The sequence below is a fragment of the Doryrhamphus excisus genome, linkage group LG4 (genome assembly GCF_037039965.1).
Source record: "Doryrhamphus excisus strain RoL-2023G ecotype Guam linkage group LG4, RoL_Dexc_Guam_v1.1, whole genome shotgun sequence".
Classification (NCBI taxonomy): Eukaryota; Metazoa; Chordata; class Actinopteri; order Syngnathiformes; family Syngnathidae; genus Doryrhamphus; species Doryrhamphus excisus.
In genome coordinates, this window is record NC_136360.1 from 19,340,108 (window position 1) to 19,484,286 (window position 144,179).

Genomic DNA, 144,179 nt, shown 5'->3' on the forward strand with positions numbered 1-144,179 from the left:
CTAGGTTGCTTGAAATACATTATCTCAGCGAGAGAAACACATTTTCTCATTTTAGCTGTAACTCCACAGCAATGCTTCTCAGCCAACTGAAACTGTTGCAGATAGAACGGGATGCGAAGCTGCGTCAGGCACACTTAGAATGAGCCTCCTGGCACCTTCCGCTGGCCCACAATGACACGCCGAATCATGCTTTGCGCACAATGTGTTTGAGAGCGAATAAGGTGCATTTTCGAACAATGGATGTGTGTGCCAAGCAATAAAGCACATCACACTAAATGTGTTCCATAAGTGCCAAAACGCTCTTCGGAGGCCTTCTCTGAGCGAGTGGAGTGCTTTTTTGGACGTGGCACACATGTGCCATATATGGAGAAAAATTTTACCACAAAGCCTATAGGTTGCTTGAAATGCTTTATCACAGCGAGAGAAACACATTTTCTCCTTTTAGCTGTAACTCCACAGCAATGCTTCTCAGCCACCTGAAAGTGTTGCAGATAGAACGGGATTGCGAGGCTGCGTCAGGCACACTTGGAATGAGCCTCCTGGCACCTTCCGCTGCCTCACAATGACATGCCGTATTATGCTTTGCTCAAAATGTGTTTGAGAGCAAATAAAGTGCATTTTCGAACAATGGATGTGTGTGCCAAGCAATAAAGCACATCACACTAAATGTGTTCCATAAGTGCCAAAACGCGCTTCGGAGGCCTTCTCTGAGCGAGTGGAGTGCTTTTTTGGACGTGGCACACATGTGCCATATATGGAGAAAAATTTTACCACAAAGCCTATAGGTTGCTTGAAATACATTATCACAGCGAGAGAAACACATTTTCTCATTTTAGCTGTAACTCCACAGCAATGCTTCTCAGCCACCTGAAACTGTTGCAGATAGAACGGGATGCGAAGCTGCATCTGGCACACTTAGAATGAGCCTCCTGGCACATTCCACTGGCCCACAATGACACGCCGAATCATGCTTTGCGCACAATGTGTTTGAGAGCGAATAAAGTGCATTTTCGAACAATGGATGTGTGTGCCAAGCAATAAAGCACAACACACTAAATGTGTTCCATAAGTGCCAAAACGCGCTTCGGAGATCTTCTCTGAGCGAGTGGAGTGCTTTTTTGGACGTGGCACACATGTGCCATATATGGAGAAAAATTTTACCACAAAGCCTATAGGCTGCTTGAAATACATTATCACAGCGAGAGAACCACATTTTCTCATTTTAGCTGTAACTCCACAGCAGTGCTTTTCAGCCACCTGAAACTCTTGCAGATAGAACGGGAGGCGATGCTGCGTCAGGCACACTTGGAATGAACCTCCTGGAACCTTCCGCTGCCTCACAATGACATGCCGTATTATGCTTTGCTCAAAATGTGTTTGAGAGCAAATAAAGTGCATTTTCGAACAATGGATGTGTGTGCCAAGCAATAAAGCACATCACACTAAATGTGTTCCATAAGTGCCAAAACGCGCTTCGGAGGCCTTCTCTGAGCGAGTGGAGTGCTTTTTTGGACGTGGCACACATGTGCCATATATGGAGAAAAATTTTACCACAAAGCCTATAGGTTGCTTGAAATACATTATCACAGCGAGAGAAACACATTTTCTCATTTTAGCTGTAACTCCACAGCAATGCTTCTCAGCCACCTGAAACTGTTGCAGATAGAACGGGATGCGAAGCTGCATCTGGCACACTTAGAATGAGCCTCCTGGCACCTTCCGCTGGCCCACAATGACACGCCGAATCATGCTTTGCGCACAATGTGTTTGAGAGCGAATAAGGTGCATTTTCGAACAATGGATGTGTGTGCCAAGCAATAAAGCACATCACACTAAATGTGTTCCATAAGTGCCAAAACGCGCTCCGGAGGCCTTCTCTGACCGAGTGGAGTGCTTTTTTGGACGTGGCACACATGTGCCATATATGGAGAAACATTTTACCACAAAGACTCTAGGTTGCTTGAAATACATTATCTCAGCGAGAGAAACACATTTTCTCATTTTAGCTGTAACTCCACAGCAATGCTTCTCAGCCAACTGAAACTGTTGCAGATAGAACGGGATGCGAAGCTGCGTCAGGCACACTTAGAATGAGCCTCCTGGCACCTTCTACTGGCCCACAATGACAAGCCGAATCATGCTTTGCGCACAATGTGTTTGAGAGCGAATAAAGTGCATTTTCGAACAATGGATGTGTGTGCTAGGCAATAAAGCACATCACACTAAATGTGTTCCATAAGTGCCAAAACGCACTTCGGAGGCCTTCTCTGAGCGAGTGGAGTGCTTTTTTGGACGTGGCACACATGTGCCATATATGGAGAAAAATTTTACCACAAAGACTTTAGGTTGCTTGAAATACATTATCACAGCGAGAGAAACACATTTTCTCATTTTAGCTGTAACTCCACAGCAATACTTCTCAGCCACCTGAAACTGTCGCAGATAGAACGGGATGCGAAGCTGCGTCAGGCACACTTGGAATGAACCTCCTGGAACCTTCCTCTGCCTCACAATGACATGCCGTATTATGCTTTGCTCAAAATGCGTGTGAGAGCGAATAAAGTGCATTTTGGAACAATGGTTGTGTGTGCCAAGCAATAAAGAACATCTAACTAAATGTGTTCCTTAAGTGCCAAAACCCTAACCCTAATCCTTAACCTAACCCAAACCCTAAACCTAACCCTAGCCCTAACCCTAACCCTAACCCTAACCCTAACACTAGCCCTAACCCTAACCATAACCCTAACCATAACCCTAACCCTAACCTAACCCTAACCCTAACCCGAGCCCTTCTTCTCTGAGCGAGTAAAGTGCTTTTTTGGACGTGTCACACATGTGCCATATATGCAGAAAAATTTTACCACAAAGCCTATAGGTTGCTTGAAATACATTATCACAGCGAGAGAAACACATTTTCTCATTTTAGCTGTAACTCCACAGCACTGCTTCTCAGCCACCTGAAACTGTTGCAGATAGAACGGGATGCGAAGCTGCGTCAGGCACACTTAGAATGAGCCTCCTGGCACCTTCTACTGGCCCACAATGACAAGCCGAATCATGCTTTGCGCACAATGTGTTTGAGAGCGAATAAAGTGCATTTTCGAACAATGGATGTGTGTGCTAGGCAATAAAGCACATCACACTAAATGTGTTCCATAAGTGCCAAAACCCTAACCCTAATCCTTAACCTAACCCAAACCCTAAACCTAACCCTAGCCCTAACCCTAACCCTAACCCTAACCCTAACCCTAACCCTAACCCTAACCCTAACCCTAACCCTAACCCTAACCCTAACCCTAACCCTAACCCTAACACTAGCCCTAACCCTAACCCTAACCCTAACCCTAACCCTAACCCTAACCCTAACCATAACCCTAACCCTAACCTAACCCTAACCCGAGCCCTTCTTCTCTGAGCGAGTAAAGTGCTTTTTTGGACATGGCACACATGTGCCATATATGGAGAAAATTTTTACCACAAAGCCTATAGGTTGCTTGAAATGCTTTATCACAGCGAGAGAAACACATTTTCTCATTTTAGCTGTAACTCCACAGCAGTGCTTTTCAGCCACCTGACACTCTTGCAGATAGAACGGGATGCGATGCTGCGTCAGGCACACTTGGAATGAGCCTCCTGGCACCTTCCGCTGCCTCACAATGACATGCCGTATTATGCTTTGCTCAAAATGTGTTTGAGAGCAAATAAAGTGCATTTTCGAACAATGGATGTGTGTGCCAAGCAATAAAGCACATCACACTAAATGTGTTCCATAAGTGCCAAAACGCGCTTCGGAGGCCTTCTCTGAGCGAGTGGAGTGCTTTTTTGGACGTGGCACACATGTGCCATATATGGAGAAAAATTTTACCACAAAGCCTATAGGTTGCTTGAAATACATTATCACAGCGAGAGAAACACATTTTCTCATTTTAGCTGTAACTCCACAGCAGTGCTTTTCAGCCACTTGAAACTGTTGCAGATGGAAGGGGATGCGAAGTTGCGTCAGGCACACTTGGAATGAGCCTCCTGGCAACTTCCGCTGCCTCACAATGACATGGCGTATTATGCTTTGCTCAAAATGTGTTTGAGAGCGAATAAAGTGCATTTTCGAACAATGGATGTGTGTGCCAAGCAATAAAGCACATCACACTAAATGAGTTCCATAAGTGCCAAAACGCGATTCGGAGGCCTTCTCTGAGTGAGTGGAGTGCTTTTTTGGACGTGGCACACATGTGCCATATATGGAGAAAATTTTTTAACACAAAGCCTATAGGTTGCTTGAAATACATTATCACAGCGAGAGAAACACATTTTCTCATTTTAGTTGTAACTTCACAACAGTGCTTTTCAGCAACCTGAAACTGTTGCAGATAGAACGGGATGCGAAGCTGCGTCAGGCACACTTAGAATGAGCCTCCTGGCACCTTGCACTGGCCCACAATGACACGCCGAATCATGCTTTGCGCACAATGTGTTTGAGAGCGAATAAGGTGCATTTTCGAACAATGGATGTGTGTGCCAAGCAATAAAGCACATCACACTAAATGTGTTCCATAAGTGCCAAAACGCTCTTCGGAGGCCTTCTCTGACCGAGTGGAGTGCTTTTTTGGACGTGGCACACATGTGCCATATATGGAGAAAAATTTTACCACAAAGCCTATAGGTTGCTTGAAATGCTTTATCACAGCGAGAGAAACACATTTTCTCATTTTAGCTGTAACTCCACAGCAATGCTTCTCAGCCACCTGAAAGTGTTGCAGATAGAACGGGATTGCGAGGCTGCGTCAGGCACACTTGGAATGAGCCTCCTGGCACATTCCACTGGCCCACAATGACACGCCGAATCATGCTTTGCGCACAATGTGTTTGAGAGCGAATAAAGTGCATTTTCGAACAATGGATGTGTGTGCCAAGCAATAAAGCACAACACACTAAATGTGTTCCATAAGTGCCAAAACGCGCTTCGGAGATCTTCTCTGAGCGAGTGGAGTGCTTTTTTGGACGTGGCACACATGTGCCATATATGGAGAAAAATTTTACCACAAAGCCTATAGGCTGCTTGAAATACATTATCACAGCGAGAGAACCACATTTTCTCATTTTAGCTGTAACTCCACAGCAGTGCTTTTCAGCCACCTGAAACTCTTGCAGATAGAACGGGAGGCGATGCTGCGTCAGGCACACTTGGAATGAACCTCCTGGAACCTTCCGCTGCCTCACAATGACATGCCGTATTATGCTTTGCTCAAAATGTGTTTGAGAGCAAATAAAGTGCATTTTCGAACAATGGATGTGTGTGCCAAGCAATAAAGCACATCACACTAAATGTGTTCCATAAGTGCCAAAACGCGCTTCGGAGGCCTTCTCTGAGCGAGTGGAGTGCTTTTTTGGACGTGGCACACATGTGCCATATATGGAGAAAAATGTTACCACAAAGCCTATAGGCTGCTTGAAATACATTATCACAGCGAGAGAAACACATTTTCTCATTTTAGCTGTAACTCCACAGCAGTGCTTTTCAGCCACTTGAAACTGTTGCAGATGGAAGGGGATGCGAAGCTGCGTCAGGCACACTTAGAATGAGCCTCCTGGCACCTTCTACTGGCCCACAATGACAAGCCGAATCATGCTTTGCGCACAATGTGTTTGAGAGCGAATAAAGTGCATTTTCGAACAATGGATGTGTGTGCTAGGCAATAAAGCACATCACACTAAATGTGTTCCATAAGTGCCAAAACGCACTTCGGAGGCCTTCTCTGAGCGAGTGGAGTGCTTTTTTGGACGTGGCACACATGTGCCATATATGGAGAAAAATTTTACCACAAAGACTTTAGGTTGCTTGAAATACATTATCACAGCGAGAGAAACACATTTTCTCATTTTAGCTGTAACTCCACAGCAATACTTCTCAGCCACCTGAAACTGTCGCAGATAGAACGGGATGCGAAGCTGCGTCAGGCACACTTGGAATGAACCTCCTGGAACCTTCCTCTGCCTCACAATGACATGCCGTATTATGCTTTGCTCAAAATGCGTGTGAGAGCGAATAAAGTGCATTTTGGAACAATGGTTGTGTGTGCCAAGCAATAAAGAACATCTAACTAAATGTGTTCCTTAAGTGCCAAAACCCTAACCCTAATCCTTAACCTAACCCAAACCCTAAACCTAACCCTAGCCCTAACCCTAACCCTAACCCTAACCCTAACCCTAACACTAGCCCTAACCCTAACCATAACCCTAACCCTAACCTAACCCTAACCCTAACCCGAGCCCTTCTTCTCTGAGCGAGTAAAGTGCTTTTTTGGACGTGTCACACATGTGCCATATATGCAGAAAAATTTTACCACAAAGCCTATAGGTTGCTTGAAATACATTATCACAGCGAGAGAAACACATTTTCTCATTTTAGCTGTAACTCCACAGCACTGCTTCTCAGCCACCTGAAACTGTTGCAGATAGAACGGGATGCGAAGCTGCGTCAGGCACACTTAGAATGAGCCTCCTGGCACCTTCTACTGGCCCACAATGACAAGCCGAATCATGCTTTGCGCACAATGTGTTTGAGAGCGAATAAAGTGCATTTTCGAACAATGGATGTGTGTGCTAGGCAATAAAGCACATCACACTAAATGTGTTCCATAAGTGCCAAAACGCACTTCGGAGGCCTTCTCTGAGCGAGTGGAGTGCTTTTTTGGACGTGGCACACATGTGCCATATATGGAGAAAAATTTTACCACAAAGACTTTAGGTTGCTTGAAATACATTATCACAGCGAGAGAAACACATTTTCTCATTTTAGCTGTAACTCCACAGCAATACTTCTCAGCCACCTGAAACTGTCGCAGATAGAACGGGATGCGAAGCTGCGTCAGGCACACTTGGAATGAACCTCCTGGAACCTTCCTCTGCCTCACAATGACATGCCGTATTATGCTTTGCTCAAAATGCGTGTGAGAGCGAATAAAGTGCATTTTGGAACAATGGTTGTGTGTGCCAAGCAATAAAGCACATCTAACTAAATGTGTTCCTTAAGTGCCAAAACCCTAACCCTAATCCTTAACCTAACCCAAACCCTAAACCTAACCCTAGCCCTAACCCTAACCCTAACCCTAACCCTAACACTAGCCCTAACCCTAGCCCTAACCCTAACCCTAACCCTAACCCTAACCCTAACCCTAACCATAACCCTAACCCTAACCTAACCCTAACCCGAGCCCTTCTTCTCTGAGCGAGTAAAGTGCTGTTTTGGACATGGCACACATGTGCCATATATGGAGAAATTTTTTACCACAAAGCCTATAGGTTGCTTGAAATGCTTTATCACAAGGAGAGAAACACATTTTCTCATTTTAGCTGTAACTCCACAGCAGTGCTTTTCAGCCACCTGAAACTCTTGCAGATAGAACGGGATGCGATGCTGCGTCAGGCACACTTGGAATGAACCTCCTGGAACCTTCCGCTGCCTCACAATGACATGCCGTATTATGCTTTGCTCGAAATGTGTGTGAGAGCGAATAAAGTGCATTTTGGAACAATGGTTGTTTGTGCCAAGCAATAAAGCACATCTAACTAAATGTGTTCCTTAAGTGCCAAAACCCTAACCCTAATCCTTAACCTAACCCAAACCCTAAACCTAACCGTAGCCCTAACCCTAACCCTAACCCTAACCCTAACCCTAACCCTAACCCTAACCCTAACCCTAACCCTAACCCTAACCCTAACCCTAACCCTAACCATAACCCCAACCCTAACCCTAACCATAACCCTAACCCTAACCTAACCCTAACCCGAGCCCTTCTTCTCTGAGCGAGTAAAGTGCTTTTTTGGACGTGGCACACATGTGCCATATATGCAGAAAAATTTTAGCACAAAGCCTATAGGTTGCTTGAAATACATTATCACAGCGAGAGAAACACATTTTCTCATTTTAGCTGTAACTCCACAGCACTGCTTATCAGCCACCTGAAACTGTTGCAGATAGAACGGGATGCGAAGCTGCGTCAGGCACACTTAGAATGAGCCTCCTGGCACCTTCCACTGGCCCACAATGACACGCCGAATCATGCTTTGTGCACAATGTGTTTGAGAGCGAATAAAGTGCATTTTCGAACAATGGATGTGTGTGCCAAGCAATAAAGCACAACGCACTAAATGTGTTCCATAAGTGCCAAAACGCGCTTCGGAGGCCTTCTCTGAGCGAGTGGAGTGCTTTTTTGGACGTGGCACACATGTGGCATATATGGAGAAAAATTTTACCACAAAGACTTTAGGTTGCTTGAAATACATTATCACAGCGAGAGAAACACATTTTCTCATTTTAGCTGTAACTCCACAGCAATGCTTCTCAGCCACCTGAAACTGTTGCAGATAGAACGGGATGCGAAGCTGCGTCAGGCACACTTGGAATGAACCTCCTGGAACCTTCCTCTGCCTCACAATGACATGCCGTATTAGGCTTTGCTCAAAATGCGTGTGAGAGCGAATAAAGTGCATTTTGGAACAATGGTTGTGTGTGCCAAGCAATAAAGCACATCTAACTAAATGTGTTCCTTAAGTGCCAAAACCCTAACCCTAATCCTTAACCTAACCCAAACCCTAAACCTAACCCTAGCCCTAACCCTAACCCTAACCCTAACCCTAACCCTAACCCTAACCCTAACCCTAACCCTAACCCTAACCCTAACCCTAACCCTAACCCTAACCATAACCCTAACCCTAACCCTAACCCTAACCATAACCCCAACCCTAACCCTAACCATAACCCTAACCCTAACCCTAACCTAACCCTAACCCGAGCCCTTCTTCTCTGAGCGAGTAAAGTGCTTTTTTGGACGTGGCACACATGTGCTATATATGCAGAAAAATTTTACCACAAAGCCTATAGGTTGCTTGAAATACATTATCACAGCGAGAGAAACACATTTTCTCATTTTAGCTGTAACTCCACAGCACTGCTTCTCAGCCACCTGAAACTGTTGCAGATAGAACGGGATGCGAAGCTGCGTCAGGCACACTTAGAATGAGCCTCCTGGCACCTTCTACTGGCCCACAATGACAAGCCGAATCATGCTTTGCGCACAATGTGTTTGAGAGCGAATAAAGTGCATTTTCGAACAATGGATGTGTGTGCCAAGCAATAAAGCACATCACACTAAATGTGTTCCATAAGTGCCAAAACGCGCTTCGGAGGCCTTCTCTGAGCGAGTGGAGTGCTTTTTTGGACGTGGCACACATGTGCCATATATGGAGAAAAATTTTACCACAAAGCCTATAGGCTGCTTGAAATACATTATCACAGCGAGAGAAACACATTTTCTCATTTTAGCTGTAACTCCACAGCAGTGCTTTTCAGCCACCTGAAACTCTTGCAGATAGAACGGGATGCGATGCTGCGTCAGGCACACTTGGAATGAACCTCCTGGAACCTTCCGCTGCCTCACAATGACATGCCGTATTATGCTTTGCTCAAAATGTGTGTGAGAGCGAATAAAGTGCATTTTGGAACAATGGTTGTGTGTGCCAAGCAATAAAGCACATCTAACTAAATGTGTTCCTTAAGTGCCAAAACCCTAACCCTAATCCTTAACCTAACCCAAACCGAAAACCTAACCCTAGCCCTAACCCTAACCCTAACCCTAACCCTAACCCTAACCCTAACCCTAACCCTAACCCTAACCATAACCATAACCCTAACCCTAACCTAACCCTAACCCGAGCCCTTCTTCTCTGAGCGAGTAAAGTGCTTTTTTGGACGTGGCACACATGTGCCATATATGCAGAAAAATTTTACCACAAAGCCTATAGGTTGCTTGAAATACATTATCACAGCGAGAGAAACACATTTTCTCATTTTAGCTGTAACTCCACAGCACTGCTTCTCAGCCACCTGAAACTGTTGCAGATAGAACGGGATGCGAAGCTGCGTCAGGCACACTTAGAATGAGCCTCCTGGCACCTTCTACTGGCCCACAATGACAAGCCGAATCATGCTTTGCGCACAATGTGTTTGAGAGCGAATAAAGTGCATTTTCGAACAATGGATGTGTGTGCCAAGCAATAAAGCACATCACACTAAATGTGTTCCATAAGTGCCAAAACGCGCTTCGGAGGCCTTCTCTGAGCGAGTGGAGTGCTTTTTTGGACGTGGCACACATGTGCCATATATGGAGAAAAATTTTACCACAAAGCCTATAGGCTGCTTGAAATACATTATCACAGCGAGAGAAACACATTTTCTCATTTTAGCTGTAACTCCACAGCAGTGCTTTTCAGCCACCTGAAACTCTTGCAGATAGAACGGGATGCGATGCTGCGTCAGGCACACTTGGAATGAACCTCCTGGAACCTTCCGCTGCCTCACAATGACATGCCGTATTATGCTTTGCTCAAAATGTGTGTGAGAGCGAATAAAGTGCATTTTGGAACAATGGTTGTGTGTGCCAAGCAATAAAGCACATCTAACTAAATGTGTTCCTTAAGTGCCAAAACCCTAACCCTAATCCTTAACCTAACCCAAACCCTAAACCTAACCCTAGCCCTAACCCTAACCCTAACCCTAACCCTAACCCTAACCCTAACCCTAACCCTAACCCTAACCCTAACCCTAACCCTAACCCTAACCCTAACCCTAACCATAACCCTAACCCTAACCTAACCCTAACCCGAGCCCTTCTTCTCTGAGCGAGTAAAGTGCTTTTTTGGACGTGGCACACATGTGCCATATATGCAGAAAAATGTTACCACAAAGCCTATAGGTTGCTTGAAATACATTATCACAGCGAGAGAAACACATTTTCTCATTTTAGCTGTAACTCCACAGCACTGCTTCTCAGCCACCTGAAACTGTTGCAGATAGAACGGGATGCGAAGCTGCGTCAGGCACACTTAGAATGAGCCTCCTGGCACCTTCTACTGGCCCACAATGACAAGCCGAATCATGCTTTGCGCACAATGTGTTTGAGAGCGAATAAAGTGCATTTTCGAACAATGGATGTGTGTGCCAAGCAATAAAGCACATCACACTAAATGTGTTCCATAAGTGCCAAAACGCGCTTCGGAGGCCTTCTCTGAGCGAGTGGAGTGCTTTTTTGGACGTGGCACACATGTGCCATATATGGAGAAAAATTTTACCACAAAGACTTTAGGTTGCTTGAAATACATTAACACAGCGAGAGAAACACATTTTCTCATTTTAGCTGTAACTCCACAGCAATGCTTCTCAGCCACCTGAAACTGTTGCAGATAGAACGGGATGCGAAGCTGCGTCAGGCACACTTGGAATGAACCTCCTGGAACCTTCCTCTGCCTCACAATGACATGCCGTATTATGCTTTGCTCAAAATGTGTGTGAGAGCGAATAAAGTGCATTTTGGAACAATGGTTGTGTGTGCCAAGCAATAAAGCACATCTAACTAAATGTGTTCCTTAAGTGCCAAAACCCTAACCCTAATCCTTAACCTAACCCAAACCCTAAACCTAACCCTAGCCCTAACCCTAACCCTAACCCTAACCCTAACCCAAACCCTAAACCTAACCCTAGCCCTAACCCTAACCCTAGCCCTAACCCTAACCCTAACCCTAACCCTAACCCTAACCATAACCCCAACCCTAACCATAACCCTAACCCTAACCTAACCCTAACCCGAGCCCTTCTTCTCTGAGCGAGTAAAGTGCTTTTTTGGACGTGGCACACATGTGCCATATATGCAGAAAAATTTTACCACAAAGCCTATAGGTTGCTTGAAATACATTATCACAGCGAGAGAAACACATTTTCTCATTTTAGCTGTAACTAAACACAGCAATGCTTCTCAGCCACCTGAAACTGTTGCAGATAGAACGGGATGCGAAGCTGCGTCAGGCACACTTAGAATGAGCCTCCTGGCACCTTCCACTGGCCCACAATGACACGCCGAATCATGCTTTGCGCACAATGTGTTTGAGAGCGAATAAAGTGCATTTTCGAACAATGGATGTGTGTGCCAAGCAATAAAGCACATCACACTAAATGTGTTCCATAAGTGCCAAAACGCGCTTCGGAGGCCTTCTCTGAGCGAGTGGAGTGCTTTTTTGGACGTGGCACACATGTGCCATATATGGAGAAAAATTTTACCACAAAGCCTATAGGCTGCTTGAAATACATTATCACAGCGAGAGAAACACATTTTCTCATTTTAGCTGTAACTCCACAGCAGTGCTTTTCAGCCACCTGAAACTGTTGCAGATAGAACGGGATGCGAAGCTGCGTCAGGCACACTTGGAATGAACCTCCTGGAACCTTCCTCTGCCTCACAATGACATGCCGTATTATGCTTTGCTCAAAATGTGTGTGAGAGCGAATAAAGTGCATTTTGGAACAATGGTTGTGTGTGCCAAGCAATAAAGCACATCTAACTAAATGTGTTCCTTAAGTGCCAAAACCCTAACCCTAATCCTTAACCTAACCCAAACCCTAAACCTAACCCTAGCCCTAACCCTAACCCTAACCCTAACCCTAACCCTAACCATAACCCCAACCCTAACCCTAACCATAACCCTAACCCTAACCTAACCCTAACCCGAGCCCTTCTTCTCTGAGCGAGTAAAGTGCTTTTTTGGACGTGGCACACATGTGCCATATATGCAGAAAAATTTTACCACAAAGCCTATAGGTTGCTTGAAATACATTATCACAGCGAGAGAAACACATTTTCTCATTTTAGCTGTAACTCCACAGCACTGCTTCTCAGCCACCTGAAACTGTTGCAGATAGAACGGGATGCGAAGCTGCGTCAGGCACACTTAGAATGAGCCTCCTGGCACCTTCCACTGGCCCACAATGACACGCCGAATCATGCTTTGCGCACAATGTGTTTGAGAGCGAATAAAGTGCATTTTCGAACAATGGATGTGTGTGCCAAGCAATAAAGCACAACACACTAAATGTGTTCCATAAGTGCCAAAACGCGCTTCGGAGGCCTTCTCTGAGCGAGTGGAGTGCTTTTTTGGACGTGGCACACATGTGCCATATATGGAGAAAAATTTTACCACAAAGCCTATAGGCTGCTAGAAATACATTATCACAGCGAGAGACACACATTTTCTCATTTTAGCTGTAACTCCACAGCAGTGCTTTTCAGCCACCTGAAACTCTTGCAGATAGAACGGGATGCGATGCTGCGTCAGGCACACTTGGAATGAACCTCCTGGAACCTTCCGCTGCCTCACAATGACACGCCGTATTATGCTTTGCTCAAAATGTGTGTGAGAGCGAATAAAGTGCATTTTGGAACAATGGTTGTGTGTGCCAAGCAATAAAGCACATCTAACTAAATGTGTTCCTTAAGTGCCAAAACCCTAACCCTAATCCTTAACCTAACCCAAACCCTAAACCTAACCCTAGCCCTAACCCTAACCCTAACGTTAACCCTAACCCTAACCCTAACCCTAACCCTAACCCTAACCCTAACCCTAACCCTAACCCTAACCATAACCCCAACCCTAACCCTAACCCTAACCCTAACCTAACCCTAACCCGAGCCCTTCTTCTCTGAGCGAGTAAAGTGCTTTTTTGGACGTGGCACACATGTGCCATATATGCAGAAAAATTTTACCACAAAGCCTATAGGTTGCTTGAAATACATTATCACAGCGAGAGAAACACATTTTCTCATTTTAGCTGTAACTCCACAGCACTGCTTCTCAGCCACCTGAAACTGTTGCGGATAGAACGGGATGCGAAGCTGCGTCAGGCACACTTAGAATGAGCCTCCTGGCACCTTCTACTGGCCCACAATGACAAGCCGAATCATGCTTTGCGCACAATGTGTTTGAGAGCGAATAAAGTGCATTTTCGAACAATGGATGTGTGTGCCAAGCAATAAAGCACATCACACTAAATGTGTTCCATAAGTGCCAAAACGCGCTTCGGAGGCCTTCTCTGAGCGAGTGGAGTGCTTTTTTGGACGTGGCACACATGTGCCATATATGGAGAAAAATTTTACCACAAAGCCTATAGGCTGCTTGAAATACATTATCACAGCGAGAGAAACACATTTTCTCATTTTAGCTGTAACTCCACAGCAGTGCTTTTCAGCCACCTGAAACTCTTGCAGATAGAACGGGATGCGATGCTGCGTCAGGCACACTTGGAATGAACCTCCTGGAACCTTCCGCTGCCTCACAATGACATGCCGTATTATGCTTTGCTCAAAATGTGTGTGAGAGCGAATAAAGTGCATTTTGGAACAATGGTTGTGTGTGCCAAGCAATAAAGCACATCTAACTAAATGTGTTCCTTAAGTGCCAAAACCCTAACCCTAATCCTTAACCTAACCCAAACCGAAAACCTAACCCTAGCCCTAACCCTAACCCTAACCCTAACCCTAACCCTAACCCTAACCCTAACCCTAACCCTAACCCTAACCCTAACCCTAACCCTAACCATAACCCTAACCCTAACCTAACCCTAACCCGAGCCCTTCTTCTCTGAGCGAGTAAAGTGCTTTTTTGGACGTGGCACACATGTGCTATATATGCAGAAAAATTTTACCACAAAGCCTATAGGTTGCTTGAAATACATTATCACAGCGAGAGAAACACATTTTCTCATTTTAGCTGTAACTCCACAGCACTGCTTCTCAGCCACCTGAAACTGTTGCAGATAGAACGGGATGCGAAGCTGCGTCAGGCACACTTAGAATGAGCCTCCTGGCACCTTCTACTGGCCCACAATGACAAGCCGAATCATGCTTTGCGCACAATGTGTTTGAGAGCGAATAAAGTGCATTTTCGAACAATGGATGTGTGTGCCAAGCAATAAAGCACATCACACTAAATGTGTTCCATAAGTGCCAAAACGCGCTTCGGAGGCCTTCTCTGAGCGAGTGGAGTGCTTTTTTGGACGTGGCACACATGTGCCATATATGGAGAAAAATTTTACCACAAAGCCTATAGGCTGCTTGAAATACATTATCACAGCGAGAGAAACACATTTTCTCATTTTAGCTGTAACTCCACAGCAGTGCTTTTCAGCCACCTGAAACTCTTGCAGATAGAACGGGATGCGATGCTGCGTCAGGCACACTTGGAATGAACCTCCTGGAACCTTCCGCTGCCTCACAATGACATGCCGTATTATGCTTTGCTCAAAATGTGTGTGAGAGCGAATAAAGTGCATTTTGGAACAATGGTTGTGTGTGCCAAGCAATAAAGCACATCTAACTAAATGTGTTCCTTAAGTGCCAAAACCCTAACCCTAATCCTTAACCTAACCCAAACCGAAAACCTAACCCTAGCCCTAACCCTAACCCTAACCCTAACCCTAACCCTAACCCTAACCCTAACCCTAACCCTAACCCTAACCCTAACCCTAACCCTAACCATAACCCTAACCCTAACCTAACCCTAACCCGAGCCCTTCTTCTCTGAGCGAGTAAAGTGCTTTTTTGGACGTGGCACACATGTGCCATATATGCAGAAAAATTTTACCACAAAGCCTATAGGTTGCTTGAAATACATTATCACAGCGAGAGAAACACATTTTCTCATTTTAGCTGTAACTCCACAGCACTGCTTCTCAGCCACCTGAAACTGTTGCAGATAGAACGGGATGCGAAGCTGCGTCAGGCACACTTAGAATGAGCCTCCTGGCACCTTCTACTGGCCCACAATGACAAGCCGAATCATGCTTTGCGCACAATGTGTTTGAGAGCGAATAAAGTGCATTTTCGAACAATGGATGTGTGTGCCAAGCAATAAAGCACATCACACTAAATGTGTTCCATAAGTGCCAAAACGCGCTTCGGAGGCCTTCTCTGAGCGAGTGGAGTGCTTTTTTGGACGTGGCACACATGTGCCATATATGGAGAAAAATTTTACCACAAAGCCTATAGGCTGCTTGAAATACATTATCACAGCGAGAGAAACACATTTTCTTATTTTAGCTGTAACTCCACAGCAGTGCTTTTCAGCCACCTGAAACTCTTGCAGATAGAACGGGATGCGATGCTGCGTCAGGCACACTTGGAATGAACCTCCTGGAACCTTCCGCTGCCTCACAATGACATGCCGTATTATGCTTTGCTCAAAATGTGTGTGAGAGCGAATAAAGTGCATTTTGGAACAATGGTTGTGTGTGCCAAGCAATAAAGCACATCTAACTAAATGTGTTCCTTAAGTGCCAAAACCCTAACCCTAATCCTTAACCTAACCCAAACCGAAAACCTAACCCTAGCCCTAACCCTAACCCTAACCCTAACCCTAACCCTAACCCTAACCCTAACCCTAACCCTAACCCTAACCCTAACCATAACCCTAACCCTAACCTAACCCTAACCCGAGCCCTTCTTCTCTGAGCGAGTAAAGTGCTTTTTTGGACGTGGCACACATGTGCCATATATGCAGAAAAATTTTACCACAAAGCCTATAGGTTGCTTGAAATACATTATCACAGCGAGAGAAACACATTTTCTCATTTTAGCTGTAACTCCACAGCACTGCTTCTCAGCCACCTGAAACTGTTGCAGATAGAACGGGATGCGAAGCTGCGTCAGGCACACTTAGAATGAGCCTCCTGGCACCTTCTACTGGCCCACAATGACAAGCCGAATCATGCTTTGCGCACAATGTGTTTGAGAGCGAATAAAGTGCATTTTCGAACAATGGATGTGTGTGCCAAGCAATAAAGCACATCACACTAAATGTGTTCCATAAGTGCCAAAACGCGCTTCGGAGGCCTTCTCTGAGCGAGTGGAGTGCTTTTTTGGACGTGGCACACATGTGCCATATATGGAGAAAAATTTTACCACAAAGCCTATAGGCTGCTTGAAATACATTATCACAGCGAGAGAAACACATTTTCTTATTTTAGCTGTAACTCCACAGCAGTGCTTTTCAGCCACCTGAAACTCTTGCAGATAGAACGGGATGCGATGCTGCGTCAGGCACACTTGGAATGAACCTCCTGGAACCTTCCGCTGCCTCACAATGACATGCCGTATTATGCTTTGCTCAAAATGTGTGTGAGAGCGAATAAAGTGCATTTTGGAACAATGGTTGTGTGTGCCAAGCAATAAAGCACATCTAACTAAATGTGTTCCTTAAGTGCCAAAACCCTAACCCTAATCCTTAACCTAACCCAAACCCTAAACCTAACCCTAGCCCTAACCCTAACCCTAACCCTAACCCTAACCCTAACCCTAACCCTAACCCTAACCCTAACCCTAACCCTAACCCTAACCCTAACCCTAACCATAACCCTAACCCTAACCTAACCCTAACCCGAGCCCTTCTTCTCTGAGCGAGTAAAGTGCTTTTTTGGACGTGGCACACATGTGCCATATATGCAGAAATATGTTACCACAAAGCCTATAGGTTGCTTGAAATACATTATCACAGCGAGAGAAACACATTTTCTCATTTTAGCTGTAACTCCACAGCACTGCTTCTCAGCCACCTGAAACTGTTGCAGATAGAACGGGATGCGAAGCTGCGTCAGGCACACTTAGAATGAGCCTCCTGGCACCTTCTACTGGCCCACAATGACAAGCCGAATCATGCTTTGCGCACAATGTGTTTGAGAGCGAATAAAGTGCATTTTCGAACAATGGATGTGTGTGCCAAGCAATAAAGCACATCACACTAAATGTGTTCCATAAGTGCCAAAACGCGCTTCGGAGGCCTTCTCTGAGCGAGTGGAGTGCTTTTTTGGACGTGGCACACATGTGCCATATATGGAGAAAAATTTTACCACAAAGACTTTAGGTTGCTTGAAATACATTAACACAGCGAGAGAAACACATTTTCTCATTTTAGCTGTAACTCCACAGCAATGCTTCTCAGCCACCTGAAACTGTTGCAGATAGAACGGGATGCGAAGCTGCGTCAGGCACACTTGGAATGAACCTCCTGGAACCTTCCTCTGCCTCACAATGACATGCCGTATTATGCTTTGCTCAAAATGTGTGTGAGAGCGAATAAAGTGCATTTTGGAACAATGGTTGTGTGTGCCAAGCAATAAAGCACATCTAACTAAATGTGTTCCTTAAGTGCCAAAACCCTAACCCTAATCCTTAACCTAACCCAAACCCTAACCCTAGCCCTAACCCTAACCCTAACCCTAACCCTAACCCAAACCCTAAACCTAACCCTAGCCCTAACCCTAACCCTAACCCTAACCCTAACCCTAACCCTAACCCTAACCCTAACCATAACCCAACCCTAACCCTAACCATAACCCTAACCCTAACCTAACCCTAACCCGAGCCCTTCTTCTCTGAGCGAATAAAGTGCTTTTTTGGACGTGGCACACATGTGCCATATATGCAGAAAAATTTTACCACAAAGCCTATAGGTTGTTTGAAATACATTATCACAGCGAGAGAAACACATTTTCTCATTTTAGCTGTAACTAAACACAGCAATGCTTCTCAGCCACCTGAAACTGTTGCAGATAGAACGGGATGCGAAGCTGCGTCAGGCACACTTAGAATGAGCCTCCTGGCACCTTCCACTGGCCCACAATGACACGCCGAATCATGCTTTGCGCACAATGTGTTTGAGAGCGAATAAAGTGCATTTTCGAACAATGGATGTGTGTGCCAAGCAATAAAGCACATCACACTAAATGTGTTCCATAAGTGCCAAAACGCGCTTCGGAGGCCTTCTCTGAGCGAGTGGAGTGCTTTTTTGGACGTGGCACACATGTGCCATATATGGAGAAAAATTTTACCACAAAGACTTTAGGTTGCTTGAAATACATTATCACAGCGAGAGAAACACATTTTCTCATTTTAGCTGTAACTCCACAGCACTGCTTCTCAGCCCCCTGAAACTGTTGCAGATAGAACGGGATGCGAGGCTGCGTCAGGCACACTTGGAATGAACCTCCTGGAACCTTCCTCTGCCTCACAATGACATGCCGTATTATGCTTTGCTCAAAATGTGTGTGAGAGCGAATAAAGTGCATTTTGGAACAATGGTTGTGTGTGCCAAGCAATAAAGCACATCTAACTAAATGTGTTCCTTAAGTGCCAAAACCCTAACCCCAATCCTTAACCTAACCCAAACCCTAAACCTAACCCTAGCCCTAACCCTAACCCTAACCCTAACCCTAACCCTAACCCTAACCCTAACCCTAACCCTAACCCTAACCCTAACCCTAACCCTAACCATAACCCCAACCCTAACCATAACCCTAACCCTAACCTAACCCTAACCCGAGCCCTTCTTCTCTGAGCGAGTAAAGTGCTTTTTTGGACGTGGCACACATGTGCCATATATGCAGAAAAATTTTACCACAAAGCCTATAGGTTGCTTGAAATACATTATCACAGCGAGAGAAACACATTTTCTCATTTTAGCTGTAACTAAACACAGCAATGCTTCTCAGCCACCTGAAACTGTTGCAGATAGAACGGGATGCGAAGCTGCGTCAGGCACACTTAGAATGAGCCTCCTGGCACCTTCCACTGGCCCACAATGACACGCCGAATCATGCTTTGCGCACAATGTGTTTGAGAGCGAATAAAGTGCATTTTCGAACAATGGATGTGTGTGCCAAGCAATAAAGCACATCACACTAAATGTGTTCCATAAGTGCCAAAACGCGCTTCGGAGGCCTTCTCTGAGCGAGTGGAGTGCTTTTTTGGACGTGGCACACATGTGCCATATATGGAGAAAAATTTTACCACAAAGCCTATAGGCTGCTTGAAATACATTATCACAGCGAGAGAAACACATTTTCTCATTTTAGCTGTAACTCCACAGCAGTGCTTTTCAGCCACCTGAAACTGTTGCAGATAGAACGGGATGCGAAGCTGCGTCAGGCACACTTGGAATGAACCTCCTGGAACCTTCCTCTGCCTCACAATGACATGCCGTATTATGCTTTGCTCAAAATGTGTGTGAGAGCGAATAAAGTGCATTTTGGAACAATGGTTGTGTGTGCCAAGCAATAAAGCACATCTAACTAAATGTGTTCCTTAAGTGCCAAAACCCTAACCCTAATCCTTAACCTAACCCAAACCCTAAACCTAACCCTAGCCCTAACCCTAACCCTAACCCTAACCCTAACCCTAACCATAACCCCAACCCTAACCCTAACCATAACCCTAACCCTAACCTAACCCTAACCCGAGCCCTTCTTCTCTGAGCGAGTAAAGTGCTTTTTTGGACGTGGCACACATGTGCCATATATGCAGAAAAATTTTACCACAAAGCCTATAGGTTGCTTGAAATACATTATCACAGCGAGAGAAACACATTTTCTCATTTTAGCTGTAACTCCACAGCACTGCTTCTCAGCCACCTGAAACTGTTGCAGATAGAACGGGATGCGAAGCTGCGTCAGGCACACTTAGAATGAGCCTCCTGGCACCTTCCACTGGCCCACAATGACACGCCGAATCATGCTTTGCGCACAATGTGTTTGAGAGCGAATAAAGTGCATTTTCGAACAATGGATGTGTGTGCCAAGCAATAAAGCACAACACACTAAATGTGTTCCATAAGTGCCAAAACGCGCTTCGGAGGCCTTCTCTGAGCGAGTGGAGTGCTTTTTTGGACGTGGCACACATGTGCCATATATGGAGAAAAATTTTACCACAAAGCCTATAGGCTGCTAGAAATACATTATCACAGCGAGAGACACACATTTTCTCATTTTAGCTGTAACTCCACAGCAGTGCTTTTCAGCCACCTGAAACTCTTGCAGATAGAACGGGATGCGATGCTGCGTCAGGCACACTTGGAATGAACCTCCTGGAACCTTCCGCTGCCTCACAATGACACGCCGTATTATGCTTTGCTCAAAATGTGTGTGAGAGCGAATAAAGTGCATTTTGGAACAATGGTTGTGTGTGCCAAGCAATAAAGCACATCTAACTAAATGTGTTCCTTAAGTGCCAAAACCCTAACCCTAATCCTTAACCTAACCCAAACCCTAAACCTAACCCTAGCCCTAACCCTAACCCTAACGTTGACCCTAACCCTAACCCTAACCCTAACCCTAACGTTAACCCTAACCCTAACCCTAACCCTAACCCTAACCCTAACCCTAACCCTAACCCTAACCATAACCCCAACCCTAACCCTAACCCTAACCCTAACCTAACCCTAACCCGAGCCCTTCTTCTCTGAGCGAGTAAAGTGCTTTTTTGGACGTGGCACACATGTGCCATATATGCAGAAAAATTTTACCACAAAGCCTATAGGTTGCTTGAAATACATTATCACAGCGAGAGAAACACATTTTCTCATTTTAGCTGTAACTCCACAGCACTGCTTCTCAGCCACCTGAAACTGTTGCGGATAGAACGGGATGCGAAGCTGCGTCAGGCACACTTAGAATGAGCCTCCTGGCACCTTCTACTGGCCCACAATGACAAGCCGAATCATGCTTTGCGCACAATGTGTTTGAGAGCGAATAAAGTGCATTTTCGAACAATGGATGTGTGTGCCAAGCAATAAAGCACATCACACTAAATGTGTTCCATAAGTGCCAAAACGCGCTTCGGAGGCCTTCTCTGAGCGAGTGGAGTGCTTTTTTGGACGTGGCACACATGTGCCATATATGGAGAAAAATTTTACCACAAAGCCTATAGGCTGCTTGAAATACATTATCACAGCGAGAGAAACACATTTTCTCATTTTAGCTGTAACTCCACAGCAGTGCTTTTCAGCCACCTGAAACTCTTGCAGATAGAACGGGATGCGATGCTGCGTCAGGCACACTTGGAATGAACCTCCTGGAACCTTCCGCTGCCTCACAATGACATGCCGTATTATGCTTTGCTCAAAATGTGTGTGAGAGCGAATAAAGTGCATTTTGGAACAATGGTTGTGTGTGCCAAGCAATAAAGCACATCTAACTAAATGTGTTCCTTAAGTGCCAAAACCCTAACCCTAATCCTTAACCTAACCCAAACCGAAAACCTAACCCTAGCCCTAACCCTAACCCTAACCCTAACCCTAACCCTAACCCTAACCCTAACCCTAACCCTAACCCTAACCCTAACCCTAACCCTAACCCTAACCCTAACCATAACCCTAACCCTAACCTAACCCTAACCCGAGCCCTTCTTCTCTGAGCGAGTAAAGTGCTTTTTTGGACGTGGCACACATGTGCTATATATGCAGAAAAATTTTACCACAAAGCCTATAGGTTGCTTGAAATACATTATCACAGCGAGAGAAACACATTTTCTCATTTTAGCTGTAACTCCACAGCACTGCTTCTCAGCCACCTGAAACTGTTGCAGATAGAACGGGATGCGAAGCTGCGTCAGGCACACTTAGAATGAGCCTCCTGGCACCTTCTACTGGCCCACAATGACAAGCCGAATCATGCTTTGCGCACAATGTGTTTGAGAGCGAATAAAGTGCATTTTCGAACAATGGATGTGTGTGCCAAGCAATAAAGCACATCACACTAAATGTGTTCCATAAGTGCCAAAACGCGCTTCGGAGGCCTTCTCTGAGCGAGTGGAGTGCTTTTTTGGACGTGGCACACATGTGCCATATATGGAGAAAAATTTTACCACAAAGCCTATAGGCTGCTTGAAATACATTATCACAGCGAGAGAAACACATTTTCTCATTTTAGCTGTAACTCCACAGCAGTGCTTTTCAGCCACCTGAAACTCTTGCAGATAGAACGGGATGCGATGCTGCGTCAGGCACACTTGGAATGAACCTCCTGGAACCTTCCGCTGCCTCACAATGACATGCCGTATTATGCTTTGCTCAAAATGTGTGTGAGAGCGAATAAAGTGCATTTTGGAACAATGGTTGTGTGTGCCAAGCAATAAAGCACATCTAACTAAATGTGTTCCTTAAGTGCCAAAACCCTAACCCCAATCCTTAACCTAACCCAAACCCTAACCCTAACCCTAGCCCTAACCCTAACCCTAACCCTAACCCTAACCCTAACCCTAACCCTAACCCTAACCCTAACCCTAACCCTAACCCTAACACTAACCCTAACCCTAACCCTAACCCTAACCCTAACCCTAACCATAACCCCAACCCTAACCCTAACCCTAACCCTAACCCTAACCCTAACCCTAACCCTAACCCTAACCCTAACCCTAACCCTAACCCTAACCATAACCCTAACCCTAACCTAACCCTAACCCGAGCCCTTCTTCTCTGAGCGAGTAAAGTGCTTTTTTGGACGTGGCACACATGTGCTATATATGCAGAAAAATTTTACCACAAAGCCTATAGGTTGCTTGAAATACATTATCACAGCGAGAGAAACACATTTTCTCATTTTAGCTGTAACTCCACAGCACTGCTTCTCAGCCACCTGAAACTGTTGCAGATAGAACGGGATGCGAAGCTGCGTCAGGCACACTTAGAATGAGCCTCCTGGCACCTTCTACTGGCCCACAATGACAAGCCGAATCATGCTTTGCGCACAATGTGTTTGAGAGCGAATAAAGTGCATTTTCGAACAATGGATGTGTGTGCCAAGCAATAAAGCACATCACACTAAATGTGTTCCATAAGTGCCAAAACGCGCTTCGGAGGCCTTCTCTGAGCGAGTGGAGTGCTTTTTTGGACGTGGCACACATGTGCCATATATGGAGAAAAATTTTACCACAAAGCCTATAGGCTGCTTGAAATACATTATCACAGCGAGAGAAACACATTTTCTCATTTTAGCTGTAACTCCACAGCAGTGCTTTTCAGCCACCTGAAACTCTTGCAGATAGAACGGGATGCGATGCTGCGTCAGGCACACTTGGAATGAACCTCCTGGAACCTTCCGCTGCCTCACAATGACATGCCGTATTATGCTTTGCTCAAAATGTGTGTGAGAGCGAATAAAGTGCATTTTGGAACAATGGTTGTGTGTGCCAAGCAATAAAGCACATCTAACTAAATGTGTTCCTTAAGTGCCAAAACCCTAACCCCAATCCTTAACCTAACCCAAACCCTAACCCTAACCCTAGCCCTAACCCTAACCCTAACCCTAACCCTAACCCTAACCCTAACCCTAACCCTAACCCTAACCCTAACCCTAACACTAACCCTAACCCTAACCCTAACCCTAACCCTAACCCTAACCCTAACCCTAACCATAACCCCAACCCTAACCATAACCCTAACCCTAACCTAACCCTAACCCGAGCCCTTCTTCTCTGAGCGAGTAAAGTGCTTTTTTGGACGTGGCACACATGTGCCATATATGCAGAAAAATTTTACCACAAAGCCTATAGGTTGCTTGAAATACATTATCACAGCGAGAGAAACACATTTTCTCATTTTAGCTGTAACTCCACAGCACTGCTTCTCAGCCACCTGAAACTGTTGCAGATAGAACGGGATGCGAAGCTGCGTCAGGCACACTTAGAATGAGCCTCCTGGCACCTTCTACTGGCCCACAATGACAAGCCGAATCATGCTTTGCGCACAATGTGTTTGAGAGCGAATAAAGTGCATTTTCGAACAATGGATGTGTGTGCCAAGCAATAAAGCACATCACACTAAATGTGTTCCATAAGTGCCAAAACGCGCTTCGGAGGCCTTCTCTGAGCGAGTGGAGTGCTTTTTTGGACGTGGCACACATGTGCCATATATGGAGAAAAATTTTACCACAAAGACTTTAGGTTGCTTGAAATACATTAACACAGCGAGAGAAACACATTTTCTCATTTTAGCTGTAACTCCACAGCAATGCTTCTCAGCCACCTGAAACTGTTGCAGATAGAACGGGATGCGAAGCTGCGTCAGGCACACTTGGAATGAACCTCCTGGAACCTTCCTCTGCCTCACAATGACATGCCGTATTATGCTTTGCTCAAAATGTGTGTGAGAGCGAATAAAGTGCATTTTGGAACAATGGTTGTGTGTGCCAAGCAATAAAGCACATCTAACTAAATGTGTTCCTTAAGTGCCAAAACCCTAACCCTAATCCTTAACCTAACCCAAACCCTAACCCTAGCCCTAACCCTAACCCTAACCCTAACCCTAACCCAAACCCTAAACCTAACCCTAGCCCTAACCCTAACCCTAACCCTAACCCTAACCCTAACCCTAACCCTAACCATAACCCAACCCTAACCCTAACCATAACCCTAACCCTAACCTAACCCTAACCCGAGCCCTTCTTCTCTGAGCGAGTAAAGTGCTTTTTTGGACGTGGCACACATGTGCCATATATGCAGAAAAATTTTACCACAAAGCCTATAGGTTGTTTGAAATACATTATCACAGCGAGAGAAACACATTTTCTCATTTTAGCTGTAACTAAACACAGCAATGCTTCTCAGCCACCTGAAACTGTTGCAGATAGAACGGGATGCGAAGCTGCGTCAGGCACACTTAGAATGAGCCTCCTGGCACCTTCCACTGGCCCACAATGACACGCCGAATCATGCTTTGCGCACAATGTGTTTGAGAGCGAATAAAGTGCATTTTCGAACAATGGATGTGTGTGCCAAGCAATAAAGCACATCACACTAAATGTGTTCCATAAGTGCCAAAACGCGCTTCGGAGGCCTTCTCTGAGCGAGTGGAGTGCTTTTTTGGACGTGGCACACATGTGCCATATATGGAGAAAAATTTTACCACAAAGACTTTAGGTTGCTTGAAATACATTATCACAGCGAGAGAAACACATTTTCTCATTTTAGCTGTAACTCCACAGCACTGCTTCTCAGCCCCCTGAAACTGTTGCAGATAGAACGGGATGCGAGGCTGCGTCAGGCACACTTGGAATGAACCTCCTGGAACCTTCCTCTGCCTCACAATGACATGCCGTATTATGCTTTGCTCAAAATGTGTGTGAGAGCGAATAAAGTGCATTTTGGAACAATGGTTGTGTGTGCCAAGCAATAAAGCACATCTAACTAAATGTGTTCCTTAAGTGCCAAAACCCTAACCCCAATCCTTAACCTAACCCAAACCCTAAACCTAACCCTAGCCCTAACCCTAACCCTAACCCTAACCCTAACCCTAACCCTAACCCTAACCCTAACCCTAACCCTAACCCTAACCCTAACCCTAACCATAACCCCAACCCTAACCATAACCCTAACCCTAACCTAACCCTAACCCGAGCCCTTCTTCTCTGAGCGAGTAAAGTGCTTTTTTGGACGTGGCACACATGTGCCATATATGCAGAAAAATTTTACCACAAAGCCTATAGGTTGCTTGAAATACATTATCACAGCGAGAGAAACACATTTTCTCATTTTAGCTGTAACTAAACACAGCAATGCTTCTCAGCCACCTGAAACTGTTGCAGATAGAACGGGATGCGAAGCTGCGTCAGGCACACTTAGAATGAGCCTCCTGGCACCTTCCACTGGCCCACAATGACACGCCGAATCATGCTTTGCGCACAATGTGTTTGAGAGCGAATAAAGTGCATTTTCGAACAATGGATGTGTGTGCCAAGCAATAAAGCACATCACACTAAATGTGTTCCATAAGTGCCAAAACGCGCTTCGGAGGCCTTCTCTGAGCGAGTGGAGTGCTTTTTTGGACGTGGCACACATGTGCCATATATGGAGAAAAATTTTACCACAAAGCCTATAGGCTGCTTGAAATACATTATCACAGCGAGAGAAACACATTTTCTCATTTTAGCTGTAACTCCACAGCAGTGCTTTTCAGCCACCTGAAACTGTTGCAGATAGAACGGGATGCGAAGCTGCGTCAGGCACACTTGGAATGAACCTCCTGGAACCTTCCTCTGCCTCACAATGACATGCCGTATTATGCTTTGCTCAAAATGTGTGTGAGAGCGAATAAAGTGCATTTTGGAACAATGGTTGTGTGTGCCAAGCAATAAAGCACATCTAACTAAATGTGTTCCTTAAGTGCCAAAACCCTAACCCTAATCCTTAACCTAACCCAAACCCTAAACCTAACCCTAGCCCTAACCCTAACCCTAACCCTAACCCTAACCCTAACCATAACCCCAACCCTAACCCTAACCATAACCCTAACCCTAACCTAACCCTAACCCGAGCCCTTCTTCTCTGAGCGAGTAAAGTGCTTTTTTGGACGTGGCACACATGTGCCATATATGCAGAAAAATTTTACCACAAAGCCTATAGGTTGCTTGAAATACATTATCACAGCGAGAGAAACACATTTTCTCATTTTAGCTGTAACTCCACAGCACTGCTTCTCAGCCACCTGAAACTGTTGCAGATAGAACGGGATGCGAAGCTGCGTCAGGCACACTTAGAATGAGCCTCCTGGCACCTTCCACTGGCCCACAATGACACGCCGAATCATGCTTTGCGCACAATGTGTTTGAGAGCGAATAAAGTGCATTTTCGAACAATGGATGTGTGTGCCAAGCAATAAAGCACAACACACTAAATGTGTTCCATAAGTGCCAAAACGCGCTTCGGAGGCCTTCTCTGAGCGAGTGGAGTGCTTTTTTGGACGTGGCACACATGTGCCATATATGGAGAAAAATTTTACCACAAAGCCTATAGGCTGCTAGAAATACATTATCACAGCGAGAGACACACATTTTCTCATTTTAGCTGTAACTCCACAGCAGTGCTTTTCAGCCACCTGAAACTCTTGCAGATAGAACGGGATGCGATGCTGCGTCAGGCACACTTGGAATGAACCTCCTGGAACCTTCCGCTGCCTCACAATGACACGCCGTATTATGCTTTGCTCAAAATGTGTGTGAGAGCGAATAAAGTGCATTTTGGAACAATGGTTGTGTGTGCCAAGCAATAAAGCACATCTAACTAAATGTGTTCCTTAAGTGCCAAAACCCTAACCCTAATCCTTAACCTAACCCAAACCCTAAACCTAACCCTAGCCCTAACCCTAACCCTAACGTTAACCCTAACCCTAACCCTAACCCTAACCCTAACGTTAACCCTAACCCTAACCCTAACCCTAACCCTAACCCTAACCCTAACCCTAACCCTAACCCTAACCATAACCCCAACCCTAACCCTAACCCTAACCCTAACCTAACCCTAACCCGAGCCCTTCTTCTCTGAGCGAGTAAAGTGCTTTTTTGGACGTGGCACACATGTGCCATATATGCAGAAAAATTTTACCACAAAGCCTATAGGTTGCTTGAAATACATTATCACAGCGAGAGAAACACATTTTCTCATTTTAGCTGTAACTCCACAGCACTGCTTCTCAGCCACCTGAAACTGTTGCGGATAGAACGGGATGCGAAGCTGCGTCAGGCACACTTAGAATGAGCCTCCTGGCACCTTCTACTGGCCCACAATGACAAGCCGAATCATGCTTTGCGCACAATGTGTTTGAGAGCGAATAAAGTGCATTTTCGAACAATGGATGTGTGTGCCAAGCAATAAAGCACATCACACTAAATGTGTTCCATAAGTGCCAAAACGCGCTTCGGAGGCCTTCTCTGAGCGAGTGGAGTGCTTTTTTGGACGTGGCACACATGTGCCATATATGGAGAAAAATTTTACCACAAAGCCTATAGGCTGCTTGAAATACATTATCACAGCGAGAGAAACACATTTTCTCATTTTAGCTGTAACTCCACAGCAGTGCTTTTCAGCCACCTGAAACTCTTGCAGATAGAACGGGATGCGATGCTGCGTCAGGCACACTTGGAATGAACCTCCTGGAACCTTCCGCTGCCTCACAATGACATGCCGTATTATGCTTTGCTCAAAATGTGTGTGAGAGCGAATAAAGTGCATTTTGGAACAATGGTTGTGTGTGCCAAGCAATAAAGCACATCTAACTAAATGTGTTCCTTAAGTGCCAAAACCCTAACCCTAATCCTTAACCTAACCCAAACCGAAAACCTAACCCTAGCCCTAACCCTAACCCTAACCCTAACCCTAACCCTAACCCTAACCCTAACCCTAACCCTAACCCTAACCCTAACCCTAACCCTAACCCTAACCCTAACCCTAACCCTAACCCTAACCCTAACCCTAACCATAACCCTAACCCTAACCTAACCCTAACCCGAGCCCTTCTTCTCTGAGCGAGTAAAGTGCTTTTTTGGACGTGGCACACATGTGCTATATATGCAGAAAAATTTTACCACAAAGCCTATAGGTTGCTTGAAATACATTATCACAGCGAGAGAAACACATTTTCTCATTTTAGCTGTAACTCCACAGCACTGCTTCTCAGCCACCTGAAACTGTTGCAGATAGAACGGGATGCGAAGCTGCGTCAGGCACACTTAGAATGAGCCTCCTGGCACCTTCTACTGGCCCACAATGACAAGCCGAATCATGCTTTGCGCACAATGTGTTTGAGAGCGAATAAAGTGCATTTTCGAACAATGGATGTGTGTGCCAAGCAATAAAGCACATCACACTAAATGTGTTCCATAAGTGCCAAAACGCGCTTCGGAGGCCTTCTCTGAGCGAGTGGAGTGCTTTTTTGGACGTGGCACACATGTGCCATATATGGAGAAAAATTTTACCACAAAGCCTATAGGCTGCTTGAAATACATTATCACAGCGAGAGAAACACATTTTCTCATTTTAGCTGTAACTCCACAGCAATGCTTTTCAGCCACCTGAAACTCTTGCAGATAGAACGGGATGCGATGCTGCGTCAGGCACACTTGGAATGAACCTCCTGGAACCTTCCGCTGCCTCACAATGACATGCCGTATTATGCTTTGCTCAAAATGTGTGTGAGAGCGAATAAAGTGCATTTTGGAACAATGGTTGTGTGTGCCAAGCAATAAAGCACATCTAACTAAATGTGTTCCTTAAGTGCCAAAACCCTAACCCTAATCCTTAACCTAACCCAAACCGAAAACCTAACCCTAGCCCTAACCCTAACCCTAACCCTAACCCTAACCCTAACCCTAACCCTAACCCTAACCCTAACCCTAACCCTAACCCTAACCCTAACCCTAACCCTAACCCTAACCATAACCCTAACCCTAACCTAACCCTAACCCGAGCCCTTCTTCTCTGAGCGAGTAAAGTGCTTTTTTGGACGTGGCACACATGTGCTATATATGCAGAAAAATTTTACCACAAAGCCTATAGGTTGCTTGAAATACATTATCACAGCGAGAGAAACACATTTTCTCATTTTAGCTGTAACTCCACAGCACTGCTTCTCAGCCACCTGAAACTGTTGCAGATAGAACGGGATGCGAAGCTGCGTCAGGCACACTTAGAATGAGCCTCCTGGCACCTTCTACTGGCCCACAATGACAAGCCGAATCATGCTTTGCGCACAATGTGTTTGAGAGCGAATAAAGTGCATTTTCGAACAATGGATGTGTGTGCCAAGCAATAAAGCACATCACACTAAATGTGTTCCATAAGTGCCAAAACGCGCTTCGGAGGCCTTCTCTGAGCGAGTGGAGTGCTTTTTTGGACGTGGCACACATGTGCCATATATGGAGAAAAATTTTACCACAAAGCCTATAGGCTGCTTGAAATACATTATCACAGCGAGAGAAACACATTTTCTCATTTTAGCTGTAACTCCACAGCAGTGCTTTTCAGCCACCTGAAACTCTTGCAGATAGAACGGGATGCGATGCTGCGTCAGGCACACTTGGAATGAACCTCCTGGAACCTTCCGCTGCCTCACAATGACATGCCGTATTATGCTTTGCTCAAAATGTGTGTGAGAGCGAATAAAGTGCATTTTGGAACAATGGTTGTGTGTGCCAAGCAATAAAGCACATCTAACTAAATGTGTTCCTTAAGTGCCAAAACCCTAACCCCAATCCTTAACCTAACCCAAACCCTAACCCTAACCCTAGCCCTAACCCTAACCCTAACCCTAACCCTAACCCTAACCCTAACCCTAACCCTAACCCTAACACTAACCCTAACCCTAACCCTAACCCTAGCCCTAACCCTAACCATAACCCCAACCCTAACCCTAACCCTAACCCTAACCCTAACCCTAACCCTAACCCTAACCCTAACCCTAACCCTAACCCTAACCATAACCCTAACCCTAACCTAACCCTAACCCGAGCCCTTCTTCTCTGAGCGAGTAAAGTGCTTTTTTGGACGTGGCACACATGTGCTATATATGCAGAAAAATTTTACCACAAAGCCTATAGGTTGCTTGAAATACATTATCACAGCGAGAGAAACACATTTTCTCATTTTAGCTGTAACTCCACAGCACTGCTTCTCAGCCACCTGAAACTGTTGCAGATAGAACGGGATGCGAAGCTGCGTCAGGCACACTTAGAATGAGCCTCCTGGCACCTTCTACTGGCCCACAATGACAAGCCGAATCATGCTTTGCGCACAATGTGTTTGAGAGCGAATAAAGTGCATTTTCGAACAATGGATGTGTGTGCCAAGCAATAAAGCCCATCACACTAAATGTGTTCCATAAGTGCCAAAACGCGCTTCGGAGGCCTTCTCTGAGCGAGTGGAGTGCTTTTTTGGACGTGGCACACATGTGCCATATATGGAGAAAAATTTTACCACAAAGCCTATAGGCTGCTTGAAATACATTATCACAGCGAGAGAAACACATTTTCTCATTTTAGCTGTAACTCCACAGCAGTGCTTTTCAGCCACCTGAAACTCTTGCAGATAGAACGGGATGCGATGCTGCGTCAGGCACACTTGGAATGAACCTCCTGGAACCTTCCGCTGCCTCACAATGACATGCCGTATTATGCTTTGCTCAAAATGTGTGTGAGAGCGAATAAAGTGCATTTTGGAACAATGGTTGTGTGTGCCAAGCAATAAAGCACATCTAACTAAATGTGTTCCTTAAGTGCCAAAACCCTAACCCCAATCCTTAACCTAACCCAAACCCTAACCCTAACCCTAGCCCTAACCCTAACCCTAACCCTAACCCTAACCCTAACCCTAACCCTAACCCTAACCCTAACCCTAACACTAACCCTAACCCTAACCCTAACCCTAACCCTAACCCTAACCCTAACCCTAACCATAACCCCAACCCTAACCATAACCCTAACCCTAACCTAACCCTAACCCGAGCCCTTCTTCTCTGAGCGAGTAAAGTGCTTTTTTGGACGTGGCACACATGTGCCATATATGCAGAAAAATTTTACCACAAAGCCTATAGGTTGCTTGAAATACATTATCACAGCGAGAGAAACACATTTTCTCATTTTAGCTGTAACTCCACAGCAGTGCTTTTCAGCCACCTGAAACTCTTGCAGATAGAACGGGATGCGATGCTGCGTCAGGCACACTTGGAATGAACCTCCTGGAACCTTCCGCTGCCTCACAATGACATGCCGTATTATGCTTTGCTCAAAATGTGTGTGAGAGCGAATAAAGTGCATTTTGGAACAATGGTTGTGTGTGCCAAGCAATAAAGCACATCTAACTAAATGTGTTCCTTAAGTGCCAAAACCCTAACCCTAATCCTTAACCTAACCCAAAACCCTAAACCTAACCCTAGCCCTAACCCTAACCCTAACCCTAACCCTAACCCTAACCCTAACCCTAACCCTAACCCTAACCCTAACCCTAACCCTAACCCTAACCCTAACCCTAACCCTAACCCTAATCATAACCGCAACCCTAACCCTAACCATAACCATAACCCTAACCCTAACCTAACCCTAACCCGAGCCCTTCTTCTCTGAGCGAGTAAAGTGCTTTTTTGGACGTGGCACACATGTGCCATATATGCAGAAAAATGTTACCACAAAGCCTATAGGTTGCTTGAAATACATTATCACAGCGAGAGAAACACATTTTCTCTTTTTAGCTGTAACTCCACAGCACTGCTTCTCAGCCACCTGAAAATGTTGCAGATAGAACGGGATGCGAAGCTGCGTCAGGCACACTTAGAATGAGCCTCCTGGCACCTTCCACTGGCCCACAATGACACGCCGAATCATGCTTTGCGCACAATGTGTTTGAGAGCGAATAAAGTGCATTTTCGAACAATGGATGTGTGTGCCAAGCAATAAAGCACAACACACTAAATGTGTTCCATAAGTGCCAAAACGCGCTTCGGAGGCCTTCTCTGAGCGAGTGGAGTGCATTTTTGGACGTGGCACACATGTGCCATATATGGAGAAAAATTTTACCACAAAGACTCTAGGTTGCTTGAAATACATTATCACAGTGAGAGAAACACATTTTCTCATTTTAGCTGTAACGCCACAGCAATGCTTCTCAGCCACCTGAAACTGTTGCAGATAGAACGGGATCCGAAGCTGCGTCAGGCACACTTAGAATGAGCCTCCTGGCACCTTCCACTGGCCCACAATGACACGCCGAATCATGCTTTGCGCACAATGTGTTTGAGAGCGAATAAAGTGCATTTTCGAACAATGGATGTGTGTGCCAAGCAATAAAGCACATCACACTAAATGTGTTCCATAAGTGCCAAAACGCGCTTCGGAGGCCTTCTCTGAGCGAGTGGAGTGCTTTTTTGGACGTGGCACACATGTGCCATATATGGAGAAAAATTTTACCACAAAGCCTATAGGTTGCTTGAAATACAGTATCACAGCGAGAGAAACACATTTTCTCATTTTAGCTGTAACTCCACAGCAATGCTTCTCAGCCACCTAAAACTGTTGCAGATAGAACGTGTTGCGAAGCTGCGTCAGGCACACTTAAAATGAGCCTCCTGGCACCTTCCACTAGCCCACAATGACACGCCGAATCATGCTTTGCGCACAATGTGTTTGAGAGCGAATAAAGTGCATTTTCGAACAATGGATGTGTGTGCCAAGCAATAAAGCACAACACACTAAATGTGTTCCATAAGTGCCAAAACGCGCTTCGGAGGCCTTCTCTGAGCGAGTGGAGTGCTTTTTTGGACGTGGCACACATGAGCCATATATGGAGAAAAATTTTACCACAAAGCCTATAGGCTGCTTGAAATACATTATCACAGCGAGAGAAACACATTTTCTCATTTTAGCTGTAACTCCACAGCAGTGCTTTTCAGCCACCTGAAACTCTTGCAGATAGAACGGGATGCGATGCTGCGTCAGGCACACTTGGAATGAACCTCCTGGAACCTTCCGCTGCCTCGCAATGACATGCCGTATTATGCTTTGCTCAAAATGTGTGTGAGAGCGAATAAAGTGCATTTTGGAACAATGGTTGTGTGTGCCAAGCAATAAAGCACATCTAACTAAATGTGTTCCTTAAGTGCCAAAACCCTAACCCTAATCCTTAACCTAACCCAAACCCTAAACCTAACCCTAGCCCTAACCCTAACCCTAACCCTAACCCTAACCCTAACCCTAACCATAACCCCAACCCTAACCCTAACCCTAACCCTAACCCTAACCCTAACCCTAACCCTAACCCTAACCATAACCCCAACCCTAACCATAACCCTAACCCTAACCTAACCCTAACCCGAGCCCTTCTTCTCTGAGCGAGTAGAGTGCTTTTTTGGACGTGGCACACATATGCCATATATGCAGAAAAATTTTACCAAAAAGCCTATAGGTTGCTTGAAATACATTATCACAGCGAGAGAAACACATTTTCTCATTTTAGCTGTAACTCCACAGCACTGCTTCTCAGCCACCTGAAACTGTTGCAGATAGAACGGGATGCGAAGCTGCGTCAGGCACATTTAGAATGAGCCTCCTGGCACCTTCCACTGGCCCACAATGACACGCCGAATCATGCTTTGCGCACAATGTGTTTGAGAGCGAATAAAGTGCATTTTCGAACAATGGATGTGTGTGCCAAGCAATAAAGCACATCACACTAAATGTGTTCCATAAGTGCCAAAACGCGCTTCGGAGGCCTTCTCTGAGCGAGTGGAGTGCTTTTTTGGACGTGGCACACATGTGCCATATATGGAGAAAAATTTTACCACAAAGACTTTAGGTTGCTTGAAATACATTATCACAGCGAGAGAAACACATTTTCTCATTTTAGCTGTAACTCCACAGCACTGCTTCTCAGCCACCTGAAACTGTTGCAGATAGAACGGGATGCGAAGCTGCGTCAGGCACACTTAGAATGAGCCTCCTGGCACCTTCCACTGGCCCACAATGACACGCCGAATCATGCTTTGCGCACAATGTGTTTGAGAGCGAATAAAGTGCATTTTCGAACAATGGATGTGTGTGCCAAGCAATAAAGCACATCACACTAAATGTGTTCCATAAGTGCCAAAACGCGCTTCGGAGGCCTTCTCTGAGCGAGTGGAGTGCTTTTTTGGACGTGGCACACATGTGCCATATATGGAGAAAAATTTTACCACAAAGCCTATAGGTTGCTTGAAATACATTATCACAGCGAGAGAAACACATTTTCTCATTTTAGCTGTAACTCCACAGCAATGCTTCTCAGCCACCTAAAACTGTTGCAGATAGAACGGGTTGCGAAGCTGCGTCAGGCACACTTAAAATGAGCCTCCTGGCACCTTCCACTAGCCCACAATGACACGCCGAATCATGCTTTGCGCACAATGTGTTTGAGAGCGAATAAAGTGCATTTTCGAACAATGGATGTGTGTGCCAAGCAATAAAGCACAACACACTAAATGTGTTCCATAAGTGCCAAAACGCGCTTCGGAGGCCTTCTCTGAGCGAGTGGAGTGCTTTTTTGGACGTGGCACACATGAGCCATATATGGAGAAAAATTTTACCACAAAGCCTATAGGCTGCTTGAAATACATTATCACAGCGAGAGAAACACATTTTCTCATTTTAGCTGTAACTCCGCAGCAGTGCTTTTCAGCCACCTGAAACTCTTGCAGATAGAACGGGATGCGATGCTGCGTCAGGCACACTTGGAATGAACCTCCTGGAACCTTCCGCTGCCTCACAATGACATGCCGTATTATGCTTTGCTCAAAATGTGTGTGAGAGCGAATAAAGTGCATTTTGGAACAATGGTTGTGTGTGCCAAGCAATAAAGCACATCTAACTAAATGTGTTCCTTAAGTGCCAAAACCCTAACCCTAATCCTTAACCTAACCCAAACCCTAAACCTAACCCTAGCCCTAACCCTAACCCTAACCCTAACCCTAACCCTAACCCTAACCCTAACCCTAACCCTAACCCTAACCCTAACCCTAACCCTAACCCTAACCCTAATCATAACCCCAACCCTAACCATAACCCTAACCCTAACCCGAGCCCTTCTTCTCTGAGCGAGTAAAGGGCTTTTTTGGACGTGGCACACATGTGCCATATATGCAGAAAAATTTTACCACAAAGCCTATAGGTTGCTTGAAATACATTATCACAGCGAGAGAAACACATTTTCTCATTTTAGCTGTAACTCCACAGCAGTGCTTTTCAGCCACCTGAAACTCTTGCAGATAGAACGGGATGCGATGCTGCGTCAGGCACACTTGGAATGAACCTCCTGGAACCTTCCGCTGCCTCACAATGACATGCCGTATTATGCTTTGCTCAAAATGTGTGTGAGAGCGAATAAAGTGCATTTTGGAACAATGGTTGTGTGTGCCAAGCAATAAAGCACATCTAACTAAATGTGTTCCTTAAGTGCCAAAACCCTAACCCTAATCCTTAACCTAACCCAAAACCCTAAACCTAACCCTAGCCCTAACCCTAACCCTAACCCTAACCCTAACCCTAACCCTAACCCTAACCCTAACCCTAATCATAACCGCAACCCTAACCATAACCATAACCCTAACCCTAACCTAACCCTAACCCGAGCCCTTCTTCTCTGAGCGAGTAAAGTGCTTTTTTGGACGTGGCACACATGTGCCATATATGCAGAAAAATGTTACCACAAAGCCTATAGGTTGCTTGAAATACATTATCACAGCGAGAGAAACACATTTTCTCTTTTTAGCTGTAACTCCACAGCACTGCTTCTCAGCCACCTGAAAATGTTGCAGATAGAACGGGATGCGAAGCTGCGTCAGGCACACTTAGAATGAGCCTCCTGGCACCTTCCACTGGCCCACAATGACACGCCGAATCATGCTTTGCGCACAATGTGTTTGAGAGCGAATAAAGTGCATTTTCGAACAATGGATGTGTGTGCCAAGCAATAAAGCACAACACACTAAATGTGTTCCATAAGTGCCAAAACGCGCTTCGGAGGCCTTCTCTGAGCGAGTGGAGTGCATTTTTGGACGTGGCACACATGTGCCATATATGGAGAAAAATTTTACCACAAAGACTCTAGGTTGCTTGAAATACATTATCACAGTGAGAGAAACACATTTTCTCATTTTAGCTGTAACGCCACAGCAATGCTTCTCAGCCACCTGAAACTGTTGCAGATAGAACGGGATCCGAAGCTGCGTCAGGCACACTTAGAATGAGCCTCCTGGCACCTTCCACTGGCCCACAATGACACGCCGAATCATGCTTTGCGCACAATGTGTTTGAGAGCGAATAAAGTGCATTTTCGAACAATAGATGTGTGTGCCAAGCAATAAAGCACATCACACTAAATGTGTTCCATAAGTGCCAAAACGCGCTTCGGAGGCCTTCTCTGAGCGAGTGGAGTGCTTTTTTGGACGTGGCACACATGTGCCATATATGGAGAAAAATTTTACCACAAAGCCTATAGGTTGCTTGAAATACAGTATCACAGCGAGAGAAACACATTTTCTCATTTTAGCTGTAACTCCACAGCAATGCTTCTCAGCCACCTAAAACTGTTGCAGATAGAACGGGTTGCGAAGCTGCGTCAGGCACACTTAAAATGAGCCTCCTGGCACCTTCCACTAGCCCACAATGACACGCCGAATCATGCTTTGCGCACAATGTGTTTGAGAGCGAATAAAGTGCATTTTCGAACAATGGATGTGTGTGCCAAGCAATAAAGCACAACACACTAAATGTGTTCCATAAGTGCCAAAACGCGCTTCGGAGGCCTTCTCTGAGCGAGTGGAGTGCTTTTTTGGACGTGGCACACATGAGCCATATATGGAGAAAAATTTTACCACAAAGCCTATAGGCTGCTTGAAATACATTATCACAGCGAGAGAAACACATTTTCTCATTTTAGCTGTAACTCCACAGCAGTGCTTTTCAGCCACCTGAAACTCTTGCAGATAGAACGGGATGCGATGCTGCGTCAGGCACACTTGGAATGAACCTCCTGGAACCTTCCGCTGCCTCGCAATGACATGCCGTATTATGCTTTGCTCAAAATGTGTGTGAGAGCGAATAAAGTGCATTTTGGAACAATGGTTGTGTGTGCCAAGCAATAAAGCACATCTAACTAAATGTGTTCCTTAAGTGCCAAAACCCTAACCCTAATCCTTAACCTAACCCAAACCCTAAACCTAACCCTAGCCCTAACCCTAACCCTAACCCTAACCCTAACCCTAACCCTAACCCTAACCCTAACCCTAACCATAACCCCAACCCTAACCCTAACCATAACCCTAACCCTAACCTAACCCTAACCCGAGCCCTTCTTCTCTGAGCGAGTAAAGTGCTTTTTTGGACGTGGCACACATGTGCCATATATGCAGAAAAATGTTACCACAAAGCCTATAGGTTGCTTGAAATACATTATCACAGCGAGAGAAACACATTTTCTCATTTTAGCTGTAACTCCACAGCAGTGCTTTTCAGCCACCTGAAACTCTTGCAGATAGAACGGGATGCGATGCTGCGTCAGGCACACTTAGAATGAGCCTCCTGGCACCTTCCACTGGCCCACAATGACACGCCGAATCATGCTTTGCGCACAATGTGTTTGAGAGCGAATAAAGTGCATTTTCGAACAATGGATGTGTGTGCCAAGCAATAAAGCACATCACACTAAATGTGTTCCATAAGTGCCAAAACGCGCTTCGGAGGCCTTCTCTGAGCGAGTGGAGTGCTTTTTTGGACGTGGCACACATGTGCCATATATGGAGAAAAATTTTACCACAAAGCCTATAGGTTGCTTGAAATACATTATCACAGCGAGAGAAACACATTTTCTCATTTTAGCTGTAACTCCACAGCAATGCTTCTCAGCCACCTAAAACTGTTGCAGATAGAACGGGTTGCGAAGCTGCGTCAGGCACACTTAAAATGAGCCTCCTGGCACCTTCCACTAGCCCACAATGACACGCCGAATCATGCTTTGCGCACAATGTGTTTGAGAGCGAATAAAGTGCATTTTCGAACAATGGATGTGTGTGCCAAGCAATAAAGCACAACACACTAAATGTGTTCCATAAGTGCCAAAACGCGCTTCGGAGGCCTTCTCTGAGCGAGTGGAGTGCTTTTTTGGACGTGGCACACATGAGCCATATATGGAGAAAAATTTTACCACAAAGCCTATAGGCTGCTTGAAATACATTATCACAGCGAGAGAAACACATTTTCTCATTTTAGCTGTAACTCCGCAGCAGTGCTTTTCAGCCACCTGAAACTCTTGCAGATAGAACGGGATGCGATGCTGCGTCAGGCACACTTGGAATGAACCTCCTGGAACCTTCCGCTGCCTCACAATGACATGCCGTATTATGCTTTGCTCAAAATGTGTGTGAGAGCGAATAAAGTGCATTTTGGAACAATGGTTGTGTGTGCCAAGCAATAAAGCACATCTAACTAAATGTGTTCCTTAAGTGCCAAAACCCTAACCCTAATCCTTAACCTAACCCAAACCCTAAACCTAACCCTAGCCCTAACCCTAACCCTAACCCTAACCCTAACCCTAACCCTAACCCTAACCCTAACCCTAACCCTAACCCTAACCCTAATCATAACCCCAACCCTAACCATAACCCTAACCCTAACCCGAGCCCTTCTTCTCTGAGCGAGTAAAGGGCTTTTTTGGACGTGGCACACATGTGCCATATATGCAGAAAAATTTTACCACAAAGCCTATAGGTTGCTTGAAATACATTATCACAGCGAGAGAAACACATTTTCTCATTTTAGCTGTAACTCCACAGCAGTGCTTTTCAGCCACCTGAAACTCTTGCAGATAGAACGGGATGCGATGCTGCGTCAGGCACACTTGGAATGAACCTCCTGGAACCTTCCGCTGCCTCACAATGACATGCCGTATTATGCTTTGCTCAAAATGTGTGTGAGAGCGAATAAAGTGCATTTTGGAACAATGGTTGTGTGTGCCAAGCAATAAAGCACATCTAACTAAATGTGTTCCTTAAGTGCCAAAACCCTAACCCTAATCCTTAACCTAACCCAAAACCCTAAACCTAACCCTAGCCCTAACCCTAACCCTAACCCTAACCCTAACCCTAACCCTAACCCTAACCCTAACCCTAATCATAACCGCAACCCTAACCATAACCATAACCCTAACCCTAACCTAACCCTAACCCGAGCCCTTCTTCTCTGAGCGAGTAAAGTGCTTTTTTGGACGTGGCACACATGTGCCATATATGCAGAAAAATGTTACCACAAAGCCTATAGGTTGCTTGAAATACATTATCACAGCGAGAGAAACACATTTTCTCTTTTTAGCTGTAACTCCACAGCACTGCTTCTCAGCCACCTGAAAATGTTGCAGATAGAACGGGATGCGAAGCTGCGTCAGGCACACTTAGAATGAGCCTCCTGGCACCTTCCACTGGCCCACAATGACACGCCGAATCATGCTTTGCGCACAATGTGTTTGAGAGCGAATAAAGTGCATTTTCGAACAATGGATGTGTGTGCCAAGCAATAAAGCACAACACACTAAATGTGTTCCATAAGTGCCAAAACGCGCTTCGGAGGCCTTCTCTGAGCGAGTGGAGTGCATTTTTGGACGTGGCACACATGTGCCATATATGGAGAAAAATTTTACCACAAAGACTCTAGGTTGCTTGAAATACATTATCACAGTGAGAGAAACACATTTTCTCATTTTAGCTGTAACTCCACAGCAATGCTTCTCAGCCACCTGAAACTGTTGCAGATAGAACGGGATCCGAAGCTGCGTCAGGCACACTTAGAATGAGCCTCCTGGCACCTTCCACTGGCCCACAATGACACGCCGAATCATGCTTTGCGCACAATGTGTTTGAGAGCGAATAAAGTGCATTTTCGAACAATGGATGTGTGTGCCAAGCAATAAAGCACATCACACTAAATGTGTTCCATAAGTGCCAAAACGCGCTTCGGAGGCCTTCTCTGAGCGAGTGGAGTGCTTTTTTGGACGTGGCACACATGTGCCATATATGGAGAAAAATTTTACCACAAAGCCTATAGGTTGCTTGAAATACAGTATCACAGCGAGAGAAACACATTTTCTCATTTTAGCTGTAACTCCACAGCAATGCTTCTCAGCCACCTAAAACTGTTGCAGATAGAACGGGTTGCGAAGCTGCGTCAGGCACACTTAAAATGAGCCTCCTGGCACCTTCCACTAACCCACAATGACACGCCGAATCATGCTTTGCGCACAATGTGTTTGAGAGCGAATAAAGTGCATTTTCGAACAATGGATGTGTGTGCCAAGCAATAAAGCACAACACACTAAATGTGTTCCATAAGTGCCAAAACGCGCTTCGGAGGCCTTCTCTGAGCGAGTGGAGTGCTTTTTTGGACGTGGCACACATGAGCCATATATGGAGAAAAATTTTACCACAAAGCCTATAGGCTGCTTGAAATACATTATCACAGCGAGAGAAACACATTTTCTCATTTTAGCTGTAACTCCACAGCAGTGCTTTTCAGCCACCTGAAACTCTTGCAGATAGAACGGGATGCGATGCTGCGTCAGGCACACTTGGAATGAACCTCCTGGAACCTTCCGCTGCCTCGCAATGACATGCCGTATTATGCTTTGCTCAAAATGTGTGTGAGAGCGAATAAAGTGCATTTTGGAACAATGGTTGTGTGTGCCAAGCAATAAAGCACATCTAACTAAATGTGTTCCTTAAGTGCCAAAACCCTAACCCTAATCCTTAACCTAACCCAAACCCTAAACCTAACCCTAGCCCTAACCCTAACCCTAACCCTAACCCTAACCCTAACCCTAACCCTAACCCTAACCCTAACCATAACCCCAACCCTAACCCTAACCATAACCCTAACCCTAACCTAACCCTAACCCGAGCCCTTCTTCTCTGAGCGAGTAAAGTGCTTTTTTGGACGTGGCACACATGTGCCATATATGCAGAAAAATGTTACCACAAAGCCTATAGGTTGCTTGAAATACATTATCACAGCGAGAGAAACACATTTTCTCATTTTAGCTGTAACTCCACAGCAGTGCTTTTCAGCCACCTGAAACTCTTGCAGATAGAACGGGATGCGATGCTGCGTCAGGCACACTTGGAATGAACCTCCTGGAACCTTCCTCTGCCTCACAATGACATGCCGTATTATGCTTTGCTCAAAATGTGTGTGAGAGCGAATAAAGTGCATTTTGGAACAATGGTTGTGTGTGCCAAGCAATAAAGCACATCTAACTAAATGTGTTCCTTAAGTGCCAAAACCCTAACCCCAATCCTTAACCTAACCCAAACCCTAAACCTAACCCTAGCCCTAACCCTAACCCTAACCCTAACCCTAACCCTAACCCTAACCCTAACCCTAACCCTAACCCTAACCCTAACCCTAACACTAACCCTAACCCTAACCCTAACCCTAACCCTAACCCTAACCCTAACCATAACCCCAACCCTAACCATAACCCTAACCCTAACCTAACCCTAACCCGAGCCCTTCTTCTCTGAGCGAGTAGAGTGCTTTTTTGGACGTGGCACACATATGCCATATATGCAGAAAAATTTTACCAAAAAGCCTATAGGTTGCTTGAAATACATTATCACAGCGAGAGAAACACATTTTCTCATTTTAGCTGTAACTCCACAGCACTGCTTCTCAGCCACCTGAAAATGTTGCAGATAGAACGGGATGCGAAGCTGCGTCAGGCACACTTAGAATGAGCCTCCTGGCACCTTCCACTGGCCCACAATGACACGCCGAATCATGCTTTGCGCACAATGTGTTTGAGAGCGAATAAAGTGCATTTTCGAACAATGGATGTGTGTGCCAAGCAATAAAGCACAACACACTAAATGTGTTCCATAAGTGCCAAAACGCGCTTCGGAGGCCTTCTCTGAGCGAGTGGAGTGCATTTTTGGACGTGGCACACATGTGCCATATATGGAGAAAAATTTTACCACAAAGACTCTAGGTTGCTTGAAATACATTATCACAGTGAGAGAAACACATTTTCTCATTTTAGCTGTAACTCCACAGCAATGCTTCTCAGCCACCTGAAACTGTTGCAGATAGAACGGGATCCGAAGCTGCGTCAGGCACACTTAGAATGAGCCTCCTGGCACCTTCCACTGGCCCACAATGACACGCCGAATCATGCTTTGCGCACAATGTGTTTGAGAGCGAATAAAGTGCATTTTCGAACAATGGATGTGTGTGCCAAGCAATAAAGCACATCACACTAAATGTGTTCCATAAGTGCCAAAACGCGCTTCGGAGGCCTTCTCTGAGCGAGTGGAGTGCTTTTTTGGACGTGGCACACATGTGCCATATATGGAGAAAAATTTTACCACAAAGCCTATAGGTTGCTTGAAATACAGTATCACAGCGAGAGAAACACATTTTCTCATTTTAGCTGTAACTCCACAGCAATGCTTCTCAGCCACCTAAAACTGTTGCAGATAGAACGGGTTGCGAAGCTGCGTCAGGCACACTTAAAATGAGCCTCCTGGCACCTTCCACTAACCCACAATGACACGCCGAATCATGCTTTGCGCACAATGTGTTTGAGAGCGAATAAAGTGCATTTTCGAACAATGGATGTGTGTGCCAAGCAATAAAGCACAACACACTAAATGTGTTCCATAAGTGCCAAAACGCGCTTCGGAGGCCTTCTCTGAGCGAGTGGAGTGCTTTTTTGGACGTGGCACACATGAGCCATATATGGAGAAAAATTTTACCACAAAGCCTATAGGCTGCTTGAAATACATTATCACAGCGAGAGAAACACATTTTCTCATTTTAGCTGTAACTCCACAGCAGTGCTTTTCAGCCACCTGAAACTCTTGCAGATAGAACGGGATGCGATGCTGCGTCAGGCACACTTGGAATGAACCTCCTGGAACCTTCCGCTGCCTCGCAATGACATGCCGTATTATGCTTTGCTCAAAATGTGTGTGAGAGCGAATAAAGTGCATTTTGGAACAATGGTTGTGTGTGCCAAGCAATAAAGCACATCTAACTAAATGTGTTCCTTAAGTGCCAAAACCCTAACCCTAATCCTTAACCTAACCCAAACCCTAAACCTAACCCTAGCCCTAACCCTAACCCTAACCCTAACCCTAACCCTAACCCTAACCCTAACCCTAACCCTAACCCTAACCATAACCCCAACCCTAACCCTAACCATAACCCTAACCCTAACCTAACCCTAACCCGAGCCCTTCTTCTCTGAGCGAGTAAAGTGCTTTTTTGGACGTGGCACACATGTGCCATATATGCAGAAAAATGTTACCACAAAGCCTATAGGTTGCTTGAAATACATTATCACAGCGAGAGAAACACATTTTCTCATTTTAGCTGTAACTCCACAGCAGTGCTTTTCAGCCACCTGAAACTGTTGCAGATAGAACGGGATGCGATGCTGCGTCAGGCACACTTGGAATGAACCTCCTGGAACCTTCCTCTGCCTCACAATGACATGCCGTATTATGCTTTGCTCAAAATGTGTGTGAGAGCGAATAAAGTGCATTTTCGAACAATGGATGTGTGTGCCAAGCAATAAAGCACATCACACTAAATGTGTTCCATAAGTGCCAAAACGCGCTTCGGAGGCCTTCTCTGAGCGAGTGGAGTGCTTTTTTGGACGTGGCACACATGTGCCATATATGGAGAAAAATTTTACCACAAAGCCTATAGGTTGCTTGAAATACATTATCACAGCGAGAGAAACACATTTTCTCATTTTAGCTGTAACTCCACAGCAATGCTTCTCAGCCACCTAAAACTGTTGCAGATAGAACGGGTTGCGAAGCTGCGTCAGGCACACTTAAAATGAGCCTCCTGGCACCTTCCACTAGCCCACAATGACACGCCGAATCATGCTTTGCGCACAATGTGTTTGAGAGCGAATAAAGTGCATTTTCGAACAATGGATGTGTGTGCCAAGCAATAAAGCACAACACACTAAATGTGTTCCATAAGTGCCAAAACGCGCTTCGGAGGCCTTCTCTGAGCGAGTGGAGTGCTTTTTTGGACGTGGCACACATGAGCCATATATGGAGAAAAATTTTACCACAAAGCCTATAGGCTGCTTGAAATACATTATCACAGCGAGAGAAACACATTTTCTCATTTTAGCTGTAACTCCGCAGCAGTGCTTTTCAGCCACCTGAAACTCTTGCAGATAGAACGGGATGCGATGCTGCGTCAGGCACACTTGGAATGAACCTCCTGGAACCTTCCGCTGCCTCACAATGACATGCCGTATTATGCTTTGCTCAAAATGTGTGTGAGAGCGAATAAAGTGCATTTTGGAACAATGGTTGTGTGTGCCAAGCAATAAAGCACATCTAACTAAATGTGTTCCTTAAGTGCCAAAACCCTAACCCTAATCCTTAACCTAACCCAAACCCTAAACCTAACCCTAGCCCTAACCCTAACCCTAACCCTAACCCTAACCCTAACCCTAACCCTAACCCTAACCCTAACCCTAACCCTAACCCTAACCCTAACCCTAATCATAACCCCAACCCTAACCATAACCCTAACCCTAACCCGAGCCCTTCTTCTCTGAGCGAGTAAAGGGCTTTTTTGGACGTGGCACACATGTGCCATATATGCAGAAAAATTTTACCACAAAGCCTATAGGTTGCTTGAAATACATTATCACAGCGAGAGAAACACATTTTCTCTTTTTAGCTGTAACTCCACAGCACTGCTTCTCAGCCACCTGAAAATGTTGCAGATAGAACGGGATGCGAAGCTGCGTCAGGCACACTTAGAATGAGCCTCCTGGCACCTTCCACTGGCCCACAATGACACGCCGAATCATGCTTTGCGCACAATGTGTTTGAGAGCGAATAAAGTGCATTTTCGAACAATGGATGTGTGTGCCAAGCAATAAAGCACAACACACTAAATGTGTTCCATAAGTGCCAAAACGCGCTTCGGAGGCATTCTCTGAGCGAGTGGAGTGCTTTTTTGGACGTGGCACACATGTGCCATATATGGAGAAAAATTTTACCACAAAGACTTTAGGTTGCTTGAAATACATTATCACAGCGAGAGAAACACATTTTCTCATTTTAGCTGTAACTCCACAGCACTGCTTCTCAGCCACCTGAAACTGTTGCAGATAGAACGGGATGCGAAGCTGCGTCAGGCACACTTAGAATGAGCCTCCTGGCACCTTCCACTGGCCCACAATGACACGCCGAATCATGCTTTGCGCACAATGTGTTTGAGAGCGAATAAAGTGCATTTTCGAACAATGGATGTGTGTGCCAAGCAATAAAGCACATCACACTAAATGTGTTCCATAAGTGCCAAAACGCGCTTCGGAGGCCTTCTCTGAGCGAGTGGAGTGCTTTTTTGGACGTGGCACACATGTGCCATATATGGAGAAAAATTTTACCACAAAGACTTTAGGTTGCTTGAAATACATTATCACAGCGAGAGAAACACATTTTCTCATTTTAGCTGTAACTCCACAGCACTGCTTCTCAGCCACCTGAAACTGTTGCAGATAGAACGGGATGCGAAGCTGCGTCAGGCACACTTAGAATGAGCCTCCTGGCACCTTCCACTGGCCCACAATGACACGCCGAATCATGCTTTGCGCACAATGTGTTTGAGAGCGAATAAAGTGCATTTTCGAACAATGGATGTGTGTGCCAAGCAATAAAGCACATCACACTAAATGTGTTCCATAAGTGCCAAAACGCGCTTCGGAGGCCTTCTCTGAGCGAGTGGAGTGCTTTTTTGGACGTGGCACACATGTGCCATATATGGAGAAAAATTTTACCACAAAGCCTATAGGTTGCTTGAAATACATTATCACAGCGAGAGAAACACATTTTCTCATTTTAGCTGTAACTCCACAGCAATGCTTCTCAGCCACCTAAAACTGTTGCAGATAGAACGGGTTGCGAAGCTGCGTCAGGCACACTTAGAATGAGCCTCCTGGCACCTTCCACTGGCCCACAATGACACGCCGAATCATGCTTTGCGCACAATGTGTTTGAGAGCGAATAAAGTGCATTTTCGAACAATGGATGTGTGTGCCAAGCAATAAAGCACATCACACTAAATGTGTTCTATAAGTGCCAAAACGCGCTTCGGAGGCCTTCTCTGAGCGAGTGGAGTGCTTTTTTGGACGTGGCACACATGTGCCATATATGGAGAAAAATTTTACCACAAAGCCTATAGGTTGCTTGAAATACATTATCACAGCGAGAGAAACACATTTTCTCATTTTAGCTGTAACTCCACAGCAATGCTTCTCAGCCACCTAAAACTGTTGCAGATAGAACGGGTTGCGAAGCTGCGTCAGGCACACTTAAAATGAGCCTCCTGGCACCTTCCACTGGCCCACAATGACACGCCGAATCATGCTTTGCGCACAATGTGTTTGAGAGCGAATAAAGTGCATTTTCGAACAATGGATGTGTGTGCCAAGCAATAAAGCACATCACACTAAATGTGTTCCATAAGTGCCAAAACGCGCTTCGGAGGCCTTCTCTGAGCGAGTGGAGTGCTTTTTTGGACGTGGCACACATGTGCCATATATGGAGAAAAATTTTACCACAAAGACTTTAGGTTGCTTGAAATACATTATCACAGCGAGAGAAACACATTTTCTCATTTTAGCTGTAACTCCACAGCACTGCTTGTCAGCCACCTGAAACTGTTGCAGATAGAACGGGATGCGAAGCTGCGTCAGGCACACTTAGAATGAGCCTCCTGGCACCTTCCACTGGCCCACAATGACACGCCGAATCATGCTTTGCGCACAATGTGTTTGAGAGCGAATAAAGTGCATTTTCGAACAATGGATGTGTGTGCCAAGCAATAAAGCACATCACACTAAATGTGTTCCATAAGTGCCAAAACGCGCTTCGGAGGCCTTCTCTGAGCGAGTGGAGTGCTTTTTTGGACGTGGCACACATGTGCCATATATGGAGAAAAATTTTACCACAAAGCCTATAGGTTGCTTGAAATACATTATCACAGCGAGAGAAACACATTTTCTCATTTTAGCTGTAACTCCACAGCAATGCTTCTCAGCCACCTAAAACTGTTGCAGATAGAACGGGTTGCGAAGCTGCGTCAGGCACACTTAAAATGAGCCTCCTGGCACCTTCCACTAGCCCACAATGACACGCCGAATCATGCTTTGCGCACAATGTGTTTGAGAGCGAATAAAGTGCATTTTCGAACAATGGATGTGTGTGCCAAGCAATAAAGCACAACACACTAAATGTGTTCCATAAGTGCCAAAACGCGCTTCGGAGGCCTTCTCTGAGCGAGTGGAGTGCTTTTTTGGACGTGGCACACATGAGCCATATATGGAGAAAAATTTTACCACAAAGCCTATAGGCTGCTTGAAATACATTATCACAGCGAGAGAAACACATTTTCTCATTTTAGCTGTAACTCCGCAGCAGTGCTTTTCAGCCACCTGAAACTCTTGCAGATAGAACGGGATGCGATGCTGCGTCAGGCACACTTGGAATGAACCTCCTGGAACCTTCCGCTGCCTCACAATGACATGCCGTATTATGCTTTGCTCAAAATGTGTGTGAGAGCGAATAAAGTGCATTTTGGAACAATGGTTGTGTGTGCCAAGCAATAAAGCACATCTAACTAAATGTGTTCCTTAAGTGCCAAAACCCTAACCCTAATCCTTAACCTAACCCAAACCCTAAACCTAACCCTAGCCCTAACCCTAACCCTAACCCTAACCCTAACCCTAACCCTAACCCTAACCCTAACCCTAACCCTAACCCTAACCCTAACCCTAACCCTAACCCTAACCCTAACCCTAACCCTAACCCTAACCCTAACCCTAACCCTAACCCTAACCCTAACCCTAATCATAACCCCAACCCTAACCATAACCCTAACCCTAACCCGAGCCCTTCTTCTCTGAGCGAGTAAAGGGCTTTTTTGGACGTGGCACACATGTGCCATATATGCAGAAAAAATTTACCACAAAGCCTATAGGTTGCTTGAAATACATTATCACAGCGAGAGAAACACATTTTCTCTTTTTAGCTGTAACTCCACAGCACTGCTTCTCAGCCACCTGAAAATGTTGCAGATAGAACGGGATGCGAAGCTGCGTCAGGCACACTTAGAATGAGCCTCCTGGCACCTTCCACTGGCCCACAATGACACGCCGAATCATGCTTTGCGCACAATGTGTTTGAGAGCGAATAAAGTGCATTTTCGAACAATGGATGTGTGTGCCAAGCAATAAAGCACAACACACTAAATGTGTTCCATAAGTGCCAAAACGCGCTTCGGAGGCCTTCTCTGAGCGAGTGGAGTGCATTTTTGGACGTGGCACACATGTGCCATATATGGAGAAAAATTTTACCACAAAGACTCTAGGTTGCTTGAAATACATTATCACAGTGAGAGAAACACATTTTCTCATTTTAGCTGTAACGCCACAGCAATAATTCTCAGCCACCTGAAACTGTTGCAGATAGAACGGGATCCGAAGCTGCGTCAGGCACACTTAGAATGAGCCTCCTGGCACCTTCCACTGGCCCACAATGACACGCCGAATCATGCTTTGCGCACAATGTGTTTGAGAGCGAATAAAGTGCATTTTCGAACAATGGATGTGTGTGCCAAGCAATAAAGCACATCACACTAAATGTGTTCCATAAGTGCCAAAACGCGCTTCGGAGGCCTTCTCTGAGCGAGTGGAGTGCTTTTTTGGACGTGGCACACATGTGCCATATATGGAGAAAAATTTTACCACAAAGCCTATAGGTTGCTTGAAATACATTAACACAGCGAGAGAAACACATTTTCTCATTTTAGCTGTAACTCCACAGCAATGCTTCTCAGCCACCTAAAACTGTTGCAGATAGAACGGGTTGCGAAGCTGCGTCAGGCACACTTAAAATGAGCCTCCTGGCACCTTCCACTGGCCCACAATGACACGCCGAATCATGCTTTGCGCACAATGTGTTTGAGAGCGAATAAAGTGCATTTTCGAACAATGGATGTGTGTGCCAAGCAATAAAGCACATCACACTAAATGTGTTCCACAAGTGCCAAAACGCGCTTCGGAGGCCTTCTCTGAGCGAGTGGAGTGCTTTTTTGGACGTGGCACACATGTGCCATATATGGAGAAAAATTTTACCACAAAGACTTTAGGTTGCTTGAAATACATTATCACAGCGAGAGAAACACATTTTCTCATTTTAGCTGTAACTCCACAGCACTGCTTGTCAGCCACCTGAAACTGTTGCAGATAGAACGGGATGCGAAGCTGCGTCAGGCACACTTAGAATGAGCCTCCTGGCACCTTCCACTGGCCCACAATGACACGCCGAATCATGCTTTGCGCACAATGTGTTTGAGAGCGAATAAAGTGCATTTTCGAACAATGGATGTGTGTGCCAAGCAATAAAGCACATCACACTAAATGTGTTCCATAAGTGCCAAAACGCGCTTCGGAGGCCTTCTCTGAGCGAGTGGAGTGCTTTTTTGGACGTGGCACACATGTGCCAAAAATGGAGAAAAATTTTACCACAAAGCCTATAGGTTGCTTGAAATACATTATCACAGCGAGAGAAACACATTTTCTCATTTTAGCTGTAACTCCACAGCAATGCTTCTCAGCCACCTAAAACTGTTGCAGATAGAACGGGTTGCGAAGCTGCGTCAGGCACACTTAGAATGAGCCTCCTGGCACCTTCCACTGGCCCACAATGACACGCCGAATCATGCTTTGCGCACAATGTGTTTGAGAGCGAATAAAGTGCATTTTCGAACAATGGATGTGTGTGCCAAGCAATAAAGCACATCACACTAAATGTGTTCCATAAGTGCCAAAACGCGCTTCGGAGGCCTTCTCTGAGCGAGTGGAGTGCTTTTTTGGACGTGGCACACATGTGCCATATATGGAGAAAAATTTTACCACAAAGACTTTAGGTTGCTTGAAATACATTATCACAGCGAGAGAAACACATTTTCTCATTTTAGCTGTAACTCCACAGCACTGCTACTCAGCCACCTGAAACTGTTGCAGATAGAACGGGATGCGAAGCTGCGTCAGGCACACTTAGAATGAGCCTCCTGGCACCTTCCACTGGCCCACAATGACACGCCGAATCATGCTTTGCGCACAATGTGTTTGAGAGCGAATAAAGTGCATTTTCGAACAATGGATGTGTGTGCCAAGCAATAAAGCACATCACACTAAATGTGTTCCATAAGTGCCAAAACGCGCTTCGGAGGCCTTCTCTGAGCGAGTGGAGTGCTTTTTTGGACGTGGCACACATGTGCCATATATGGAGAAAAATTTTACCACAAAGCCTATAGGTTGCTTGAAATACATTATCACAGCGAGAGAAACACATTTTCTCATTTTAGCTGTAACTCCACAGCAATGCTTCTCAGCCACCTAAAACTGTTGCAGATAGAACGGGTTGCGAAGCTGCGTCAGGCACACTTAGAATGAGCCTCCTGGCACCTTCCACTGGCCCACAATGACACGCCGAATCATGCTTTGCGCACAATGTGTTTGAGAGCGAATAAAGTGCATTTTCGAACAATGGATGTGTGTGCCAAGCAATAAAGCACATCACACTAAATGTGTTCTATAAGTGCCAAAACGCGCTTCGGAGGCCTTCTCTGAGCGAGTGGAGTGCTTTTTTGGACGTGGCACACATGTGCCATATATGGAGAAAAATTTTACCACAAAGCCTATAGGTTGCTTGAAATACATTATCACAGCGAGAGAAACACATTTTCTCATTTTAGCTGTAACTCCACAGCAATGCTTCTCAGCCACCTAAAACTGTTGCAGATAGAACGGGTTGCGAAGCTGCGTCAGGCACACTTAAAATGAGCCTCCTGGCACCTTCCACTGGCCCACAATGACACGCCGAATCATGCTTTGCGCACAATGTGTTTGAGAGCGAATAAAGTGCATTTTCGAACAATGGATGTGTGTGCCAAGCAATAAAGCACATCACACTAAATGTGTTCCATAAGTGCCAAAACGCGCTTCGGAGGCCTTCTCTGAGCGAGTGGAGTGCTTTTTTGGACGTGGCACACATGTGCCATATATGGAGAAAAATTTTACCACAAAGACTTTAGGTTGCTTGAAATACATTATCACAGCGAGAGAAACACATTTTCTCATTTTAGCTGTAACTCCACAGCACTGCTTCTCAGCCACCTAAAACTGTTGCAGATAGAACGGGATGCGAAGCTGCGTCAGGCACACTTAGAATGAGCCTCCTGGCACCTTCCACTGGCCCACAATGACACGCCGAATCATGCTTTGCGCACAATGTGTTTGAGAGCGAATAAAGTGCATTTTCGAACAATGGATGTGTGTGCCAAGCAATAAAGCACATCACACTAAATGTGTTCCATAAGTGCCAAAACGCGCTTCGGAGGCCTTCTCTGAGCGAGTGGAGTGCTTTTTTGGACGTGGCACACATGTGCCATATATGGAGAAAAATTTTACCACAAAGCCTATAGGTTGCTTGAAATACATTATCACAGCGAGAGAAACACATTTTCTCATTTTAGCTGTAACTCCACAGCAATGCTTTTCAGCCACCTAAAACTGTTGCAGATAGAACGGGTTGCGAAGCTGCGTCAGGCACACTTAAAATGAGCCTCCTGGCACCTTCCACTAGCCCACAATGACACGCCGAATCATGCTTTGCGCACAATGTGTTTGAGAGCGAATAAAGTGCATTTTCGAACAATGGATGTGTGTGCCAAGCAATAAAGCACAACACACTAAATGTGTTCCATAAGTGCCAAAACGCGCTTCGGAGGCCTTCTCTGAGCGAGTGGAGTGCTTTTTTGGACGTGGCACACATGAGCCATATATGGAGAAAAATTTTACCACAAAGCCTATAGGCTGCTTGAAATACATTATCACAGCGAGAGAAACACATTTTCTCATTTTAGCTGTAACTCCACAGCAGTGCTTTTCAGCCACCTGAAACTCTTGCAGATAGAACGGGATGCCATGCTGCGTCAGGCACACTTGGAATGAACCTCCTGGAACCTTCCGCTGCCTCACAATGACATGCCGTATTAGGCTTTGCTCAAAATGTGTGTGAGAGCGAATAAAGTGCATTTTGGAACAATGGTTGTGTGTGCCAAGCAATAAAGCACATCTAACTAAATGTGTTCCTTAAGTGCCAAAACCCTAACCCTAATCCTTAACCTAACCCAAACCCTAAACCTAACCCTAGCCCTAACCCTAACCCTAACCCTAACCCTAACCCTAACCCTAACCCTAACCCTAACCATAACACCAACCCTAACACTAACCATAACCCTAACCCTAACCTAACCCTAACCCGAGCCCTTCTTCTCTGAGCGAGTAAAGTGCTTTTTTGGACGTGGCACACATGTGCCATATATGCAGAAAAATGTTACCACAAAGCCTATAGGTTGCTTGAAATACATTATCACAGCGAGAGAAACACATTTTCTCTTTTTAGCTGTAACTCCACAGCACTGCTTCTCAGCCACCTGAAAGTGTTGCAGATAGAACGGGATGCGAAGCTGCGTCAGGCACACTTAGAATGAGCCTCCTGGCACCTTCCACTGGCCCACAATGACACGCCGAATCATGCTTTGCGCACAATGTGTTTGAGAGCGAATAAAGTGCATTTTCGAACAATGGATGTGTGTGCCAAGCAATAAAGCACAACACACTAAATGTGTTCCATAAGTGCCAAAACGCGCTTCGGAGGCCTTCTCTGAGCGAGTGGAGTGCTTTTTTGGACGTGGCACACATGTGCCATATATGGAGAAAAATTTTACCACAAAGACTCTAGGTTGCTTGAAATACATTATCACAGTGAGAGAAACACATTTTCTCATTTTAGCTGTAACGCCACAGCAATGCTTCTCAGCCACCTGAAACTGTTGCAGATAGAACGGGATCCGAAGCTGCGTCAGGCACACTTAGAATGAGCCTCCTGGCACCTTCCACTGGCCCACAATGACACGCCGAATCATGCTTTGCGCACAATGTGTTTGAGAGCGAATAAAGTGCATTTTCGAACAATGGATGTGTGTGCCAAGCAATAAAGCACATCACACTAAATGTGTTCCATAAGTGCCAAAACGCGCTTCGGAGGCCTTCTCTGAGCGAGTGGAGTGGTTTTTTGGACGTGGCAGACATGTTCCATATATGGAGAAAAATTTACCACAAAGCCTATAGGCTGCTTGAAATACATTATCACAGCGAGAGAAACACATTTTCTCATTTTAGCTGTAACTCCACAGCAGTGCTTTTCAGCAACCTGAAACTCTTGCAGATAGAACGGGATGCGTTGCTGCGTCAGGCACACTTGGAATGAACCTCCTGGAACCTTCCGCTGCCTCACAATGACATGCCGTATTATGCTTTGCTCAAAATGTGTGTGAGAGCGAATAAAGTGCATTTTGGAACAATGGTTGTGTGTGCCAAGCAATAAAGCACATCTAACTAAATGTGTTCCTTAAGTGCCAAAACCCTAACCCCAATCCTTAACCTAACCCAAACCCTAACCCTAGCCCTAACCCTAACCCTAACCCTAACCCTAACCCTAACCCTAACCCTAACCCTAACACTAACCCTAACCCTAACCCTAACCCTAACCCTAACCCTAACCCTAACCATAACCCCAACCCTAACCATAACCCTAACCCTAACCTAACCCTAACCCGAGCCCTTCTTCTCTGAGCGAGTAAAGTGCTTTTTGGACGTGGCACACATGTGCCATATATGCAGAAAAATTTTACCACAAAGCCTATAGGTTGCTTGAAATACATTATCACAGCGAGAGAAACACATTTTCTCATTTTAGCTGTAACTCCACAGCAGTGCTTTTCAGCCACCTGAAACTCTTGCAGATAGAACGGGATGCGATGCTGCGTCAGGCACACTTGGAATGAACCTCCTGGAACCTTCCGCTGCCTCACAATGACATGCCGTATTATGCTTTGCTCAAAATGTGTGTGAGAGCGAATAAAGTGCATTTTGGAATAATGGTTGTGTGTGCCAAGCAATAAAGCACATCTAACTAAATGTGTTCCTTAAGTGCCAAAACCCTAACCCTAATCCTTAACCTAACCCAAACCCTAAACCTAACCCTAGCCCTAACCCTAACCCTAACCCTAACCCTAACCCTAACCCTAACCCTAACCCTAACCCTAACCCTAACCCTAACCCTAACCCTAACCCTAACCCTAACCCTAACCCTAACCCTAATCATAACCCCAACCCTAACCATAACCATAACCCTAACCCTAACCTAACCCTAACCCGAGCCCTTCTTCTCTGAGCGAGTAAAGTGCTTTTTTGGACGTGGCACACATGTGCCATATATGCAGAAAAATGTTACCACAAAGCCTATAGGTTGCTTGAAATACATTATCACAGCGAGAGAAACACATTTTCTCTTTTTAGCTGTAACTCCACAGCACTGCTTCTCAGCCACCTGAAAATGTTGCAGATAGAACGGGATGCGAAGCTGCGTCAGGCACACTTAGAATGAGCCTCCTGTCACCTTCCACTGGCCCACAATGACACGCCGAATCATGCTTTGCGCACAATGTGTTTGAGAGCGAATAAAGTGCATTTTCGAACAATGGATGTGTGTGCCAAGCAATAAAGCACAACACACTAAATGTGTTCCATAAGTGCCAAAACGCGCTTCGGAGGCCTTCTCTGAGCGAGTGGAGTGCATTTTTGGACGTGGCACACATGTGCCATATATGGAGAAAAATTTTACCACAAAGACTCTAGGTTGCTTGAAATACATTATCACAGTGAGAGAAACACATTTTCTCATTTTAGCTGTAACGCCACAGCAATGCTTCTCAGCCACCTGAAACTGTTGCAGATAGAACGGGATCCGAAGCTGCGTCAGGCACACTTAGAATGAGCCTCCTGGCACCTTCCACTGGCCCACAATGACACGCCGAATCATGCTTTGCGCACAATGTGTTTGAGAGCGAATAAAGTGCATTTTCGAACAATGGATGTGTGTGCCAAGCAATAAAGCACATCACACTAAATGTGTTCCATAAGTGCCAAAACGCGCTTCGGAGGCCTTCTCTGAGCGAGTGGAGTGCTTTTTTGGACGTGGCACACATGTGCCATATATGGAGAAAAATTTTACCACAAAGCCTATAGGTTGCTTGAAATACATTATCACAGCGAGAGAAACACATTTTCTCTTTTTAGCTGTAACTCCACAGCACTGCTTCTCAGCCACCTGAAAATGTTGCAGATAGAACGGGATGCGAAGCTGCGTCAGGCACACTTAGAATGAGCCTCCTGTCACCTTCCACTGGCCCACAATGACACGCCGAATCATGCTTTGCGCACAATGTGTTTGAGAGCGAATAAAGTGCATTTTCGAACAATGGATGTGTGTGCCAAGCAATAAAGCACAACACACTAAATGTGTTCCATAAGTGCCAAAACGCGCTTCGGAGGCCTTCTCTGAGCGAGTGGAGTGCATTTTTGGACGTGGCACACATGTGCCATATATGGAGAAAAATTTTACCACAAAGACTCTAGGTTGCTTGAAATACATTATCACAGTGAGAGAAACACATTTTCTCATTTTAGCTGTAACGCCACAGCAATGCTTCTCAGCCACCTGAAACTGTTGCAGATAGAACGGGATCCGAAGCTGCGTCAGGCACACTTAGAATGAGCCTCCTGGCACCTTCCACTGGCCCACAATGACACGCCGAATCATGCTTTGCGCACAATGTGTTTGAGAGCGAATAAAGTGCATTTTCGAACAATGGATGTGTGTGCCAAGTAATAAAGCACATCACACTAAATGTGTTCCATAAGTGCCAAAACGCGCTTCGGAGGCCTTCTCTGAGCGAGTGGAGTGCTTTTTTGGACGTGGCACACATGTGCCATATATGGAGAAAAATTTTACCACAAAGCCTATAGGTTGCTTGAAATACATTATCACAGCGAGAGAAACACATTTTGTCATTTTAGCTGTAACTCCACAGCAATGCTTCTCAGCCACCTAAAACTGTTGCAGATAGAACGGGTTGCGAAGCTGCGTCAGGCACACTTAAAATGAGCCTCCTGGCACCTTCCACTGGCCCACAATGACACGCCGAATCATGCTTTGCGCACAATGTGTTTGAGAGCGAATAAAGTGCATTTTCGAACAATGGATGTGTGTGCCAAGCAATAAAGCACATCACACTAAATGTGTTCCATAAGTGCCAAAACGCGCTTCGGAGGCCTTCTCTGAGCGAGTGGAGTGCTTTTTTGGACGTGGCACACATGTGCCATATATGGAGAAAAATTTTACCACAAAGCCTATAGGTTGCTTGAAATACAGTATCACAGCGAGAGAAACACATTTTCTCATTTTAGCTGTAACTCCACAGCAATGCTTCTCAGCCACCTAAAACTGTTGCAGATAGAACGGGTTGCGAAGCTGCGTCAGGCACACTTAAAATGAGCCTCCTGGCACCTTCCACTAGCCCACAATGACACGCCGAATCATGCTTTGCGCACAATGTGTTTGAGAGCGAATAAAGTGCATTTTCGAACAATGGATGTGTGTGCCAAGCAATAAAGCACAACACACTAAATGTGTTCCATAAGTGCCAAAACGCGCTTCGGAGGCCTTCTCTGAGCGAGTGGAGTGCTTTTTTGGACGTGGCACACATGAGCCATATATGGAGAAAAATTTTACCACAAAGCCTATAGGCTGCTTGAAATACATTATCACAGCGAGAGAAACACATTTTCTCATTTTAGCTGTAACTCCACAGCAGTGCTTTTCAGCCACCTGAAACTCTTGCAGATAGAACGGGATGCGATGCTGCGTCAGGCACACTTGGAATGAACCTCCTGGAACCTTCCGCTGCCTCACAATGACATGCCGTATTATGCTTTGCTCAAAATGTGTGTGAGAGCGAATAAAGTGCATTTTGGAACAATGGTTGTGTGTGCCAAGCAATAAAGCACATCTAACTAAATGTGTTCCTTAAGTGCCAAAACCCTAACCCTAATCCTTAACCTAACCCAAACCCTAAACCTAACCCTAGCCCTAACCCTAACCCTAACCCTAACCCTAACCCTAACCCTAACCCTAACCCTAACCCTAACCCTAACCCTAACACTAACCCTAACCCTAACCCTAACCCTAACCCTAACCCTAACCATAACCCCAACCCTAACCATAACCCTAACCCTAACCTAACCCTAACCCGAGTCCTTCTTCTCTGAGCGAGTAAAGTGCTTTTTGGACGTGGCACACATGTGCCATATATGCAGAAAAATTTTACCACAAAGCCTATAGGTTGCTTGAAATACATTATCACAGCGAGAGAAACACATTTTCTCATTTTAGCTGTAACTCCACAGCAGTGCTTTTCAGCCACCTGAAACTCTTGCAGATAGAACGGGATGCGATGCTGCGTCAGGCACACTTGGAATGAACCTCCTGGAACCTTCCGCTGCCTCACAATGACATGCCGTATTATGCTTTGCTCAAAATGTGTGTGAGAGCGAATAAAGTGCATTTTGGAACAATGGTTGTGTGTGCCAAGCAATAAAGCACATCTAACTAAATGTGTTCCTTAAGTGCCAAAACCCTAACCCCAATCCTTAACCTAACCCAAACCCTAACCCTAACCCTAGCCCTAACCCTAACCCTAACCCTAACCCTAACCCTAACCCTAACCCTAACCCTAACCCTAACCCTAACCCTAACACTAACCCTAACCCTAACCCTAACCCTAACCCTAACCCTAACCCTAACCATAACCCCAACCCTAACCATAACCCTAACCCTAACCTAACCCTAACCCGAGCCCTTCTTCTCTGAGCGAGTAAAGTGCTTTTTGGACGTGGCACACATGTGCCATATATGCAGAAAAATTTTACCACAAAGCCTATAGGTTGCTTGAAATACATTATCACAGCGAGAGAAACACATTTTCTCATTTTAGCTGTAACTCCACAGCAGTGCTTTTCAGCCACCTGAAACTCTTGCAGATAGAACGGGATGCGATGCTGCGTCAGGCACACTTGGAATGAACCTCCTGGAACCTTCCGCTGCCTCACAATGACATGCCGTATTATGCTTTGCTCAAAATGTGTGTGAGAGCGAATAAAGTGCATTTTGGAACAATGGTTGTGTGTGCCAAGCAATAAAGCACATCTAACTAAATGTGTTCCTTAAGTGCCAAAACCCTAACCCTAATCCTTAACCTAACCCAAACCCTAAACCTAACCCTAGCCCTAACCCTAACCCTAACCCTAACCCTAACCCTAACCCTAACCCTAACCCTAACCCTAACCCTAACCCTAACCCTAACCCTAACCCTAACCCTAACCCTAACCCTAACCCTAACCCTAACCCTAACCCTAACCCTAATCATAACCCCAACCCTAACCATAACCATAACCCTAACCCTAACCTAACCTAACCCTAACCCGAGCCCTTCTTCTCTGAGCGAGTAAAGTGCTTTTTTGGACGTGGCACACATGTGCCATATATGCAGAAAAATGTTACCACAAAGCCTATAGGTTGCTTGAAATACATTATCACAGCGAGAGAAACACATTTTCTCTTTTTAGCTGTAACTCCACAGCACTGCTTCTCAGCCACCTGAAAATGTTGCAGATAGAACGGGATGCGAAGCTGCGTCAGGCACACTTAGAATGAGCCTCCTGTCACCTTCCACTGGCCCACAATGACACGCCGAATCATGCTTTGCGCACAATGTGTTTGAGAGCGAATAAAGTGCATTTTCGAACAATGGATGTGTGTGCCAAGCAATAAAGCACAACACACTAAATGTGTTCCATAAGTGCCAAAACGCGCTTCGGAGGCCTTCTCTGAGCGAGTGGAGTGCATTTTTGGACGTGGCACACATGTGCCATATATGGAGAAAAATTTTACCACAAAGACTCTAGGTTGCTTGAAATACATTATCACAGTGAGAGAAACACATTTTCTCATTTTAGCTGTAACGCCACAGCAATGCTTCTCAGCCACCTGAAACTGTTGCAGATAGAACGGGATCCGAAGCTGCGTCAGGCACACTTAGAATGAGCCTCCTGGCACCTTCCACTGGCCCACAATGACACGCCGAATCATGCTTTGCGCACAATGTGTTTGAGAGCGAATAAAGTGCATTTTCGAACAATGGATGTGTGTGCCAAGCAATAAAGCACATCACACTAAATGTGTTCCATAAGTGCCAAAACGCGCTTCGGAGGCCTTCTCTGAGCGAGTGGAGTGCTTTTTTGGACGTGGCACACATGTGCCATATATGGAGAAAAATTTTACCACAAAGCCTATAGGTTGCTTGAAATACATTATCACAGCGAGAGAAACACATTTTCTCTTTTTAGCTGTAACTCCACAGCACTGCTTCTCAGCCACCTGAAAATGTTGCAGATAGAACGGGATGCGAAGCTGCGTCAGGCACACTTAGAATGAGCCTCCTGTCACCTTCCACTGGCCCACAATGACACGCCGAATCATGCTTTGCGCACAATGTGTTTGAGAGCGAATAAAGTGCATTTTCGAACAATGGATGTGTGTGCCAAGCAATAAAGCACAACACACTAAATGTGTTCCATAAGTGCCAAAACGCGCTTCGGAGGCCTTCTCTGAGCGAGTGGAGTGCATTTTTGGACGTGGCACACATGTGCCATATATGGAGAAAAATTTTACCACAAAGACTCTAGGTTGCTTGAAATACATTATCACAGTGAGAGAAACACATTTTCTCATTTTAGCTGTAACGCCACAGCAATGCTTCTCAGCCACCTGAAACTGTTGCAGATAGAACGGGATCCGAAGCTGCGTCAGGCACACTTAGAATGAGCCTCCTGGCACCTTCCACTGGCCCACAATGACACGCCGAATCATGCTTTGCGCACAATGTGTTTGAGAGCGAATAAAGTGCATTTTCGAACAATGGATGTGTGTGCCAAGCAATAAAGCACATCACACTAAATGTGTTCCATAAGTGCCAAAACGCGCTTCGGAGGCCTTCTCTGAGCGAGTGGAGTGCTTTTTTGGACGTGGCACACATGTGCCATATATGGAGAAAAATTTTACCACAAAGCCTATAGGTTGCTTGAAATACATTATCACAGCGAGAGAAACACATTTTCTCATTTTAGCTGTAACTCCACAGCAATGCTTCTCAGCCACCTAAAACTGTTGCAGATAGAACGGGTTGCGAAGCTGCGTCAGGCACACTTAAAATGAGCCTCCTGGCACCTTCCACTGGCCCACAATGACACGCCGAATCATGCTTTGCGCACAATGTGTTTGAGAGCGAATAAAGTGCATTTTCGAACAATGGATGTGTGTGCCAAGCAATAAAGCACATCACACTAAATGTGTTCCATAAGTGCCAAAACGCGCTTCGGAGGCCTTCTCTGAGCGAGTGGAGTGCTTTTTTGGACGTGGCACACATGTGCCATATATGGAGAAAAATTTTACCACAAAGCCTATAGGTTGCTTGAAATACAGTATCACAGCGAGAGAAACACATTTTCTCATTTTAGCTGTAACTCCACAGCAATGCTTCTCAGCCACCTAAAACTGTTGCAGATAGAACGGGTTGCGAAGCTGCGTCAGGCACACTTAAAATGAGCCTCCTGGCACCTTCCACTAGCCCACAATGACACGCCGAATCATGCTTTGCGCACAATGTGTTTGAGAGCGAATAAAGTGCATTTTCGAACAATGGATGTGTGTGCCAAGCAATAAAGCACAACACACTAAATGTGTTCCATAAGTGCCAAAACGCGCTTCGGAGGCCTTCTCTGAGCGAGTGGAGTGCTTTTTTGGACGTGGCACACATGAGCCATATATGGAGAAAAATTTTACCACAAAGCCTATAGGCTGCTTGAAATACATTATCACAGCGAGAGAAACACATTTTCTCATTTTAGCTGTAACTCCACAGCAGTGCTTTTCAGCCACCTGAAACTCTTGCAGATAGAACGGGATGCGATGCTGCGTCAGGCACACTTGGAATGAACCTCCTGGAACCTTCCGCTGCCTCACAATGACATGCCGTATTATGCTTTGCTCAAAATGTGTGTGAGAGCGAATAAAGTGCATTTTGGAACAATGGTTGTGTGTGCCAAGCAATAAAGCACATCTAACTAAATGTGTTCCTTAAGTGCCAAAACCCTAACCCTAATCCTTAACCTAACCCAAACCCTAAACCTAACCCTAGCCCTAACCCTAACCCTAACCCTAACCCTAACCCTAACCCTAACCCTAACCCTAACCCTAACCCTAACCCTAACCCTAACCATAACCCCAACCCTAACCCTAACCATAACCCTAACCCTAACCTAACCCTAACCCGAGCCCTTCTTCTCTGAGCGAGTAAAGTGCTTTTTTGGACGTGGCACACATGTGCCATATATGCAGAAAAATGTTACCACAAAGCCTATAGGTTGCTTGAAATACATTATCACAGCGAGAGAAACACATTTTCTCTTTTTAGCTGTAACTCCACAGCACTGCTTCTCAGCCACCTGAAAGTGTTGCAGATAGAACGGGATGCGAAGCTGCGTCAGGCACACTTAGAATGAGCCTCCTGGCACCTTCCACTGGCCCACAATGACACGCCGAATCATGCTTTGCGCACAATGTGTTTGAGAGCGAATAAAGTGCATTTTCGAACAATGGATGTGTGTGCCAAGCAATAAAGCACAACACACTAAATGTGTTCCATAAGTGCCAAAACGCGCTTCGGAGGCCTTCTCTGAGCGAGTGGAGTGCTTTTTTGGACGTGGCACACATGTGCCATATATGGAGAAAAATTTTACCACAAAGACTCTAGGTTGCTTGAAATACATTATCACAGTGAGAGAAACACATTTTCTCATTTTAGCTGTAACGCCACAGCAATGCTTCTCAGCCACCTGAAACTGTTGCAGATAGAACGGGATCCGAAGCTGCGTCAGGCACACTTAGAATGAGCCTCCTGGCACCTTCCACTGGCCCACAATGACACGCCGAATCATGCTTTGCGCACAATGTGTTTGAGAGCGAATAAAGTGCATTTTCGAACAATGGATGTGTGTGCCAAGCAATAAAGCACATCACACTAAATGTGTTCCATAAGTGCCAAAACGCGCTTCGGAGGCCTTCTCTGAGCGAGTGGAGTGCTTTTTTGGACGTGGCACACATGTGCCATATATGGAGAAAAATTTTACCACAAAGACTCGAGGTTGCTTGAAATACATTATCACAGTGAGAGAAACACATTTTCTCATTTTAGCTGTAACTCCACAGCAATGCTTCTCAGCCACCTGAAACTGTTGCAGATAGACCAGGATGCGAAGCTGCGTCAGGCACACTTAGAATGAGCCTCCTGGCACCTTCCACTGGCCCACAATGACACGCCGAATCATGCTTTGCGCACAATGTGTTTGAGAGCGAATAAAGTGCATTTTCGAACAATGGATGTGTGTGCCAAGCAATAAAGCACATCACACTAAATGTGTTCCATAAGTGCCAAAACGCGCTTCGGAGGCCTTCTCTGAGCGAGTGGAGTGCTTTTTTGGACGTGGCACACATGTGCCATATATGGAGAAAAATTTTACCACAAAGACTTTAGGTTGCTTGAAATACATTATCACAGCGAGAGAAACACATTTTCTCATTTTAGCTGTAACTCCACAGCAATGCTTCTCAGCCACCTAAAACTGTTGCAGATAGAACGGGTTGCGAAGCTGCGTCAGGCACACTTAAAATGAGCCTCCTGGCACCTTCCACTAGCCCACAATGACACGCCGAATCATGCTTTGCGCACAATGTGTTTGAGAGCGAATAAAGTGCATTTTCGAACAATGGATGTGTGTGCCAAGCAATAAAGCACAACACACTAAATGTGTTCCATAAGTGCCAAAACGCGCTTCGGAGGCCTTCTCTGAGCGAGTGGAGTGCTTTTTTGGACGTGGCACACATGAGCCATATATGGAGAAAAATTTTACCACAAAGCCTATAGGCTGCTTGAAATACATTATCACAGCGAGAGAAACACATTTTCTCATTTTAGCTGTAACTCCACAGCAGTGCTTTTCAGCCACCTGAAACTCTTGCAGATAGAACGGGATGCGATGCTGCGTCAGGCACACTTGGAATGAACCTCCTGGAACCTTCCGCTGCCTCACAATGACATGCCGTATTAGGCTTTGCTCAAAATGTGTGTGAGAGCGAATAAAGTGCATTTTGGAACAATGGTTGTGTGTGCCAAGCAATAAAGCACATCTAACTAAATGTGTTCCTTAAGTGCCAAAACCCTAACCCTAATCCTTAACCTAACCCAAACCCTAAACCTAACCCTAGCCCTAACCCTAACCCTAACCCTAACCCTAACCCTAACCCTAACCCTAACCATAACCCCAACCCTAACCCTAACCATAACCCTAACCCTAACCTAACCCTAACCCGAGCCCTTCTTCTCTGAGCGAGTAAAGTGCTTTTTTGGACGTGGCACACATGTGCCATATATGCAGAAAAATTTTACCACAAAGCCTATAGGTTGCTTGAAATACATTATCACAGCGAGAGAAACACATTTTCTCATTTTAGCTGTAACTCCACAGCACTGCTTCTCAGCCCCCTGAAACTATTGCAGATAGAACGGGATGCGAGGCTGCGTCAGGCACACTTAGAATGAGCCTCCTGACACCTTCCACTGGCCCACAATGACACGCCGAATCGTGCTTTGCGCACAATGTGTTTGAGAGCGAATAAAGTGCATTTTCGAACAATGGATGTGTGTGCCAAGCAATAAAGCACATCACACTAAATGTGTTCCATAAGTGCCAAAACGCGCTTCGGAGGCCTTCTCTGAGCGAGTGGAGTGCTTTTTTGGACGTGGCACACATGTGCCATATATGGAGAAAAATTTTACCACAAAGACTCTAGGTTGCTTGAAATACATTATCACAGTGAGAGAAACACATTTTCTCATTTTAGCTGTAACTCCACAGCAATGCTTCTCAGCCACCTGAAACTGTTGCAGATAGAACGGGATGCGAAGCTGCGTCAGGCACACTTAGAATGAGCCTCCTGGCACCTTCCACTCGCCCACAATGACACGCCGATCATGCTTTGCGCACAATGTGTTTGAGAGCGAATAAAGTGCATTTTCGAACAATGGATGTGTGTGCCAAGCAATAAAGCACATCACACTAAATGTGTTCCATAAGTGCCAAAACGCGCTTCGGAGGCCTTCTCTGAGCGAGTGGAGTGCTTTTTTGGACGTGGCACACATGAGCCATATATGGAGAAAAATTTTACCACAAAGCCTATAGGCTGCTTGAAATACATTATCACAGCGAGAGAAACACATTTTCTCATTTTAGCTGTAACTCCACAGCAGTGCTTTTCAGCCACCTGAAACTCTTGCAGATAGAACGGGATGCGATGCTGCGTCAGGCACACTTGGAATGAACCTCCTGGAACCTTCCGCTGCCTCACAATGACATGCCGTATTATGCATTGCTCAAAATGTGTGTGAGAGCGAATAAAGTGCATTTTGGAACAATGGTTGTGTGTGCCAAGCAATAAAGCACATCTAACTAAATGTGTTCCTTAAGTGCCAAAACCCTAACCCTAATCCTTAACCTAACCCAAACCCTAAACCTAACCCTAGCCCTAACCCTAACCCTAACCCTAACCCTAACCCTAACCCTAACCCTAACCCTAACCCTAACCCTAACCCTAATCATAACCCCAACCCTAACCATAACCATAACCCTAACCCTAACCTAACCCTAACCCGAGCCCTTCTTCTCTGAGCGAGTAAAGTGCTTTTTTGGACGTGGCACACATGTGCCATATATGCAGAAAAATGTTACCACAAAGCCTATAGGTTGCTTGAAATACATTATCACAGCGAGAGAAACACATTTTCTCTTTTTAGCTGTAACTCCACAGCACTGCTTCTCAGCCACCTGAAAATGTTGCAGATAGAACGGGATGCGAAGCTGCGTCAGGCACACTTAGAATGAGCCTCCTGGCACCTTCCACTGGACCACAATGACACGCCGAATCATGCTTTGCGCACAATGTGTTTGAGAGCGAATAAAGTGCATTTTCGAACAATGGATGTGTGTGCCAAGCAATAAAGCACAACACACTAAATGTGTTCCATAAGTGCCAAAACGCGCTTCGGAGGCCTTCTCTGAGCGAGTGGAGTGCATTTTTGGACGTGGCACACATGTGCCATATATGGAGAAAAATTTTACCACAAAGACTCTAGGTTGCTTGAAATACATTATCACAGTGAGAGAAACACATTTTCTCATTTTAGCTGTAACGCCACAGCAATGCTTCTCAGCCACCTGAAACTGTTGCAGATAGAACGGGATCCGAAGCTGCGTCAGGCACACTTAGAATGAGCCTCCTGGCACCTTCCACTGGCCCACAATGACACGCCGAATCATGCTTTGCGCACAATGTGTTTGAGAGCGAATAAAGTGCATTTTCGAACAATGGATGTGTGTGCCAAGCAATAAAGCACATCACACTAAATGTGTTCCATAAGTGCCAAAACGCGCTTCGGAGGCCTTCTCTGAGCGAGTGGAGTGCTTTTTTGGACGTGGCAGACATGTTCCATATATGGAGAAAAAATTTACCACAAAGCCTATAGGTTGCTTGAAATACATTATCACAGCGAGAGAAACACATTTTCTCATTTTAGCTGTAACTCCACAGCAATGCTTCTCAGCCACCTGAAACTGTTGCAGATAGAACGAGATCCGAAGCTGCGTCAGGCACACTTAGAATAAGCCTCCTGGCACCTTCCACTAGCCCACAATGACACGCCGAATCATGCTTTGCGCACAATGTGTTTGAGAGCGAATAAAGTGCATTTTCGAACAATGGATGTGTGTGCCAAGCAATAAAGCACAACACACTAAATGTGTTCCATAAGTGCCAAAACGCTCTTCGGAGGCCTTCTCTGAGCGAGTGGAGTGCTTTTTTGGACGTGGCACACATGTGCCATATATGGAGAAAAAATTTACCACAAAGACTTTAGGTTGCTTGAAATACATTATCACAGCGAGAGAAACACATTTTCTCATTTTAGCTGTAACTCCACAGCAATGCTTCTCAGCCACCTAAAACTGTTGCCGATAGAACGGGTTGCGAAGCTGCGTCAGGCACACTTAGAATGAGCCTCCTGGCACCTTCCACTAGCCCACAATGACACGCCGAATCATGCTTTGCGCACAATGTGTTTGAGAGCGAATAAAGTGCATTTTCGAACAATGGATGTGTGTGCCAAGCAATAAAGCACAACACACTAAATGTGTTCCATAAGTGCCAAAACGCGCTTCGGAGGCCTTCTCTGAGCGAGTGGAGTGCTTTTTTGGACGTGGCACACATGAGCCATATATGGAGAAAAATTTTACCACAAAGCCTAAAGGCTGCTTGAAATACATTATCACAGCGAGAGAAACACATTTTCTCATTTTAGCTGTAACTCCACAGCAGTGCTTTTCAGCCACCTGAAACTCTTGCAGATAGAACGGGATGCGATGCTGCGTCAGGCACACTTGGAATGAACCTCCTGGAACCTTCCGCTGCCTCACAATGACATGCCGTATTATGCTTTGCTCAAAATGTGTGTGAGAGCGAATAAAGTGCATTTTGGAACAATGGTTGTGTGTGCCAAGCAATAAAGCACATCTAACTAAATGTGTTCCTTAAGTGCCAAAACCCTAACCCTAATTCTTAACCTAACCCAAACCCTAAACCTAACCCTAGCCCTAACCCTAACCCTAACCCTAACCCTAACCCTAACCCTAACCCTAACCCTAACCCTAACCCTAACCCTAACCCTAACCCTAACCCTAACCCTAACCATAACCCCAACCCTAACCATAACCCTAACCGTAACCTAACCCTAACCCGAGCCCTTCTTCTCTGAGCGAGTAAAGTGCTTTTTTGGACGTGGCACACATGTGCCATATATGCAGAAAAAATTTACCACAAAGCCTATAGGTTGCTTGAAATACATTATCACAGCGAGAGAAACACATTTTCTCATTTTAGCTGTAACTCCACAGCACTGCTTCTCAGCCACCTGAAACTGTTGCAGATAGAACGGGATGCGAAGCTGCGTCAGGCCCACTTAGAATGAGCCTCCTGGCACCTTCCACTGGCCCACAATGACACGCCGAATCATGCTTTGCGCACAATGTGTTTGAGAGCGAATAAAGTGCATTTTCGAACAATGGATGTGTGTGCCAAGCAATAAAGCACATCACACTAAATGTGTTCCATAAGTGCCAAAACGCGCTTCGGAGGCCTTCTCTGAGCGAGTGGAGTGCTTTTTTGGACGTGGCACACATGTGCCATATATGGAGAAAAATTTTACCACAAAGCCTATAGGTTGCTTGAAATACAGTATCACAGCGAGAGAAACACATTTTCTCATTTTAGCTGTAACTCCACAGCAATGCTTCTCAGCCACCTAAAACTGTTGCAGATAGAACGGGTTGCGAAGCTGCGTCAGGCACACTTAAAATGAGCCTCCTGGCACCTTCCACTAGCCCACAATGACACGCCGAATCATGCTTTGCGCACAATGTGTTTGAGAGCGAATAAAGTGCATTTTCGAACAATGGATGTGTGTGCCAAGCAATAAAGCACAACACACTAAATGTGTTCCATAAGTGCCAAAACGCGCTTCGGAGGCCTTCTCTGAGCGAGTGGAGTGCTTTTTTGGACGTGGCACACATGAGCCATATATGGAGAAAAATTTTACCACAAAGCCTATAGGCTGCTTGAAATACATTATCACAGCGAGAGAAACACATTTTCTCATTTTAGCTGTAACTCCACAGCAGTGCTTTTCAGCCACCTGAAACTCTTGCAGATAGAACGGGATGCGATGCTGCGTCAGGCACACTTGGAATGAACCTCCTGGAACCTTCCGCTGCCTCACAATGACATGCCGTATTATGCTTTGCTCAAAATGTGTGTGAGAGCGAATAAAGTGCATTTTGGAACAATGGTTGTGTGTGCCAAGCAATAAAGCACATCTAACTAAATGTGTTCCTTAAGTGCCAAAACCCTAACCCTAATCCTTAACCTAACCCAAACCCTAAACCTAACCCTAGCCCTAACCCTAACCCTAACCCTAACCCTAACCCTAACCCTAACCCTAACCCTAACCCTAACCCTAACCATAACCCCAACCCTAACCCTAACCATAACCCTAACCCTAACCTAACCCTAACCCGAGCCCTTCTTCTCTGAGCGAGTAAAGTGCTTTTTTGGACGTGGCACACATGTGCCATATATGCAGAAAAATGTTACCACAAAGCCTATAGGTTGCTTGAAATACATTATCACAGCGAGAGAAACACATTTTCTCTTTTTAGCTGTAACTCCACAGCACTGCTTCTCAGCCACCTGAAAGTGTTGCAGATAGAACGGGATGCGAAGCTGCGTCAGGCACACTTAGAATGAGCCTCCTGGCACCTTCCACTGGCCCACAATGACACGCCGAATCATGCTTTGCGCACAATGTGTTTGAGAGCGAATAAAGTGCATTTTCGAACAATGGATGTGTGTGCCAAGCAATAAAGCACATCACACTAAATGTGTTCCATAAGTGCCAAAACGCGCTTCGGAGGCCTTCTCTGAGCGAGTGGAGTGGTTTTTTGGACGTGGCAGACATGTTCCATATATGGAGAAAAATTTACCACAAAGCCTATAGGCTGCTTGAAATACATTATCACAGCGAGAGAAACACATTTTCTCATTTTAGCTGTAACTCCACAGCAGTGCTTTTCAGCCACCTGAAACTCTTGCAGATAGAACGGGTTGCGAAGCTGCGTCAGGCACACTTGGAATGAACCTCCTGGAACCTTCCGCTGCCTCACAATGACATGCCGTATTATGCTTTGCTCAAAATGTGTGTGAGAGCGAATAAAGTGCATTTTGGAACAATGGTTGTGTGTGCCAAGCAATAAAGCACATCTAACTAAATGTGTTCCTTAAGTGCCAAAACCCTAACCCTAATCCTTAACCTAACCCAAACCCTAAACCTAACCCTAGCCCTAACCCTAACCCTAACCCTAACCCTAACCCTAACCCTAACCCTAACCCTAACCCTAACCCTAACCCTAACCATAACCCCAACCCTAACCCTAACCATAACCCTAACCCTAACCTAACCCTAACCCGAGCCCTTCTTCTCTGAGCGAGTAAAGTGCTTTTTTGGACGTGGCACACATGTGCCATATATGCAGAAAAATGTTACCACAAAGCCTATAGGTTGCTTGAAATACATTATCACAGCGAGAGAAACACATTTTCTCTTTTTAGCTGTAACTCCACAGCACTGCTTCTCAGCCACCTGAAAGTGTTGCAGATAGAACGGGATGCGAAGCTGCGTCAGGCACACTTAGAATGAGCCTCCTGGCACCTTCCACTGGCCCACAATGACACGCCGAATCATGCTTTGCGCACAATGTGTTTGAGAGCGAATAAAGTGCATTTTCGAACAATGGATGTGTGTGCCAAGCAATAAAGCACAACACACTAAATGTGTTCCATAAGTGCCAAAACGCGCTTCGGAGGCCTTCTCTGAGCGAGTGGAGTGCTTTTTTGGACGTGGCACACATGTGCCATATATGGAGAAAAATTTTACCACAAAGACTCTAGGTTGCTTGAAATACATTATCACAGTGAGAGAAACACATTTTCTCATTTTAGCTGTAACGCCACAGCAATGCTTCTCAGCCACCTGAAACTGTTGCAGATAGAACGGGATCCGAAGCTGCGTCAGGCACACTTAGAATGAGCCTCCTGGCACCTTCCACTGGCCCACAATGACACGCCGAATCATGCTTTGCGCACAATGTGTTTGAGAGCGAATAAAGTGCATTTTCGAACAATGGATGTGTGTGCCAAGCAATAAAGCACATCACACTAAATGTGTTCCATAAGTGCCAAAACGCGCTTCGGAGGCCTTCTCTGAGCGAGTGGAGTGCTTTTTTGGACGTGGCACACATGTGCCATATATGGAGAAAAATTTTACCACAAAGACTCGAGGTTGCTTGAAATACATTATCACAGTGAGAGAAACACATTTTCTCATTTTAGCTGTAACTCCACAGCAATGCTTCTCAGCCACCTGAAACTGTTGCAGATAGACCAGGATGCGAAGCTGCGTCAGGCACACTTAGAATGAGCCTCCTGGCACCTTCCACTGGCCCACAATGACACGCCGAATCATGCTTTGCGCACAATGTGTTTGAGAGCGAATAAAGTGCATTTTCGAACAATGGATGTGTGTGCCAAGCAATAAAGCACATCACACTAAATGTGTTCCATAAGTGCCAAAACGCGCTTCGGAGGCCTTCTCTGAGCGAGTGGAGTGCTTTTTTGGACGTGGCACACATGTGCCATATATGGAGAAAAATTTTACCACAAAGACTTTAGGTTGCTTGAAATACATTATCACAGCGAGAGAAACACATTTTCTCATTTTAGCTGTAACTCCACAGCAATGCTTCTCAGCCACCTAAAACTGTTGCAGATAGAACGGGTTGCGAAGCTGCGTCAGGCACACTTAAAATGAGCCTCCTGGCACCTTCCACTAGCCCACAATGACACGCCGAATCATGCTTTGCGCACAATGTGTTTGAGAGCGAATAAAGTGCATTTTCGAACAATGGATGTGTGTGCCAAGCAATAAAGCACAACACACTAAATGTGTTCCATAAGTGCCAAAACGCGCTTCGGAGGCCTTCTCTGAGCGAGTGGAGTGCTTTTTTGGACGTGGCACACATGAGCCATATATGGAGAAAAATTTTACCACAAAGCCTATAGGCTGCTTGAAATACATTATCACAGCGAGAGAAACACATTTTCTCATTTTAGCTGTAACTCCACAGCAGTGCTTTTCAGCCACCTGAAACTCTTGCAGATAGAACGGGATGCGATGCTGCGTCAGGCACACTTGGAATGAACCTCCTGGAACCTTCCGCTGCCTCACAATGACATGCCGTATTAGGCTTTGCTCAAAATGTGTGTGAGAGCGAATAAAGTGCATTTTGGAACAATGGTTGTGTGTGCCAAGCAATAAAGCACATCTAACTAAATGTGTTCCTTAAGTGCCAAAACCCTAACCCTAATCCTTAACCTAACCCAAACCCTAAACCTAACCCTAGCCCTAACCCTAACCCTAACCCTAACCCTAACCCTAACCCTAACCCTAACCATAACCCCAACCCTAACCCTAACCATAACCCTAACCCTAACCTAACCCTAACCCGAGCCCTTCTTCTCTGAGCGAGTAAAGTGCTTTTTTGGACGTGGCACACATGTGCCATATATGCAGAAAAATTTTACCACAAAGCCTATAGGTTGCTTGAAATACATTATCACAGCGAGAGAAACACATTTTCTCATTTTAGCTGTAACTCCACAGCACTGCTTCTCAGCCCCCTGAAACTGTTGCAGATAGAACGGGATGCGAGGCTGCGTCAGGCACACTTAGAATGAGCCTCCTGACACCTTCCACTGGCCCACAATGACACGCCGAATCGTGCTTTGCGCACAATGTGTTTGAGAGCGAATAAAGTGCATTTTCGAACAATGGATGTGTGTGCCAAGCAATAAAGCACATCACACTAAATGTGTTCCATAAGTGCCAAAACGCGCTTCGGAGGCCTTCTCTGAGCGAGTGGAGTGCTTTTTTGGACGTGGCACACATGTGCCATATATGGAGAAAAATTTTACCACAAAGACTCTAGGTTGCTTGAAATACATTATCACAGTGAGAGAAACACATTTTCTCATTTTAGCTGTAACTCCACAGCAATGCTTCTCAGCCACCTGAAACTGTTGCAGATAGAACGGGATGCGAAGCTGCGTCAGGCACACTTAGAATGAGCCTCCTGGCACCTTCCACTCGCCCACAATGACACGCCGATCATGCTTTGCGCACAATGTGTTTGAGAGCGAATAAAGTGCATTTTCGAACAATGGATGTGTGTGCCAAGCAATAAAGCACATCACACTAAATGTGTTCCATAAGTGCCAAAACGCGCTTCGGAGGCCTTCTCTGAGCGAGTGGAGTGCTTTTTTGGACGTGGCACACATGAGCCATATATGGAGAAAAATTTTACCACAAAGCCTATAGGCTGCTTGAAATACATTATCACAGCGAGAGAAACACATTTTCTCATTTTAGCTGTAACTCCACAGCAGTGCTTTTCAGCCACCTGAAACTCTTGCAGATAGAACGGGATGCGATGCTGCGTCAGGCACACTTGGAATGAACCTCCTGGAACCTTCCGCTGCCTCACAATGACATGCCGTATTATGCATTGCTCAAAATGTGTGTGAGAGCGAATAAAGTGCATTTTGGAACAATGGTTGTGTGTGCCAAGCAATAAAGCACATCTAACTAAATGTGTTCCTTAAGTGCCAAAACCCTAACCCTAATCCTTAACCTAACCCAAACCCTAAACCTAACCCTAGCCCTAACCCTAACCCTAACCCTAACCCTAACCCTAACCCTAACCCTAACCCTAACCCTAACCCTAACCCTAATCATAACCCCAACCCTAACCATAACCATAACCCTAACCCTAACCTAACCCTAACCCGAGCCCTTCTTCTCTGAGCGAGTAAAGTGCTTTTTTGGACGTGGCACACATGTGCCATATATGCAGAAAAATGTTACCACAAAGCCTATAGGTTGCTTGAAATACATTATCACAGCGAGAGAAACACATTTTCTCTTTTTAGCTGTAACTCCACAGCACTGCTTCTCAGCCACCTGAAAATGTTGCAGATAGAACGGGATGCGAAGCTGCGTCAGGCACACTTAGAATGAGCCTCCTGGCACCTTCCACTGGACCACAATGACACGCCGAATCATGCTTTGCGCACAATGTGTTTGAGAGCGAATAAAGTGCATTTTCGAACAATGGATGTGTGTGCCAAGCAATAAAGCACAACACACTAAATGTGTTCCATAAGTGCCAAAACGCGCTTCGGAGGCCTTCTCTGAGCGAGTGGAGTGCATTTTTGGACGTGGCACACATGTGCCATATATGGAGAAAAATTTTACCACAAAGACTCTAGGTTGCTTGAAATACATTATCACAGTGAGAGAAACACATTTTCTCATTTTAGCTGTAACGCCACAGCAATGCTTCTCAGCCACCTGAAACTGTTGCAGATAGAACGGGATCCGAAGCTGCGTCAGGCACACTTAGAATGAGCCTCCTGGCACCTTCCACTGGCCCACAATGACACGCCGAATCATGCTTTGCGCACAATGTGTTTGAGAGCGAATAAAGTGCATTTTCGAACAATGGATGTGTGTGCCAAGCAATAAAGCACATCACACTAAATGTGTTCCATAAGTGCCAAAACGCGCTTCGGAGGCCTTCTCTGAGCGAGTGGAGTGCTTTTTTGGACGTGGCAGACATGTTCCATATATGGAGAAAAAATTTACCACAAAGCCTATAGGTTGCTTGAAATACATTATCACAGCGAGAGAAACACATTTTCTCATTTTAGCTGTAACTCCACAGCAATGCTTCTCAGCCACCTGAAACTGTTGCAGATAGAACGAGATCCGAAGCTGCGTCAGGCACACTTAGAATAAGCCTCCTGGCACCTTCCACTAGCCCACAATGACACGCCGAATCATGCTTTGCGCACAATGTGTTTGAGAGCGAATAAAGTGCATTTTCGAACAATGGATGTGTGTGCCAAGAAATAAAGCACAACACACTAAATGTGTTCCATAAGTGCCAAAACGCTCTTCGGAGGCCTTCTCTGAGCGAGTGGAGTGCTTTTTTGGACGTGGCACACATGTGCCATATATGGAGAAAAAATTTACCACAAAGACTTTAGGTTGCTTGAAATACATTATCACAGCGAGAGAAACACATTTTCTCATTTTAGCTGTAACTCCACAGCAATGCTTCTCAGCCACCTAAAACTGTTGCCGATAGAACGGGTTGCGAAGCTGCGTCAGGCACACTTAGAATGAGCCTCCTGGCACCTTCCACTAGCCCACAATGACACGCCGAATCATGCTTTGCGCACAATGTGTTTGAGAGCGAATAAAGTGCATTTTCGAACAATGGATGTGTGTGCCAAGCAATAAAGCACAACACACTAAATGTGTTCCATAAGTGCCAAAACGCGCTTCGGAGGCCTTCTCTGAGCGAGTGGAGTGCTTTTTTGGACGTGGCACACATGAGCCATATATGGAGAAAAATTTTACCACAAAGCCTAAAGGCTGCTTGAAATACATTATCACAGCGAGAGAAACACATTTTCTCATTTTAGCTGTAACTCCACAGCAGTGCTTTTCAGCCACCTGAAACTCTTGCAGATAGAACGGGATGCGATGCTGCGTCAGGCACACTTGGAATGAACCTCCTGGAACCTTCCGCTGCCTCACAATGACATGCCGTATTATGCTTTGCTCAAAATGTGTGTGAGAGCGAATAAAGTGCATTTTGGAACAATGGTTGTGTGTGCCAAGCAATAAAGCACATCTAACTAAATGTGTTCCTTAAGTGCCAAAACCCTAACCCTAATTCTTAACCTAACCCAAACCCTAAACCTAACCCTAGCCCTAACCCTAACCCTAACCCTAACCCTAACCCTAACCCTAACCCTAACCCTAACCCTAACCCTAACCCTAACCCTAACCCTAACCATAACCCCAACCCTAACCATAACCCTAACCGTAACCTAACCCTAACCCGAGCCCTTCTTCTCTGAGCGAGTAAAGTGCTTTTTTGGACGTGGCACACATGTGCCATATATGCAGAAAAAATTTACCACAAAGCCTATAGGTTGCTTGAAATACATTATCACAGCGAGAGAAACACATTTTCTCATTTTAGCTGTAACTCCACAGCACTGCTTCTCAGCCACCTGAAACTGTTGCAGATAGAACGGGATGCGAAGCTGCGTCAGGCCCACTTAGAATGAGCCTCCTGGCACCTTCCACTGGCCCACAATGACACGCCGAATCATGCTTTGCGCACAATGTGTTTGAGAGCGAATAAAGTGCATTTTCGAACAATGGATGTGTGTGCCAAGCAATAAAGCACATCACACTAAATGTGTTCCATAAGTGCCAAAACGCGCTTCGGAGGCCTTCTCTGAGCGAGTGGAGTGCTTTTTTGGACGTGGCACACATGTGCCATATATGGAGAAAAATTTTACCACAAAGACTTTAGGTTGCTTGAAATACAGTATCACAGCGAGAGAAACACATTTTCTCATTTTAGCTGTAACTCCACAGCAATGCTTCTCAGCCACCTAAAACTGTTGCAGATAGAACGGGTTGCGAAGCTGCGTCAGGCACACTTAAAATGAGCCTCCTGGCACCTTCCACTAGCCCACAATGACACGCCGAATCATGCTTTGCGCACAATGTGTTTGAGAGCGAATAAAGTGCATTTTCGAACAATGGATGTGTGTGCCAAGCAATAAAGCACAACACACTAAATGTGTTCCATAAGTGCCAAAACGCGCTTCGGAGGCCTTCTCTGAGCGAGTGGAGTGCTTTTTTGGACGTGGCACACATGAGCCATATATGGAGAAAAATTTTACCACAAAGCCTATAGGCTGCTTGAAATACATTATCACAGCGAGAGAAACACATTTTCTCATTTTAGCTGTAACTCCACAGCAGTGCTTTTCAGCCACCTGAAACTCTTGCAGATAGAACGGGATGCGATGCTGCGTCAGGCACACTTGGAATGAACCTCCTGGAACCTTCCGCTGCCTCACAATGACATGCCGTATTAGGCTTTGCTCAAAATGTGTGTGAGAGCGAATAAAGTGCATTTTGGAACAATGGTTGTGTGTGCCAAGCAATAAAGCACATCTAACTAAATGTGTTCCTTAAGTGCCAAAACCCTAACCCTAATCCTTAACCTAACCCAAACCCTAAACCTAACCCTAGCCCTAACCCTAACCCTAACCCTAACCCTAACCCTAACCCTAACCCTAACCCTAACCATAACCCCAACCCTAACCCTAACCATAACCCTAACCCTAACCTAACCCTAACCCGAGCCCTTCTTCTCTGAGCGAGTAAAGTGCTTTTTTGGACGTGGCACACATGTGCCATATATGCAGAAAAATTTTACCACAAAGCCTATAGGTTGCTTGAAATACATTATCACAGCGAGAGAAACACATTTTCTCATTTTAGCTGTAACTCCACAGCACTGCTTCTCAGCCCCCTGAAACTGTTGCAGATAGAACGGGATGCGAGGCTGCGTCAGGCACACTTAGAATGAGCCTCCTGACACCTTCCACTGGCCCACAATGACACGCCGAATCGTGCTTTGCGCACAATGTGTTTGAGAGCGAATAAAGTGCATTTTCGAACAATGGATGTGTGTGCCAAGCAATAAAGCACATCACACTAAATGTGTTCCATAAGTGCCAAAACGCGCTTCGGAGGCCTTCTCTGAGCGAGTGGAGTGCTTTTTTGGACGTGGCACACATGTGCCATATATGGAGAAAAATTTTACCACAAAGACTCTAGGTTGCTTGAAATACATTATCACAGTGAGAGAAACACATTTTCTCATTTTAGCTGTAACTCCACAGCAATGCTTCTCAGCCACCTGAAACTGTTGCAGATAGAACGGGATGCGAAGCTGCGTCAGGCACACTTAGAATGAGCCTCCTGGCACCTTCCACTCGCCCACAATGACACGCCGATCATGCTTTGCGCACAATGTGTTTGAGAGCGAATAAAGTGCATTTTCGAACAATGGATGTGTGTGCCAAGCAATAAAGCACATCACACTAAATGTGTTCCATAAGTGCCAAAACGCGCTTCGGAGGCCTTCTCTGAGCGAGTGGAGTGCTTTTTTGGACGTGGCACACATGAGCCATATATGGAGAAAAATTTTACCACAAAGCCTATAGGCTGCTTGAAATACATTATCACAGCGAGAGAAACACATTTTCTCATTTTAGCTGTAACTCCACAGCAGTGCTTTTCAGCCACCTGAAACTCTTGCAGATAGAACGGGATGCGATGCTGCGTCAGGCACACTTGGAATGAACCTCCTGGAACCTTCCGCTGCCTCACAATGACATGCCGTATTATGCATTGCTCAAAATGTGTGTGAGAGCGAATAAAGTGCATTTTGGAACAATGGTTGTGTGTGCCAAGCAATAAAGCACATCTAACTAAATGTGTTCCTTAAGTGCCAAAACCCTAACCCTAATCCTTAACCTAACCCAAACCCTAAACCTAACCCTAGCCCTAACCCTAACCCTAACCCTAACCCTAACCCTAACCCTAACCCTAACCCTAACCCTAACCCTAACCCTAACCCTAACCCTAACCCTAACCCTAACCCTAACCCTAACCCTAACCCTAACCCTAACCCTAACCCTAACCCTAATCATAACCCCAACCCTAACCATAACCATAACCCTAACCCTAACCTAACCCTAACCCGAGCCCTTCTTCTCTGAGCGAGTAAAGTGCTTTTTTGGACGTGGCACACATGTGCCATATATGCAGAAAAATGTTACCACAAAGCCTATAGGTTGCTTGAAATACATTATCACAGCGAGAGAAACACATTTTCTCTTTTTAGCTGTAACTCCACAGCACTGCTTCTCAGCCACCTGAAAATGTTGCAGATAGAACGGGATGCGAAGCTGCGTCAGGCACACTTAGAATGAGCCTCCTGGCACCTTCCACTGGACCACAATGACACGCCGAATCATGCTTTGCGCACAATGTGTTTGAGAGCGAATAAAGTGCATTTTCGAACAATGGATGTGTGTGCCAAGCAATAAAGCACAACACACTAAATGTGTTCCATAAGTGCCAAAACGCGCTTCGGAGGCCTTCTCTGAGCGAGTGGAGTGCATTTTTGGACGTGGCACACATGTGCCATATATGGAGAAAAATTTTACCACAAAGACTCTAGGTTGCTTGAAATACATTATCACAGTGAGAGAAACACATTTTCTCATTTTAGCTGTAACGCCACAGCAATGCTTCTCAGCCACCTGAAACTGTTGCAGATAGAACGGGATCCGAAGCTGCGTCAGGCACACTTAGAATGAGCCTCCTGGCACCTTCCACTGGCCCACAATGACACGCCGAATCATGCTTTGCGCACAATGTGTTTGAGAGCGAATAAAGTGCATTTTCGAACAATGGATGTGTGTGCCAAGCAATAAAGCACATCACACTAAATGTGTTCCATAAGTGCCAAAACGCGCTTCGGAGGCCTTCTCTGAGCGAGTGGAGTGCTTTTTTGGACGTGGCAGACATGTTCCATATATGGAGAAAAAATTTACCACAAAGCCTATAGGTTGCTTGAAATACATTATCACAGCGAGAGAAACACATTTTCTCATTTTAGCTGTAACTCCACAGCAATGCTTCTCAGCCACCTGAAACTGTTGCAGATAGAACGAGATCCGAAGCTGCGTCAGGCACACTTAGAATGAGCCTCCTGGCACCTTCCACTAGCCCACAATGACACGCCGAATCATGCTTTGCGCACAATGTGTTTGAGAGCGAATAAAGTGCATTTTCGAACAATGGATGTGTGTGCCAAGCAATAAAGCACAACACACTAAATGTGTTCCATAAGTGCCAAAACGCTCTTCGGAGGCCTTCTCTGAGCGAGTGGAGTGCTTTTTTGGACGTGGCACACATGTGCCATATATGGAGAAAAAATTTACCACAAAGACTTTAGGTTGCTTGAAATACATTATCACAGCGAGAGAAACACATTTTCTCATTTTAGCTGTAACTCCACAGCAATGCTTCTCAGCCACCTAAAACTGTTGCCGATAGAACGGGTTGCGAAGCTGCGTCAGGCACACTTAGAATGAGCCTCCTGGCACCTTCCACTAGCCCACAATGACACGCCGAATCATGCTTTGCGCACAATGTGTTTGAGAGCGAATAAAGTGCATTTTCGAACAATGGATGTGTGTGCCAAGCAATAAAGCACAACACACTAAATGTGTTCCATAAGTGCCAAAACGCGCTTCGGAGGCCTTCTCTGAGCGAGTGGAGTGCTTTTTTGGACGTGGCACACATGAGCCATATATGGAGAAAAATTTTACCACAAAGCCTAAAGGCTGCTTGAAATACATTATCACAGCGAGAGAAACACATTTTCTCATTTTAGCTGTAACTCCACAGCAGTGCTTTTCAGCCACCTGAAACTCTTGCAGATAGAACGGGATGCGATGCTGCGTCAGGCACACTTGGAATGAACCTCCTGGAACCTTCCGCTGCCTCACAATGACATGCCGTATTATGCTTTGCTCAAAATGTGTGTGAGAGCGAATAAAGTGCATTTTGGAACAATGGTTGTGTGTGCCAAGCAATAAAGCACATCTAACTAAATGTGTTCCTTAAGTGCCAAAACCCTAACCCTAATTCTTAACCTAACCCAAACCCTAAACCTAACCCTAGCCCTAACCCTAACCCTAACCCTAACCCTAACCCTAACCCTAACCCTAACCCTAACCCTAACCCTAACCCTAACCCTAACCCTAACCCTAACCCTAACCATAACCCCAACCCTAACCATAACCCTAACCGTAACCTAACCCTAACCCGAGCCCTTCTTCTCTGAGCGAGTAAAGTGCTTTTTTGGACGTGGCACACATGTGCCATATATGCAGAAAAAATTTACCACAAAGCCTATAGGTTGCTTGAAATACATTATCACAGCGAGAGAAACACATTTTCTCTTTTTAGCTGTAACTCCACAGCACTGCTTCTCAGCCACCTGAAAGTGTTGCAGATAGAACGGGATGCGAAGCTGCGTCAGGCACACTTAGAATGAGCCTCCTGGCACCTTCCACTGGCCCACAATGACACGCCGAATCATGCTTTGCGCACAATGTGTTTGAGAGCGAATAAAGTGCATTTTCGAACAATGGATGTGTGTGCCAAGCAATAAAGCACAACACACTAAATGTGTTCCATAAGTGCCAAAACGCGCTTCGGAGGCCTTCTCTGAGCGAGTGGAGTGCTTTTTTGGACGTGGCACACATGTGCCATATATGGAGAAAAATTTTACCACAAAGACTCTAGGTTGCTTGAAATACATTATCACAGTGAGAGAAACACATTTTCTCATTTTAGCTGTAACGCCACAGCAATGCTTCTCAGCCACCTGAAACTGTTGCAGATAGAACGGGATCCGAAGCTGCGTCAGGCACACTTAGAATGAGCCTCCTGGCACCTTCCACTGGCCCACAATGACACGCCGAATCATGCTTTGCGCACAATGTGTTTGAGAGCGAATAAAGTGCATTTTCGAACAATGGATGTGTGTGCCAAGCAATAAAGCACATCACACTAAATGTGTTCCATAAGTGCCAAAACGCGCTTCGGAGGCCTTCTCTGAGCGAGTGGAGTGCTTTTTTGGACGTGGCACACATGTGCCATATATGGAGAAAAATTTTACCACAAAGACTCGAGGTTGCTTGAAATACATTATCACAGTGAGAGAAACACATTTTCTCATTTTAGCTGTAACTCCACAGCAATGCTTCTCAGCCACCTGAAACTGTTGCAGATAGACCAGGATGCGAAGCTGCGTCAGGCACACTTAGAATGAGCCTCCTGGCACCTTCCACTGGCCCACAATGACACGCCGAATCATGCTTTGCGCACAATGTGTTTGAGAGCGAATAAAGTGCATTTTCGAACAATGGATGTGTGTGCCAAGCAATAAAGCACATCACACTAAATGTGTTCCATAAGTGCCAAAACGCGCTTCGGAGGCCTTCTCTGAGCGAGTGGAGTGCTTTTTTGGACGTGGCACACATGTGCCATATATGGAGAAAAATTTTACCACAAAGACTTTAGGTTGCTTGAAATACATTATCACAGCGAGAGAAACACATTTTCTCATTTTAGCTGTAACTCCACAGCAATGCTTCTCAGCCACCTAAAACTGTTGCAGATAGAACGGGTTGCGAAGCTGCGTCAGGCACACTTAAAATGAGCCTCCTGGCACCTTCCACTAGCCCACAATGACACGCCGAATCATGCTTTGCGCACAATGTGTTTGAGAGCGAATAAAGTGCATTTTCGAACAATGGATGTGTGTGCCAAGCAATAAAGCACAACACACTAAATGTGTTCCATAAGTGCCAAAACGCGCTTCGGAGGCCTTCTCTGAGCGAGTGGAGTGCTTTTTTGGACGTGGCACACATGAGCCATATATGGAGAAAAATTTTACCACAAAGCCTATAGGCTGCTTGAAATACATTATCACAGCGAGAGAAACACATTTTCTCATTTTAGCTGTAACTCCACAGCAGTGCTTTTCAGCCACCTGAAACTCTTGCAGATAGAACGGGATGCGATGCTGCGTCAGGCACACTTGGAATGAACCTCCTGGAACCTTCCGCTGCCTCACAATGACATGCCGTATTAGGCTTTGCTCAAAATGTGTGTGAGAGCGAATAAAGTGCATTTTGGAACAATGGTTGTGTGTGCCAAGCAATAAAGCACATCTAACTAAATGTGTTCCTTAAGTGCCAAAACCCTAACCCTAATCCTTAACCTAACCCAAACCCTAAACCTAACCCTAGCCCTAACCCTAACCCTAACCCTAACCCTAACCCTAACCCTAACCCTAACCCTAACCATAACCCCAACCCTAACCCTAACCATAACCCTAACCCTAACCTAACCCTAACCCGAGCCCTTCTTCTCTGAGCGAGTAAAGTGCTTTTTTGGACGTGGCACACATGTGCCATATATGCAGAAAAATTTTACCACAAAGCCTATAGGTTGCTTGAAATACATTATCACAGCGAGAGAAACACATTTTCTCATTTTAGCTGTAACTCCACAGCACTGCTTCTCAGCCCCCTGAAACTGTTGCAGATAGAACGGGATGCGAGGCTGCGTCAGGCACACTTAGAATGAGCCTCCTGACACCTTCCACTGGCCCACAATGACACGCCGAATCGTGCTTTGCGCACAATGTGTTTGAGAGCGAATAAAGTGCATTTTCGAACAATGGATGTGTGTGCCAAGCAATAAAGCACATCACACTAAATGTGTTCCATAAGTGCCAAAACGCGCTTCGGAGGCCTTCTCTGAGCGAGTGGAGTGCTTTTTTGGACGTGGCACACATGTGCCATATATGGAGAAAAATTTTACCACAAAGACTCTAGGTTGCTTGAAATACATTATCACAGTGAGAGAAACACATTTTCTCATTTTAGCTGTAACTCCACAGCAATGCTTCTCAGCCACCTGAAACTGTTGCAGATAGAACGGGATGCGAAGCTGCGTCAGGCACACTTAGAATGAGCCTCCTGGCACCTTCCACTCGCCCACAATGACACGCCGATCATGCTTTGCGCACAATGTGTTTGAGAGCGAATAAAGTGCATTTTCGAACAATGGATGTGTGTGCCAAGCAATAAAGCACATCACACTAAATGTGTTCCATAAGTGCCAAAACGCGCTTCGGAGGCCTTCTCTGAGCGAGTGGAGTGCTTTTTTGGACGTGGCACACATGAGCCATATATGGAGAAAAATTTTACCACAAAGCCTATAGGCTGCTTGAAATACATTATCACAGCGAGAGAAACACATTTTCTCATTTTAGCTGTAACTCCACAGCAGTGCTTTTCAGCCACCTGAAACTCTTGCAGATAGAACGGGATGCGATGCTGCGTCAGGCACACTTGGAATGAACCTCCTGGAACCTTCCGCTGCCTCACAATGACATGCCGTATTATGCATTGCTCAAAATGTGTGTGAGAGCGAATAAAGTGCATTTTGGAACAATGGTTGTGTGTGCCAAGCAATAAAGCACATCTAACTAAATGTGTTCCTTAAGTGCCAAAACCCTAACCCTAATCCTTAACCTAACCCAAACCCTAAACCTAACCCTAGCCCTAACCCTAACCCTAACCCTAACCCTAACCCTAACCCTAACCCTAACCCTAACCCTAACCCTAACCCTAACCCTAACCCTAATCATAACCCCAACCCTAACCATAACCATAACCCTAACCCTAACCTAACCCTAACCCGAGCCCTTCTTCTCTGAGCGAGTAAAGTGCTTTTTTGGACGTGGCACACATGTGCCATATATGCAGAAAAATGTTACCACAAAGCCTATAGGTTGCTTGAAATACATTATCACAGCGAGAGAAACACATTTTCTCTTTTTAGCTGTAACTCCACAGCACTGCTTCTCAGCCACCTGAAAATGTTGCAGATAGAACGGGATGCGAAGCTGCGTCAGGCACACTTAGAATGAGCCTCCTGGCACCTTCCACTGGACCACAATGACACGCCGAATCATGCTTTGCGCACAATGTGTTTGAGAGCGAATAAAGTGCATTTTCGAACAATGGATGTGTGTGCCAAGCAATAAAGCACAACACACTAAATGTGTTCCATAAGTGCCAAAACGCGCTTCGGAGGCCTTCTCTGAGCGAGTGGAGTGCATTTTTGGACGTGGCACACATGTGCCATATATGGAGAAAAATTTTACCACAAAGACTCTAGGTTGCTTGAAATACATTATCACAGTGAGAGAAACACATTTTCTCATTTTAGCTGTAACGCCACAGCAATGCTTCTCAGCCACCTGAAACTGTTGCAGATAGAACGGGATCCGAAGCTGCGTCAGGCACACTTAGAATGAGCCTCCTGGCACCTTCCACTGGCCCACAATGACACGCCGAATCATGCTTTGCGCACAATGTGTTTGAGAGCGAATAAAGTGCATTTTCGAACAATGGATGTGTGTGCCAAGCAATAAAGCACATCACACTAAATGTGTTCCATAAGTGCCAAAACGCGCTTCGGAGGCCTTCTCTGAGCGAGTGGAGTGCTTTTTTGGACGTGGCAGACATGTTCCATATATGGAGAAAAAATTTACCACAAAGCCTATAGGTTGCTTGAAATACATTATCACAGCGAGAGAAACACATTTTCTCATTTTAGCTGTAACTCCACAGCAATGCTTCTCAGCCACCTGAAACTGTTGCAGATAGAACGAGATCCGAAGCTGCGTCAGGCACACTTAGAATGAGCCTCCTGGCACCTTCCACTAGCCCACAATGACACGCCGAATCATGCTTTGCGCACAATGTGTTTGAGAGCGAATAAAGTGCATTTTCGAACAATGGATGTGTGTGCCAAGCAATAAAGCACAACACACTAAATGTGTTCCATAAGTGCCAAAACGCTCTTCGGAGGCCTTCTCTGAGCGAGTGGAGTGCTTTTTTGGACGTGGCACACATGTGCCATATATGGAGAAAAAATTTACCACAAAGACTTTAGGTTGCTTGAAATACATTATCACAGCGAGAGAAACACATTTTCTCATTTTAGCTGTAACTCCACAGCAATGCTTCTCAGCCACCTAAAACTGTTGCCGATAGAACGGGTTGCGAAGCTGCGTCAGGCACACTTAGAATGAGCCTCCTGGCACCTTCCACTAGCCCACAATGACACGCCGAATCATGCTTTGCGCACAATGTGTTTGAGAGCGAATAAAGTGCATTTTCGAACAATGGATGTGTGTGCCAAGCAATAAAGCACAACACACTAAATGTGTTCCATAAGTGCCAAAACGCGCTTCGGAGGCCTTCTCTGAGCGAGTGGAGTGCTTTTTTGGACGTGGCACACATGAGCCATATATGGAGAAAAATTTTACCACAAAGCCTAAAGGCTGCTTGAAATACATTATCACAGCGAGAGAAACACATTTTCTCATTTTAGCTGTAACTCCACAGCAGTGCTTTTCAGCCACCTGAAACTCTTGCAGATAGAACGGGATGCGATGCTGCGTCAGGCACACTTGGAATGAACCTCCTGGAACCTTCCGCTGCCTCACAATGACATGCCGTATTATGCTTTGCTCAAAATGTGTGTGAGAGCGAATAAAGTGCATTTTGGAACAATGGTTGTGTGTGCCAAGCAATAAAGCACATCTAACTAAATGTGTTCCTTAAGTGCCAAAACCCTAACCCTAATCCTTAACCTAACCCAAACCCTAAACCTAACCCTAGCCCTAACCCTAACCCTAACCCTAACCCTAACCCTAACCCTAACCCTAACCCTAACCCTAACCCTAACCCTAACCCTAATCATAACCCCAACCCTAACCATAACCCTAACCCTAACCCGAGCCCTTCTTCTCTGAGCGAGTAAAGGGCTTTTTTGGACGTGGCACACATGTGCCATATATGCAGAAAAATTTTACCACAAAGCCTATAGGTTGCTTGAAATACATTATCACAGCGAGAGAAACACATTTTCTCATTTTAGCTGTAACTCCACAGCACTGCTTCTCAGCCCCCTGAAACTGTTGCAGATAGAACGGGATGCGAGGCTGCGTCAGGCACACTTAGAATGAGCCTCCTGGCACCTTCCACTGGCCCACAATGACACGCCGAATCGTGCTTTGCGCACAATGTGTTTGAGAGCGAATAAAGTGCATTTTCGAACAATGGATGTGTGTGCCAAGCAATAAAGCACATCACACTAAATGTGTTCCATAAGTGCCAAAACGCGCTTCGGAGGCCTTCTCTGAGCGAGTGGAGTGCTTTTTTGGACGTGGCACACATGTGCCATATATGGAGAAAAATTTTACCACAAAGCCTAAAGGCTGCTTGAAATACATTATCACAGCGAGAGAAACACATTTTCTCATTTTAGCTGTAACTCCACAGCAGTGCTTTTCAGCCACCTGAAACTCTTGCAGATAGAACGGGATGCGATGCTGCGTCAGGCACACTTGGAATGAACCTCCTGGAACCTTCCGCTGCCTCACAATGACATGCCGTATTATGCTTTGCTCAAAATGTGTGTGAGAGCGAATAAAGTGCATTTTGGAACAATGGTTGTGTGTGCCAAGCAATAAAGCACATCTAACTAAATGTGTTCCTTAAGTGCCAAAACCCTAACCCTAATTCTTAACCTAACCCAAACCCTAAACCTAACCCTAGCCCTAACCCTAACCCTAACCCTAACCCTAACCCTAACCCTAACCCTAACCCTAACCCTAACCCTAACCCTAACCCTAACCCTAACCCTAACCATAACCCCAACCCTAACCATAACCCTAACCCTAACCTAACCCTAACCCGAGCCCTTCTTCTCTGAGCGAGTAAAGTGCTTTTTTGGACGTGGCACACATGTGCCATATATGCAGAAAAAAATTACCACAAAGCCTATAGGTTGCTTGAAATACATTATCACAGCGAGAGAAACACATTTTCTCATTTTAGCTGTAACTCCACTGCACTGCTTCTCAGCCACCTGAAACTGTTGCAGATAGAACGGGATGCGAAGCTGCGTCAGGCCCACTTAGAATGAGCCTCCTGGCACCTTCCACTGGCCCACAATGACACGCCGAATCATGCTTTGCGCACAATGTGTTTGAGAGCGAATAAAGTGCATTTTCGAACAATGGATGTGTGTGCCAAGCAATAAAGCACATCACACTAAATGTGTTCCATAAGTGCCAAAACGCGCTTCGGAGGCCTTCTCTGAGCGAGTGGAGTGCTTTTTTGGACGTGGCACACATGAGCCATATATGGAGAAAAATTTTACCACAAAGCCTATAGGCTGCTTGAAATACATTATCACAGCGAGAGAAACACATTTTCTCATTTTAGCTGTAACTCCACAGCAGTGCTTTTCAGCCACCTGAAACTCTTGCAGATAGAACGGGATGCGATGCTGCGTCAGGCACACTTGGAATGAACCTCCTGGAACCTTCCGCTGCCTCACAATGACATGCCGTATTATGCTTTGCTCAAAATGTGTGTGAGAGCGAATAAAGTGCATTTTGGAACAATGGTTGTGTGTGCCAAGCAATAAAGCACATCTAACTAAATGTGTTCCTTAAGTGCCAAAACCCTAACCCTAATCCTTAACCTAACCCAAACCCTAAACCTAACCCTAGCCCTAACCCTAACCCTAACCCTAACCCTAACCCTAACCCTAACCCTAACCCTAACCCTAACCCTAACCCTAACCCTAACCCTAACCCTAACCCTAATCATAACCCCAACCCTAACCATAACCCTAACCCTAACCCGAGCCCTTCTTCTCTGAGCGAGTAAAGGGCTTTTTTGGACGTGGCACACATGTGCCATATATGCAGAAAATTTTTACCACAAAGCCTATAGGTTGCTTGAAATACATTATCACAGCGAGAGAAACACATTTTCTCATTTTAGCTGTAACTCCACAGCACTGCTTCTCAGCCCCCTGAAACTGTTGCAGATAGAACGGGATGCGAGGCTGCGTCAGGCACACTTAGAATGAGCCTCCTGGCACCTTCCACTGGCCCACAATGACACGCCGAATCGTGCTTTGCGCACAATGTGTTTGAGAGCGAATAAAGTGCATTTTCGAACAATGGATGTGTGTGCCAAGCAATAAAGCACATCACACTAAATGTGTTCCATAAGTGCCAAAACGCGCTTCGGAGGCCTTCTCTGAGCGAGTGGAGTGCTTTTTTGGACGTGGCACACATGTGCCATATATGGAGAAAAATTTTACCACAAAGCCTAAAGGCTGCTTGAAATACATTATCACAGCGAGAGAAACACATTTTCTCATTTTAGCTGTAACTCCACAGCAGTGCTTTTCAGCCACCTGAAACTCTTGCAGATAGAACGGGATGCGATGCTGCGTCAGGCACACTTGGAATGAACCTCCTGGAACCTTCCGCTGCCTCACAATGACATGCCGTATTATGCTTTGCTCAAAATGTGTGTGAGAGCGAATAAAGTGCATTTTGGAACAATGGTTGTGTGTGCCAAACAATAAAGCACATCTAACTAAATGTGTTCCTTAAGTGCCTTAACCCTAACCCTAACCCTAACCCTAACCCTAACCCTAACCCTAATCATAACCCCAACCCTAACCATAACCCTAACCCTAACCCGAGCCCTTCTTCTCTGAGCGAGTAAAGGGCTTTTTTGGACGTGGCACACATGTGCCATATATGCAGAAAATTTTTACCACAAAGCCTATAGGTTGCTTGAAATACATTATCACAGCGAGAGAAACACATTTTCTCATTTTAGCTGTAACTCCACAGCACTGCTTCTCAGCCCCCTGAAACTGTTGCAGATAGAACGGGATGCGAGGCTGCGTCAGGCACACTTAGAATGAGCCTCCTGGCACCTTCCACTGGCCCACAATGACACGCCGAATCGTGCTTTGCGCACAATGTGTTTGAGAGCGAATAAAGTGCATTTTCGAACAATGGATGTGTGTGCCAAGCAATAAAGCACATCACACTAAATGTGTTCCATAAGTGCCAAAACGCGCTTCGGAGGCCTTCTCTGAGCGAGTGGAGTGCTTTTTTGGACGTGGCACACATGTGCCATATATGGAGAAAAATTTTACCACAAAGCCTAAAGGCTGCTTGAAATACATTATCACAGCGAGAGAAACACATTTTCTCATTTTAGCTGTAACTCCACAGCAGTGCTTTTCAGCCACCTGAAACTCTTGCAGATAGAACGGGATGCGATGCTGCGTCAGGCACACTTGGAATGAACCTCCTGGAACCTTCCGCTGCCTCACAATGACATGCCGTATTATGCTTTGCTCAAAATGTGTGTGAGAGCGAATAAAGTGCATTTTGGAACAATGGTTGTGTGTGCCAAGCAATAAAGCACATCTAACTAAATGTGTTCCTTAAGTGCCAAAACCCTAACCCTAATTCTTAACCTAACCCAAACCCTAAACCTAACCCTAGCCCTAACCCTAACCCTAACCCTAACCCTAACCCTAACCCTAACCCTAACCCTAACCCTAACCCTAACCCTAACCCTAACCATAACCCCAACCCTAACCATAACCCTAACCCTAACCTAACCCTAACCCGAGCCCTTCTTCTCTGAGCGAGTAAAGTGCTTTTTTGGACGTGGCACACATGTGCCATATATGCAGAAAAAAATTACCACAAAGCCTATAGGTTGCTTGAAATACATTATCACAGCGAGAGAAACACATTTTCTCATTTTAGCTGTAACTCCACTGCACTGCTTCTCAGCCACCTGAAACTGTTGCAGATAGAACGGGATGCGAAGCTGCGTCAGGCCCACTTAGAATGAGCCTCCTGGCACCTTCCACTGGCCCACAATGACACGCCGAATCATGCTTTGCGCACAATGTGTTTGAGAGCGAATAAAGTGCATTTTCGAACAATGGATGTGTGTGCCAAGCAATAAAGCACATCACACTAAATGTGTTCCATAAGTGCCAAAACGCGCTTCGGAGGCCTTCTCTGAGCGAGTGGAGTGCTTTTTTGGACGTGGCACACATGAGCCATATATGGAGAAAAATTTTACCACAAAGCCTATAGGCTGCTTGAAATACATTATCACAGCGAGAGAAACACATTTTCTCATTTTAGCTGTAACTCCACAGCAGTGCTTTTCAGCCACCTGAAACTCTTGCAGATAGAACGGGATGCGATGCTGCGTCAGGCACACTTGGAATGAACCTCCTGGAACCTTCCGCTGCCTCACAATGACATGCCGTATTATGCTTTGCTCAAAATGTGTGTGAGAGCGAATAAAGTGCATTTTGGAACAATGGTTGTGTGTGCCAAGCAATAAAGCACATCTAACTAAATGTGTTCCTTAAGTGCCAAAACCCTAACCCTAATCCTTAACCTAACCCAAACCCTAAACCTAACCCTAGCCCTAACCCTAACCCTAACCCTAACCCTAACCCTAACCCTAACCCTAACCCTAACCCTAACCCTAACCCTAACCCTAACCCTAACCCTAATCATAACCCCAACCCTAACCATAACCCTAACCCTAACCCGAGCCCTTCTTCTCTGAGCGAGTAAAGGGCTTTTTTGGACGTGGCACACATGTGCCATATATGCAGAAAATTTTTACCACAAAGCCTATAGGTTGCTTGAAATACATTATCACAGCGAGAGAAACACATTTTCTCATTTTAGCTGTAACTCCACAGCACTGCTTCTCAGCCCCCTGAAACTGTTGCAGATAGAACGGGATGCGAGGCTGCGTCAGGCACACTTAGAATGAGCCTCCTGGCACCTTCCACTGGCCCACAATGACACGCCGAATCGTGCTTTGCGCACAATGTGTTTGAGAGCGAATAAAGTGCATTTTCGAACAATGGATGTGTGTGCCAAGCAATAAAGCACATCACACTAAATGTGTTCCATAAGTGCCAAAACGCGCTTCGGAGGCCTTCTCTGAGCGAGTGGAGTGCTTTTTTGGACGTGGCACACATGTGCCATATATGGAGAAAAATTTTACCACAAAGCCTAAAGGCTGCTTGAAATACATTATCACAGCGAGAGAAACACATTTTCTCATTTTAGCTGTAACTCCACAGCAGTGCTTTTCAGCCACCTGAAACTCTTGCAGATAGAACGGGATGCGATGCTGCGTCAGGCACACTTGGAATGAACCTCCTGGAACCTTCCGCTGCCTCACAATGACATGCCGTATTATGCTTTGCTCAAAATGTGTGTGAGAGCGAATAAAGTGCATTTTGGAACAATGGTTGTGTGTGCCAAACAATAAAGCACATCTAACTAAATGTGTTCCTTAAGTGCCTTAACCCTAACCCTAACCCTAACCCTAACCCTAACCCTAACCCTAATCATAACCCCAACCCTAACCATAACCCTAACCCTAACCCGAGCCCTTCTTCTCTGAGCGAGTAAAGGGCTTTTTTGGACGTGGCACACATGTGCCATATATGCAGAAAATTTTTACCACAAAGCCTATAGGTTGCTTGAAATACATTATCACAGCGAGAGAAACACATTTTCTCATTTTAGCTGTAACTCCACAGCACTGCTTCTCAGCCCCCTGAAACTGTTGCAGATAGAACGGGATGCGAGGCTGCGTCAGGCACACTTAGAATGAGCCTCCTGGCACCTTCCACTGGCCCACAATGACACGCCGAATCGTGCTTTGCGCACAATGTGTTTGAGAGCGAATAAAGTGCATTTTCGAACAATGGATGTGTGTGCCAAGCAATAAAGCACATCACACTAAATGTGTTCCATAAGTGCCAAAACGCGCTTCGGAGGCCTTCTCTGAGCGAGTGGAGTGCTTTTTTGGACGTGGCACACATGTGCCATATATGGAGAAAAATTTTACCACAAAGCCTAAAGGCTGCTTGAAATACATTATCACAGCGAGAGAAACACATTTTCTCATTTTAGCTGTAACTCCACAGCAGTGCTTTTCAGCCACCTGAAACTCTTGCAGATAGAACGGGATGCGATGCTGCGTCAGGCACACTTGGAATGAACCTCCTGGAACCTTCCGCTGCCTCACAATGACATGCCGTATTATGCTTTGCTCAAAATGTGTGTGAGAGCGAATAAAGTGCATTTTGGAACAATGGTTGTGTGTGCCAAGCAATAAAGCACATCTAACTAAATGTGTTCCTTAAGTGCCAAAACCCTAACCCTAATTCTTAACCTAACCCAAACCCTAAACCTAACCCTAGCCCTAACCCTAACCCTAACCCTAACCCTAACCCTAACCCTAACCCTAACCCTAACCCTAACCCTAACCCTAACCCTAACCCTAACCCTAACCCTAACCATAACCCCAACCCTAACCATAACCCTAACCCTAACCTAACCCTAACCCGAGCCCTTCTTCTCTGAGCGAGTAAAGTGCTTTTTTGGACGTGGCACACATGTGCCATATATGCAGAAAAAAATTACCACAAAGCCTATAGGTTGCTTGAAATACATTATCACAGCGAGAGAAACACATTTTCTCATTTTAGCTGTAACTCCACTGCACTGCTTCTCAGCCACCTGAAACTGTTGCAGATAGAACGGGATGCGAAGCTGCGTCAGGCCCACTTAGAATGAGCCTCCTGGCACCTTCCACTGGCCCACAATGACACGCCGAATCATGCTTTGCGCACAATGTGTTTGAGAGCGAATAAAGTGCATTTTCGAACAATGGATGTGTGTGCCAAGCAATAAAGCACATCACACTAAATGTGTTCCATAAGTGCCAAAACGCGCTTCGGAGGCCTTCTCTGAGCGAGTGGAGTGCTTTTTTGGACGTGGCACACATGAGCCATATATGGAGAAAAATTTTACCACAAAGCCTATAGGCTGCTTGAAATACATTATCACAGCGAGAGAAACACATTTTCTCATTTTAGCTGTAACTCCACAGCAGTGCTTTTCAGCCACCTGAAACTCTTGCAGATAGAACGGGATGCGATGCTGCGTCAGGCACACTTGGAATGAACCTCCTGGAACCTTCCGCTGCCTCACAATGACATGCCGTATTATGCTTTGCTCAAAATGTGTGTGAGAGCGAATAAAGTGCATTTTGGAACAATGGTTGTGTGTGCCAAGCAATAAAGCACATCTAACTAAATGTGTTCCTTAAGTGCCAAAACCCTAACCCTAATCCTTAACCTAACCCAAACCCTAAACCTAACCCTAGCCCTAACCCTAACCCTAACCCTAACCCTAACCCTAACCCTAACCCTAACCCTAACCCTAACCCTAACCCTAACCCTAACCCTAACCCTAACCCTAACCCTAACCCTAATCATAACCCCAACCCTAACCATAACCCTAACCCGAGCCCTTCTTCTCTGAGCGAGTAAAGGGCTTTTTTGGACGTGGCACACATGTGCCATATATGCAGAAAATTTTTACCACAAAGCCTATAGGTTGCTTGAAATACATTATCACAGCGAGAGAAACACATTTTCTCATTTTAGCTGTAACTCCACAGCACTGCTTCTCAGCCCCCTGAAACTGTTGCAGATAGAACGGGATGCGAGGCTGCGTCAGGCACACTTAGAATGAGCCTCCTGGCACCTTCCACTGGCCCACAATGACACGCCGAATCGTGCTTTGCGCACAATGTGTTTGAGAGCGAATAAAGTGCATTTTCGAACAATGGATGTGTGTGCCAAGCAATAAAGCACATCACACTAAATGTGTTCCATAAGTGCCAAAACGCGCTTCGGAGGCCTTCTCTGAGCGAGTGGAGTGCTTTTTTGGACGTGGCACACATGTGCCATATATGGAGAAAAAATTTACCACAAAGACTTTAGGTTGCTTGAAATACATTATCACAGCGAGAGAAACACATTTTCTCATTTTAGCTGTAACTCCACAGCAATGCTTCTCAGCCACCTAAAACTGTTGCCGATAGAACGGGTTGCGAAGCTGCGTCAGGCACACTTAGAATGAGCCTCCTGGCACCTTCCACTAGCCCACAATGACACGCCGAATCATGCTTTGCGCACAATGTGTTTGAGAGCGAATAAAGTGCATTTTCGAACAATGGATGTGTGTGCCAAGCAATAAAGCACAACACACTAAATGTGTTCCATAAGTGCCAAAACGCGCTTCGGAGGCCTTCTCTGAGCGAGTGGAGTGCTTTTTTGGACGTGGCACACATGAGCCATATATGGAGAAAAATTTTACCACAAAGCCTAAAGGCTGCTTGAAATACATTATCACAGCGAGAGAAACACATTTTCTCATTTTAGCTGTAACTCCACAGCAGTGCTTTTCAGCCACCTGAAACTCTTGCAGATAGAACAGGATGCGAAGCATCGTCAGGCACACTTAGAATGAGCCTCCTGGCACCTTCCACTGGCCCACAATGACACGCCGAATCATGCTTTGCGCACAATGTGTTTGAGAGCGAATAAAGTGAATTTTCGAACAATGGATGTGTGTGCCAAGCAATAAAGCACATCACACTAAATGTGTTCCATAAGTGCCAAAACGCGCTTCGGAGGCCTTCTCTGAGCGAGTGGAGTGCTTTTTTGGACGTGGCACACATGTGCCATATATGGAGAAAAATTTTACCACAAAGACTTTAGGTTGCTTGAAATACATTATCACAGCGAGAGAAACACATTTTCTCATTTTAGCTGTAACTCCACAGCAGTGCTTTTCAGCCACCTGAAACTCTTGCAGATAGAACGGGATGCGATGCTGCGTCAGGCACACTTGGAATGAACCTCATGGAACCTTCCGCTGCCTCACAATGACATGCCGAATCATGCTTTGCGCACAATGTGTTTGAGAGCGAATAAAGTGCATTTTCGAACAATGGATGTGTGCCAAGCAATAAAGCACATCACACTAAATGTGTTCCATAAGTGCCAAAACGCGCTTCGGAGGCCTTCTCTGAGCGAGTGGAGTGCTTTTTTGGACGTGGCACACATGTGCCATATATGGAGAAAAATTTTACCACAAAGACTTTAGGTTGCTTGAAATACATTATCACAGCGAGAGAAACACATTTTCTCATTTTAGCTGTAACTCCACAGCACTGCTTCTCAGCCCCCTGAAACTGTTGCAGATAGAACGGGATGCGAGGCTGCGTCAGGCACACTTAGAATGAGCCTCCTGGCACCTTCCACTGGCCCACAATGACACGCCGAATCGTGCTTTGCGCACAATGTGTTTGAGAGCGAATAAAGTGCATTTTCGAACAATGGATGTGTGTGCCAAGCAATAAAGCACATCACACTAAATGTGTTCCATAAGTACCAAAACGCGCTTCGGAGGCCTTCTCTGAGCGAGTGGAGTGCTTTTTTGGACGTGGCACACATGTGCCATATATGGAGAAAAATTTTACCACAAAGACTCGAGGTTGCTTGAAATACATTATCACAGTGAGAGAAACACATTTTCTCATTTTAGCTGTAACTCCACAGCAATGCTTCTCAGCCACCTGAAACTGTTGCAGATAGAACAGGATGCGAAGCTGCGTCAGGCACACTTAGAATGAGCCTCCTGGCACCTTCCACTGGCCCACAATGACACGCCGAATCATGCTTTGCGCACAATGTGTTTGAGAGCGAATAAAGTGCATTTTCGAACAATGGATGTGTGTGCCAAACAATAAAGCACATCACACTAAATGTGTTCCATAAGTGCCAAAACGCGCTTCGGAGGCCTTCTCTGAGCGAGTGGAGTGCTTTTTTGGACGTGGCACACATGTGCCATATATGGAGAAAAATTTTACCACAAAGCCTATAGGTTGCTTGAAATACATTATCACAGCGAGAGAAACACATTTTCTCATTTTAGCTGTAACTCCACAGCAATGCTTCTCAGCCACCTAAAACTGTTGCAGATAGAACGGGTTGCGAAGCTGCGTCAGGCACACTTAAAATGAGCCTCCTGGCACCTTCCACTGGCCCACAATGACACGCCGAATCATGCTTTGCGCACAATGTGTTTGAGAGCGAATAAAGTGCATTTTCGAACAATGGATGTGTGTGCCAAGCAATAAAGCACATCACACTAAATGTGTTCCATAAGTGCCAAAACGCGCTTCGGAGGCCTTCTCTGAGCGAGTGGAGTGCTTTTTTGGACGTGGCACACATGTGCCATATATGGAGAAAAATTTTACCACAAAGACTTTAGGTTGCTTGAAATACATTATCACAGCGAGAGAAACACATTTTCTCATTTTAGCTGTAACTCCACAGCACTGCTTCTCAGCCACCTGAAACTGTTGCAGATAGAACGGGATGCGAAGCTGCGTCAGGCACACTTAGAATGAGCCTCCTGGCACCTTCCACTGGCCCACAATGACACGCCGAATCATGCTTTGCGCACAATGTGTTTGAGAGCGAATAAAGTGCATTTTCGAACAATGGATTTGTGTGCCAAGCAATAAAGCACAACACACTAAATGTGTTCCATAAGTGCCAAAACGCGCTTCGGAGGCCTTCTCTGAGCGAGTGGAGTGCTCTTTTGGACGTGGCACACATGAGCCATATATGGAGAAAAATTTTACCACAAAGCCTATAGGCTGCTTGAAATACATTATCACAGCGAGAGAAACACATTTTCTCATTTTAGCTGTAACTCCACAGCAGTGCTTTTCAGCCACCTGAAACTCTTGCAGATAGAACGGGATGCGAGGCTGCGTCAGGCACACTTAGAATGAGCCTCCTGGCACCTTCCACTGGCCCACAATGACACGCCGAATCGTGCTTTGCGCACAATGTGTTTGAGAGCGAATAAAGTGCATTTTCGAACAATGGATGTGTGTGCCAAGCAATAAAGCACATCACACTAAATGTGTTCCATAAGTGCCAAAACGCGCTTCGGAGGCCTTCTCTGAGCGAGTGGAGTGCTTTTTTGGACGTGGCACACATGTGCCATATATGGAGAAAAATTTTACCACAAAGACTCGAGGTTGCTTGAAATACATTATCACAGTGAGAGAAACACATTTTCTCATTTTAGCTGTAACTCCACAGCAATGCTTCTCAGCCACCTGAAACTGTTGCAGATAGAACAGGATGCGAAGCATCGTCAGGCACACTTAGAATGAGCCTCCTGGCACCTTCCACTGGCCCACAATGACACGCCGAATCATGCTTTGCTCAAAATGTGTGTGAGAGCGAATAAAGTGCATTTTGGAACAATGGTTGTGTGTGCCAAGCAATAAAGCACATCTAACTAAATGTGTTCCTTAAGTGCCAAAACCCTAACCCTAATCCTTAACCTAACCCAAACCCTAAACCTAACCCTAGCCCTAACCCTAACCCTAACCCTAACCCTAACCCTAACCCTAACCCTAACCCTAACCCTAATCATAACCCCAACCCTAACCATAACCCTAACCCTAACCCGAGCCCTTCTTCTCTGAGCGAGTAAAGGGCTTTTTTGGACGTGGCACACATGTGCCATATATGGAGAAAAATTTTACCACAAAGACTTTAGGTTGCTTGAAATACATTATCACAGCGAGAGAAACACATTTTCTCATTTTAGCTGTAACTCCACAGCACTGCTTCTCAGCCACCTGAAACTGTTGCAGATAGAACGGGATGCGAAGCTGCGTCAGGCACACTTAGAATGAGCCTCCTGGCACCTTCCACTGGCCCACAATGACTCGCCGAATCATGCTTTGCGCACAATGTGTTTGAGAGCGAATAAAGTGCATTTTCGAATAATGGATGTGTGTGCCAAGCAATAAAGCACATCACACTAAATGTGTTCCATAAGTGCCAAAACGCGCTTCGGAGGCCTTCTCTGAGCGAGTGGAGTGCTTTTTTGGACGTGGCACACATGAGCCATATATGGAGAAAAAATTTACCACAAAGCCTAAAGGCTGCTTGAAATACATTATCACAGCGAGAGAAACACATTTTCTCATTTTAGCTGTAACTCCACAGCAGTGCTTTTCAGCCACCTGAAACTCTTGCAGATAGAACGGGATGCGATGCTGCGTCAGGCACACTTGGAATGAACCTCCTGGAACCTTCCGCTGCCTCACAATGACATGCCGTATTATGCTTTGCTCAAAATGTGTGTGAGAGCGAATAAAGTGCATTTTGGAACAATGGTTGTGTGTGCCAAGCAATAAAGCACATCTAACTAAATGTGTTCCTTAAGTGCCAAAACCCTAACCCTAATTCTTAACCTAACCCAAACCCTAAACCTAACCCTAGCCCTAACCCTAACCCTAACCCTAACCCTAACCCTAACCCTAACCCTAACCCTAACCCTAACCCTAACCCTAACCCTAACCCTAACCCTAACCATAACCCCAACCCTAACCATAACCCTAACCCTAACCTAACCCTAACCCGAGCCCTTCTTCTCTGAGCGAGTAAAGTGCTTTTTTGGACGTGGCACACATGTGCCATATATGCAGAAAAAAATTACCACAAAGCCTATAGGTTGCTTGAAATACATTATCACAGTGAGAGAAACACATTTTCTCATTTTAGCTGTAACGCCACAGCAATGCTTCTCAGCCACCTGAAACTGTTGCAGATAGAACGGGATCCGAAGCTGCGTCAGGCACACTTAGAATGAGCCTCATGGCACCTTCCACTGGCCCACAATGACACGCCGAATCATGCTTTGCGCACAATGTGTTTGAGAGCGAATAAAGTGCATTTTCGAACAATGGATGTGTGTGCCAAGCAATAAAGCACATCACACTAAATGTGTTCCATAAGTGCCAAAACGCGCTTCGGAGGCCTTCTCTGAGCGATTGGAGTGCTTTTTTGGACGTGGCACACATGTGCCATATATGGAGAAAAATTTTACCACAAAGCCTATAGGTTGCTTGAAATACATTATCACAGCGAGAGAAACACATTTTCTCATTTTAGCTGTAACTCCACAGCAATGCTTCTCAGCCACCTAAAACTGTTGCAGATAGAACGGGTTGCGAAGCTGCGTCAGGCACACTTAGAATGAGCCTCCTGGCACCTTCCACTAGCCCACAATGACACGCCGAATCATGCTTTGCGCACAATGTGTTTGAGAGCGAATAAAGTGCATTTTCGAACAATGGATGTGTGTGCCAAGCAATAAAGCAAAACACACTAAATGTGTTCCATAAGTGCCAAAACGCGCTTCGGAGGCCTTCTCTGAGCGAGTGGAGTGCTTTTATGGACGTGGCACACATGAGCCATATATGGAGAAAAATTTTACCACAAAGCCTAAAGGCTGCTTAAAATACATTATCACAGCGAGAGAAACACATTTTCTCATTTTAGCTGTAACTCCACAGCAGTGCTTTTCAGCCACCTGAAACTCTTGCAGATAGAACGGGATGCGATGCTGCGTCAGGCACACTTGGAATGAACCTCCTGGAACCTTCCGCTGCCTCACAATGACATGCCGTATTATGCTTTGCTCAAAATGTGTGTGAGAGCGAATAAAGTGCCTTTTGGAACAATGGTTGTGTGTGCCAAGCAATAAAGCACATCTAACTAAATGTGTTCCTTAAGTGCCAAAACCCTAATCCTTAACCTAACCCAAACCCTAAACCTAACCCTAGCCCTAACCCTAACCCTAACCCTAACCCTAACCCTAACCCTAACCCTAACCCTAACCCTAACCCTAACCCTAACCCTAACCCTAACCCTAACCCTAACCCTAACCCTAACCATAACCCCAACCCTAACCATAACCCTAACCCTAACCTAACCCTAACCCGAGCCCTTCTTCTCTGAGCGAGTAAAGTGCTTTTTTGGACGTGGCACACATGTGCCATATATGCAGAAAAAATTTACCACAAAGCCTATAGGTTGCTTGAAATACATTATCACAGCGAGAGAAACACATTTTCTCATTTTAGCTGTAACTCCACAGCACTGCTTCTCAGCCACCTGAAACTGTTGCAGATAGAACGGGATGCGAAGCTGCGTCAGGCCCACTTAGAATGAGCCTCCTGGCACCTTCCACTGGCCCACAATGACACGCCGAATCATGCTTTGCGCACAATGTGTTTGAGAGCGAATAAAGTGCATTTTCGAACAATGGATGTGTGTGCCAAGCAATAAAGCACATCACACTAAATGTGTTCCATAAGTACCAAAACGCGCTTCGGAGGCCTTCTCTGAGCGAGTGGAGTGCTTTTTTGGACGTGGCACACATGTGCCATATATGGAGAAAAATTTTACCACAAAGCCTATAGGTTGCTTGAAATACATTATCACAGCGAGAGAAACACATTTTCTCATTTTAGCTGTAACTCCACAGCAATGCTTCTCAGCCACCTAAAACTGTTGCAGATAGAACGGGTTGCGAAGCTGCGTCAGGCACACTTAAAATGAGCCTCCTGGCACCTTCCACTAGCCCACAATGACACGCCGAATCATGCTTTGCGCACAATGTGTTTGAGAGCGAATAAAGTGCATTTTCGAACAATGGATGTGTGTGCCAAGCAATAAAGCACAACACACTAAATGTGTTCCATAAGTGCCAAAACGCGCTTCGGAGGCCTTCTCTGAGCGAGTGGAGTGCTTTTTTGGACGTGGCACACATGTGCCATATATGGAGAAAAATTTTACCACAACGACTCTAGGTTGCTTGAAATACATTATCACAGTGAGAGAAACACATTTTCTCATTTTAGCTGTAACGCCACAGCAATGCTTCTCAGCCACCTGAAACTGTTGCAGATAGAACGGGATCCGAAGCTGCGTCAGGCACACTTAGAATGAGCCTCATGGCACCTTCCACTGGCCCACAATGACACGCCGAATCATGCTTTGCGCACAATGTGTTTGAGAGCGAATAAAGTGCATTTTCGAACAATGGATGTGTGTGCCAAGCAATAAAGCACATCACACTAAATGTGTTCCATAAGTGCCAAAACGCGCTTCGGAGGCCTTCTCTGAGCGAGTGGAGTGCTTTTTTGGACGTGGCACACATGTGCCATATATGGAGAAAAATTTTACCACAAAGCCTATAGGTTGCTTGAAATACATTATCACAGCGAGAGAAACACATTTTCTCATTTTAGCTGTAACTCCACAGCAATGCTTCTCAGCCACCTAAAACTGTTGCAGATAGAACGGGTTGCGAAGCTGCGTCAGGCACACTTAGAATGAGCCTCCTGGCACCTTCCACTAGCCCACAATGACACGCCGAATCATGCTTTGCGCACAATGTGTTTGAGAGCGAATAAAGTGCATTTTCGAACAATGGATGTGTGTGCCAAGCAATAAAGCACAACACACTAAATGTGTTCCATAAGTGCCAAAACGCGCTTCGGAGGCCTTCTCTGAGCGAGTGGAGTGCTTTTTTGGACGTGGCACACATGAGCCATATATGGAGAAAAATTTTACCACAAAGCCTATAGGCTGCTTGAAATACATTATCACAGCGAGAGAAACACATTTTCTCATTTTAGCTGTAACTCCACAGCAGTGCTTTTCAGCCACCTGAAACTCTTGCAGATAGAACGGGATGCGATGCTGCGTCAGGCACACTTGGAATGAACCTCCTGGAACCTTCCGCTGCCTCACAATGACATGCCGTATTATGCTTTGCTCAAAATGTGTGTGAGAGCGAATAAAGTGCATTTTGGAACAATGGTTGTGTGTGCCAATCAATAAAGCACATCTAACTAAATGTGTTCCTTAAGTGCCAAAACCCTAACCCTAATCCTTAACCTAACCCAAACCCTAAACCTAACCCTAGCCCTAACCCTAACCCTAACCCTAACCCTAACCCTAACCCTAACCCTAACCCTAACCCTAACCCTAACCCTAACCCTAACCCTAACCCTAACCATAACCCCAACCCTAACCCTAACCATAACCCTAACCCTAACCTAACCCTAACCCGAGCCCTTCTTCTCTGAGCGAGTAAAGTGCTTTTTTGGACGTGGCACACATGTGCCATATATGCAGAAAAATGTTACCACAAAGCCTATAGGTTGCTTGAAATACATTATCACAGCGAGAGAAACACATTTTCTCTTTTTAGCTGTAACTCCACAGCACTGCTTCTCAGCCACCTGAAAGTGTTGCAGATAGAACGGGATGCGAAGCTGCGTCAGGCACACTTAGAATGAGCCTCCTGGCACCTTCCACTGGCCCACAATGACACGCCGAATCATGCTTTGCGCACAATGTGTTTGAGAGCGAATAAAGTGCATTTTCGAACAATGGATGTGTGTGCCAAGCAATAAAGCACAACACACTAAATGTGTTCCATAAGTGCCAAAACGCGCTTCGGAGGCCTTCTCTGAGCGAGTGGAGTGCTTTTTTGGACGTGGCACACATGTGCCATATATGGAGAAAAATTTTACCACAAAGACTCTAGGTTGCTTGAAATACATTATCACAGTGAGAGAAACACATTTTCTCATTTTAGCTGTAACGCCACAGCAATGCTTCTCAGTCACCTGAAACTGTTGCAGATAGAACGGGATGCGAAGCTGCGTCAGGCACACTTAGAATGAGCCTCCTGGCACCTTCCGCTGCCTCACAATGACATGCCGTATTATGCTTTGCTCAAAATGTGTGTGAGAGCGAATAAAGTGCATTTTGGAACAATGGTTGTGTGTGCCAAGCAATAAAGCACATCTAACTAAATGTGTTCCATAAGTGCCAAAACGCGCTTCGGAGGCCTTCTCTGAGCGAGTGGAGTGCTTTTTTGGACGTGGCAGACATGTTCCATATATGGAGAAAAATTTACCACAAAGCCTATAGGCTGCTTGAAATACATTATCACAGCGAGAGAAACACATTTTCTCATTTTAGCTGTAACTCCACAGCAGTGCTTTTCAGCCACCTGAAACTCTTGCAGATAGAACGGGATGCGTTGCTGCGTCAGGCACACTTGGAATGAACCTCCTGGAACCTTCCTCTGCCTCACAATGACATGCCGTATTATGCTTTGCTCAAAATGTGTGTGAGAGCGAATAAAGTGCATTTTGGAACAATGGTTGTGTGTGCCAAGCAATAAAGCACATCTAACTAAATGTGTTCCTTAAGTGCCAAAACCCTAACCCCAATCCTTAACCTAACCCAAACCCTAAACCTAACCCTAGCCCTAACCCTAACCCTAACCCTAACCCTAACCCTAACCCTAACCCTAACCCTAACCCTAACCCTAACCATAACCCCAACCCTAACCATAACCCTAACCCTAACCTAACCCTAACCCGAGCCCTTCTTCTCTGAGCGAGTAAAGTGCTTTTTTGGACGTGGCACACATGTGCCATATATGCAGAAAAATTTTACCACAAAGCCTATAGGTTGCTTGAAATACATTATCACAGCGAGAGAAACACATTTTCTCATTTTAGCTGTAACTCCACAGCACTGCTTCTCAGCCACCTGAAACTGTTGCAGATAGAACGGGATGCGAAGCTGCGTCAGGCACACTTAGAATGAGCCTCCTGGCACCTTCCACTGGCCCACAATGACACGCCGAATCATGCTATGCGCACAATGTGTTTGAGAGCGAATAAAGTGCATTTTCGAACAATGGATGTGTGTGCCAAGCAATAAAGCACATCACACTAAATGTGTTCCATAAGTGCCAAAACGCGCTTCGGAGGCCTTCTCTGAGCGAGTGGAGTGCTTTTTTGGACGTGGCACACATGTGCCATATATGGAGAAAAATTTTACCACAAAGCCTATAGGTTGCTTGAAATACATTATCACAGCGAGAGAAACACATTTTCTCATTTTAGCTGTAACTCCACAGCAATGCTTCTCAGCCACCTAAAACTGTTGCAGATAGAACGGGTTGCGAAGCTGCATCAGGCACACTTAAAATGAGCCTCCTGGCACCTTCCACTAGCCCACAATGACACGCCGAATCATGCTTTGCGCACAATGTGTTTGAGAGCGAATAAAGTGCATTTTCGAACAATGGATGTGTGTGCCAAGCAATAAAGCACAACACACTAAATGTGTTCCATAAGTGCCAAAACGCGCTTCGGAGGCCTTCTCTGAGCGAGTGGAGTGCTTTTTTGGACGTGGCACACATGAGCCATATATGGAGAAAAATTTTACCACAAAGCCTATAGGCTGCTTGAAATACATTATCACAGCGAGAGAAACACATTTTCTCATTTTAGCTGTAACTCCACAGCAGTGCTTTTCAGCCACCTGAAACTCTTGCAGATAGAACGGGATGCGATGCTGCGTCAGGCACACTTGGAATGAACCTCCTGGAACCTTCCGCTGCCTCACAATGACATGCCGTATTATGCTTTGCTCAAAATGTGTGTGAGAGCGAATAAAGTGCATTTTGGAACAATGGTTGTGTGTGCCAAGCAATAAAGCACATCTAACTAAATGTGTTCCTTAAGTGCCAAAACCCTAACCCTAATCCTTAACCTAACCCAAACCCTAAACCTAACCCTAGCCCTAACCCTAACCCTAACCCTAACCCTAACCCTAACCCTAATCATAACCCCAACCCTAACCATAACCCTAACCCTAACCCTAACCCTAACCCTAACCCTAACCCTAACCCTAACCCTAATCATAACCCCAACCCTAACCATAACCCTAACCCTAACCCGAGCCCTTCTTCTCTGAGCGAGTAAAGGGCTTTTTTGGACGTGGCACACATGTGCCATATATGCAGAAAAATTTTACCACAAAGCCTATAGGTTGCTTGAAATACATTATCACAGCGAGAGAAACACATTTTCTCATTTTAGCTGTAACTCCACAGCACTGCTTCTCAGCCCCCTGAAACTGTTGCAGATAGAACGGGATGCGAGGCTGCGTCAGGCACACTTAGAATGAGCCTCCTGGCACCTTCCACTGGCCCACAATGACACGCCGAATCGTGCTTTGCGCACAATGTGTTTGAGAGCGAATAAAGTGCATTTTCGAACAATGGATGTGTGTGCCAAGCAATAAAGCACATCAGACTAAATGTGTTCCATAAGTGCCAAAACGCGCTTCGGAGGCCTTCTCTGAGCGAGTGGAGTGCTTTTTTGGGCGTGGCACACATGTGCCATATATGGAGAAAAATTTTACCACAAAGACTCTAGGTTGCTTGAAATACATTATCACAGTGAGAGAAACACATTTTCTCATTTTAGCTGTAACTCCACAGCAATGCTTCTCAGCCACCTAAAACTGTTGCAGATAGAACGGGTTGCGAAGCTGCGTCAGGCACACTTAGAATGAGCCTCCTGGCCCCTTCCACTAGCCCACAATGACACGCCGAATCATGCTTTGCGCACAATGTGTTTGAGAGCGAATAAAGTGCATTTTCGAACAATGGATGTGTGTGCCAAGCAATAAAGCACAACACACTAAATGTGTTCCATAAGTGCCAAAACGCGCTTCGGAGGCCTTCTCTGAGCGAGTGGAGTGCTTTTTTGGACGTGGCACACATGAGCCATATATGGAGAAAAATTTTACCACAAAGCCTATAGGCTGCTTGAAATACATTATCACAGCGAGAGAAACACATTTTCTCATTTTAGCTGTAACTCCACAGCAGTGCTTTTCAGCCACCTGAAACTCTTGCAGATAGAAAGGGATGCGATGCTGCGTCAGGCACACTTGGAATGAACCTCCTGGAACCTTCCGCTGCCTCACAATGACATGCCGTATTATGCTTTGCTCAAAATGTGTGTGAGAGCGAATAAAGTGCATTTTGGAACAATGGTTGTGTGTGCCAATCAATAAAGCACATCTAACTAAATGTGTTCCTTAAGTGCCAAAACCCTAACCCTAATCCTTAACCTAACCCAAACCCTAAACCTAACCCTAACCCTAACCCTAACCCTAACCCTAACCCTAACCCTAACCCTAACCCTAACCCTAACCCTAACCCTAACCCTAACCCTAACCCTAACCCTAACCCTAACCCTAACCATAACCCCAACCCTAACCCTAACCATAACCCTAACCCTAACCTAACCCTAACCCGAGCCCTTCTTCTCTGAGCGAGTAAAGTGCTTTTTTGGACGTGGCACACATGTGCCATATATGCAGAAAAATGTTACCACAAAGCCTATAGGTTGCTTGAAATACATTATCACAGCGAGAGAAACACATTTTCTCTTTTTAGCTGTAACTCCACAGCACTGCTTCTCAGCCACCTGAAAGTGTTGCAGATAGAACGGGATGCGAAGCTGCGTCAGGCACACTTAGAATGAGCCTCCTGGCACCTTCCACTGGCCCACAATGACACGCCGAATCATGCTTTGCGCACAATGTGTTTGAGAGCGAATAAAGTGCATTTTCGAACAATGGATGTGTGTGCCAAGCAATAAAGCACAACACACTAAATGTGTTCCATAAGTGCCAAAACGCGCTTCGGAGGCCTTCTCTGAGCGAGTGGAGTGCTTTTTTGGACGTGGCACACATGTGCCATATATGGAGAAAAATTTTACCACAAAGACTCTAGGTTGCTTGAAATACATTATCACAGTGAGAGAAACACATTTTCTCATTTTAGCTGTAACGCCACAGCAATGCTTCTCAGTCACCTGAAACTGTTGCAGATAGAACGGGATGCGAAGCTGCGTCAGGCACACTTAGAATGAGCCTCCTGGCACCTTCCACTGGCCCACAATGACACGCCGAATCATGCTATGCGCACAATGTGTTTGAGAGCGAATAAAGTGCATTTTCGAACAATGGATGTGTGTGCCAAGCAATAAAGCACATCACACTAAATGTGTTCCATAAGTGCCAAAACGCGCTTCGGAGGCCTTCTCTGAGCGAGTGGAGTGCTTTTTTGGACGTGGCACACATGTGCCATATATGGAGAAAAATTTTACCACAAAGCCTATAGGTTGCTTGAAATACATTATCACAGCGAGAGAAACACATTTTCTCATTTTAGCTGTAACTCCACAGCAATGCTTCTCAGCCACCTAAAACTGTTGCAGATAGAACGGGTTGCGAAGCTGCGTCAGGCACACTTAAAATGAGCCTCCTGGCACCTTCCACTAGCCCACAATGACACGCCGAATCATGCTTTGCGCACAATGTGTTTGAGAGCGAATAAAGTGCATTTTCGAACAATGGATGTGTGTGCCAAGCAATAAAGCACAACACACTAAATGTGTTCCATAAGTGCCAAAACGCGCTTCGGAGGCCTTCTCTGAGCGAGTGGAGTGCTTTTTTGGACGTGGCACACATGAGCCATATATGGAGAAAAATTTTACCACAAAGCCTATAGGCTGCTTGAAATACATTATCACAGCGAGAGAAACACATTTTCTAATTTTAGCTGTAACGCCACAGCAATGCTTCTCAGCCACCTGAAACTGTTGCAGATAGAACGGGATGCGAAGCTGCGTCAGGCACACTTAGAATGAGCCTCCTGGCACCTTCCACTGGCCCACAATGACTCGCCGAATCATGCTTTGCGCACAATGTGTTTGAGAGCGAATAAAGTGCATTTTCGAACAATGGATGTGTGTGCCAAGCAATAAAGCACATCACACTAAATGTGTTCCATAAGTGCCAAAACGCGCTTCGGAGGCCTTCTCTGAGCGAGTGGAGTACTTTTTTGGACGTGGCACACATGTGCCATATATGGAGAAAAATTTTACCACAAAGACTATAGGTTGCTTGAAATACATTATCACAGCGAGAGAAACACATTTTCTCATTTTAGCTGTAACTCCACAGCAATGCTTCTCAGCCACCTAAAACTGTTGCCGATAGAACGGGTTGCGATGCTGCGTCAGGCACACTTGGAATGAACCTCCTGGAACCTTCCGCTGCCTCACAATGACATGCCGTATTATGCTTTGCTCAAAATGTGTGTGAGAGCGAATAAAGTGCATTTTGGAACAATGGTTGTGTGTGCCAAGCAATAAAGCACATCTAACTAAATGTGTTCCTTAAGTGCCAAAACCCTAACCCTAATCCTTAACCTAACCCAAACCCTAAACCTAACCCTAGCCCTAACCCTAACCCTAACCCTAACCCTAACCCTAACCCTAACCCTAACCCTAACCCTAACCCTAATCATAACCCCAACCCTAACCATAACCCTAACCCTAACCCTAACCCTAACCCTAACCCTAACCCTAACCCTAACCCTAATCATAACCCCAACCCTAACCATAACCCTAACCCTAACCCGAGCCCTTCTTCTCTGAGCGAGTAAAGGGCTTTTTTGGACGTGGCACACATGTGCCATATATGCAGAAAAATTTTACCACAAAGCCTATAGGTTGCTTGAAATACATTATCACAGCGAGAGAAACACATTTTCTCATTTTAGCTGTAACTCCACAGCACTGCTTCTCAGCCCCCTGAAACTGTTGCAGATAGAACGGGATGCGAGGCTGCGTCAGGCACACTTAGAATGAGCCTCCTGGCACCTTCCACTGGCCCACAATGACACGCCGAATCGTGCTTTGCGCACAATGTGTTTGAGAGCGAATAAAGTGCATTTTCGAACAATGGATGTGTGTGCCAAGCAATAAAGCACATCACACTAAATGTGTTCCATAAGTGCCAAAACGCGCTTCGGAGGCCTTCTCTGAGCGAGTGGAGTGCTTTTTTGGACGTGGCACACATGTGCCATATATGGAGAAAAAATTTACCACAAAGCCTATAGGTTGCTTGAAATACATTATCACAGCGAGAGAAACACATTTTCTCATTTTAGCTGTAACTCCACAGCAATGCTTCTCGGCCACCTAAAACTGTTGCAGATAGAACGGGTTGCGAAGCTGCGTCAGGCACACTTAAAATGAGCCTCCTGGCACCTTCCACTAGCCCACAATGACACGCCGAATCATGCTTTGCGCACAATGTGTTTGAGAGCGAATAAAGTGCATTTTCGAACAATGGATGTGTGTGCCAAGCAATAAAGCACAACACACTAAATGTGTTCCATAAGTGCCAAAACGCGCTTCGGAGGCCTTCTCTGAGCGAGTGGAGTGCTTTTTTGGACGTGGCACACATGAGCCATATATGGAGAAAAATTTTACCACAAAGCCTATAGGCTGCTTGAAATACATTATCACAGCGAGAGAAACACATTTTCTCATTTTAGCTGTAACTCCACAGCAGTGCTTTTCAGCCACCTGAAACTCTTGCAGATAGAACGGGATGCGATGCTGCGTCAGGCACACTTGGAATGAACCTCCTGGAACCTTCCGCTGCCTCACAATGACATGCCGTATTATGCTTTGCTCAAAATGTGTGTGAGAGCGAATAAAGTGCATTTTGGAACAATGGTTGTGTGTGCCAAGCAATAAAGCACATCTAACTAAATGTGTTCCTTAAGTGCCAAAACCCTAACCCTAATCCTTAACCTAACCCAAACCCTAAACCTAACCCTAGCCCTAACCCTAACCCTAACCCTAACCCTAACCCTAACCCTAACCCTAACCCTAACCCTAACCCTAACCCTAACCCTAACCCTAATCATAACCCCAACCCTAACCATAACCCTAACCCTAACCCGAGCCCTTCTTCTCTGAGCGAGTAAAGGGCTTTTTTGGACGTGGCACACATGTGCCATATATGCAGAAAAATTTTACCACAAAGCCTATAGGTTGCTTGAAATACATTATCACAGCGAGAGAAACACATTTTCTCATTTTAGCTGTAACTCCACAGCACTGCTTCTCAGCCCCCTGAAACTGTTGCAGATAGAACGGGATGCGAGGCTGCGTCAGGCACACTTAGAATGAGCCTCCTGACACCTTCCACTGGCCCACAATGACACGCCGAATCGTGCTTTGCGCACAATGTGTTTGAGAGCGAATAAAGTGCATTTTCGAACAATGGATGTGTGTGCCAAGCAATAAAGCACATCACACTAAATGTGTTCCATAAGTGCCAAAACGCGCTTCGGAGGCCTTCTCTGAGCGAGTGGAGTGCTTTTTTGGACGTGGCACACATGTGCCATATATGGAGAAAAATTTTACCACAAAGACTCTAGGTTGCTTGAAATACATTATCACAGTGAGAGAAACACATTTTCTCATTTTAGCTGTAACTCCACAGCAATGCTTCTCAGCCACCTGAAACTGTTGCAGATAGAACGGGATGCGAAGCTGCGTCAGGCACACTTAGAATGAGCCTCCTGGCACCTTCCACTCGCCCACAATGACACGCCGAATCATGCTTTGCGCACAATGTGTTTGAGAGCGAATAAAGTGCATTTTCGAACAATGGATGTGTGTGCCAAGCAATAAAGCACATCACACTAAATGTGTTCCATAAGTGCCAAAACGCGCTTCGGAGGCCTTCTCTGAGCGAGTGGAGTGCTTTTTTGGACGTGGCACACATGTGCCATATATGGAGAAAAATTTTACCACAAAGACTCTAGGTTGCTTGAAATACATTATCACAGTGAGAGAAACACATTTTCTCATTTTAGCTGTAACTCCACAGCAATGCTTCTCAGCCACCTAAAACTGTTGCAGATAGAACGGGTTGCGAAGCTGCGTCAGGCACACTTAGAATGAGCCTCCTGGCCCATTCCACTAGCCCACAATGACACGCCGAATCATGCTTTGCGCACAATGTGTTTGAGAGCGAATAAAGTGCATTTTCGAACAATGGATGTGTGTGCCAAGCAATAAAGCACAACACACTAAATGTGTTCCATAAGTGCCAAAACGCGCTTCGGAGGCCTTCTCTGAGCGAGTGGAGTGCTTTTTTGGACGTGGCACACATGAGCCATATATGGAGAAAAATTTTACCACAAAGCCTATAGGCTGCTTGAAATACATTATCACAGCGAGAGAAACACATTTTCTCATTTTAGCTGTAACTCCGCAGCAGTGCTTTTCAGCCACCTGAAACTCTTGCAGATAGAACGGGATGCGATGCTGCGTCAGGCACACTTGGAAAGAACCTCCTGGAACCTTCCGCTGCCTCACAATGACATGCCGTATTATGCTTTGCTCAAAATGTGTGTGAGAGCGAATAAAGTGCATTTTGGAACAATGGTTGTGTGTGCCAAGCAATAAAGCACATCTAACTAAATGTGTTCCTTAAGTGCCAAAACCCTAACCCTAATCCTTAACCTAACCCAAACCCAAACCCTAAACCTAACCCTAGCCCTAACCCTAACCCTAACCCTAACCCTAACCCTAACCCTAACCCTAACTCTAACCCTAACCCTAACCCTAACCCTAATCATAACCCCAACCCTAACCATAACCCTAACCCTAACCCGAGCCCTTCTTCTCTGAGCGAGTAAAGGGCTTTTTTGGACGTGGCACACATGTGCCATATATGCAGAAAAATTTTACCACAAAGCCACAAAGGTTGCTTGAAATACATTATCACAGCGAGAGAAACACATTTTCTCATTTTAGCTGTAACTCCACAGCAATGCTTCTCAGCCACCTAAAACTGTTGCAGATAGAACGGGTTGCGAAGCTGCGTCAGGCACACTTAGAATGAGCCTCCTGGCACCTTCCACTAGCCCACAATGACACGCCGAATCATGCTTTGCGCACAATGTGTTTGAGAGCGAATAAAGTGCATTTTCGAACAATGGATGTGTGTGCCAAGCAATAAAGCAAAACACACTAAATGTGTTCCATAAGTGCCAAAACGCGCTTCGGAGGCCTTCTCTGAGCGAGTGGAGTGCTTTTATGGACGTGGCACACATGAGCCATATATGGAGAAAAATTTTACCACAAAGCCTAAAGGCTGCTTAAAATACATTATCACAGCGAGAGAAACACATTTTCTCATTTTAGCTGTAACTCCACAGCAGTGCTTTTCAGCCACCTGAAACTCTTGCAGATAGAACGGGATGCGATGCTGCGTCAGGCACACTTGGAATGAACCTCCTGGAACCTTCCGCTGCCTCACAATGACATGCCGTATTATGCTTTGCTCAAAATGTGTGTGAGAGCGAATAAAGTGCCTTTTGGAACAATGGTTGTGTGTGCCAAGCAATAAAGCACATCTAACTAAATGTGTTCCTTAAGTGCCAAAACCCTAATCCTTAACCTAACCCAAACCCTAAACCTAACCCTAGCCCTAACCCTAACCCTAACCCTAACCCTAACCCTAACCCTAACCCTAACCCTAACCCTAACCCTAACCCTAACCCTAACCCTAACCCTAACCCTAACCCTAACCCTAACCATAACCCCAACCCTAACCATAACCCTAACCCTAACCTAACCCTAACCCGAGCCCTTCTTCTCTGAGCGAGTAAAGTGCTTTTTTGGACGTGGCACACATGTGCCATATATGCAGAAAAAATTTACCACAAAGCCTATAGGTTGCTTGAAATACATTATCACAGCGAGAGAAACACATTTTCTCATTTTAGCTGTAACTCCACAGCACTGCTTCTCAGCCACCTGAAACTGTTGCAGATAGAACGGGATGCGAAGCTGCGTCAGGCCCACTTAGAATGAGCCTCCTGGCACCTTCCACTGGCCCACAATGACACGCCGAATCATGCTTTGCGCACAATGTGTTTGAGAGCGAATAAAGTGCATTTTCGAACAATGGATGTGTGTGCCAAGCAATAAAGCACATCACACTAAATGTGTTCCATAAGTACCAAAACGCGCTTCGGAGGCCTTCTCTGAGCGAGTGGAGTGCTTTTTTGGACGTGGCACACATGTGCCATATATGGAGAAAAATTTTACCACAAAGCCTATAGGTTGCTTGAAATACATTATCACAGCGAGAGAAACACATTTTCTCATTTTAGCTGTAACTCCACAGCAATGCTTCTCAGCCACCTAAAACTGTTGCAGATAGAACGGGTTGCGAAGCTGCGTCAGGCACACTTAAAATGAGCCTCCTGGCACCTTCCACTAGCCCACAATGACACGCCGAATCATGCTTTGCGCACAATGTGTTTGAGAGCGAATAAAGTGCATTTTCGAACAATGGATGTGTGTGCCAAGCAATAAAGCACAACACACTAAATGTGTTCCATAAGTGCCAAAACGCGCTTCGGAGGCCTTCTCTGAGCGAGTGGAGTGCTTTTTTGGACGTGGCACACATGTGCCATATATGGAGAAAAATTTTACCACAACGACTCTAGGTTGCTTGAAATACATTATCACAGTGAGAGAAACACATTTTCTCATTTTAGCTGTAACGCCACAGCAATGCTTCTCAGCCACCTGAAACTGTTGCAGATAGAACGGGATCCGAAGCTGCGTCAGGCACACTTAGAATGAGCCTCATGGCACCTTCCACTGGCCCACAATGACACGCCGAATCATGCTTTGCGCACAATGTGTTTGAGAGCGAATAAAGTGCATTTTCGAACAATGGATGTGTGTGCCAAGCAATAAAGCACATCACACTAAATGTGTTCCATAAGTGCCAAAACGCGCTTCGGAGGCCTTCTCTGAGCGAGTGGAGTGCTTTTTTGGACGTGGCACACATGTGCCATATATGGAGAAAAATTTTACCACAAAGCCTATAGGTTGCTTGAAATACATTATCACAGCGAGAGAAACACATTTTCTCATTTTAGCTGTAACTCCACAGCAATGCTTCTCAGCCACCTAAAACTGTTGCAGATAGAACGGGTTGCGAAGCTGCGTCAGGCACACTTAGAATGAGCCTCCTGGCACCTTCCACTAGCCCACAATGACACGCCGAATCATGCTTTGCGCACAATGTGTTTGAGAGCGAATAAAGTGCATTTTCGAACAATGGATGTGTGTGCCAAGCAATAAAGCACAACACACTAAATGTGTTCCATAAGTGCCAAAACGCGCTTCGGAGGCCTTCTCTGAGCGAGTGGAGTGCTTTTTTGGACGTGGCACACATGAGCCATATATGGAGAAAAATTTTACCACAAAGCCTATAGGCTGCTTGAAATACATTATCACAGCGAGAGAAACACATTTTCTCATTTTAGCTGTAACTCCACAGCAGTGCTTTTCAGCCACCTGAAACTCTTGCAGATAGAACGGGATGCGATGCTGCGTCAGGCACACTTGGAATGAACCTCCTGGAACCTTCCGCTGCCTCACAATGACATGCCGTATTATGCTTTGCTCAAAATGTGTGTGAGAGCGAATAAAGTGCATTTTGGAACAATGGTTGTGTGTGCCAATCAATAAAGCACATCTAACTAAATGTGTTCCTTAAGTGCCAAAACCCTAACCCTAATCCTTAACCTAACCCAAACCCTAAACCTAACCCTAGCCCTAACCCTAACCCTAACCCTAACCCTAACCCTAACCCTAACCCTAACCCTAACCCTAACCCTAACCCTAACCCTAACCCTAACCCTAACCCTAACCCTAACCATAACCCCAACCCTAACCCTAACCATAACCCTAACCCTAACCTAACCCTAACCCGAGCCCTTCTTCTCTGAGCGAGTAAAGTGCTTTTTTGGACGTGGCACACATGTGCCATATATGCAGAAAAATGTTACCACAAAGCCTATAGGTTGCTTGAAATACATTATCACAGCGAGAGAAACACATTTTCTCTTTTTAGCTGTAACTCCACAGCACTGCTTCTCAGCCACCTGAAAGTGTTGCAGATAGAACGGGATGCGAAGCTGCGTCAGGCACACTTAGAATGAGCCTCCTGGCACCTTCCACTGGCCCACAATGACACGCCGAATCATGCTTTGCGCACAATGTGTTTGAGAGCGAATAAAGTGCATTTTCGAACAATGGATGTGTGTGCCAAGCAATAAAGCACAACACACTAAATGTGTTCCATAAGTGCCAAAACGCGCTTCGGAGGCCTTCTCTGAGCGAGTGGAGTGCTTTTTTGGACGTGGCACACATGTGCCATATATGGAGAAAAATTTTACCACAAAGACTCTAGGTTGCTTGAAATACATTATCACAGTGAGAGAAACACATTTTCTCATTTTAGCTGTAACGCCACAGCAATGCTTCTCAGTCACCTGAAACTGTTGCAGATAGAACGGGATGCGAAGCTGCGTCAGGCACACTTAGAATGAGCCTCCTGGCACCTTCCGCTGCCTCACAATGACATGCCGTATTATGCTTTGCTCAAAATGTGTGTGAGAGCGAATAAAGTGCATTTTGGAACAATGGTTGTGTGTGCCAAGCAATAAAGCACATCTAACTAAATGTGTTCCATAAGTGCCAAAACGCGCTTCGGAGGCCTTCTCTGAGCGAGTGGAGTGCTTTTTTGGACGTGGCAGACATGTTCCATATATGGAGAAAAATTTACCACAAAGCCTATAGGCTGCTTGAAATACATTATCACAGCGAGAGAAACACATTTTCTCATTTTAGCTGTAACTCCACAGCAGTGCTTTTCAGCCACCTGAAACTCTTGCAGATAGAACGGGATGCGTTGCTGCGTCAGGCACACTTGGAATGAACCTCCTGGAACCTTCCTCTGCCTCACAATGACATGCCGTATTATGCTTTGCTCAAAATGTGTGTGAGAGCGAATAAAGTGCATTTTGGAACAATGGTTGTGTGTGCCAAGCAATAAAGCACATCTAACTAAATGTGTTCCTTAAGTGCCAAAACCCTAACCCCAATCCTTAACCTAACCCAAACCCTAAACCTAACCCTAGCCCTAACCCTAACCCTAACCCTAACCCTAACCCTAACCCTAACCCTAACCCTAACCCTAACCATAACCCCAACCCTAACCATAACCCTAACCCTAACCTAACCCTAACCCGAGCCCTTCTTCTCTGAGCGAGTAAAGTGCTTTTTTGGACGTGGCACACATGTGCCATATATGCAGAAAAATTTTACCACAAAGCCTATAGGTTGCTTGAAATACATTATCACAGCGAGAGAAACACATTTTCTCATTTTAGCTGTAACTCCACAGCACTGCTTCTCAGCCACCTGAAACTGTTGCAGATAGAACGGGATGCGAAGCTGCGTCAGGCACACTTAGAATGAGCCTCCTGGCACCTTCCACTGGCCCACAATGACACGCCGAATCATGCTATGCGCACAATGTGTTTGAGAGCGAATAAAGTGCATTTTCGAACAATGGATGTGTGTGCCAAGCAATAAAGCACATCACACTAAATGTGTTCCATAAGTGCCAAAACGCGCTTCGGAGGCCTTCTCTGAGCGAGTGGAGTGCTTTTTTGGACGTGGCACACATGTGCCATATATGGAGAAAAATTTTACCACAAAGCCTATAGGTTGCTTGAAATACATTATCACAGCGAGAGAAACACATTTTCTCATTTTAGCTGTAACTCCACAGCAATGCTTCTCAGCCACCTAAAACTGTTGCAGATAGAACGGGTTGCGAAGCTGCATCAGGCACACTTAAAATGAGCCTCCTGGCACCTTCCACTAGCCCACAATGACACGCCGAATCATGCTTTGCGCACAATGTGTTTGAGAGCGAATAAAGTGCATTTTCGAACAATGGATGTGTGTGCCAAGCAATAAAGCACAACACACTAAATGTGTTCCATAAGTGCCAAAACGCGCTTCGGAGGCCTTCTCTGAGCGAGTGGAGTGCTTTTTTGGACGTGGCACACATGAGCCATATATGGAGAAAAATTTTACCACAAAGCCTATAGGCTGCTTGAAATACATTATCACAGCGAGAGAAACACATTTTCTCATTTTAGCTGTAACTCCACAGCAGTGCTTTTCAGCCACCTGAAACTCTTGCAGATAGAACGGGATGCGATGCTGCGTCAGGCACACTTGGAATGAACCTCCTGGAACCTTCCGCTGCCTCACAATGACATGCCGTATTATGCTTTGCTCAAAATGTGTGTGAGAGCGAATAAAGTGCATTTTGGAACAATGGTTGTGTGTGCCAAGCAATAAAGCACATCTAACTAAATGTGTTCCTTAAGTGCCAAAACCCTAACCCTAATCCTTAACCTAACCCAAACCCTAAACCTAACCCTAGCCCTAACCCTAACCCTAACCCTAACCCTAACCCTAACCCTAACCCTAATCATAACCCCAACCCTAACCATAACCCTAACCCTAACCCTAACCCTAACCCTAACCCTAACCCTAACCCTAACCCTAACCCTAATCATAACCCCAACCCTAACCATAACCCTAACCCTAACCCGAGCCCTTCTTCTCTGAGCGAGTAAAGGGCTTTTTTGGACGTGGCACACATGTGCCATATATGCAGAAAAATTTTACCACAAAGCCTATAGGTTGCTTGAAATACATTATCACAGCGAGAGAAACACATTTTCTCATTTTAGCTGTAACTCCACAGCACTGCTTCTCAGCCCCCTGAAACTGTTGCAGATAGAACGGGATGCGAGGCTGCGTCAGGCACACTTAGAATGAGCCTCCTGGCACCTTCCACTGGCCCACAATGACACGCCGAATCGTGCTTTGCGCACAATGTGTTTGAGAGCGAATAAAGTGCATTTTCGAACAATGGATGTGTGTGCCAAGCAATAAAGCACATCAGACTAAATGTGTTCCATAAGTGCCAAAACGCGCTTCGGAGGCCTTCTCTGAGCGAGTGGAGTGCTTTTTTGGGCGTGGCACACATGTGCCATATATGGAGAAAAATTTTACCACAAAGACTCTAGGTTGCTTGAAATACATTATCACAGTGAGAGAAACACATTTTCTCATTTTAGCTGTAACTCCACAGCAATGCTTCTCAGCCACCTAAAACTGTTGCAGATAGAACGGGTTGCGAAGCTGCGTCAGGCACACTTAGAATGAGCCTCCTGGCCCCTTCCACTAGCCCACAATGACACGCCGAATCATGCTTTGCGCACAATGTGTTTGAGAGCGAATAAAGTGCATTTTCGAACAATGGATGTGTGTGCCAAGCAATAAAGCACAACACACTAAATGTGTTCCATAAGTGCCAAAACGCGCTTCGGAGGCCTTCTCTGAGCGAGTGGAGTGCTTTTTTGGACGTGGCACACATGAGCCATATATGGAGAAAAATTTTACCACAAAGCCTATAGGCTGCTTGAAATACATTATCACAGCGAGAGAAACACATTTTCTCATTTTAGCTGTAACTCCACAGCAGTGCTTTTCAGCCACCTGAAACTCTTGCAGATAGAACGGGATGCGATGCTGCGTCAGGCACACTTGGAATGAACCTCCTGGAACCTTCCGCTGCCTCACAATGACATGCCGTATTATGCTTTGCTCAAAATGTGTGTGAGAGCGAATAAAGTGCATTTTGGAACAATGGTTGTGTGTGCCAATCAATAAAGCACATCTAACTAAATGTGTTCCTTAAGTGCCAAAACCCTAACCCTAATCCTTAACCTAACCCAAACCCTAAACCTAACCCTAACCCTAACCCTAACCCTAACCCTAACCCTAACCCTAACCCTAACCCTAACCCTAACCCTAACCCTAACCCTAACCCTAACCCTAACCCTAACCCTAACCATAACCCCAACCCTAACCCTAACCATAACCCTAACCCTAACCTAACCCTAACCCGAGCCCTTCTTCTCTGAGCGAGTAAAGTGCTTTTTTGGACGTGGCACACATGTGCCATATATGCAGAAAAATGTTACCACAAAGCCTATAGGTTGTTTGAAATACATTATCACAGCGAGAGAAACACATTTTCTCTTTTTAGCTGTAACTCCACAGCACTGCTTCTCAGCCACCTGAAAGTGTTGCAGATAGAACGGGATGCGAAGCTGCGTCAGGCACACTTAGAATGAGCCTCCTGGCACCTTCCACTGGCCCACAATGACACGCCGAATCATGCTTTGCGCACAATGTGTTTGAGAGCGAATAAAGTGCATTTTCGAACAATGGATGTGTGTGCCAAGCAATAAAGCACAACACACTAAATGTGTTCCATAAGTGCCAAAACGCGCTTCGGAGGCCTTCTCTGAGCGAGTGGAGTGCTTTTTTGGACGTGGCACACATGTGCCATATATGGAGAAAAATTTTACCACAAAGACTCTAGGTTGCTTGAAATACATTATCACAGTGAGAGAAACACATTTTCTCATTTTAGCTGTAACGCCACAGCAATGCTTCTCAGTCACCTGAAACTGTTGCAGATAGAACGGGATGCGAAGCTGCGTCAGGCACACTTAGAATGAGCCTCCTGGCACCTTCCACTGGCCCACAATGACACGCCGAATCATGCTATGCGCACAATGTGTTTGAGAGCGAATAAAGTGCATTTTCGAACAATGGATGTGTGTGCCAAGCAATAAAGCACATCACACTAAATGTGTTCCATAAGTGCCAAAACGCGCTTCGGAGGCCTTCTCTGAGCGAGTGGAGTGCTTTTTTGGACGTGGCACACATGTGCCATATATGGAGAAAAATTTTACCACAAAGCCTATAGGTTGCTTGAAATACATTATCACAGCGAGAGAAACACATTTTCTCATTTTAGCTGTAACTCCACAGCAATGCTTCTCAGCCACCTAAAACTGTTGCAGATAGAACGGGTTGCGAAGCTGCGTCAGGCACACTTAAAATGAGCCTCCTGGCACCTTCCACTAGCCCACAATGACACGCCGAATCATGCTTTGCGCACAATGTGTTTGAGAGCGAATAAAGTGCATTTTCGAACAATGGATGTGTGTGCCAAGCAATAAAGCACAACACACTAAATGTGTTCCATAAGTGCCAAAACGCGCTTCGGAGGCCTTCTCTGAGCGAGTGGAGTGCTTTTTTGGACGTGGCACACATGAGCCATATATGGAGAAAAATTTTACCACAAAGCCTATAGGCTGCTTGAAATACATTATCACAGCGAGAGAAACACATTTTCTAATTTTAGCTGTAACGCCACAGCAATGCTTCTCAGCCACCTGAAACTGTTGCAGATAGAACGGGATGCGAAGCTGCGTCAGGCACACTTAGAATGAGCCTCCTGGCACCTTCCACTGGCCCACAATGACTCGCCGAATCATGCTTTGCGCACAATGTGTTTGAGAGCGAATAAAGTGCATTTTCGAACAATGGATGTGTGTGCCAAGCAATAAAGCACATCACACTAAATGTGTTCCATAAGTGCCAAAACGCGCTTCGGAGGCCTTCTCTGAGCGAGTGGAGTACTTTTTTGGACGTGGCACACATGTGCCATATATGGAGAAAAATTTTACCACAAAGACTATAGGTTGCTTGAAATACATTATCACAGCGAGAGAAACACATTTTCTCATTTTAGCTGTAACTCCACAGCAATGCTTCTCAGCCACCTAAAACTGTTGCCGATAGAACGGGTTGCGATGCTGCGTCAGGCACACTTGGAATGAACCTCCTGGAACCTTCCGCTGCCTCACAATGACATGCCGTATTATGCTTTGCTCAAAATGTGTGTGAGAGCGAATAAAGTGCATTTTGGAACAATGGTTGTGTGTGCCAAGCAATAAAGCACATCTAACTAAATGTGTTCCTTAAGTGCCAAAACCCTAACCCTAATCCTTAACCTAACCCAAACCCTAAACCTAACCCTAGCCCTAACCCTAACCCTAACCCTAACCCTAACCCTAACCCTAACCCTAACCATAACCCCAACCCTAACCATAACCCTAACCCTAACCCTAACCCTAACCCTAACCCTAACCCTAACCCTAACCCTAATCATAACCCCAACCCTAACCATAACCCTAACCCTAACCCGAGCCCTTCTTCTCTGAGCGAGTAAAGGGCTTTTTTGGACGTGGCACACATGTGCCATATATGCAGAAAAATTTTACCACAAAGCCTATAGGTTGCTTGAAATACATTATCACAGCGAGAGAAACACATTTTCTCATTTTAGCTGTAACTCCACAGCACTGCTTCTCAGCCCCCTGAAACTGTTGCAGATAGAACGGGATGCGAGGCTGCGTCAGGCACACTTAGAATGAGCCTCCTGGCACCTTCCACTGGCCCACAATGACACGCCGAATCGTGCTTTGCGCACAATGTGTTTGAGAGCGAATAAAGTGCATTTTCGAACAATGGATGTGTGTGCCAAGCAATAAAGCACATCAGACTAAATGTGTTCCATAAGTGCCAAAACGCGCTTCGGAGGCCTTCTCTGAGCGAGTGGAGTGCTTTTTTGGACGTGGCACACATGTGCCATATATGGAGAAAAATTTTACCACAAAGACTCTAGGTTGCTTGAAATACATTATCACAGTGAGAGAAACACATTTTCTCATTTTAGCTGTAACTCCACAGCAATGCTTCTCAGCCACCTAAAACTGTTGCAGATAGAACGGGTTGCGAAGCTGCGTCAGGCACACTTAGAATGAGCCTCCTGGCCCCTTCCACTAGCCCACAATGACACGCCGAATCATGCTTTGCGCACAATGTGTTTGAGAGCGAATAAAGTGCATTTTCGAACAATGGATGTGTGTGCCAAGCAATAAAGCACAACACACTAAATGTGTTCCATAAGTGCCAAAACGCGCTTCGGAGGCCTTCTCTGAGCGAGTGGAGTGCTTTTTTGGACGTGGCACACATGAGCCATATATGGAGAAAAATTTTACCACAAAGCCTATAGGCTGCTTGAAATACATTATCACAGCGAGAGAAACACATTTTCTCATTTTAGCTGTAACTCCGCAGCAGTGCTTTTCAGCCACCTGAAACTCTTGCAGATAGAACGGGATGCGATGCTGCGTCAGGCACACTTGGAAAGAACCTCCTGGAACCTTCCGCTGCCTCACAATGACATGCCGTATTATGCTTTGCTCAAAATGTGTGTGAGAGCGAATAAAGTGCATTTTGGAACAATGGTTGTGTGTGCCAAGCAATAAAGCACATCTAACTAAATGTGTTCCTTAAGTGCCAAAACCCTAACCCTAATCCTTAACCTAACCCAAACCCTAAACCTAACCCTAGCCCTAACCCTAACCCTAACCCTAACCCTAACCCTAACCCTAACCCTAACCCTAACCCTAACCCTAACCCTAACCCTAACCCTAATCATAACCCCAACCCTAACCATAACCCTAACCCTAACCCGAGCCCTTCTTCTCTGAGCGAGTAAAGGGCTTTTTTGGACGTGGCACACATGTGCCATATATGCAGAAAAATTTTACCACAAAGCCACAAAAATTGCTTGAAATACATTATCACAGCGAGAGAAACACATTTTCTCATTTTAGCTGTAACTCCACAGCACTGCTTCTCAGCCCCCTGAAACTGTTGCAGATAGAACGGGATGCGAGGCTGCGTCAGGCACACTTAGAATGAGCCTCCTGGCACCTTCCACTGGCCCACAATGACACGCCGAATCGTGCTTTGCGCACAATGTGTTTGAGAGCGAATAAAGTGCATTTTCGAACAATGGGTGTGTGTGCCAAGCAATAAAGCACATCACACTAAATGTGTTCCATAAGTGCCAAAACGCGCTTCGGAGGCCTTCTCTGAGCGAGTGGAGTGCTTTTTTGGACGTGGCACACATGTGCCATATATGGAGAAAAATTTTACCACAAAGACTCGAGGTTGCTTGAAATACAATATCACAGTGAGAGAAACACATTTTCTCATTTTAGCTGTAACTCCACAGCAATGCTTCTCAGCCACCTGAAACTGTTGCAGATAGAACAGGATGCGAAGCTGCGTCAGGCACACTTAGAATGAGCCTCCTGGCACCTTCCACTGGCCCACAATGACACGCCGAATCATGCTTTGCGCACAATGTGTTTGAGAGCGAATAAAGTGCATTTTCGAACAATGGATGTGTGTGCCAAGCAATAAAGCACATCACACTAAATGTGTTCCATAAGTGCCAAAACGCGCTTCGGAGGCCTTCTCTGAGCGAGTGGAGTGCTTTTTTGGACGTGGCACACATGTGCCATATATGGAGAAAAATTTTACCACAAAGACTTTAGGTTGCTTGAAATACATTATCACAGCGAGAGAAACACATTTTCTCATTTTAGCTGTAACTCCACAGCACTGCTTCTCAGCCACCTGAAACTGTTGCAGATAGAACGGGATGCGAAGCTGCGTCAGGCACACTTAGAATGAGCCTCCTGGCACCTTCCACTGGCCCACAATGACACGCCGAATCATGCTTTGCGCACAATGTGTTTGAGAGCGAATAAAGTGCATTTTCGAACAATGGATGTGTGTGCCAAGCAATAAAGCACATCACACTAAATGTGTTCCATAAGTGCCAAAACGCGCTTCGGAGGCCTTCTCTGAGCGAGTGGAGTGCTTTTTTGGACGTGGCACACATGTGCCATATATGGAGAAAAAATTTACCACAAAGCCTATAGGTTGCTTGAAATACATTATCACAGCGAGAGAAACACATTTTCTCATTTTAGCTGTAACTCCACAGCAATGCTTCTCAGCCACCTAAAACTGTTGCAGATAGAACGGGTTGCGAAGCTGCGTCAGGCACACTTAAAATGAGCCTCCTGGCACCTTCCACTAGCCCACAATGACACGCCGAATCATGCTTTGCGCACAATGTGTTTGAGAGCGAATAAAGTGCATTTTCGAACAATGGATGTGTGTGCCAAGCAATAAAGCACAACACACTAAATGTGTTCCATAAGTGCCAAAACGCGCTTCGGAGGCCTTCTCTGAGCGAGTGGAGTGCTTTTTTGGACGTGGCACACATGAGCCATATATGGAGAAAAATTTTACCACAAAGCCTATAGGCTGCTTGAAATACATTATCACAGCGAGAGAAACACATTTTCTCATTTTAGCTGTAACTCCACAGCAGTGCTTTTCAGCCACCTGAAACTCTTGCAGATAGAACGGGATGCGATGCTGCGTCAGGCACACTTGGAATGAACCTCCTGGAACCTTCCGCTGCCTCACAATGACATGCCGTATTATGCTTTGCTCAAAATGTGTGTGAGAGCGAATAAAGTGCATTTTGGAACAATGGTTGTGTGTGCCAAGCAATAAAGCACATCTAACTAAATGTGTTCCTTAAGTGCCAAAACCCTAACCCTAATCCTTAACCTAACCCAAACCCTAAACCTAACCCTAGCCCTAACCCTAACCCTAACCCTAACCCTAACCCTAACCCTAACCCTAACCCTAACCCTAACCCTAATCATAACCCCAACCCTAACCATAACCCTAACCCTAACCCGAGCCCTTCTTCTCTGAGCGAGTAAAGGGCTTTTTTGGACGTGGCACACATGTGCCATATATGCAGAAAAATTTTACCACAAAGCCTATAGGTTGCTTGAAATACATTATCACAGCGAGAGAAACACATTTTCTCATTTTAGCTGTAACTCCACAGCACTGCTTCTCAGCCCCCTGAAACTGTTGCAGATAGAACGGGATGCGAGGCTGCGTCAGGCACACTTAGAATGAGCCTCCTGACACCTTCCACTGGCCCACAATGACACGCCGAATCGTGCTTTGCGCACAATGTGTTTGAGAGCGAATAAAGTGCATTTTCGAACAATGGATGTGTGTGCCAAGCAATAAAGCACATCACACTAAATGTGTTCCATAAGTGCCAAAACGCGCTTCGGAGGCCTTCTCTGAGCGAGTGGAGTGCTTTTTTGGACGTGGCACACATGTGCCATATATGGAGAAAAATTTTACCACAAAGACTCTAGGTTGCTTGAAATACATTATCACAGTGAGAGAAACACATTTTCTCATTTTAGCTGTAACTCCACAGCAATGCTTCTCAGCCACCTAAAACTGTTGCAGATAGAACGGGTTGCGAAGCTGCGTCAGGCACACTTAGAATGAGCCTCCTGGCCCATTCCACTAGCCCACAATGACACGCCGAATCATGCTTTGCGCACAATGTGTTTGAGAGCGAATAAAGTGCATTTTCGAACAATGGATGTGTGTGCCAAGCAATAAAGCACAACACACTAAATGTGTTCCATAAGTGCCAAAACGCGCTTCGGAGGCCTTCTCTGAGCGAGTGGAGTGCTTTTTTGGACGTGGCACACATGAGCCATATATGGAGAAAAATTTTACCACAAAGCCTATAGGCTGCTTGAAATACATTATCACAGCGAGAGAAACACATTTTCTCATTTTAGCTGTAACTCCGCAGCAGTGCTTTTCAGCCACCTGAAACTCTTGCAGATAGAACGGGATGCGATGCTGCGTCAGGCACACTTGGAAAGAACCTCCTGGAACCTTCCGCTGCCTCACAATGACATGCCGTATTATGCTTTGCTCAAAATGTGTGTGAGAGCGAATAAAGTGCATTTTGGAACAATGGTTGTGTGTGCCAAGCAATAAAGCACATCTAACTAAATGTGTTCCTTAAGTGCCAAAACCCTAACCCTAATCCTTAACCTAACCCAAACCCAAACCCTAAACCTAACCCTAGCCCTAACCCTAACCCTAACCCTAACCCTAACCCTAACCCTAACCCTAACCCTAACCCTAACTCTAACCCTAACCCTAACCCTAACCCTAATCATAACCCCAACCCTAACCATAACCCTAACCCTAACCCGAGCCCTTCTTCTCTGAGCGAGTAAAGGGCTTTTTTGGACGTGGCACACATGTGCCATATATGCAGAAAAATTTTACCACAAAGCCACAAAGGTTGCTTGAAATACATTATCACAGCGAGAGAAACACATTTTCTCATTTTAGCTGTAACTCCACAGCAATGCTTCTCAGCCACCTAAAACTGTTGCAGATAGAACGGGTTGCGAAGCTGCGTCAGGCACACTTAGAATGAGCCTCCTGGCACCTTCCACTAGCCCACAATGACACGCCGAATCATGCTTTGCGCACAATGTGTTTGAGAGCGAATAAAGTGCATTTTCGAACAATGGATGTGTGTGCCAAGCAATAAAGCAAAACACACTAAATGTGTTCCATAAGTGCCAAAACGCGCTTCGGAGGCCTTCTCTGAGCGAGTGGAGTGCTTTTATGGACGTGGCACACATGAGCCATATATGGAGAAAAATTTTACCACAAAGCCTAAAGGCTGCTTAAAATACATTATCACAGCGAGAGAAACACATTTTCTCATTTTAGCTGTAACTCCACAGCAGTGCTTTTCAGCCACCTGAAACTCTTGCAGATAGAACGGGATGCGATGCTGCGTCAGGCACACTTGGAATGAACCTCCTGGAACCTTCCGCTGCCTCACAATGACATGCCGTATTATGCTTTGCTCAAAATGTGTGTGAGAGCGAATAAAGTGCCTTTTGGAACAATGGTTGTGTGTGCCAAGCAATAAAGCACATCTAACTAAATGTGTTCCTTAAGTGCCAAAACCCTAATCCTTAACCTAACCCAAACCCTAAACCTAACCCTAGCCCTAACCCTAACCCTAACCCTAACCCTAACCCTAACCCTAACCCTAACCCTAACCCTAACCCTAACCCTAACCCTAACCCTAACCCTAACCCTAACCCTAACCCTAACCATAACCCCAACCCTAACCATAACCCTAACCCTAACCTAACCCTAACCCGAGCCCTTCTTCTCTGAGCGAGTAAAGTGCTTTTTTGGACGTGGCACACATGTGCCATATATGCAGAAAAAATTTACCACAAAGCCTATAGGTTGCTTGAAATACATTATCACAGCGAGAGAAACACATTTTCTCATTTTAGCTGTAACTCCACAGCACTGCTTCTCAGCCACCTGAAACTGTTGCAGATAGAACGGGATGCGAAGCTGCGTCAGGCCCACTTAGAATGAGCCTCCTGGCACCTTCCACTGGCCCACAATGACACGCCGAATCATGCTTTGCGCACAATGTGTTTGAGAGCGAATAAAGTGCATTTTCGAACAATGGATGTGTGTGCCAAGCAATAAAGCACATCACACTAAATGTGTTCCATAAGTACCAAAACGCGCTTCGGAGGCCTTCTCTGAGCGAGTGGAGTGCTTTTTTGGACGTGGCACACATGTGCCATATATGGAGAAAAATTTTACCACAAAGCCTATAGGTTGCTTGAAATACATTATCACAGCGAGAGAAACACATTTTCTCATTTTAGCTGTAACTCCACAGCAATGCTTCTCAGCCACCTAAAACTGTTGCAGATAGAACGGGTTGCGAAGCTGCGTCAGGCACACTTAAAATGAGCCTCCTGGCACCTTCCACTAGCCCACAATGACACGCCGAATCATGCTTTGCGCACAATGTGTTTGAGAGCGAATAAAGTGCATTTTCGAACAATGGATGTGTGTGCCAAGCAATAAAGCACAACACACTAAATGTGTTCCATAAGTGCCAAAACGCGCTTCGGAGGCCTTCTCTGAGCGAGTGGAGTGCTTTTTTGGACGTGGCACACATGTGCCATATATGGAGAAAAATTTTACCACAACGACTCTAGGTTGCTTGAAATACATTATCACAGTGAGAGAAACACATTTTCTCATTTTAGCTGTAACGCCACAGCAATGCTTCTCAGCCACCTGAAACTGTTGCAGATAGAACGGGATCCGAAGCTGCGTCAGGCACACTTAGAATGAGCCTCATGGCACCTTCCACTGGCCCACAATGACACGCCGAATCATGCTTTGCGCACAATGTGTTTGAGAGCGAATAAAGTGCATTTTCGAACAATGGATGTGTGTGCCAAGCAATAAAGCACATCACACTAAATGTGTTCCATAAGTGCCAAAACGCGCTTCGGAGGCCTTCTCTGAGCGAGTGGAGTGCTTTTTTGGACGTGGCACACATGTGCCATATATGGAGAAAAATTTTACCACAAAGCCTATAGGTTGCTTGAAATACATTATCACAGCGAGAGAAACACATTTTCTCATTTTAGCTGTAACTCCACAGCAATGCTTCTCAGCCACCTAAAACTGTTGCAGATAGAACGGGTTGCGAAGCTGCGTCAGGCACACTTAGAATGAGCCTCCTGGCACCTTCCACTAGCCCACAATGACACGCCGAATCATGCTTTGCGCACAATGTGTTTGAGAGCGAATAAAGTGCATTTTCGAACAATGGATGTGTGTGCCAAGCAATAAAGCACAACACACTAAATGTGTTCCATAAGTGCCAAAACGCGCTTCGGAGGCCTTCTCTGAGCGAGTGGAGTGCTTTTTTGGACGTGGCACACATGAGCCATATATGGAGAAAAATTTTACCACAAAGCCTATAGGCTGCTTGAAATACATTATCACAGCGAGAGAAACACATTTTCTCATTTTAGCTGTAACTCCACAGCAGTGCTTTTCAGCCACCTGAAACTCTTGCAGATAGAACGGGATGCGATGCTGCGTCAGGCACACTTGGAATGAACCTCCTGGAACCTTCCGCTGCCTCACAATGACATGCCGTATTATGCTTTGCTCAAAATGTGTGTGAGAGCGAATAAAGTGCATTTTGGAACAATGGTTGTGTGTGCCAATCAATAAAGCACATCTAACTAAATGTGTTCCTTAAGTGCCAAAACCCTAACCCTAATCCTTAACCTAACCCAAACCCTAAACCTAACCCTAGCCCTAACCCTAACCCTAACCCTAACCCTAACCCTAACCCTAACCCTAACCCTAACCCTAACCCTAACCCTAACCCTAACCCTAACCATAACCCCAACCCTAACCCTAACCATAACCCTAACCCTAACCTAACCCTAACCCGAGCCCTTCTTCTCTGAGCGAGTAAAGTGCTTTTTTGGACGTGGCACACATGTGCCATATATGCAGAAAAATGTTACCACAAAGCCTATAGGTTGCTTGAAATACATTATCACAGCGAGAGAAACACATTTTCTCTTTTTAGCTGTAACTCCACAGCACTGCTTCTCAGCCACCTGAAAGTGTTGCAGATAGAACGGGATGCGAAGCTGCGTCAGGCACACTTAGAATGAGCCTCCTGGCACCTTCCACTGGCCCACAATGACACGCCGAATCATGCTTTGCGCACAATGTGTTTGAGAGCGAATAAAGTGCATTTTCGAACAATGGATGTGTGTGCCAAGCAATAAAGCACAACACACTAAATGTGTTCCATAAGTGCCAAAACGCGCTTCGGAGGCCTTCTCTGAGCGAGTGGAGTGCTTTTTTGGACGTGGCACACATGTGCCATATATGGAGAAAAATTTTACCACAAAGACTCTAGGTTGCTTGAAATACATTATCACAGTGAGAGAAACACATTTTCTCATTTTAGCTGTAACGCCACAGCAATGCTTCTCAGTCACCTGAAACTGTTGCAGATAGAACGGGATGCGAAGCTGCGTCAGGCACACTTAGAATGAGCCTCCTGGCACCTTCCGCTGCCTCACAATGACATGCCGTATTATGCTTTGCTCAAAATGTGTGTGAGAGCGAATAAAGTGCATTTTGGAACAATGGTTGTGTGTGCCAAGCAATAAAGCACATCTAACTAAATGTGTTCCATAAGTGCCAAAACGCGCTTCGGAGGCCTTCTCTGAGCGAGTGGAGTGCTTTTTTGGACGTGGCAGACATGTTCCATATATGGAGAAAAATTTACCACAAAGCCTATAGGCTGCTTGAAATACATTATCACAGCGAGAGAAACACATTTTCTCATTTTAGCTGTAACTCCACAGCAGTGCTTTTCAGCCACCTGAAACTCTTGCAGATAGAACGGGATGCGTTGCTGCGTCAGGCACACTTGGAATGAACCTCCTGGAACCTTCCTCTGCCTCACAATGACATGCCGTATTATGCTTTGCTCAAAATGTGTGTGAGAGCGAATAAAGTGCATTTTGGAACAATGGTTGTGTGTGCCAAGCAATAAAGCACATCTAACTAAATGTGTTCCTTAAGTGCCAAAACCCTAACCCCAATCCTTAACCTAACCCAAACCCTAAACCTAACCCTAGCCCTAACCCTAACCCTAACCCTAACCCTAACCCTAACCCTAACCCTAACCCTAACCATAACCCCAACCCTAACCATAACCCTAACCCTAACCTAACCCTAACCCGAGCCCTTCTTCTCTGAGCGAGTAAAGTGCTTTTTTGGACGTGGCACACATGTGCCATATATGCAGAAAAATTTTACCACAAAGCCTATAGGTTGCTTGAAATACATTATCACAGCGAGAGAAACACATTTTCTCATTTTAGCTGTAACTCCACAGCACTGCTTCTCAGCCACCTGAAACTGTTGCAGATAGAACGGGATGCGAAGCTGCGTCAGGCACACTTAGAATGAGCCTCCTGGCACCTTCCACTGGCCCACAATGACACGCCGAATCATGCTATGCGCACAATGTGTTTGAGAGCGAATAAAGTGCATTTTCGAACAATGGATGTGTGTGCCAAGCAATAAAGCACATCACACTAAATGTGTTCCATAAGTGCCAAAACGCGCTTCGGAGGCCTTCTCTGAGCGAGTGGAGTGCTTTTTTGGACGTGGCACACATGTGCCATATATGGAGAAAAATTTTACCACAAAGCCTATAGGTTGCTTGAAATACATTATCACAGCGAGAGAAACACATTTTCTCATTTTAGCTGTAACTCCACAGCAATGCTTCTCAGCCACCTAAAACTGTTGCAGATAGAACGGGTTGCGAAGCTGCATCAGGCACACTTAAAATGAGCCTCCTGGCACCTTCCACTAGCCCACAATGACACGCCGAATCATGCTTTGCGCACAATGTGTTTGAGAGCGAATAAAGTGCATTTTCGAACAATGGATGTGTGTGCCAAGCAATAAAGCACAACACACTAAATGTGTTCCATAAGTGCCAAAACGCGCTTCGGAGGCCTTCTCTGAGCGAGTGGAGTGCTTTTTTGGACGTGGCACACATGAGCCATATATGGAGAAAAATTTTACCACAAAGCCTATAGGCTGCTTGAAATACATTATCACAGCGAGAGAAACACATTTTCTCATTTTAGCTGTAACTCCACAGCAGTGCTTTTCAGCCACCTGAAACTCTTGCAGATAGAACGGGATGCGATGCTGCGTCAGGCACACTTGGAATGAACCTCCTGGAACCTTCCGCTGCCTCACAATGACATGCCGTATTATGCTTTGCTCAAAATGTGTGTGAGAGCGAATAAAGTGCATTTTGGAACAATGGTTGTGTGTGCCAAGCAATAAAGCACATCTAACTAAATGTGTTCCTTAAGTGCCAAAACCCTAACCCTAATCCTTAACCTAACCCAAACCCTAAACCTAACCCTAGCCCTAACCCTAACCCTAACCCTAACCCTAACCCTAACCCTAACCCTAACCCTAATCATAACCCCAACCCTAACCATAACCCTAACCCTAACCCTAACCCTAACCCTAACCCTAACCCTAACCCTAACCCTAACCCTAACCCTAATCATAACCCCAACCCTAACCATAACCCTAACCCTAACCCGAGCCCTTCTTCTCTGAGCGAGTAAAGGGCTTTTTTGGACGTGGCACACATGTGCCATATATGCAGAAAAATTTTACCACAAAGCCTATAGGTTGCTTGAAATACATTATCACAGCGAGAGAAACACATTTTCTCATTTTAGCTGTAACTCCACAGCACTGCTTCTCAGCCCCCTGAAACTGTTGCAGATAGAACGGGATGCGAGGCTGCGTCAGGCACACTTAGAATGAGCCTCCTGGCACCTTCCACTGGCCCACAATGACACGCCGAATCGTTCTTTGCGCACAATGTGTTTGAGAGCGAATAAAGTGCATTTTCGAACAATGGATGTGTGTGCCAAGCAATAAAGCACATCAGACTAAATGTGTTCCATAAGTGCCAAAACGCGCTTCGGAGGCCTTCTCTGAGCGAGTGGAGTGCTTTTTTGGGCGTGGCACACATGTGCCATATATGGAGAAAAATTTTACCACAAAGACTCTAGGTTGCTTGAAATACATTATCACAGTGAGAGAAACACATTTTCTCATTTTAGCTGTAACTCCACAGCAATGCTTCTCAGCCACCTAAAACTGTTGCAGATAGAACGGGTTGCGAAGCTGCGTCAGGCACACTTAGAATGAGCCTCCTGGCCCCTTCCACTAGCCCACAATGACACGCCGAATCATGCTTTGCGCACAATGTGTTTGAGAGCGAATAAAGTGCATTTTCGAACAATGGATGTGTGTGCCAAGCAATAAAGCACATCACACTAAATGTGTTCCATAAGTGCCAAAACGCGCTTCGGAGGCCTTCTCTGAGCGAGTGGAGTGCTTTTTTGGACGTGGCACACATGTGCCATATATGGAGAAAAATTTTACCACAAAGACTCTAGGTTGCTTGAAATACATTATCACAGTGAGAGAAACACATTTTCTCATTTTAGCTGTAACTCCACAGCAATGCTTCTCAGCCACCTAAAACTGTTGCAGATAGAACGGGTTGCGAAGCTGCGTCAGGCACACTTAGAATGAGCCTCCTGGCCCCTTCCACTAGCCCACAATGACACGCCGAATCATGCTTTGCGCACAATGTGTTTGAGAGCGAATAAAGTGCATTTTCGAACAATGGATGTGTGTGCCAAGCAATAAAGCACAACACACTAAATGTGTTCCATAAGTGCCAAAACGCGCTTCGGAGGCCTTCTCTGAGCGAGTGGAGTGCTTTTTTGGACGTGGCACACATGAGCCATATATGGAGAAAAATTTTACCACAAAGCCTATAGGCTGCTTGAAATACATTATCACAGCGAGAGAAACACATTTTCTCATTTTAGCTGTAACTCCGCAGCAGTGCTTTTCAGCCACCTGAAACTCTTGCAGATAGAACGGGATGCGATGCTGCGTCAGGCACACTTGGAAAGAACCTCCTGGAACCTTCCGCTGCCTCACAATGACATGCCGTATTATGCTTTGCTCAAAATGTGTGTGAGAGCGAATAAAGTGCATTTTGGAACAATGGTTGTGTGTGCCAAGCAATAAAGCACATCTAACTAAATGTGTTCCTTAAGTGCCAAAACCCTAACCCTAATCCTTAACCTAACCCAAACCCTAAACCTAACCCTAGCCCTAACCCTAACCCTAACCCTAACCCTAACCCTAACCCTAACCCTAACCCTAACCCTAACCCTAACCCTAACCCTAACCCTAACCCTAACCCTAACCCTAACCCTAATCATAACCCCAACCCTAACCATAACCCTAACCCTAACCCGAGCCCTTCTTCTCTGAGCGAGTAAAGGGCTTTTTTGGACGTGGCACACATGTGCCATATATGCAGAAAAATTTTACCACAAAGCCACAAAGGTTGCTTGAAATACATTATCACAGCGAGAGAAACACATTTTCTCATTTTAGCTGTAACTCCACAGCAATGCTTCTCAGCCACCTGAAACTGTTGCAGATAGAACAGGATGCGAAGCTGCGTCAGGCACACTTAGAATGAGCCTCCTGGCACCTTCCACTGGCCCACAATGACACGCCGAATCATGCTTTGCGCACAATGTGTTTGAGAGCGAATAAAGTGCATTTTCGAACAATGGATGTGTGTGCCAAGCAATAAAGCACATCACACTAAATGTGTTCCATAAGTGCCAAAACGCGCTTCGGAGGCCTTCTCTGAGCGAGTGGAGTGCTTTTTTGGACGTGGCACACATGTGCCATATATGGAGAAAAATTTTACCACAAAGACTTTAGGTTGCTTGAAATACATTATCACAGCGAGAGAAACACATTTTCTCATTTTAGCTGTAACTCCACAGCACTGCTTCTCAGCCACCTGAAACTGTTGCAGATAGAACGGGATGCGAAGCTGCGTCAGGCACACTTAGAATGAGCCTCCTGGCACCTTCCACTGGCCCACAATGACACGCCGAATCATGCTTTGCGCACAATGTGTTTGAGAGCGAATAAAGTGCATTTTCGAACAATGGATGTGTGTGCCAAGCAATAAAGCACATCACACTAAATGTGTTCCATAAGTGCCAAAACGCGCTTCGGAGGCCTTCTCTGAGCGAGTGGAGTGCTTTTTTGGACGTGGCACACATGTGCCATATATGGAGAAAAAATTTACCACAAAGCCTATAGGTTGCTTGAAATACATTATCACAGCGAGAGAAACACATTTTCTCATTTTAGCTGTAACTCCACAGCAATGCTTCTCAGCCACCTAAAACTGTTGCAGATAGAACGGGTTGCGAAGCTGCGTCAGGCACACTTAAAATGAGCCTCCTGGCACCTTCCACTAGCCCACAATGACACGCCGAATCATGCTTTGCGCACAATGTGTTTGAGAGCGAATAAAGTGCATTTTCGAACAATGGATGTGTGTGCCAAGCAATAAAGCACAACACACTAAATGTGTTCCATAAGTGCCAAAACGCGCTTCGGAGGCCTTCTCTGAGCGAGTGGAGTGCTTTTTTGGACGTGGCACACATGAGCCATATATGGAGAAAAATTTTACCACAAAGCCTATAGGCTGCTTGAAATACATTATCACAGCGAGAGAAACACATTTTCTCATTTTAGCTGTAACTCCACAGCAGTGCTTTTCAGCCACCTGAAACTCTTGCAGATAGAACGGGATGCGATGCTGCGTCAGGCACACTTGGAATGAACCTCCTGGAACCTTCCGCTGCCTCACAATGACATGCCGTATTATGCTTTGCTCAAAATGTGTGTGAGAGCGAATAAAGTGCATTTTGGAACAATGGTTGTGTGTGCCAAGCAATAAAGCACATCTAACTAAATGTGTTCCTTAAGTGCCAAAACCCTAACCCTAATCCTTAACCTAACCCAAACCCTAAACCTAACCCTAGCCCTAACCCTAACCCTAACCCTAACCCTAACCCTAACCCTAACCCTAACCCTAACCCTAACCCTAATCATAACCCCAACCCTAACCATAACCCTAACCCTAACCCGAGCCCTTCTTCTCTGAGCGAGTAAAGGGCTTTTTTGGACGTGGCACACATGTGCCATATATGCAGAAAAATTTTACCACAAAGCCTATAGGTTGCTTGAAATACATTATCACAGCGAGAGAAACACATTTTCTCATTTTAGCTGTAACTCCACAGCACTGCTTCTCAGCCCCCTGAAACTGTTGCAGATAGAACGGGGTGCGAGGCTGCGTCAGGCACACTTAGAATGAGCCTCCTGACACCTTCCACTGGCCCACAATGACACGCCGAATCGTGCTTTGCGCACAATGTGTTTGAGAGCGAATAAAGTGCATTTTCGAACAATGGATGTGTGTGCCAAGCAATAAAGCACATCACACTAAATGTGTTCCATAAGTGCCAAAACGCGCTTCGGAGGCCTTCTCTGAGCGAGTGGAGTGCTTTTTTGGACGTGGCACACATGTGCCATATATGGAGAAAAATTTTACCACAAAGACTCTAGGTTGCTTGAAATACATTATCACAGTGAGAGAAACACATTTTCTCATTTTAGCTGTAACTAAACACAGCAATGCTTCTCAGCCACCTGAAACTGTTGCAGATAGAACGGGATGCGAAGCTGCGTCAGGCACACTTAGAATGAGCCTCCTGGCACCTTCCACTGGCCCACAATGACACGCCGAATCATGCTTTGCGCACAATGTGTTTGAGAGCGAATAAAGTGCATTTTCGAACAATGGATGTGTGTGCCAAGCAATAAAGCACATCACACTAAATGTGTTCCATAAGTGCCAAAACGCGCTTCGGAGGACTTCTCTGAGCGAGTGGAGTGCTTTTTTGGACGTAACACACATGTGCCATATATGGAGAAAAATGTTACCACAAAGCCTATAGGCTGCTTGAAATACATTATCACAGCGAGAGAAACACATTTTCTCATTTTAGCTGTAACTCCACAGCACTGCTTCTCAGCCACCTGAAACTGTTGCAGATAGAACGGGATGCGAAGCTGCGTCAGGCACACTTAGAATGAGCCTCCTGGCACCTTCCACTGGCCCACAATGACACGCCGAATCATGCTTTGCGCACAATGTGTTTGAGAGCGAATAAAGTGCATTTTCGAACAATGGATGTGTGTGCCAAGCAATAAAGCACATCACACTAAATGTGTTCCATAAGTGCCAAAACGCGCTTCGGAGGCCTTCTCTGAGCGAGTGGAGTGCTTTTTTGGACGTGGCACACATGTGCCATATATGGAGAAAAAATTTACCACAAAGCCTATAGGTTGCTTGAAATACATTATCACAGCGAGAGAAACACATTTTCTCATTTTAGCTGTAACTCCACAGCAATGCTTCTCAGCCACCTAAAACTGTTGCAGATAGAACGGGTTGCGAAGCTGCGTCAGGCACACTTAAAATGAGCCTCCTGGCACCTTCCACTAGCCCACAATGACACGCCGAATCATGCTTTGCGCACAATGTGTTTGAGAGCGAATAAAGTGCATTTTCGAACAATGGATGTGTGTGCCAAGCAATAAAGCACATCACACTAAATGTGTTCCATAAGTGCCAAAACGCGCTTCGGAGGCCTTCTCTGAGCGAGTGGAGTGCTTTTTTGGACGTGGCACACATGTGCCATATATGGAGAAAAATTTTACCACAAAGACTCTAGGTTGCTTGAAATACATTATCACAGTGAGAGAAACACATTTTCTCATTTTAGCTGTAACTAAACACAGCAATGCTTCTCAGCCACCTGAAACTGTTGCAGATAGAACGGGATGCGAAGCTGCGTCAGGCACACTTAGAATGAGCCTCCTGGCACCTTCCACTGGCCCACAATGACACGCCGAATCATGCTTTGCGCACAATGTGTTTGAGAGCGAATAAAGTGCATTTTCGAACAATGGATGTGTGTGCCAAGCAATAAAGCACATCACACTAAATGTGTTCCATAAGTGCCAAAACGCGCTTCGGAGGACTTCTCTGAGCGAGTGGAGTGCTTTTTTGGACGTAACACACATGTGCCATATATGGAGAAAAATGTTACCACAAAGCCTATAGGCTGCTTGAAATACATTATCACAGCGAGAGAAACACATTTTCTCATTTTAGCTGTAACTCCACAGCAGTGCTTTTCAGCCACCTGAAACTCTTGCAGATAGAACGGGATGCGATGCTGCGTCAGGCGCACTTAGAATGAACCTCCTGGAACCTTCCGCTGCCTCACAATGACATGCCGTATTATGCTTTGCTCAAAATGTGTGTGAGAGCGAATAAAGTGCATTTTGGAACAATGGTTGTGTGTGCCAAGCAATAAAGCACATCTAACTAAATGTGTTCCTTAAGTGCCAAAACCCTAACCCTAATCCTTAACCTAACCCAAACCCTAAACCTAACCCTAGCCCTAACCCTAACCCTAACCCTAACCCTAACCCTAACCCTAACCCTAACCCTAACCCTAATCATAACCCCAACCCTAACCATAACCCTAACCCTAACCCGAGCCCTTCTTCTCTGAGCGAGTAAAGGGCTTTTTTGGACGTGGCACACATGTGCCATATATGCAGAAAAATTTTACCACAAAGCCTATAGGTTGCTTGAAATACATTATCACAGCGAGAGAAACACATTTTCTCATTTTAGCTGTAACTCCACAGCACTGCTTCTCAGCCCCCTGAAACTGTTGCAGATAGAACGGGGTGCGAGGCTGCGTCAGGCACACTTAGAATGAGCCTCCTGACACCTTCCACTGGCCCACAATGACACGCCGAATCGTGCTTTGCGCACAATGTGTTTGAGAGCGAATAAAGTGCATTTTCGAACAATGGATGTGTGTGCCAAGCAATAAAGCACATCACACTAAATGTGTTCCATAAGTGCCAAAACGCGCTTCGGAGGCCTTCTCTGAGCGAGTGGAGTGCTTTTTTGGACGTGGCACACATGTGCCATATATGGAGAAAAATTTTACCACAAAGACTCTAGGTTGCTTGAAATACATTATCACAGTGAGAGAAACACATTTTCTCATTTTAGCTGTAACTAAACACAGCAATGCTTCTCAGCCACCTGAAACTGTTGCAGATAGAACGGGATGCGAAGCTGCGTCAGGCACACTTAGAATGAGCCTCCTGGCACCTTCCACTGGCCCACAATGACACGCCGAATCATGCTTTGCGCACAATGTGTTTGAGAGCGAATAAAGTGCATTTTCGAACAATGGATGTGTGTGCCAAGCAATAAAGCACATCACACTAAATGTGTTCCATAAGTGCCAAAACGCGCTTCGGAGGACTTCTCTGAGCGAGTGGAGTGCTTTTTTGGACGTAACACACATGTGCCATATATGGAGAAAAATGTTACCACAAAGCCTATAGGCTGCTTGAAATACATTATCACAGCGAGAGAAACACATTTTCTCATTTTAGCTGTAACTCCACAGCAGTGCTTTTCAGCCACCTGAAACTCTTGCAGATAGAACGGGATGCGATGCTGCGTCAGGCGCACTTAGAATGAACCTCCTGGAACCTTCCGCTGCCTCACAATGACATGCCGTATTATGCTTTGCTCAAAATGTGTGTGAGAGCGAATAAAGTGCATTTTGGAACAATGGTTGTGTGTGCCAATCAATAAAGCACATCTAACTAAATGTGTTCCTTAAGTGCCAAAACCCTAACCCTAATCCTTAACCTAACCCAAACCCTAAACCTAACCCTAGCCCTAACCCTAACCCTAACCCTAACCCTAACCCTAACCCTAACCCTAACCATAACCCCAACCCTAACCCTAAACATAACCCTAACCCTAACCTAACCCTAACCCGAGCCCTTCTTCTCTGAGCGAGTAAAGTGCTTTTTTGGACGTGGCACACATGTGCCATATATGCAGAAAAATGTTACCACAAAGCCTATAGGTTGCTTGAAATACATTATCACAGCGAGAGAAACACATTTTCTCTTTTTAGCTGTAACTCCACAGCACTGCTTCTCAGCCACCTGAAACTGTTGCAGATAGAACAGGATGCGAAGCTGCGTCAGGCACACTTAGAATGAGCCTCCTGGCACCTTCCACTGGCCCACAATGACACGCCGAATCATGCTTTGCGCACAATGTGTTTGAGAGCGAATAAAGTGCATTTTCGAACAATGGATGTGTGTGCCAAGCAATAAAGCACATCACACTAACTGTGTTCCATAAGTGCCAAAACGCGCTTCGGAGGCCTTCTCTGAGCGAGTGGAGTGCTTTTTTGGACGTGGCACACATGTGCCATATATGGAGAAAAATTTTACCACAAAGCCTATAGGTTGCTTGAAATACATTATCACAGCGAGAGAAACACATTTTCTCATTTTAGCTGTAACTCCACAGCAATGCTTCTCAGCCACCTAAAACTGTTGCAGATAGAACGGGTTGCGAAGCTGCGTCAGGCACACTTAAAATGAGCCTCCTGGCACCTTCCACTAGCCCACAATGACACGCCGAATCATGCTTTGCGCACAATGTGTTTGAGAGCGAATAAAGTGCATTTTCGAACAATGGATGTGTGTGCCAAGCAATAAAGCACAACACACTAAATGTGTTCCATAAGTGCCAAAACGCGCTTCGGAGGCCTTCTCTGAGCGAGTGGAGTGCTTTTTTGGACGTGGCACACATGAGCCATATATGGAGAAAAATTTTACCACAAAGCCTATAGGCTGCTTGAAATACATTATCACATCGAGAGAAACACATTTTCTCATTTTAGCTGTAACTCCACAGCAGTGCTTTTCAGCCACCTGAAACTCTTGCAGATAGAACGGGATGCGATGCTGCGTCAGGCACACTTGGAATGAACCTCCTGGAACCTTCCGCTGCCTCACAATGACATGCCGTATTATGCTTTGCTCAAAATGTGTGTGAGAGCGAATAAAGTGCATTTTGGAACAATGGTTGTGTGTGCCAATCAATAAAGCACATCTAACTAAATGTGTTCCTTAAGTGCCAAAACCCTAACCCTAATCCTTAACCTAACCCAAACCCTAAACCTAACCCTAGCCCTAACCCTAACCCTAACCCTAACCCTAACCCTAACCCTAACCCTAACCCTAACCCTAACCCTAACCCTAACCCTAATCATAACCCCAACCCTAACCATAACCCTAACCCTAACCCGAGCCCTTCTTCTCTGAGCGAGTAAAGGGCTTTTTTGGACGTGGCACACATGTGCCATATATGCAGAAAAATTTTACCACAAAGCCACAAAAATTGCTTGAAATACATTATCACAGCGAGAGAAACACATTTTCTCTTTTTAGCTGTAACTCCACAGCACTGCTTCTCAGCCACCTGAAAGTGTTGCAGATAGAACGGGATGCGAAGCTGCGTCAGGCACACTTAGAATGAGCCTCCTGGCACCTTCCACTGGCCCACAATGACACGCCGAATCATGCTTTGCGCACAATGTGTTTGAGAGCGAATAAAGTGCATTTTCGAACAATGGATGTGTGTGCCAAGCAATAAAGCACAACACACTAAATGTGTTCCATAAGTGCCAAAACGCGCTTCGGAGGCCTTCTCTGAGCGAGTGGAGTGCTTTTTTGGACGTGGCACACATGTGCCATATATGGAGAAAAATTTTACCACAAAGACTCTAGGTTGCTTGAAATACATTATCACAGTGAGAGAAACACATTTTCTCATTTTAGCTGTAACGCCACAGCAATGCTTCTCAGTCACCTGAAACTGTTGCAGATAGAACGGGATGCGAAGCTGCGTCAGGCACACTTAGAATGAGCCTCCTGGCACCTTCCGCTGCCTCACAATGACATGCCGTATTATGCTTTGCTCAAAATGTGTGTGAGAGCGAATAAAGTGCATTTTGGAACAATGGTTGTGTGTGCCAAGCAATAAAGCACATCTAACTAAATGTGTTCCATAAGTGCCAAAACGCGCTTCGGAGGCCTTCTCTGAGCGAGTGGAGTGCTTTTTTGGACGTGGCAGACATGTTCCATATATGGAGAAAAATTTACCACAAAGCCTATAGGCTGCTTGAAATACATTATCACAGCGAGAGAAACACATTTTCTCATTTTAGCTGTAACTCCACAGCAGTGCTTTTCAGCCACCTGAAACTCTTGCAGATAGAACGGGATGCGTTGCTGCGTCAGGCACACTTGGAATGAACCTCCTGGAACCTTCCTCTGCCTCACAATGACATGCCGTATTATGCTTTGCTCAAAATGTGTGTGAGAGCGAATAAAGTGCATTTTGGAACAATGGTTGTGTGTGCCAAGCAATAAAGCACATCTAACTAAATGTGTTCCTTAAGTGCCAAAACCCTAACCCCAATCCTTAACCTAACCCAAACCCTAAACCTAACCCTAGCCCTAACCCTAACCCTAACCCTAACCCTAACCCTAACCCTAACCCTAACCCTAACCCTAACCCTAACCCTAACCATAACCCCAACCCTAACCATAACCCTAACCCTACCTAACCCTAACCCGAGCCCTTCTTCTCTGAGCGAGTAAAGTGCTTTTTTGGACGTGGCACACATGTGCCATATATGCAGAAAAATTTTACCACAAAGCCTATAGGTTGCTTGAAATACATTATCACAGCGAGAGAAACACATTTTCTCATTTTAGCTGTAACTCCACAGCACTGCTTCTCAGCCACCTGAAACTGTTGCAGATAGAACGGGATGCGAAGCTGCGTCAGGCACACTTAGAATGAGCCTCCTGGCACCTTCCACTGGCCCACAATGACACGCCGAATCATGCTATGCGCACAATGTGTTTGAGAGCGAATAAAGTGCATTTTCGAACAATGGATGTGTGTGCCAAGCAATAAAGCACATCACACTAAATGTGTTCCATAAGTGCCAAAACGCGCTTCGGAGGCCTTCTCTGAGCGAGTGGAGTGCTTTTTTGGACGTGGCACACATGTGCCATATATGGAGAAAAATTTTACCACAAAGCCTATAGGTTGCTTGAAATACATTATCACAGCGAGAGAAACACATTTTCTCATTTTAGCTGTAACTCCACAGCAATGCTTCTCAGCCACCTAAAACTGTTGCAGATAGAACGGGTTGCGAAGCTGCGTCAGGCACACTTAAAATGAGCCTCCTGGCACCTTCCACTAGCCCACAATGACACGCCGAATCATGCTTTGCGCACAATGTGTTTGAGAGCGAATAAAGTGAATTTTCGAACAATGGATGTGTGTGCCAAGCAATAAAGCACAACACACTAAATGTGTTCCATAAGTGCCAAAACGCGCTTCGGAGGCCTTCTCTGAGCGAGTGGAGTGCTTTTTTGGACGTGGCACACATGAGCCATATATGGAGAAAAATTTTACCACAAAGCCTATAGGCTGCTTGAAATACATTATCACAGCGAGAGAAACACATTTTCTAATTTTAGCTGTAACGCCACAGCAATGCTTCTCAGCCACCTGAAACTGTTGCAGATAGAACGGGATGCGAAGCTGCGTCAGGCACACTTAGAATGAGCCTCCTGGCACCTTCCACTGGCCCACAATGACTCGCCGAATCATGCTTTGCGCACAATGTGTTTGAGAGCGAATAAAGTGCATTTTCGAACAATGGATGTGTGTGCCAAGCAATAAAGCACATCACACTAAATGTGTTCCATAAGTGCCAAAACGCGCTTCGGAGGCCTTCTCTGAGCGAGTGGAGTACTTTTTTGGACGTGGCACACATGTGCCATATATGGAGAAAAATTTTACCACAAAGCCTATAGGTTGCTTGAAATACATTATCACAGCGAGAGAAACACATTTTCTCATTTTAGCTGTAACTCCACAGCAATGCTTCTCAGCCACCTAAAACTGTTGCCGATAGAACGGGTTGCGATGCTGCGTCAGGCACACTTGGAATGAACCTCCTGGAACCTTCCGCTGCCTCACAATGACATGCCGTATTATGCTTTGCTCAAAATGTGTGTGAGAGCGAATAAAGTGCATTTTGGAACAATGGTTGTGTGTGCCAAGCAATAAAGCACATCTAACTAAATGTGTTCCTTAAGTGCCAAAACCCTAACCCTAATCCTTAACCTAACCCAAACCCTAAACCTAACCCTAGCCCTAACCCTAACCCTAACCCTAACCCTAACCCTAACCCTAACCCTAACCCTAACCCTAACCCTAATCATAACCCCAACCCTAACCATAACCCTAACCCTAACCCTAACCCTAACCCTAACCCTAACCCTAACCCTAACCCTAATCATAACCCCAACCCTAACCATAACCCTAACCCTAACCCGAGCCCTTCTTCTCTGAGCGAGTAAAGGGCTTTTTTGGACGTGGCACACATGTGCCATATATGCAGAAAAATTTTACCACAAAGCCTATAGGTTGCTTGAAATACATTATCACAGCGAGAGAAACACATTTTCTCATTTTAGCTGTAACTCCACAGCACTGCTTCTCAGCCCCCTGAAACTGTTGCAGATAGAACGGGATGCGAGGCTGCGTCAGGCACACTTAGAATGAGCCTCCTGGCACCTTCCACTGGCCCACAATGACACGCCGAATCGTGCTTTGCGCACAATGTGTTTGAGAGCGAATAAAGTGCATTTTCGAACAATGGATGTGTGTGCCAAGCAATAAAGCACATCAGACTAAATGTGTTCCATAAGTGCCAAAACGCGCTTCGGAGGCCTTCTCTGAGCGAGTGGAGTGCTTTTTTGGACGTGGCACACATGTGCCATATATGGAGAAAAATTTTACCACAAAGACTCTAGGTTGCTTGAAATACATTATCACAGTGAGAGAAACACATTTTCTCATTTTAGCTGTAACTCCACAGCAATGCTTCTCAGCCACCTAAAACTGTTGCCGATAGAACGGGTTGCGATGCTGCGTCAGGCACACTTGGAATGAACCTCCTGGAACCTTCCGCTGCCTCACAATGACATGCCGTATTATGCTTTGCTCAAAATGTGTGTGAGAGCGAATAAAGTGCATTTTGGAACAATGGTTGTGTGTGCCAAGCAATAAAGCACATCTAACTAAATGTGTTCCTTAAGTGCCAAAACCCTAACCCTAATCCTTAACCTAACCCAAACCCTAAACCTAACCCTAGCCCTAACCCTAACCCTAACCCTAACCCTAACCCTAACCCTAACCCTAACCCTAACCCTAACCCTAACCCTAACCCTAATCATAACCCCAACCCTAACCATAACCCTAACCCTAACCCTAACCCTAACCCTAACCCTAACCCTAATCATAACCCCAACCCTAACCATAACCCTAACCCTAACCCGAGCCCTTCTTCTCTGAGCGA